The sequence below is a fragment of the Bufo gargarizans genome, chromosome 9 (assembly GCF_014858855.1).
Source record: "Bufo gargarizans isolate SCDJY-AF-19 chromosome 9, ASM1485885v1, whole genome shotgun sequence".
Classification (NCBI taxonomy): domain Eukaryota; kingdom Metazoa; phylum Chordata; class Amphibia; order Anura; family Bufonidae; genus Bufo; species Bufo gargarizans.
In genome coordinates, this window is record NC_058088.1 from 186233220 (window position 1) to 186356943 (window position 123724).

Below are 123724 nucleotides of genomic sequence, written 5' to 3' on the forward strand. Positions count from 1 at the left end.
CTCCCACTGGATGAATGCACTACAGGCACGGCTGAGCATGCCCCGGGCGCTGCCAAAAAACTTCACGACTGCTTTACCGCCCATTGTAGTCACAATACACTTGAGCTGGGGAGACCTGATGTATCTGAGCAGCACCATGACGGGGGTACTTGTTTGTAGGGTGGTTAGGTAGGTGGTACATGTCACCTAAACATGATGCCAGGACACAAGGTTTCCAGCAGATCAGCCTGGTTCCATCTCTTCTCCAGGTGACGCACCCGGCCGTCCACATGATGTAACGTGATTCATCAGGCATCACGTTGCCTCTGGCAGCCTGTCTTCTTCCCATAGTGCACCTGGTGCCACCTGTTCCCTAGGTAAGCGACGCACCCGGCCGTCCACATGATGTAACATGATTCATCAGACCAGCCCGCCTTCTCGCATTGCTTCTCGGTCCAGCTCTGATGCCCACATGTCCATTGCCTTCAGCAGGAGAAAGGCATGGGTGCTCTGACCGCAAGCTTGTTTCCTGACACCTTTCTATCCCAGCCAGCAGTAAGGTTGTCAGCAATTTACATTACAGCAGCTCTTCTGTGGGCTCTGACCAGACAGGTGAGGTTTCACCCCCACATCAAGAGAACGTGGGTGTCCGTGACACTATTACATCCAACCTTGTGACCACCGCCACGACATAATGATGTCTGGTGGTCGTTGTACAGGGATGTGGTAGATACATGGACAGGCACTGTAACCACGCAGAAACCATGGAAATGGACCGTATATATATATATATATATATATATATTTTTTAAAAAATGCACTTGTGTTTTTGTTGCGTTTTTAGTGCATTTTTGGCGAAAACATATGGTTTTATTTTCTATTTCACATGGACCATATTAAGAAAGGAGAGATGCACCGGCCCATAAGACGCACCAAGGTTTTAGAGGAGGAAAATAAGTAAAAAATATTTTTCATTAGACCTCAGCTAACAGTCCCAATCAGACCCCCAATGTTAACAAGTCCTCAGATCAGACCCCAATGTAAATGACCCCCAATCAGACCTCATATCCGCCCCCACTGCCTGCCATATTAGCCCCCATTGCATCATATCAGCCCTCAGTATACCCCATTGCCTCTCATATTGGCTCCCAGCAGCCCCCATTGCCTCATATGAGCCCTCTGTAGCCCCCCATTGCCTCTCATATTGCTCCCAAGCAGCCCCCATTGCCTCATATGAGCCGAGCCCTCTGTAGCCCCCCATTGCCTCTCATATTGCCCCAAGCAGCCCCCATTGCCTCATATGAGCCGAGCCCTCTGTAGCCCCCCATTGCCTCTCATATTGCCCCCAAGCAGCCCCCATTGCCTCATATGAGCCCTCTGTAGCCCCCCATATTGCCCCAAAGCAGCCCCCATTGCCTCATATGAGCCGAGCCCTCTGTAGCCCCCATTGCCTCATATGAGCCCTCTGTAACCCCCCCATTGCCTCTCATATTGCCCTCAAGCAGCCTCTATTGCCACATATGAGCCGAGCCCTCTGTAGCCCCCATTACCTCTCATATTGCCCCCAGCGCCTCATGTTTAATAAAATAAATAAACCACTTACCTCTCCTGCTCCTGGACGCTGCCGCTCCTCACCGCCCGCGATCTGCTTCCTCCTGCTGTCAGCTGTGCTGTGAACCAGCGCACAGCGTGAGGCCCTAGAGCGCCCTCACGCTGTGCGCAGCCACTGCACAGCCGAGGACCAGGAAGCGGTGAGTACAGAGCCTTTACCGCTTCTTGGTCCTCCGGTACTATTGAGCGCTTCTATAATGTCCAAACTCAGAGCACTGTATAATAATACACAGAGAGCGGCTGCAGTGGGAGTCCCAGGGTGCTGCTCATATGGACCTGAGGCAATCAGATGGAGCGGGGCAGCTTTATTCTAAGTCGGGGTTCTCCAGGTGGGGCAACATATTTTAAAATACAGCACTGGACTAAAAGGCGATCAGCAGATCAATGTGGGTCCGGCTTCAGAAACCCCTGGCAATCAGCTGCTATTGCTAGGAAAAGCAGCAGCCTGATATATATTTTCTCTGCAGCAGAAATGTAGTACTGCATGGTGACCTGAGGAACGTGACTTTCTTCACCCATGTGCCTCAAAAAGTGCAAAAGGTGCAGTCTATTGCAAGCCCCCCCATAAAACCATTCCCCATCCCTCCAAGCCAGTAGGCCCTGTGAAGGTCAGGGACAGGTGGCCCACTTCAGCCAAAGCCAAGGAAGAGCTTGTTGTTGCTCTGGCGTCCACCGCAGGTGTTAGCCAAGAGCCTTAGGGTCCTTCTTCTTGGACCGATGAGCTGACAGTTTATCAGGAACGAAGCAGATGCTCCCAATAATCATCAGCATTTACATCCCTCGCCGTATGGGGACAAGAGAGCGGTACAGCGACCGCTGGTCCCCATAGAAAGTCATTGTTCCAGTGCAGTAGATCATTGTTTAGACTCCACGATCTGCTGAGCAGGAACGATGATTTCTGGTGCTGCCGGAACGACACAATCACCTGACGGTGATCGCTAGCAGCTTATTGGGAATGGGCATTTATACAAACACTCTTACCTGATAATCTGATAGATCACTGTATTGAATAAAAGGACCCTTAGTCGAGGTGTGGCCCCCCCCCCCAGAGGCGAAAGACAAGGGGTTGAGGGGAGCGAGGAACCTAATGGCCATACACAACCATCCCCAGACCTCAGGGGATAACCCATAAGGGTGCCGGACCCTGCAAGTCCTTGTGACGGACAATGTGAAAAGTTAACACACAGTGAAACAAAATAAATAAATAAAGTGTGCCTTATAAAAAAAATTATCATCTTTCCCAACCTGAAGGCCCGAGCAAAGAGAGGCGAGTACGCTTCAAACGTGGGAAAGTGAAGGGAGTCCAAATGTGCCATCAATGGACTCCAACCTCCAGGTCACCACTACTGGGGCACTTCTCCACCTCGGGCTTTTAAAGGCCATTCAAGTGGCTGTAAATGGGCTGTGTCTGCTGGAGCAGGAGTTCCGGAATTTCAGTGGCTGTGCTCTAACTCAGAGAAGGGCCCAACACCTCTCACATTGAGGTGCTCCACAACCTGAGGAACATGATCGGATGAGTACAGGATAGATGAGGATTCCCGGGTTTTCTCTTCCATCCCAATAAAATATCTGAGGGAAACACCACACCGAGCATAGGAGGGAAGGGGGAAACAGGGAATCAGGCCTGAGAACTAGGGAAGGAAGATGGACACCTAGTAAAACCCTAACCAAAATATTAGGGATAGGGCACATGGAGAAAAAAGGGGATGGCTGTCTCTACTCACTTGTCCCCGAGCGCTCCCATAATGAAGCCAAGTAGACCCGGCCTCTCCTGTGGAACATCGCAGGTGGTGCGATGATGTCACCACGCCGTCTACATCACCATTGATACCCTTTTTCTGCCGACGCTGCTGTAGGCTCAATTGTATCTCGGTCCAGTGGAAGCAGATACAATTGAGTGCAGAGTCCTCAGTCAGAAAACGGCGGCCCTAAACATCTACCGCTCCTGCTGGAGCCCCTTCAAACGCATGATCAGCGAGGATGCCGAGAGTCAGACCACCACCGACCTAATACTGATGGCCGATCCTTAGGACAGCGGTAATAATAGTCTTTCATTGGCTTATAACGTTACACTTAACCCAGCCGGTGTAAATACAGGGGGTCGTTGGCAGTATTAACCCTTTAAATAAGATATGCATCTCCCTTTGCAAGTGGATCCATTCTGTGTGGATGTGTCTAAAACATATGCGACTACCTGTGTCAGCCTAGTGAATGACTACTACTCCCCACAGGCAGCGTGTAAAGAGGCGCAGGCGAGTTGCGGGTATAAATGGCGCAGACACAATGCAGGAGCAGAGGACGTGGCAGGAAATCAATGCGGTCTCGCTCCCGTGGCAGGGGTTCAGTCAGCAGTATGGGGTGCGCCACAGTCTTATCTACCTATAGGGAGGTATGTACTGAGCTCCCCCTGGTGGTGGCTGCAGGCAGCCGGACGTTTTCAGCTGAATTTAATGATTACAAATAGGGAGCAATATTCAGACCCCCTATTGTGGAGAAAAATAATCAGTGTCACGTGTAGCCCACCATGGCAATATATATTTATACACTAAGCCAAGCCTATTACTCCACCCAGTGCCAGCACTGTAAGAATGCCTCATTTATGCCTCTTTATAGTATGATGTACCCTTAGTACTCCTCAAAAAAGTATGAGGCCTCCATAAGTGCCCCCTATACAGTATAACACCCCCATAAGTGCACTCCACACAGTGTGAGGCCCCTTAAGTGCCCCCTATAAATTGTGTGACACCCCCAAAAGTGCACTCCACACATTATGAGGCCCCCTAAGTGCCCCATGCACAGTGATGCTTCCTAACTTTGAAATAAACCCATCCCATGTTCCCACAAGGAGCGGTGCACGTCATGTGTGGCCCAGCACAGCAGGTTCGGTGACGTCACTGTATCGGGCCCGCCTGCGCTGAACCACTGGCAGCAGCTAAATGGTGGAGCAGGAGAAAGCTGATGGTTCCTTCTTCACCGCTGTGTCCTGAGGATCCACATACAGATGAAGTCGGAATATGCGGCAGCTCTCAGGGACCGGAAGACAGAGAGCGAAATTAGGGACAGTCCTGCTGGATCTGGAATGGTCGGAAGGCAAGGTCATACTGTTTATAGGGACACTGTGCTGACACTAATGATGGGGGTCATGCTAATAGTGCTCTTAATGGAGGCACTATGGCTGTTTTTGGGGTGTGGCTGTTACTCCTGGTTGGGGTCTCCTTGTACCATGTACATAGACCTGAACTGCATGAATAAAAAGGAACCAAAGAACTTAGAAAACCCAGAAAGATTTTATTAACTAAGTTCATTAATAATATAGAAATGCTGGAGATGTTAGTGGAGCTCTGCATCATGGATATCTGGCGGGATGGTGGTCCTCTGCATCATGGATATCTGGCGGGATGGTGGTCTTCTGCATCATGGATATCTGGCGGGATGGTGGTCCTCTGCATCATGGATATCTGGCGGGATGGTGGTCCTCTGCATCATGGATATCTGGCGGGATGGTGGTCCTCTGCATCATGGATATCTGGCGGGATGGTGGTCCTCTGCATCATGGATATCTGGCGGGATGGTGGTCCTCTGCATCATGGATATCTGGCGGGATGGTGGTCCTCTGCATCATGGATATCTGGCGAGATAGTGGTCCTCTGCATCATAGATATCTAGCAGGATGGTGGTCCTCTGCATCATAGATATCTGGCAGGATGGTGGTCCTCTGCATCATGGATATCTAGCAGGATGGTGGTCCTCTGCATCATAGATATCTGGCAGGATGGTGGTCATCTGCATCATAGATATCTAGCAGGATGGTGGTCCTCTGCATCATAGATATCTGGCAGGATGGTGGTCCTCTGCATCATAGATATCTGGCAGGATGGTGGTCCTCTGCATCATAGATATCTGGCAGGATGGTGGTCATCTGCATCATAGATATCTGGCAGGATGGTGGTCCTCTGCATCATAGATATCTAGCAGGATGGTGGTCCTCTGCATCATAGATATCTAGCAGGATGGTGGTCCTCTGCATCATAGATATCTAGCAGGATGGTGGTCCTCTGCATCATAGATATCTAGCAGGATGGTGGTCATCTGCATCATAGATATCTAGCAGGATGGTGGTCCTCTGCATCATAGATATCTGGCAGGATGGTGGTCCTCTGCATCATAGATATCTGGCAGGATGGTGGTCCTCTGCATCATAGATATCTGGCAGGATGGTGGTCATCTGCATCATAGATATCTAGCAGGATGGTGGTCCTCTGCATCATAGATATCTGGCAGGATGGTGGTCCTCTGCATCATAGATATCTAGCAGGATGGTGGTCCTCTGCATCATAGATATCTGGCAGGATGGTGGTCCTCTGCATCATAGATATCTAGCAGGATGGTGGTCCTCTGCATCATAGATATCTAGCAGGATGGTGGTCCTCTGCATCATAGATATCTAGCAGGATGGTGGTCCTCTGCATCATAGATATCTAGCAGGATGGTGGTCCTCTGCATCATAGATATCTAGCAGGATGGTGGTCCTCTGCATCATAGATATCTAGCAGGATGGTGGTCCTCTGCATCATAGATATCTAGCAGGATGGTGGTCCTCTGCATCATAGATATCTAGCAGGATGGTGGTCCTCTGCATCATAGATATCTAGCAGGATGGTGGTCCTCTGCATCATAGATATCTAGCAGGATGGTGGTCCTCTGCATCATAGATATCTAGCAGGATGGTGGTCCTCTGCATCATAGATATCTAGCAGGATGGTGGTCCTCTGCATCATAGATATCTAGCAGGATGGTGGTCCTCTGCATCATAGATATCTAGCAGGATGGTGGTCCTCTGCATCATAGATATCTAGCAGGATGGTGGTCCTCTGCATCATAGATATCTGGCAGGATGGTGGTCCTCTGCATCATAGATATCTGGCAGGATGGTGGTCATCTGCATCATAGATATCTAGCAGGATGGTGGTCCTCTGCATCATAGATATCAGGCAGGATGGTGGTCCTCTGCATCATAGATATCTAGCAGGATGGTGGTCCTCTGCATCATAGATATCTGGCAGGATGGTGGTCCTCTGCATCATAGATATCTAGCAGGATGGTGGTCCTCTGCATCATAGATATCTGGCAGGATAGTGGTCCTCTGCATCATAGATATCTAGCAGGATGGTGGTCCTCTGCATCATAGATATCTGGCAGGATGGTGGTCATCTGCATCATAGATATCTAGCAGGATGGTGGTCCTCTGCATCATAGATATCTAGCAGGATGGTGGTCCTCTGCATCATAGATATCTAGCAGGATGGTGGTCCTCTGCATCATAGATATCAGGCAGGATGGTGGTCCTCTGCATCATAGATATCTAGCAGGATGGTGGTCCTCTGCATCATAGATATCTAGCAGGATGGTGGTCCTCTGCATCATAGATATCTAGCAGGATGGTGGTCCTCTGCATCATAGATATCTAGCAGGATGGTGGTCCTCTGCATCATAGATATCTAGCAGGATGGTGGTCCTCTGCATCATAGATATCTAGCAGGATGGTGGTCCTCTGCATCATAGATATCTGGCAGGATGGTGGTCCTCTGCATCATAGATATCTGGCAGGATGGTGGTCCTCTGCATCATAGATATCTGGCAGGATGGTGGTCCTCTGCATCATAGATATCTAGCAGGATGGTGGTCCTCTGCATCATAGATATCTAGCAGGATGGTGGTCCTCTGCATCATAGATATCTGGCAGGATGGTGGTCCTCTGCATCATAGATATCTGCAGGATGGTGGTCCTCTGCATCATAGATATCTGGCAGGATGGTGGTCCTCTGCATCATAGATATCTGGCAGGATGGTGGTCCTCTGCATCATAGATATCTAGCAGGATGGTGGTCCTCTGCATCATAGATATCTGGCAGGATGGTGGTCCTCTGCATTATGGATATCTGGCAGGATGGTGGTCCTCTGCATCATAGATATCTAGCAGGATGGTGGTCCTCTGCATCATAGATATCTAGCAGGATGGTGGTCCTCTGCATCATAGATATCTAGCAGGATGGTGGTCCTCTGCATCATAGATATCAGGCAGGATGGTGGTCCTCTGCATCATGGATATCTGGCAGGATGGTGGTCCTCTGCAGGGGAGGGCTGGCAGCCTTAGTCCTGGGGGGCAAATCAAGTGGCCCATTTTTAGCCCCGCCCATTATTAAAATCCCCTTCTACATATAATAGGCCACTCCCAACAAACACTGTACAGCTGACATTCTATAGTTGCGGCCTGTCTCTACACATCATCCGGAGAGGGGAGGCCTGTCCTGGCTGCTTCACATCATACAATAAACAGCAGGCTACAGCCAGGAAGCTCCTCCGCTCTCCTCCCTCCCCAGATCCTGCTCAGGGCTTGTGGTTCCCCCCACCATCTGCCACCCGCCCGTGGCCTGCTGCCCCCTTTCGCCGTCCTCACCCAGCTCTGAATCCTCCTTCTGCAAATGGCAGGGGGGGGGGGGGGGGGGAGCCGGAGCCTCTCCTCTCCTACATAGCACCTGATACCTCTTACATCCAGTGATGTCACCTTTTTTGTAGACGTTCTCTTTCCTCATCTTCTCCATTCAGACCAGACCGCCATGATGATTTTTCTGCCATCTCCCGTTTCTGCAGAGATTAACAAACAGACATTAGTTTCCCGCATTTCCATCTTCTGAACACCCTTTCCTGCCACCCCCAATACTGTGCCCGCTGTGCCCCCAATACTATACTGCAGAAACAGTCCCTCTGGAAATACTACTACCACACAGATAGTGCCCCAATACTGTGCCCACACTGTGCCCCTAATACTATACTGCAGAAACAATCCCCCTGGAAATACTACTACCACACAGATAGTGCCCCAGATACTGTGCCCGCTGTGCCCCCAATACTATACTGCAGAAACAGTCCCTCTGGAAATACTACTACCACACAGATAGTGCCCCAGATACTGTGCCCCCAATACTATACTGCTGAAACAGTCCCCCTGGAAATACTACTACCACACAGATAGTGCCCTAATACTGTACCCGCTGTGCCCCCAATACTATACTGCAGAAACAGTCCCTCTTGAAATACTACTACCACACGGGTAGTGCCCCCAATACTGTGCCCGCTATGTCCCCAATACTATACTGCAGAAACAGTCTCCCTGGAAATAATACTACCACACAGATAGTGCCCTAATACTGTACCCGCTGTGCCCCCAATACTATACTGCAGAAACAGTCCCCCTGGAAATAATACTACCACACAGATAGTGCCCTAATACTGTACCCGCTGTGCCCCCAATACTATACTGCAGAAACAGTCCCCCTGGAAATAATACTACCACACAGATGGTGCCCTCTTCAACAATTATTGGCATAGAGTGCTCTAAAAAATAACTGCGCCCAGACATTAATAGTATAAAGATAGTGTCCCCCAAAAATAATTGTGCTAAGCTGATACTGTGCCAGGGTGCCCTTCAAAGTAACAGTGCTCCCCAAAATCCCACCAATAGAAATAATTCTCTGCCAGAGCACACTTAGTAGTAATAATGCCCCTATAGTGCCCATACTAGTGATCATGTTCCTCATAGCCCCCCAGTAGTAGTAAAGCTCCACATAATACCCCCTAGTAGTAATAATTCTCCCTATAATATTACAGTACATGAAATACCCGCGCTTAGTGGCCGCAGTTGAGCTAATGTCCCCATAATATATGCCAGTATAAACTACCCCTATATAGTGCCCCAGTAAATGCCCTCATAGAGCTCATCTCCCCCTTCCCCATAGTGTCCCCCATAATATGCCAGTAAAAAAATGCCCCTTCTTAGTGCCCCCAGCAGATGCCTCTCCCTCCCCTGCCGCAGCACAGGCATCTGTATCACTGTCCCAAGGACGGCGATACAGATGAATATGGAGATGAGCGCTTCCACAATGGAAGCACTCATCTCCTACTGACCGCCGCCACCACCGCCGCCACAATTACATCCAGGTACACACCGCCTGTGGTGTTCGGTGGTGCGGCCCTGAGGAATAAAAAAAAATAATAATAATTTTTAAAGACGGCCCAGCAGCCATTTTTTTAGGGTACCCTGGGGGGCAATTGCCTCCCTGCCCCCCGTCCCAGCCCGCCCCTGGTCCTCTGCATCATGGATATCTGGCAGTATGGTGGTCCTCTGCATCATAGATATCTGGCAGGATGGTGGTCCTCTGCATCATGGATATCTGTCAGGATGGTGGTCCTCTGCATCATGGATATCTGGCAGGACGGTGGTCCTCTGCATCATGGATATCTGGCAGGACGGTGGTCCTCTGCATCATGGATATCTGGCAGGACGGTGGTCCTCTGCATCATGGATATCTGGCAGGACGGTGGTCCTCTGCATCATGGATATCTGGCAGGACGGTGGTCCTCTGCATCATGGATATCTGGCAGGACGGTGATCCTCTGCATCATGGATATCTGGCAGGATGGTGGTCCTCTGCATCATGGATATCTGGCAGGATGGTGGTCCTCTGCATCATAGATATCTGGCAGGATGGTGGTCCTCTGCATCATAGATATCTGGCAGGATGGTGGTCCTCTGCATCATGGATATCTGGCAGGATGGTGGTCCTCTGCATCATGGATATCTGGCAGGACGGTGGTCCTCTGCATCATGGATATCTGCAGGATGGTGGTCCTCTGCATCATGGATATCTGGCAGGACGGTGGTCCTCTGCATCATGGATATCTGACAGGACGGTGGTCCTCTGCATCATGGATATCTGACAGGACGGTGGTCCTCTGCATCATGGATATCTGGCAGGACGGTGGTCCTCTGCATCATGGATATCTGGCAGGACGGTGGTCCTCTGCATCATGGATATCTGACAGGACGGTGGTCCTCTGCATCATGGATATCTGGCAGGACGGTGGTCCTCTGCATCATGGATATCTGGCAGGACGGTGGTCCTCTGCATCATGGATATCTAGCAGGATGGTGGTCCTCTGCATCATGGATATCTAGCAGGATGGTGGTCCTCTGCATCATGGATATCTAGCAGGATGGTGGTCCTCTGCATCATAGATATCTGGCAGGATGGTGATCCTCTGCATCATAGATATCTGGCAGGATGGTGGTCCTCTGCATCATGGATATCTAGCAGGATGGTGGTCCTCTGCATCATAGATATCTGGCAGGATGGTGGTCCTCTGCATCATAGATATCTGGCAGGATGGTGGTCCTCTGCATCATAGATATCTGGCAGGATGGTGGTCCTCTGCTTAATGGATATCTGGCAGGATGGTGGTCCTCTGCATCATGGATATCTAGCAGGATGGTGGTCCTCTGCATCATGGATATCTGGCAGGCTGTGACCCCACCAAGCATCTTGTAAAGGGAAATGCCAAAATCGTTAATCTTCACGTGACCATCATGGCTGAGGAGGATGTTTCCTGGTTTGATGTCACGGTGGACAATCCCCTTGGAGTGTAGAAATTAAATGTCACAAACTATTTCTGCAGCCAAGAACTTGACGGTGAGAATGTCCACCTTTGGCGTTTTCTTAACCACCCCAGGACCGCATAATGCACGGATGCGTCCTGGAGGCGGTCGATTCATTCCTCTTGGACGCATCCGTGCGTCATCTCGCGAGACGCGAGATTTCCTGTGAACGCGCGCACACAGGCGCGCACGTTCACAGGATCGGAAGGTAAGAGACTGGATCTACAGCCTGCCAGCGGCGATCGTTCGCTGGCAGGCTGTAGATGTGATTTTTGTAACCCCTAACAGGTATATTAGACGCTGTTTTGATAACAGCGTCTAATATACCTGCTACCTGGTCCTCTGGTGGTCCCTTTTGTTTGGATCGACCACCAGAGGACACAGCTGTGTAAAGTAGCACCAACGACCACTACACTACACCCCCCCCCCCCGTCACTTATTAACCCCTTATGAACCCCTGATCACCCCCCTGTCATTGATCACCCCCCTGTAAGGCTCCATTCAGACGTCCGTATGTGTTTTGCGGATCCGATCCATGGATGCGTGGATCCGTAAAACACATAAGGGCATCTGAATGGAGCCTTACAGGGGGGTGATCAATGACAGGGGGTGATCAGGGAGTGTATATGGGGTGATCACCCCCCTGTAAGGCTCCATTCAGACGTCCGTATGTGTTTTACGGATCCACGCATCCATGGATCGGATCCGCAAAACACATACGGACGTCTGAATGGAGCCTTACAGGGGGGTGATCACCCCATATAGACTCCCTGATCACCCCCCTGTAAGGCTCCATTCAGACATTTTTTTGGCACAAGTTAGCGGAAATTGATTATTTTTTATATTTTTTTCTTCTTACAATGTCTCATATTCCACTAACTTGTGTAAAAAAATAAAATCTCACATGAACTCGCCATACCCCTCACGGAATCCAAATGCGTAATTTTTTTTAGACATTTATATTCCAGACTTCTTCTCATGCTTTAGGGCCCCTAAAATGCCAGGGCAGTATAAATACCCCACATGTGACCCCATTTCGGAAAGAAGACACCCCAAGGTATTCCGTGAGGGGCATATTGAGTCCATGAAAGATTAAAATTTTTGTCCCAAGTTAGCGGAAAGGGAGACTTCGTGAGAAAAAATAAAATAAAAATCAATTTCCGCTAACTTGTACCAAAAAAAAAAAATGTTCTAAAAACTCGCCATGCCCCTCATTAAATACCTTAGGGTGTCTTCTTTCCAAAATGGGGTCACATGTGGGGTATTTATACTGCCCTGGCTTTTTAGGGGCCCTAAAGCGTGAGAAGAAGTCTGGGATCCAAATGTCTAAAAATTCCCTCCTAAAAGGAATTTGGGCACCTTTGCGCATCTAGGCTGCAAAAAAGTGTCACACATCTGGTATCGCCGTACTCAGGAGAAGTTGGGCAATGTGTTTTGGGGTGTCATTTTACATATACCCATGCTGGGTGAGAGAAATATCTTGGTCAAATGCCAACTTTGTATAAAAAAATTGGAAAAGTTGTTTTTTGCCGAGGTATTTCTCTCACCCAGCATGGGTATATGTAAAATGACACCCCAAAACACATTGCCCAACTTCTCCTGAGTACGGCGATACCAGATGTGTGACACTTTTTTGCAGCCAAGGTGGGCAAAGGGGCACATATTCCAAAGTGCACCTTTCGGATTTCACTGGCCATTTTTTTACAGATTTTGATTTCAAACTACTTCTCACGCATGTGGGCCCCTAAAATGCCAGGGCAGTATAACTACCCCACAAGTGACCCCATTTTGGAAAGAAGACACCCCAAGGTATTTCGTGATGGGCATAGTGAGTTCATGAAGTTTTTATTTTTTGTCACAAGTTAGTGGAATATGAGACTTTGTAAGGAAAAAAAAAAAAATCATCATTTTCCGCTAACTTGTGACAAAAAATAAAAAGTTCTATGAACTCACTATGCCCATCAGCGAATACCTTAGGGTATCTACTTTCCGAAATGGGGTCATTTGTGGGGTTTTTCTACTGTCTGGGCATTGTAGAACCTCAGGAAACATGACAGGTGCTCAGAAAGTCAGAGCTGCTTCAAAAAGCGGAATAATTCACATTTTTGTACCATAGTTTGTAAACGCTATAACTTTTACCCAAACCATTTTTTTTTTTACCCAAACATTTTTTTTTTTATCAAAGACATGTAGAACAATAAATTTAGAGAAAAATGTATATATAGATGTCGTTTTTTTAAAAAAATTTACAACTGAAAGTGAAAAATGTCATTGTCATGTCAAACTCTCTGGCGGCCGGAGCAGGACTGGCTGAGAGCGAGCACAGGTTCCTCACTTACCCGGTCTGGGTTCTCCGGCGTCAAGTTGCTCGCTTGATCTTTTCCTCTTTGGCGGTGATGGACTCGACGGCGTTTTTCCATCTGGTGCTTCTTTTCGGTCCCGATCCTGGGTCTCTTATGTGGAACTCGTTCTGAATCTTTCTCCTCCTCATTTTCGGCCGCAGCCTCCTCTTTCTTCCTCCCTCTACGTCTTTTCCTGGAGCTCATTGTCAACGAGTCCAAAAGACGTTAAAAAATAAAGTAAATTTACATCCAAACTCGCAAATAACACAGAAGTGTCGCGCCAGTTTGAAGTGTCTGGAAAGACTGAGCTTCAGGAGTCTCGGAACTGTAAAAAGGAACTCTATGATGTCATTGGTGATTGTGATGTCATAGTCTCCAGGAGGTTGCCAAGTCCTGGTTTGTGATGTCATCTGATTTGCATATTCAGTGGATGAAGGAGGGCACTTGATTGTGATGTCATGGGATTTGCATATTCAGCGGACAGAGGTCAGCAGTGGATTGTGATGTCATGAACTCCCATCTTGAAGGGAAGGGGAATGTACAAAGTCTGTGCGGATGAGGCAAACCAAGGCCCATCACTAACATATCTGATCCTATTACACTGGTTTCCAATGGGGCAACACAAGACCCCGACCCCCTGGTGTTGTAAGAGTATTTTACATAATGAATCCCTCCATACATATAACTTTCATTAACCCTTTCTGCATGGGAGATAGGAAAAAACAACAATACTAAGTTTTTACATCCTAAATTGTTCATCAATCACAAACAACATGCTGAGGTTACTCTCCGGGTCAGTACCGTTACTAAGAATGCCACGTAGGGTGGGTTCACACTAGCGTTAGGGATTCCGTTATGGCTTTCCATTATAACGGGAAATAACGGACTCAATAAGACGGAAGGACGACGGATCCGTTCCTCTGCCCATAGACTTCTATTAGGACGGAAAGCAAACGGAATGCATTGGGGACAGCGATTTGCGCTCCCCAATGCACGGGCATCATGTGTACGGCTGCCGCAGACTTATCCAGACTCGTTCAACTTGAATGGGTCCGTGATCCGTCTGCACCGCAAAAAAATCAAAACAAGTTCTCCGTAGTGCTTCCATGGGGTCCCGTGCCTCCGTTCCGCACCTTCTGGATTGCGGATCCATTCAAGTGAATAGGTCCGCATCCGTTACGCAGTGTGCACACGGCCGGGGCCGGTATATTGTGGACCCGCTGTTTGCGGGCCGCAATACGGACAGGGCCGGGCAACAGCCGTGTGGATAAGGCCTAAGACAGAGGATCGGCGAGGACCAACAGCAACGCCCTTTTATTTAGGGCTCATGCACACAAACTTATATTTTTTTTCCCAAGAGGAAAAATCCACCGAAGTCCTCCTGGTGAGATCGTATATGTTTGTGGGAGTAAGCGATCGCATGCTTCGAAGTATACAGCGGGACGCCGCTCTGAATATTGTCAGCGCTTGCTTGCGCTTTAGACTGGAGACTACCTGGCATATATGAAATCTGACTGTAACCTAATCACATTGATATGTCCCTTACATTGCGGACTATCCAACACTATTGTGGTTCCGGATGATCAGTATCCCATTCGGCCATTGGGAATTATTGATGGACTATTGAAGGGGGCTTTTGGGAATATTGCACTAGTTGCATTAGTTTTAGCATTCTATACTTTATTGTTTTTGGTAATCACTATTATCGCTGCTAAATTAATTAATATAGATTTTAGGATATCTATTCACTTTTATATTTATATATAAACCCTACTGTTCTCAATACTACAGAGAGGGCCCCACTACTACTTCTTTACATATCCTGCTTTCTGTCGGATTGCGTGTTATCTGTCAGTGGGTGCGCCTCAAATTGATTCCTTGTCATTCTTGTGCGACATATCTTTAACATTTATCAATGTTTTATATTGCTTGCTCTTTTTCAGAGCATCAGGATTTCTGCACATTTTACATACACAGCTCTGCTACATGCACAGCATACACACACACAGCTCTGGGCGGCACATTATATATCACTGTGTTGCACATTTTACACACAGCTCTGAGAGCCCCACTGTGCACATTATACATTTCTCTGTCGCATACAGCTCTGCTACATACACCACACACACTGCTGTGCTGGATTCACACTATACACTTGTCTTTGCTGCATACATATGAAGCACCATCAGCTCTGCTACATACACATGAAGCACCCTCAGCTCTGCTGCATACACATGAAGCCCCCTCAGCTCTGCTGCATACACATGAAGCCCCCTCAGCTCTGCTGCATACACATGAAGCCCCCTCAGCTCTGCTGCATACACATGAAGCCCCCTCAGCTCTGCTGCATACACATGAAGCCCCCTCAGCTCTGCTGCATACACATGAAGCCCCCTCAGCTCTGCTGCATACACATGAAGCACCCTCAGCTCTGCTGCATACACATGAAGCACCCTCAGCTCTGCTGCATACACATGAAGCACCCTCAGCTCTGCTGCATGCACATGAAGCACCCTCAGCTCTGCTGCATGCACATGATGCCCCCTCAGCTCTGCTGCATGCACATGATGCCCCCTCAGCTCTGCTGCATGCACATGAAGCCCCCTCAGCTCTGCTGCATGCACATGATGCCCCCTCAGCTCTGCTGCATACACATGATGCCCCCTCAGCTCTGCTGCATACACATGAAGCACCCTCAGCTCTGCTGCATACACATGAAGCCCCCTCAGTTCTGCTGCATACACATGAAGCCCCCTCAGCTCTGCTGCATACACATGAAGCACCCTCAGCTCTGCTGCATACACATGAAGCCCCCTCAGCTCTGCTACATACACATGAAGCCCCCTCAGCTCTGCTACATACACATGAAGCCCCCCCAGCTCTGCTGCATACACATGAAGCCCCCTCAGCTCTGCTGCATACACATGAAGCACCCTCAGCTCTGCTGCATACACATGACGCCCCCTCAGCTCTGCTACATACACATGAAGCCCCCTCAGCTCTGCTACATACACATGAAGCCCCCCAGCTCTGCTACATACACATGAAGCCCCCTCAGCTCTGCTACATACACATGAAGCCCCCTCAGCTCTGCTACATACACATGAAGCCCCCTCAGCTCTGCTACATACACATGAAGCCCCCTCAGCTCTGCTACATACACATGAAGCCCCCTTAGCTCTGCTACATACACCACACACACTGCTGTGCTGGATTCACACTATACACTTGTCTTTGCTGCATACATATGAAGCACCCTCAGCTCTGCTACATACACATGAAGCCCCCTCAGCTCTGCTGCATACACATGAAGCCCCCTCAGCCCTGCTGCATACACATGAAGCCCCCTCAGCCCTGCTGCATACACATGAAGCCCCCTCAGCACTGCTGCATACACATGAAGCCCCCTCAGCACTGCTGCATACACATGAAGCCCCCTCAGCTCTGCTGCATGCACATGAAGCCCCCTCAGCTCTGCTGCATGCACATGAAGCCCCCTCAGTTCTTCTACATACACATGAAGCCCCCTCAGCTCTGCTGCATACACATGACGCCCCTCAGCTCTGCTGCATACACATGACGCCCCCTCAGCTCTGCTGCATACACATGACGCCCCCTCAGCTCTGCTGCATACACATGACGCCCCCTCAGCTCTGCTGTATACACATAAAGCCCCCTCAGCTCTGCTGCATACACATGAAGCCCCCTCAGCTCTGCTGCATACACATGAAGCCCCCTCAGCACTGCTGCATACACATGAAGCCCCCTCAGCTCTGCTGCATACACATGAAGCCCCCTCAGCACTGCTGCATACACATGAAGCACCCTCAGCACTGCTGCATACACATGAAGCACCCTCAGCTCTGCTGTATACACATAAAGCCCCCTCAGCTCTGCTGCATACACATAAAGCCCCCTCAGCTCTGCTGCATACACATGAAGCCCCCTCAGCACTGCTGCATACACATGAAGCCCCCTCAGCACTGCTGCATACACATAAAGCACCCTCAGCTCTGCTGCCTGCACATGAAGCCCCCTCAGCTCTGCTGCCTGCACATGAAGCCCCCTCAGCTCTGCTGCATACACATGAAGCCCCCTCAGCTCTGCTGCATACACATGAAGCCCGCTCAGCTCTGCTACATACACATAAAGCACATGAAGCCCCCTCAGCTCTGCTGCATACACATGAACCACCCTCAGCTCTGCTGCATGCGCGCGCGCACACACACACACACACACACAGCTCTGCTACACCCTGTTTGCAGATTTGACCAGTCCTCTACACATCTCGGCATTAACCCCTAAGGCCCCGGAATTCTAAGGGCGCGGCAGTTTTTGAAGCCAACGTCAGGAGTGGATGATGAAGGCGCGAGCAGCCCACAGCCTGGCTCCTCCTCCCACCCATATGACTGGTCACATGATCATGACATCATCAAAGGTCCTGCAGCTTACGAGCATCTACCATCTACGCTGAGCGGCAGGGCGCGGAGCCCTATGTCCGGTATACTGGGGCTCTATAGGGGGGCGCGGAGCTGAGGGACCCCCATGTGTTGTCTGTGAGTGTTGTGTGGCTCTGCAGCGATAGACGGGGGCACCGCTCATCTCTAGAGATTTAAAGGGGGTTTCCAGGATTATGTAAATAAAGCTTAGTCATTGTAATAACTTAGTGTTTCACCTCGTGGTTACATTATCTGCTTGCTGTCAGTGAAAGAAACATCTTGTTTACATCCTGAGACTTCCTGCTGAGGAGCTTCACTCCCCCTTCCTGACAGTTTGCTACAAAGTGTCCCTGCAGGAAGACCGTGTCAGTCCGAGCTCTGTCCAGAAGGATACAATTGTAGCAAATACTCAGCTGTGAACTCGGGCTTGGTCTGGGGGAAAACAAGGATATCTCCGTACACTGACAGCAAACAGATACTGAAAGTTGGTAGTAATAAAAGGGCAAAGTATATTAGAAAGTTTCAGAACGGTTCATTGTGTCATGGCGGGCGGGAGGTATTCAAGTCTGAAGCATTTACCCACTGAATAGGTGATAAGTGCTGGGGGTCCCTGCGGTCAGACCCCCACTGATCCCCAGAACATGCCACCCTCGAGTCCTGCCCTGCGGTCAGACCCCACTGATCCCCAGAACATGCCACCCCCGCAGTCAGACCCCCACTTATCCCCAGAACATGGTGCCCTCGAGTCCTGCCCTGCGGTCAGACCCCCACTGATCCCCAGAACATGCCACCCCCGCAGTCAGACCCCCACTGATCCCCAGAACATGGTGCCCTCGAGTCCTGCCCTGCGGTCAGACCCAAACTGATCCCTAGAACATGCCACCCCCGCAGTCAGACCCCCACTTATCCCCAGAAAATGGTGCCCTCAAGTCCTGCCCCGTGGTCAGACCCCCACTGATCCCCAGAACATGCCACCCTCAAGTCCTGCCCCGTGGTCAGACCCCCACTGATCCCCAGAACATGCCACCCTCGAGTCCTGCCCCGCGGTCAGACCCCCACTGATCCCCAGAACATGCCACCCTCGAGTCCTGCCCCGTGGTCAGACCCCCACTGATCCCCAGAACATGCCACCCTCGAGTCCTGCCCCGCGGTCAGACCCCCACTGATCCCCAGAACATGCCACCCTCGAGTCCTGCCCTGCGGTCAGATCCCCAGAACATGGCACCCTCGAGTCCTGCCCCGCAGTCAGACCCCCACTGATCCCCAGAACATGCCACCCTCGAGTCCTGCCCTGCGGTCAGATCCCCAGAACATGCCACCCTCGAGTCCTGCCCTGCGGTCAGATCCCCAGAACATGCCACCCTCGAGTCCTGCCCTGCGGTCAGATCCCCAGAACATGCCACCCTCGAGTCCTGCCCTGCGGTCAGATCCCCAGAACATGCCACCCTCGAGTCCTGCCCTGCGGTCAGATCCCCAGAACATGCCACCCTCGAGTCATGCCCTGCGGTCAGATCCCCAGAACATGCCACCCTCGAGTCCTGCCCTGCGGTCAGATCCCCAGAACATGCCACCCTCGAGTCCTGCCCTGCGGTCAGACCCCCACTGATTCCCCACAACATACTACCCTCAAGTCCTGCAACTCCCTTCATCCGCAAAACACGGACTCCGGCAATGTGCATTCTGCATTTTGTGAACCGCACATCGCCGGCAATTGCGGACAAGAATGGGACTTGTATTTTTTTCGGGTTCGGAATTGCGGACCCGGAAGTGCGGGTTCGCATTCCCGGATCCAGGCAGCACATCGTGCGGCCCCATAGAAATGAATGGATCTGCAATTCCGTTCCGCAAAATGCAGAACGGAATTGCGGACGTGTGAATGGAGCCTAATACGTGAAACTTTACAGGAAAATCGTCCCCTTGTGGCCTAACGCTTGAGGGGGCGCCACATCTGACGGCTGTCTGATCTTCCTTGTGGAGTTGATTTCAAACAATTGCTCCATGTTCTCAGCCACGTCACAGTGGAGAGAGGCCTCAAAGGGACATTGTGCCCACCATGGAGAAGGCCGCCTGTTACTCAGTTGCGGCCGTCTTCTTCAGGATCACAGAGTTGCAGATAGAATTGTGGGATTTGCTCAGAATTTGTGACATGGGACTGCACCTGTGCTGCTTACTATTATCCGCCATTAGTCATGAGCTCATACAATCCAGGGATTAACAACTTTCTGAAATGTCTAGATTTAGGCGGGGTTGGATTTTGTGCCTCGGAGCAAGTGCCAGGACTCATGTGACCGTGATGTGCTGTGGTCGTAAATTAGATGAGCACAATGTCATGTGTTACAGACACCCAGTCACCAGGACGGGCACTTGCTGGGTGCAGGCAGAGCAATCTCTTCCTAGCGGTTCGGACCCCCACCTCCATCCTCCGCAGTCTGGGTGTCTAGGCACCGTTACCGTGTATTGCACGGACTAATGGAGGGGAATCTCATCAGTAACCTCCTTATTGGCTTCTTAATTGAGGATAAAAACCAGCAAATTTGTTTACAGGGTATTTATAGAGCGACCATTTCCTGAAGACGAGAAGTCACCCCACTATGCAAATAATAGGGAGCAGGCTGTTTGTACCAGACACGAAGAACGTTTCACCTAAGAAAGGCGACCAGGAAAGACGTGTCTGATGTTCCCAGGTGAACAGCGGAGTCTCTAAGAACGCAATATTGCATGGCTGCCGCTGCCAGGGACTGAGCTGATGTCTGTATATCTGTCTTGTAAGGTGCCAGCAGAAATGTGGGGATGATGGCCGAAGACTCGCAATCGCCTGATCTTGTAGGAGAAAAAGCGGAGCTGGAGACTGGTGAGTAACGGGAGAATCACATTGCTGGGTGTCGATATTCCATGTCTGTAGCAGAACCTAGTTATCAGCATCTGCCATAGTCTTCTCCCTTCAGGCAGGTACATGAGTCCAGGATAAGCCGTGAATGTCTGATAGATTTAGGTCCCAGATCTATCTCTGGAATTGGGTGCCCTCAACCCCATCCCACTGGCCGCCACATCCAGTCTGCTAGAGGTGGCTAGGTCTATGGAGTCAGTTGAGTTCCACGTGAGCTCAGCTGTTTTCATATACTGGACCACCTCTAGCAGTCTGGATGCAGTGGCCGGTCGGACCTATGAAACGCAATGGGTTCCTGCAGTGATGTCCTAAATGTTTGGGATGAGAAGGGTACGTTGCAGACTTTGGTGAGAATTTTATGCTAGAACCACGTGCAGTCCACGTCCCATGCACCTACATGGGGCTTCCACAACCTCGTTCACACGTATAGAAAGAATTCTGTGCAGATTTCTGGGATTTTTTTATTGAGAGAGTAGTTCCCTGTATTTCTGCTGTGAAGGAACTTCTCTAAAACAGAATATTTCTCAGTATTTCCTCAACAACAAGAAGCCAAAGCTCTTCCCTCCTCACCACAAAAGGTTTTGGTTCTTGGATAGGATGAGACATTAGTGCTGACCACTTGAGGAGCTAGACAGCCGGAGTGTTGTAATCTCTTCTCTTAGTCTCTGTTCTGCATTGTGGCTTCCATTTATTCTGTGACTGATCCATCACATAGCAGACACCATAATGACTTTATAAGTGTCCACATCGTTCGCCGCCACATGCAGCATTATATGGAATCTCTGGCAGACCAAAGCTTTACTGTCGGTCTCCTATGGACGAGGTGTAGGCGTAAATACCAATGGATACTGGGTATGGGATGTCTCGTTCCCCTGTAGATGCCTCCTAAAATCAACATTACGGCAACCACGATTTTAACTAGTTCATATCATAGGATGATTGTCATGTTCTTGAATCCATGTGCGAGTGATGTTTTTCTCCAGCAGATCACCAGGAATATGTACAAAATGAAGCAAGTGATGGTCTTCAGACTTTGACGTCACCATCTGAGGTCTCCGAGCCAGACAAGGAGTGTCATCATGGTGTCGCACATGATCCCAAGAACAATCCCCACCCCTGTCTTTTAAAGGAGGGCACTGATGCCGCCAATGTGCAAGGCAATAGCTTGGACGGTCCCCTGGAGGACAAGACCACAGAAACTGAAGACGAGACAGAACAACAGGTTCCCAGTCTTGGGCAAAGCAGTTTGGAAAGCGGAGGCCTAATGGAAGCATTAGAACCCTTCAATGCAGTTTTACGGCTGGACCAGGAGGAGACAACTGTAGATGATGCGGGGAGGTTAGGTGTAAGTGAACGTTTACAGCAAGGCGGTGCAGTAGGTACAGATGGCGGCCTACTGTATGATGGCAGCCAGCCACCACAGCCCATGCAGACTGTGGGTGAAGAGCCATCCTGCAACCCTGAGGGTACTGCTAATGAGGCCAACCCTGAGCAACAGGAAGACGACCACAAGGAACAAACAGATTCTGCCTCCGATAATACCTTTGAGGACTCTGGTGATTTTCCTGGTATCTCCTCAGTGGTGGGAAGTGTGACTTCTGAAGCATCTCCGCCATCTACCCCTGTTCAGCGAGAGGAGGACGTCACAGCAGAGAGCTGGCGCACAAAGCGGAAACACGTGTTTGTCTTGAGCGAGGCAGGAAAGCCTATTTACTCCCGGTATGGTAACGAAGAGGCCCTGTCTTCCACCATGGGTGTAATGATGGCGCTGGTCAGTTTTGTTCAGAGTGGAAATAACTCCATCCGCTCCATCCATTCTGGTATGTGACATCTTTAACCCATTCTTTTATTAAAGGGGTGGTCTCATCTGAGACATTGGTGTCCTATCCTAGCAATAGGCCACCAATGTCTGACAGACACAACGGCTTGGTCTACTTTTCTAAGTCCTATAGAAATGAACGGAGAGCACCGTGCGCGGCCACCGCTCTATTCACTTCTATGGGACTCGCCAATTTTCGGAAGTTGCATAGAAATGAATACATGTGCGGATGCTCTTTGTTCATTTCGGGGATCCGGTTCTGGCGATAGGGGCGTGTCCCAGAGGTGGGATACCCAAGTGATATGCCACCAATGTCTCTGATGAAACACCCGTCTAAATTGGTGTGCACTGATGTATTGTTCAGATTGGACTGTGTTTGAAGCCGTTTCACGTGTTCTGTCTCTTGCTTTAAAGGGGCATTCCTAACTCAAACATTGATGGCCTCTTTCTTGAAGCTGCATGGCTGATTGTTCTTTCTTCTTTTGCAGACAAACAGAAAGTCGTCTTCCTGCAGGAGGGGCCCCTTGTATTGGTATCCGTGTCTCGGGCCCCTCAGTCAGAAGAGCAGCTAAGGAAGGAGCTGCAGTACGTTTACTACCAGATAATCAGCATGCTCACCCAGGCCAGTGTGGCTCGGATATTCGAGCGCAAGAAGAATTACGACCTGCGGCGTCTCCTTGCCGGCTCTGAAAAGATCCTGGATAGCCTGCTGGACTTGCTAGATACTGACCCCGGCTTTCTCCTTGGGGCCGTGCGGTGTGTGGCCTTGTCCAGTCCATTGCGGGACTCTTTGAGCTCCATTCTAACCAAGGCCATCACTCCCAATCTGGTGTTCTCCATCTTAGTAGCCGAGCAGCAGCTTGTGACCGTGGTGCAGGAACGGGCAGTCATTGAGGATTGCCGTCTGGACCCGGCAGACCTGCAACTTCTGCTCAACCTCATCGGTGCCTCCTCTGCCTTTCAGGCGGGGGAGATCTGGACTCCTATCTGCCTTCCTCGATTTAACCCTGACGGTTACTTTTATGCTTACATCTCCTATTTGGACCCCGAGTGCACCGTGTGTTTGGTGCTGCTCTCCACGGATAAAGAGTCTTTCTACGCCGTGTCTGGCTGCAAGAAGAAGATCCAGGAGGCCATGGAAGCACAGAACTCTCTGCAGGCGTTGGCTGGGGCCCTCCGCTGCTGCTCATATAGTGTATCACTTGTAGGGGTCCCTGAGCTCTTGCACTTTGTGTACAAGCCCCTTGACATCCCAGACACCTACAGACAGCTCCCGCAATTTACCAGGTACTTCATTGTGTCTGACAGGGAAATAGAGCAGGTAACGAGTCTCTCCAGGGCAGAGCTATACCCGTAAGTCCATCCCTGTCCCATCCCTAGCATCAGCGTTCAGCCTTTCCGTTCTGCTCCGTTATAGGAGCAGGAGAACGAATAGGACGGATTCGGCACATAACTGAGCCGAACGGAGCCTACAGACCCTATAGCGTATAATGGGGTCCGTTAGGTTTCCGCTCAGAAGATGATTTTGGAGCGGAGACAAAAGTTGTGCGCTCAGGACTTTTGTCTCCGCTCCAAAATCATCGGAGCGGAAACCTAACGGACCCCATTATAGGGTCCGTAGGCTACGTTTCGGCTCAGTTATGTGCCGAATCCGTCCTTTCTGTTCTCTGGAGAGCGGATAGGCTGAACGCTGATGTGAACACTGCCTAAGAGTCCATGCCTCACATGCAGTCTCTTCATTTAGAACCAGTCTTCCCTGAGCGGTCTGTCACATCAGGGCGCAGCCACCTCTCTATTCCGAAAATAGCCGAGCGCCAGAGAATGGAGGATAGCTGCGCTTACATGGTGTGCCCTTGTTCACTTTAGGGGTCCTGTTCTGGAGATAGGTGCAGGTCCTACCTCTGGCCTATCTGACATTGGTGGCATATCCTAGCCATATGCCACCAACCCCTTTCATATCAGATTGGTGGGGGCAGCCATGCCGATCAGCTGTTGTAAGAGAAGTCATGTCCTTCAGTCCTATTCATCTGAATGGGCCTGAGCTGTAACACCCAGCAATATCCTGCGCTGTGTGCTTTCTATACAGTGGAGAGGCTGCAGCGCTCTTCAGGCAGCTGATCAGGAATTGCCGGGCATCTGACCCCCCCAACAACCCCGCCGGATATTTGATGACTTATCCATTTTTAAGTCCTGGGAAACCCATTTAAGCATTTGAATTGGGTAATCGTATAAAGGACATTAGCTGTAAGTCTACCATCCAGGATAAGCCTCTCTCCATACAGGCTCCACTAATGAGGGCAGGGTATCTGAGCCACAAGTTGTATGCGTTAACATAGTCCAAGCCGACCCAGAAGTTATTGAGTTGAGTCTTGAACCATTTTGGGCTGCAACAGTCACGCGATGTAACTTAGGAACGAGCGAATAGTGTCGCCTTGTAAGCCAGGGAATACAGCGAGACTATGCCCAGGAGAAAAGATATATTTTATTTCTTTTCCTATTACAAATGTATTTTTAATATCAAAATGATTAGTTTTGCTTCTGACGTGTCCTGAGAATAACCGCTTTCCTGTCTCGCCTCGCAGCCCTGAAGCAGACGGCCCGTACTGCAGTGAGGAGGAGCGGCAGAGGCTCTTCGATCTCTACCGGTATCTGCACTGCCGCATCCACAGCTCGGCCAGACCCCTGCGGCTCATTTACCACGTGGCCGAGAAGGAGACGCTGCTAGCCTGGGTGACTTCTACTTCTGTGTTTGGGGTGTACTTAGGCGGTATTTTATGGTCATGGCTGATGGGAACAGTAATGCTATTACACAATTGTCCAGTTTCCTATATTAATGACTCCCTGCACCAGCTGTTTAAAGAGATTTCGGCACTCCTGCGAGCGCTGCGTTCTCCTCGCTGTTTACCGACTCGCTTTCAACATCGCAGCAATGAGCAGCTGTCCTGGGGATAGGTCATCAATATAGGAAACCAGACAACCTATTTTCTAGGCCTGAGTGTAATTTTATCTTTCTCCTACCATACGTCATAATGATTGCATTCTTATCTGATGGGAAAATCGCTCCGTGCGCCGGCCGCTAAATACAGACCATTTTACTCCTGTGTGGAATCGGTATGGTCTCTACGTTCTATTATGTTTTGTCCTTTTTTCCCGTCAGTATGTCATAAACACGGAATAACGCCCAGCAATCATCTGTGTAAAACGGACCCTTTGACTCGATCAAGTCTAGTGTGAAAACTGGACCAAAATAGTGCGATTAGTGCTGCACGAACCAATGTTCTGTGAAAAAAAAAATCGGACATGTGAATGTGTCGGGGATCAGTCCGTGTGCTATCTGTTCCACACTTGGACACACGGACGTTAAATTTATTCATGTAAATGACGAATCTGTACGTACACGCTTGGGGCTCATGCACACATCCGTTGTCGGCTGGTGCCCGTATTGCGTCTTGTGTCCCGCAAACAGCTTGAAGGGGTCTGCAATCTGGATGATACGGTGTGTAATGGAGGCACGGATCGGAAGTTCTTACGAAGTGCTTCTGTGGGTTTTCTGTCCGTGCCTCCGCACCACAAAAAAGTAGTAGTGGATGCGAATCACGGACGAATGAGTCTGTGTCTGCAGACGGCGGGCACACGGTCGGTATACGTGCATTGCGCACGGGCCTGGTCGTGTGTATTAACCCCTAATGCTTAATTAGCTGATCCCTATTTCTGGGGAGTTTTCCATTACGGTGCCAATTTGGGATGTACATTCCTGTTATTTAAACAGGACAGATAAGCAGCTCCAACATACCTGACACCGCCTATTACCCCTCATTGTTTGCCTCGGCAGTAAGCATCCATGTTTCTGAATGGGGGGCTGTATGCGATCAGAATTGAGAGAGACTGTTCGCAAAAACATAATGTTGTAAAGGGAATAGATTCTGGCAGAATGGATGATGGGGGGGAAATAGCGACGGAATCCAGTCCTATTATCACTTAGATTTCAGTCTGCAGCCTTTTTGAAGCCATATACAGTAGTTGTGTGGATTTTCTGGCCATCCAGTTTCCATGTGTCCTGCAGCTGTAATGTAAGATACCACTGGGCTCATCTTGTGTTTTTCCCTACGCAGGTCACCAGCAAGTTTGAACTGTACACGGCGTTCAGCTCCTTAGTGACTAAGGTGGGTGCAATAAATGTCATAACCAAGCTCCTGCGCTGGATCAAGAGGGAGGAAGATCGTCTGTTCATACGTTACCCTCCAAAATATTCCACCACCCCCGTCCCTGGGAAGGGGGTTAAATCCAGCCGGACAGATAGGCCTGATCCTTCTCAGAACGGCTTCTTCACCGGACTCTAGTGGTATTGATCCATACGCACTGGACCTGCCTATACCAGGCCATCTAACCACTGCATTCTGAAGACATCCCCCTCCGCTATGGACTATAGACTCTAACAAAGCACAGTATCTGGAGTAAGATGGCCGATCCCCATGACCAGTGTCTACCCCATCCTGTCATTTTTCTCCTCAGTGTGGTCCTCAATAAAGCTGCTCCTCAAAAAACATGATATCTTTATTTCAATGTATAAAAGACTTTCAGTGCCCCGCACGTCATAGCATGGCAGCCAGATCTTCCCGGTGCTCAATCAGGAGATCAAAGAGTCGGCCCACGGTGGCTTCACTCACCTTCACCTGCAGGAGAAAGCTTAGCATCACACAATGTATTCAGTGCTCCTTGTGTCAGAGGTAGTTCCCGTCCTCAATGCTGCTCCTATGACATGGACCCACGGCATAAGGGTCCATTGACACATCCGTGTGTGTTTTTGCGGATCCGCAAAACATGGACACCGGCAATGTGCGTTCCGCATTTTGCGGACAGCACATCGCTGGCACTTAATTGAAAATGCGGACAAGAATAGGACATGTTCTATTTTTTTTTCGGGATCGGAATTGCAGACCCGGAAGTGCGGGTCCGCATTTCCAGATCCGGGTAGCACATTGTGTGGCCCCATAGAAATGAATGGGTCCGCAATTCCATTCCGCAGAATTGCGGACGTGTGAATGAAGCCTTACAACGATTTATAAAACTGTGTGTTCCTGCCCGATCTCGGATCTAATGAACTGTACTCGCATAACGCTGTCAGAACAAATCAATAGGTCAGGCAGGAACACACAGCATTATAAATCATTGTAATGCTGTGGGTCCATGTCATAGCAGGATGGGAAATGCCTCCTCGGCCCATTTCTTGCACGGAGTATGCTTGTGTGAAATTGGTCTTGCGGCCCATCCAGAGCTCCCGTTCTCTGACCTAGAGACCTGGATTGTTGGCAGAGTCCATATCTGCCAGTGTCAGACTGTCTGAGGGGTGAGGACTATTCTCCCGATTTACTTCCATTACATCACCAAGAATTTGATCCTCTACCTGCCAGGCCTTCAGTACTTTGTCGGCTGGGACGCCACCTTGTTGTTCCCACAGGTCAATAAAGTCACGAGGGATGGACAGCTGTTCCGCTAACCATTTCCAGTCATAGCCTGTAGTAGGAGCATAGCATTACTATATAATAATAGTCATCATAACTGTTCACAAGAAATGTAGGCCGGAGCTAGACACACACATTTGGTTGGAATTTGCAATAATCACAATCATTATATAGGGCTTCCCCTGCTGGTGGTGCAGCATATGGAGGTTTTTTTGTTTTACATTAAAGAAGGAAAGCTGTCATGTATAGGGAGTTAAACTGTCACCCGTATAAGAGCCGTGAAGCCTGCATCTGGTTTGGCTAATATACCTAGTTATGCTTCAAGGCTCTTATGAGTGAGAGATTGATTTTCAGGGTAGTCATCTATAGGTGGCGCTATAGAGACAGCTTTCTTCCTTCTGGAATTTTGCCTTCTTCATCGCCTGTAAGACTCCATACCTCAGCTGGATCTCTTCAATGAAACCGGTTTCTACCTCGACAGATTATTACGAACAAGCATTTGTGCGTGACTCATGTAAATGTGCTGCAATCATTTATGAGGCACAGATAATCGCCATGTGACGGCGGCACATCGCCTGGTGTGGACAGGCGTCTGTATAGGGAGGAATGACCACAGAAACCATTGTTCATCCTCATACAGAAGGGATGGTTGCTGCGAGTAAATGCAGCTGACTCGAGAAGACAATTACTGGGAATGAATGGTTTGCTCCCGGCCATTGCCCTGTGTTTTACCCCAGACATGTGAAGGGTGAGGATAGACTGACGGACATTCACCCCAGTGCCCGAGTAGCATTACCTTGAGGATGAGAGAGGCTCAGCTTCACTGTGAGCGGCACCCACAAGGAAGGAACAAGATCTCTTACAAGATGCCCCTCTGGCAACACTGGACCTGCAGACTGACAACAGATGAGCTATAACCTGATGGACACATACAGACCCGATCTATTCCTGCCGCTGGTTACATTATATTCTGTCAGGTATCATGCGCTGTCAGTGACTGTGTCAGTTCTGAGGTCCGCTCCACTCGGGTGTGACTGCAGTTAAAGGGCATCTGTCAGCAGTTTTGTCCCTATGACACTGGCTGGCCTGTTGCATGAGCTCTTGGCAGCTGAAGGCCTCTGCGTCGGTCCCATGTTCATATGTGCCCGCATTGCTGAGAAAAATGATGTTTTATTATATGCAAATGAACCTCTAGGAGCAACGGGGGCGTTACCATTACACCTAGAGGCTCTGCCCTCTCTGCAACTGCTGCTTCCTCTACACTATGAGTGACAGGTTCAGCCAGAGAAAACCTCATCACACCTGGACCCGTCAATCAAAGTGCAGAGGACGCGGCAGTTGCAGAGAGAAAGCAGATTCCCTTTCGTCCTAACCAGCAGCACAAGTGGGGGGTATTCGCCCCTGTGAAGCTGGTCAGGACAGGCGGAATTTTTGCTGAATAAAATTCTGCATCTCTAGTAATTAATTAATTAATTAACTCCCCCCTCCTTATATAGGCCGCCCTCACACAGGGCTAGTTGCTTTTATTTTGTCCTGTGTGTTGGTCTGACAGGCTAGACTCTATTCTGAGTCTCTCCCTCAGTAGTTGGGGGAGAAATTTGCTGAATTTCTGCTTTTATTTTGTCTTAATGTTACAATTTTCTTTTACAGGTCTCCTGCCTGGCTGGGAGCGTAAGTATGGAGACGGTCTGGCTGCAGGTAGCCGGTAAGTTCTGACAGGGTGTACTCAGTAAGCGGAGCTGTGAGCTCCCTCCCCCCTGTCTCCTCTCCGCTCCGCTCCTGCGCTCCCCTCCTACCTCCTCTGTAATCTGCGGCCGGCCCTGAGATCGGTTCTCAGCTCCGGTGTATCGGACGCGAGACCGGAAGTGCGTCATTGTCACTTCCGGTCCGCAAAAAAAAAAAAAAAAAAAATAAAAAATCGCCGCCGCGATAAAAATTAGCGCGAATTAGCGCGAATTAGCTGATGGTGCTTGTGGAGGAGGGGGGAGGAGCGAATTCGATTAAGTTGTTAATAAATCTTCGTTTTTTATAAATGGGTCCCTCAGTGGGGAGCCTGGAGATTTTTGGGGCAGGAGCTGTTGCTCCTCCTCCCCCTGGCCCTCCCCTTCCTGCTATATAAGGCCAGGCTGCTGGCAGGGTCAGTGTTGCACTCAGTTCCTGTGTGCAGCTGACCTTGACGTTTGCTGATCCAGTGCTAAGGCCGTGAGAGTACCTACTCTGATCAGAAGGTTCTAGGTTGTTCAGAATTCTTAGAGTCATGACGTCACCATCTCAAGGTAAGATTGACGTCTGCACTTGACCCCCTGGGCGCGTTGAAACCAGCTTTAATAGTGCCTACTTCTTTTCTAGGAAAAGTCACCCACAAGCAGAAGCACCTGGCTTGTTCCAGTTGTGGCACCCCGTTACCCGACAGCTACGAGTTTCATCGTTGTCCAGGCTGCCGCCCTAGGCCAGCCAATCCTGAGCCGACGGTTGTTGAAATGTTTTCCTGGATGAAGGAGTTCTTGGACACCTCCGTCGCGGAGATCAAGGGGGCGGTCTCCAACAAGAGACCCAGGCAGGCCTCGCCTGGGCCTGTTCCTATGTCAGAAGACGTGATCTCGCTTGGCGAGAATTCTTCCTCTGAGGAAGAGGAGTCGGTCTTTTCTTTTCCGGCAGGCGGGTGTCTATTCGGGTTCTAATGAGGATGATAGGCCACATGTCAGCGTCTGCAGAGGCAGTACCTTGGGCCTTGTGGCATCTTCGGCCACTACAAGAGGAAGTCTTAGCGGTTTGGAATCGCAAACCCAGAGACCTAGATCGGAACCACTCCCTGTCTGCAGAAGTCCGTTCCTCCCTCAGGTGGTGGAAGAACCTAGTGGATGGAATGCCTCTAACCCAACCTACTTGGGTGATCCTGACCACGGACGCCTCCCTTCTGGGCTGGGGAGCCCATCTGGGACGCAATACAGTTCAGAATACCTGGAAGCCTCAGGAGAGACTCCTGTCGTCCAATCTGAGGGAGCTAAGGGCGGTGAGGTTAGCCCTCAATCACTTCTCACCTCTCATTCAGGGTCAAGCAGTGAGAGTATGGACCGACAACACGACTGTGGTGGCTTATTTAAACAGACAGGGAGGTACGAGATCCCGGACCCTCCTGAGGGAGGTGGGATTGATTTTATCTTGGGCAGAGAGCAATCTATCTCATCTAGTGGCAGTTCACATCAGAGGGGATCTCAATATAGTAGCAGATCGCCTAAGTCGGGGCCTTCCGGTACCAGGAGAATGGTCCCTGAACGACAACATCTTCTCCAGGATAGTCCAACGCTGGGGGACTCCAGAGATCGATTTGATGGCAACCCGTCTGAACGCCAAAGTAAGCAAATTCTGCTCCTTGTACAAGGAGGACAATCCGGTAGCGATAGATGCTCTGTCCATAACATGGAGGTTCAGGCTGGCCTATGTATTCCCTCCAATTTCCATGATACCAAGGGTATTGATGAAGATCAAGCAAGACCAGACCTCAGTGATAGCCATCATCCCATTCTGGCCGAAGAGGTCTTGGTTCACCCAGCTCATGCAGATGAGTCAGGGCAATTATTGGAGACTTCCCCTAATACAGGACCTTGTGTATCAGGACACAGGTCCCTGTCTAGATCTGAGGAGGCTCAGTCTGACAGCCTGGAGACTGACCGGTCCCTTCTAGAAGCTAGAGGGCTTTCGGTGGAGGTCCTGAGAACAATCTCTCACTCCAGAGCGGATTCTACGAATCAGAAATATTCCCGCATATTCAAGATATTTATGCGATGGTGCACGGATAGAGAGGTAGTTTCCTCAGATCCTCCTCTCTCTGAGATTCTTCAATTCCTGCAAGATGGTCTAGACAAGGGTCTAAGCCCATCTACATTGAGAGCTCACGTCGCTGCCTTGAAGCCAATTTCTCAGGACCCCCTAATTAAGAGGTTCCTTAAGGGTGCTCAGAGGCTTAGGCCCAGCATCCAGAGACCAATCCCTGAGTGGGAGCTGCCAGTGGTCCTAAGGGGGTTGTGCTCCCCCCCCTTCGAGCCTTTGGAACAGGTAGACTTAAAGTACCTTTCCCTCAAGGTTACCTTTCTCTTGGCCATAACATCAGCCAAGAGGGTTGGGGAGCTCCAGGCTCTGGGGGCAGCGGAACCATACTTAAGTTTTCTGCAGGACAAGGTCCTGTTAAGATTTCTGCCTACCTTTTTACCAAAGGTTCCTTCGTTTGCGAACACCAACCAGACGATAACACTGCCGGTGTTGTCTCCTACCTCTAACTCTCCTGAGGAGGAGAGATTACTTTCCTTGGACATCCCAAGAGTCCTTAGAATTTATTTGAATAGAACGGAAGAGTTCAGGAGATCAGAAAATCTGCTGATCTCTTATTCGGGGAACAATAAAGGGCTCAAGGTTTCCAAGCCCACCTTGAGCAGATGGATTAAGGACGCTATTAAGCTGGCTTTTACGTCCCAAGACTTACCACCGCCATCTTTCTTATCTGCCCATTCTACAAGGGCAGTTTCTACATCATATGCGGAAAGGAAGCTAATCCCCTTAGAGCAAATTTGTGCGGCTGCCTCGTGGAGCACGCAAAACACCTTTATTGCCCATTACCGCCTAGAGAATAGGCGTTCTGAGGGAACAGCCTTTGGACGGTCCGTGTTAGATGCTGCTCGTCCATAGGTCAGCTCTCTAACTCCTGTGGGATTATTAGCTACTTAGTGCTAGTCCTTTGCCCTCCCAAGATTTGTGTGAGGTTCCTTGCTACTTCCCCACTTGTGCTGCTGGTTAGGACGAAAGGGAAGCGTCAATTTTGACGTAAATTTGTTTTCCCTTAGTCCTAACAGCAGCACACAAATATCCCTCCCTCTATGCTGTTATGTTTACTTGTTAAAAAAGCAACTAGCCCTGTGTGAGGGCGGCCTATATAAGGAGGGGGGAGTTAATTAATTAATTAATTACTAGAGATGCAGAATTTTATTCAGCAAAAATTCCGCCTGTCCTGACCAGCTTCACAGGGGCGAATACCCCCCACTTGTGCTGCTGTTAGGACTAAGGGAAAACAAATTTACGTCAAAATTGACGCGTCTCTCGGTGTAATGGTAACGCCCCCATTGCTCCTAGAGGCTCATTTGCAGATATTAAACATAATTTTTCTCAGCAATGCGGATACATATGAACATGGGACCAACACAGATGCCTTCAGCTGCCAAGTGCACATGTAACAGGTCAGCCAGTGTCATAGGGACAAAACTGCTGACAGATGCCCTCTAACCTTAGTATCCTGCTTTCCCAGCAGCATGCACACAAGTGGTCCAAGAAGCTGAGATAGGAGGATTTGTTTGCAGCCTCCTCACAATGTAGATCTGCTTTAGGCTACATGCACACGACCATATGTGTTTTGCGGTCCGCAAACCAAAAAAAAAAAAAAGATTACATCCGTATGCCATCCGTTTTTTCTTTTTTGCGGATCCATTGTAACAATGCCTAAAACAGACAAGAATAAGACATGTTCTATTTTTTTTGCGGGGCTACGGAACGGACATACTGAAGCGGACAGCACACGGTGTGCTGTCCACATTTTTTGTGGACCCATTGAAATGAATGTGTCTGCATCCTATCCGTAAAAAAACGGAACGGACACGGAAACAAACAACGTTCGTGTGCATGTAGCCTAGACCCAGGTAAGTGAGACACAGAAGAAGTGGGATATTAAAGTAAAACTATGTAGATAATAGAAATAGCTGCAGAATTGTCCACCACTCAATGTCGTATTGACCCCTAGGAGAGACAATCTGCAGCAGATCTCACCCAGCCAGCGCAGAGCCGCCTTCTCTCGATGCATGGCGCTGACTAGATCTTCTCTTCCCAGAGACTTCAGCTGTTGTGCCAGTTTCCGCAGTTGCTGGCAATGATCCGGGTGACCCTCGAAGGCCACTAGGAAATCCTTTACACCTACGGGCAGGCTGGTCTGCGGGTAGATGTGAAATCTTTAGATAGATTGCAGTGACATGTTCTGTAATGTAGAGATTCACACTGAACTGCGTCCCCAGTTTGAGTCACTTTTATGGGACTCATGCCCCTGGCAAAGTGGGTCTGTGGAGCCTATATGGTGGCACATGCAGTCCTGGACTATGGAGCCATGTCTCGCTCTGCAACCGCAGTTTTATCCTCCCTTCTAGTTTACCGCAGTATGCCCAACCTGCGGCCCTCCAGCTGTTGCAAAACTACAACTCCCAACATGCCCTGATAGCTGTAGGCTGTCCTGGCATGCTGGGAGTGGTAGTTCTGCAACAGCTGGAGGGCTGCAGGTTGTTGGGCTTCCCTGCTTTATAGTACCAGGTGTGGCCTGCTGCCCTACGCCGACCATTTCATCCCAGGAAACCTGTGCCTACCACTGAGCCATCAAGTCGTGAATGTAATGGGAACGCCAATATCAACCAAGACGGGTACTAAGGTAGTATTTTAGGAATATCTGAATAGCCTCATAGCCATTATAGCCCCAGGTTATGACTAATGTCAGCGCTGCACTGGTGGACTGGGAGCCCGTTCATGAGATGGATGTCAGTACACATACATCTCTGTGCCACGCCCCATTACATGGTATACTATGGCATCCGAATCCATTACTCCACCCTCAAGAGGAACCTATAGAGAACCGCTTACCGATGATAAACCAAGGAGAGAGCCAAGAGTCTTCACTTCTTCAGACTTCAAAGCGGGAAGTTTGTCACAGGCAAAAAGAACATCTGGAGACCAGCGAAAATCTGAAGAGAAACTGCTGGAGTTAGAAGATGCCAAGCAAGCCAAGAGGCATATGTCACAGGGTGCCAATCGGCAGGGCAGCAGAGTTTTACATGTCTTGAGAAGTCCTCTTTAGGTCTCTTGCCCCCGGCCGTGCCCGTATTGCGGCCCGCAAACATCGGGTCTGCAATATAAGAGCCCCAGCCATGTGCGCACCGTATTATGGATGTGGACCCATTCACCTGAATGGGTCCCCAATCCCGATGGTGCGGGATCGGAAGCACTACGGAGTGCTTACGTGGGTTATCTGTCTGCGCCTCCGCACCGCAAAAAAGGAGTGCGGACCTTCAGATGTGGATCGCAGACCCCATTCAGGTGAATGGGTCTGCGTCCACAGACGGTGGGCACACAGTCGTTGCAAGTGCATTGTGGACCGCAAAAGGGGGGCACTGGGGCACTAATGGAGGAATTAATATTACTGGGGGGACACTAATGGGGGCAATATTAATTCTGGGGGGCACTAATGAAGGCATTAATATTACTGGGGGCACTAATGAAGGCATTAATATTACTGGGGGCACTAATAGGGGCATTATTAATACTGGGGGCACTAATGGGGGTATTAGTATTACTGGGGGGCACTAATAGGGGCATTATTAATACTGGGGGCACTAATGGGGGCATTAGTATTACTGGGGGGCACTAATAGGGGGATTATTAATACTGGGGGCACTAATGGGGGTATTAATATTACTGGGGGCACTAATAGGGGCATTATTAATACTGAGGGCACTAATGGGGGCATTATTAAAAAAAAAAAAAAAAAAAAAAAAAAAAACATCCTTTGTTTATACGTGAAATCTTTCATTTTTGATGGGAGAAAAAGTTCTCATCACAGAACTTTTTCTTTCTTTCTCTGACAGAACTGACACAAATGGTTGCAAAATTAGCATAACAGATGCTCAAAATAAAAAAATGTTAAATGTATTTTTATGTTCTTTGGATCAGAAGAACGGAAAACAAATCGGTGATGTGATTGTGACCTAAGGCTACATGCACATGTAACGACTGTAACGGCCATTTTGAGCACCAATAAAAGTCTGTCGGGCTATTCACATGGCTGTTTTGTCAGCGCTCAGAGCTGCATTGAAATACATAGTCAGCACTGCTGTGCATGCGCTCAGGAGTCCTCTCCTTTATGCTATCACAGCACAGCACCTTTTTTGGCCATTCTGTGTCTTACCGGCTGCCGCGGGAGGCATAGACAATGAAATTTGTAGACTTGTAGAAAGACTCGAGTCATAAGAAATCAATGGACCGATAGTGAGGATACCCTGTGTGGGATCTTCATGCTCTTCAGCTATATTCCTGGCAGCTCCATAGTCCCCCGTCTCGTCATCCTCCACTGGACCACCCCTCACTGCGAGAAGAAGGATATATAACATTACAGTCCATAGGGGCAGCTTACCTTAAAGGGGTTGTCTCGTCTCAGACAATGGGGGCATATAGGCATAGGATATGCCCTCATTGTCTTATAGGTGCGGTTTGGTGGTGGCCGGACCGGAGTCCTCCAGCCACCACTTTGCCGGGCTCTATTCCCAATATAGGTCCTAGCTATATGCCCCCATTATCCGAGATGAGACAACCGCTTTAAAGGTTTCTCCCCACACAATATCCTAATAGCTAACCTATGGCTGAAGTAACTATAGGCGAAGAAGCTTCGCTTCAGTGTCCCTATGACAACACTTCCTGCCCTCTATATCGCTGGGCATATAATGTACAGTCTCTCACTGTCTGCCCATTGACTTACCTTGTCTGTAGAGATCCATGTCTTTCGTCTCCACTGACTTTGCAGATTTGGGCTCTTCCCTTCCTTACAAAAGTGAAACTAAAAGCCCTTGTATGTTCCTCATACCAGAACTGATGTATGGGCGTGTGTCCGCCTGTAAACTCTGCTTCATCAACCTCAACCTTATGTATTTAAAGGGCACATGTACTATGATGGGCCCCTTACATACAGACTAGTGGGTTCAATCCTTTAAATGGTGCCCCCATAGTGCCAGTCAGGGGCTGGGAAATAACTACCCGTTTACAACCTTCCCCGTTTTTAGGCCCTTTATAGGAGGGTCACTTGACCGCGTCCTTGTGCAGCGAGACCCTGAGGAAGGTAGAGCAGAGGATGAGAGTGGTGGTGGCCCCGATGGTAATGCACCACAGTGTACTCTCTCAGGCCATTGCTCCCTGGGGTCAGTGCAGTAAAGGAGAGGCACGCTGTGTTACCTCGGGGCGATCTCTGTAGTTGCGGGCTCCCTGGCTGATGGTGGCTTGGGGTCCATGTGGGTGCTAGGCAGGGCACGTGATGGAAATGTAATGGCCAGCGTGTGGTTTTAGGAGAGTTAGAGACTAGTCCAGATTAACCAAATTAAAGTCTCTCTTTACCGTGTGCAAACTAGGAGCTGTAGTGCATCCAGTAGTTATCTGTACACAGTGCAAATTCCACCCAGATGTCCCAGCATGAGCTGAGCCAGCAGTTTGCAGCAATAGTCCTCTAATCACTTCTTCTCTGACTAAAGTCTCTGAGTCTGGGACCTTTGGCTAGCAATTACAATTTAGCAACTGTGGCTGTAGTGTCCCCTATTCTGGGATACGCAGGGTGTCTTAACATGTTATCCCTTTGTAGAAACAGGATCTGGATTGCTGAGTTACCTTGCTCACTCTCATGCTGTGGCTATGCATTACAGTACAAACCAATTGCAGATATCCCCTGGTGTACTCGGGTACTGAACTTGTAGCCCTGAGTCATGTTAACTAAAGGCTGTATTACACTGGACGATATTTCGGCCACTAATCGCTAACGGGCGTTCGCACGAACACTCGTTAGCTATCATCTTGAAGTGTAGTACTGCCATTGATTGCCCGATGAACGTTGCTTGTTCATCGGGCAATCAACAGTAGTACTACACTTCAAGATGATAGCTAACGAGTGTTCGTGCGAACGCCCTTTAGCGATCAGTGGCCGAAATATCGTCCAGTGTAATGCAGCCTTTAGTTAACATGACTCAGGGCTACAAGTTCAGTACCCGAGTACGACAGGGGGTATAATGCATAGCCACAGCATGAGAGTGAGCAAGGTAACTCAGCAATCCAGATTATGTTGCTACAAAGGGATAACATGTTAAGACACCCTGCGTATCCCAGAATTAGGGAACACTACAGCCACAGTTGCTAGATTGTGATTTTATGAATTCTGAATTCTTATAGTTCCAGTCCAGTTTTCTCATGCTGTCTTGTTTCTAGCCTGTTTCTTGCCAGATCGCTGGTGTTCAGGTCTGCTTAGTTTGGTCCTTTTGTCTACAGGTCTACCTGTAGTAGGTCAGGGTCAGTATAGTAGATTGGGATGTCCATTACGGACAAATTTAGGGTCAGCGTGTAGGGACAGATTTAGGGCAAGATTCTGGGAAAGCTAGAGTCCAGGTCAGTTATCCGCTCAACATCAGTGATGAGCGGCAGGGTCAATATTCATATTCGTGATCTCCAGTTATTATTTTCTTGATTGCGAAAATCGGCAATCAGAAAATTCGCAATACAACACTATTTCTTACAGTTTTTTTTTTTTAACTAGATGGAGGCTAGGAGGACACTCTTTTGTTCTCCATTTAGCTAAGGTAACCCTATGGACATGTTTAGTGTATGTTGAGAACTTCCTCAGCATACATGCTAAGTTAATGTGATGCTAAAAAACTGTGATGACATCATGATGGCGGCTGGACACAAGACGGCAGAACGGACCTCAGCTATAGCAATCACTTTTCCTGGGTGCTAACAGTGTCTCCCGATTCTCAGTAACCCCCAGGACTTACAGTAGGGCCAAACTGTGTACCAGCCGGGCATGAAATATGACAAGAAGAGAAGTGAAGGAAATACGAACTCACCGACAGATGACTGGAACAGACTGGTGATGGTAGTCAGAAGATGGAAGAAACGGATGTTGGGGATGTTATGGTGACTGGCAACTTTCCTATTGGTTGCTAGGGATGTTGCTTAGTGCCGATATTCGCAATAAATTTGTGATAAATTCGCGATTTGAATATTTGTGAATACGAATATATAGCACTATATTCTAAATATTCACGAATTCTCGAAGTGGCGATATTCGCGCTCAACACTAGTAAGAAATAGTGTGGGGGACTATGCTACGCCATACAACCGTATACAGTAAAATATATATATATATATATAAAATGATCATTGTTGTTTTTTTTACTGTGGGACCCTATGAGTGACGGTTGGTACTGTATACTGCACAGTATTCATTTTTTAACATGGAAGCCTATGGGTGATGGACGTTCCAGTATGACACTTGTCACAGACGTCCATTGGATGTATACGTCAGGAACATATACCTCTGATGGAAGGCTGCCTATACAGAGCCTGACCCCTACAGATCTGCTCTACTGGCAGCATAAGATGGGATTTTGTCTTAGCCCCATTATCATGTCGAATTTCCAGATCCATTTTCCATAACCTTCCCCATGTGTGCACAGACGGTAATAATGACAGACACTGGATACGACGGAGAAAACTTTAATAAACTATGCAAAACAGAAATAAACCCGCTCAAGGATTATTAACCCTTATGTGGTTCTCTGCCTGGAGAATGTGAATAGAATACTCCTGGGGAGGAGGGCGACCCCCTTACTGATCTTCGGTTGGGGCTCATCTGCAGGAGCTGGTGACACCAGAGGCAGCTTCCTTTCGGAATCTTCCAGCCACGATTTCAGCCTGTCATCCACAATACACACAGGACTGGTTATAGACAATGCAAAATATATAATTAAGGCTAAAAACTCAATGAAAAGAAGCTACCAGTTGTGGCTGTTTTTACATAAGCGATACAAAATGAGTCGGGGGGTCAGGGAAAAGCCTAAAGTTTTGTCTGTGATTGTGTTTGTTTGTTTTTTGTGTGAATGCAATGAGTTTTTGATGTGTGAAGAAAAATTGAAGAATAACCCCCAACATCTCCCAGCAACCATCAATGAAAAACACATTGCATCCGGGTGCCTTCTGGACGTCCATTCATTTCTACAGGGCCCGGGCTGAGTGAGAAACGCACAATATAGAACATGCTGCGCAGAGATGATCAGTGATAAGCGGCGCTCATGTGCACAGACCCGTTGAAATGAACGGGTCAGGATTCAGTCCAGATGCTAATTGTTTACAACACGCATTGCATCCAGAAAACTCGCTCATGTGAAAGAGGCCTAATTGGGAAGACAGCTCTGGATGTGACTGGAGCATGAGACACTGGAACTTAGAATTTGAGCAGCAATATGGTTGTGGTCATGACCTTACACCTAGAAAACCTGATGATAAACTTGTGGGTTATATGCGAGTATGAATTGTAAAGCAACATTCCTACATTCCTTAATTAAACCCGTCCGACAGGTCAGAAGACACAATGATGCGCCTATAAGATGCTTTTTTTTTTATATATAATTTTTTCCCTTGCACATAACCTTGGTGCACTGCCACTGAGACGGGTTACCACCTCATGCAAGTTACTTACCTGTTATATTTGTTTTCTACTTCCGTCTGCCGCGCTGTCGCCTCCTCCAGCATGACCTTGGCACGTTCGTTTTCTTCCTCAAATAGCTTTCTGTAAGATCATGACAGATACACATCAGAGCCATGCAGGGGGGTATGTAGTATAGGACAGACCACAAATTACTGTTCCCTTTTTTCATGGGCCTTCTGATGTAGGCACCAAAAATGCATAATTCAAGTGGCGCATCCAGACGCCCTTCTCTGCCTCCAGCACAATGAGATATCTGTGTATATTTCTTAGGAATTCCCTATACAACACATTGCACTTCTAAAGTCTGATTTCAGGACCCTAGAAGCGTCAATTTTGACGTAAATTTGTTTTCCCTTAGTCCTAACAGCAGCACAAGTGGGGTATTTGCCCCTGTGAAGCTGGTCAGGACAGGCAGAATTTTTAATGAACAAAAATCTCTGCCTAAGTATCCTAATTAGTAATTAACTAATTAAGCCCCTACCCCATATAACCCGGCTCCTAACTGGACGGGGTTGCTTTATAACAAGTAACTGATAATAAATCACACAAGGGGAGGGAAATTTGTGTGCTGCTGTTAGGACTAAGGGAAAACAAATTTACGTCAAAATTGACGCTTCCCTTTCGTCCTAAAAGCAGCACAAGTGGGGAAGTAGCAAAAAACCTCACCCAAATTGGGAGGGCTCCCCACTCCCCTCTTAGGAGAGGGCGGCACTTAAAATGGATTGTCCAAAGGCCATTCCCTCCGCTCGTCTGGCCTCTAGACGATAATGTGAGATGAAGGTGTTCAGAGAAGTCCAAGAAGCGGCTGCACAAATCTGATCTAAAGGGATCAGTTTCTTTTCAGCATAAGAGGTGGATACAGCCTGGTAGAATCAAAACATTATAATATTACAATATTATAACACTACAAATAACAATGGGAGACTCCAGTAAGGAGTCTAGCCTGTCCTGGAGTCCACAGGACAATAAAAAAGCAACCCCGTCCAGTTAGGAGCCGGGTTATATGGGGTAGGGGCTTAATTAGTTAATTACTAATTAGGATACTTAGGCAGAAATTTTTGTTTATTAAAAATTCCGCCTGTCCTGACCAGCTTCACAGGGGCAAATACCCCACTTGTGCTGCTGGTTAGGACGAAAGAGAATCAGTTATATCCTGTCATTTAGTGCAAACTGTCACGATTAAAATCACGCAAGGGGGCTCTTCATGTCTTACATTGCACATTTCGCTTCTTCGCTATGCAGGAAGAAGTTTTCTGCAGTCAGGACACCTTCCTCTCTCAGTTTGGCCTCAGTTTCTTCAAGTTCTTTCAATTTGGCTAATTTCTCCTTCTCTATAATTAGAAATGATATATCCAGGAACTGATAAGATAGAAGACCACTTTTTGAATAGTAAGTTGCTGACCACTTACCTTCCTGTAGAAGCTCATTTTTCCGCTCCGTCATTTGGTCAATCTCTGCTTCAAGTCTTTTTGCATCCTGTAACCAACATATATGATTTTTGATGAAGTTGCCTTTACAAAGTGGTTTATATCATGGGGAATTTGCAGCTGCATTTGTAATTGGGTCAATATCCTGAGGGGCTCATGGGTCCCTACTAATACCAGTGCTATAGGCTAGAAGTATGGACCCAGCATGGTCACCCCATATAGTGAAATTAGAATCTGAAAACCATTGCTTTAGCTATGATTTCCTTGTCCCGCATCTCCTTACGTAAAACTCTGCCAGAGCCTTGTGCTTTTTCATCAGATCTTCCATTTGCTCCTGAAATTCCATCCTAAATCAGTACAGAAAACAATAAAATAAAAGTGATTCATTGTAAGGGCAAATCCGGCCACTATGGCGGAAAACAACAGTGATCTGCTCAATGCAGCCCTACATCCCTCACCGCTGGTTTCTCTGCTTCTGCTTCTCTTCCTTAATTTTGTTGGCCAGATTGTCAATCTTCTTTTTGATCTCCTCTACTTGCTCCTGCTGCCTGCAATGATTGAAGGCGATGGAGGGAGGCTTAGATGTGTGTGCTAATAGCAATATTATTTTGTGGAATTGCTGTTGTGTCCGTCTTAAATATCAGGTCACAACCTCTACTTACTTCTGTTCCTTCTTTAACTGATCCTCACGTCGTAGCTTCAGGATCTGGATGGTTTCTGAAAATACAACTGTGATCAGTTCGGGTTCGTTCTGTGCCATTTTAGGACATAATATAGTGGGTAATGATGGGTGTGCCCCGGGTGTGCCCCGGTTATACCGCCATAAAGTGCCCAAATAATACCAATATAGGGTGTGCCCCGAGGATACCACATAAAGTGCCCAAATAATACCAATATAGGGTGTGACCCGAGGATACCGCCATAAAGTGTTCAAATAATAGCAATGGAGAAAAAAAGGATTGATTGGTCCAGCTTGTATTCGTGGTAATCCAAAGCTTTATTCAAAATTCAGTAAAATCCAGGTACAGGAATGCAGGTCTACATGTTTCAGGCTCAATAAAATCCTAGCCCTTACTAGCCCTTAGTCATGAGTAAGGGCTAGGATTTTATTGAGCCTGAAACATGTAGACCTGCATTCCTGTACCTGGATTTTACTGAATTTTGAATAAAGCTTTGGATTACCACGAATACAAGCTGGACCAATCAATCCTTTTTTTCTCCATATCTACATTTCTCCTGCTTCGGGTGAGGGAGCTGGTCCGCGCTATATTAGTGGAATCCTTGGCAGGTGAGAGCTGCTCAAACCCCTGATTTTTACAAATAATAGCAATATACGGTGTGTCACAAGGATACCGCCATAAAGTGCCCAAATAATACCAATATAAGGTGTGCCCCGAGGATACCGCCATAATAATACCAATATAAGGTGTGCCCCGAGGATACCGCTATAAAGTGCCCAAATAATACCAATATAAGGTGTGCCCCGAGGATACCGCCATAAAGTGTTCAAATAATAGCAATATACGGTATGCCACAAGGATACCCCCATAAAGTGCCCAAATAATAGCAATATACGGTCTGCCCCGATGATACCGCCATAAAGTGTCCGAATATTACTAACATAGGGAATGCCCCACAACTAAATACCTACAGTACCTACATAATAATAACCTAATGTGCACTCAATGATATAACTACATGGTGCCCAGAAGTTACCACTTCACATGGTCCAAATAATACCGTCATGTGGTGCAGGTTTATATAATTTGTCCATAGTTTTTGCTTAAAGGGATTATCCAGGCATTTGATATTGATGACCTGTCCTGAGGATAAGTCATCAGTATCAGATCGGTAGGGGTCCGATTATTGGGACCCCTGCCGATCAGCTGTTTGAAGAGGCCACAGCGCTCTGTGAGTGCTTTGGCCTATTCCTAGTCCAGTGACTTCACCATACATCGGTCAGTAGAACGGGGCTGAACTGCAATACCAAGCACAGCCACTATACAAAGGACGGAGCTGTACTTGGTGAGCTCCGGTAACCGTAGCGGTCTCTTCAAACAGATGATTGGCGGGGGTCCCGGGTGTCGGACCCTCGCTGATCTGATATTGATGACTTATCATGAGGATAGGCCATCAATATAAAATTCCTGGACATTTGTTTTGCATTAGAAGTGTTTCAAATATGAAGCCCGTGCGTAGAGCGCCCAGAATCTACCGTAAACCCATTCTCACCTTGCTTTTTCACGAGTATTTCTTTCAGCGACGCTTTTTCTGCATATACTGTAAGACAATAGGATAACACACAGACCCATATACAATACATTCAAAGAACGATGCACACCACGTCCAGTCCATCATGGCCGCTCACATTTCTGTAGTTCAGTCTGTGCTGCTTCTATCTCCTTGTCTAATTCCTGCTTCTCGGACGCTATCTGCTCTCCATCTGCAGATGTAAAGATCCCGCAGTCACTATAGTCTTACATTGTGGTGCCAGATTATCAAATATTCCACCTGCTCTAGGGTCAGCAGGTGACGCCCCCAAGGACCAGGCCCTGGACTGTCGGATGCAATACTTTGTAGCATGCCGGATTATCAGGACTACAATGGATGTAACATGACGGACGCTCTACAGAATTTCTGCAGCGACATCTATCCATTTATGCTTCACATTTGCTATACAGATGTCACCCATAGCAATGTATAGGATGAAATCCGCCTGTAATGCTGGCATCTCAGAACACCTCTCGTCTCCTACTTACCTTTCTGGGCGGTGGTGATCTTCTTCAGGACGTCGTCCATCTTTGGGCCCTTGCTTCCAGCTGTGTAATAAGATGATACATGAGGTCAGTACTCTGAAGAATCGTCACCTCTCCTCCATGTTCTCAGTGTATACGGGACGCACCGCCTCGCAGGTCTTCATACTGCCGCAACAACTGCTCCATGGCACTGCAGAGGAAGGAGAGAAGAGCTCAGAAATCCAGACAACTACTTCACCCATCACGTGCCATACTGTCTGCTGAGCTGCTGTATCTACCATGTGTGATACTGTCTGCTGAGCTGCTGTATCTAAGCCTGTCATGTGTGATACTGTCTGCTGAGCTGTGTATCTAATCCTATCATGTGTGATACTGTCTGCTGAGCTGTGTATCTAATCCTATCATGTGTGATACTGTCTGCTGAGCTGCTGTATCTAAGCCTGTCATGTGTGATACTGTCTGCTGAGCTGCTGTATCTAATCCTATCATGTGTGATACTGTCTGCTGAGCTGTGTATCTAATCCTATCCTGTGTGATACTGTCTGCTGAGCTGTGTATCTAATCCTATCCTGTGTGATACTGTCTGCTGAGCTGTGTATCTAATCCTCTCCTGTGTGATACTGTCTGCAGAGCTGTGTATCTAATCCTATCCTGTGTGATACTGTCTGCTGAGCTGTGTATCTAATCCTATCATGTGTGATACTGTCTTCTGAGCTGTGTATCTAATCCTATCATGTGTGATACTGTCTGCTGAGCTGTGTATCTAATCCTATCCTGTGTGATACTGTCTGCTGAGCTGCGTATCTAAGTCTATCATGTGAGATAGTCTGCTGAGCTGATGTATCTAAATGTATCCTGTGAGATACTGTCTGCTGAGCTGCTGTATCTAATCCTATTTTTTATGATACTGTCTGCTGAGCTGCAGTATCTAAGTGTATCCTGTGAGATACTGTCTGCTGAGTTAGTGTATCTAAATGTATCCTTTGTGATGCAGTCTGCTGAGCTGCTGTATCTAAGCGTATGAGTGGTACAGTCTTCTGAGCTAAATCTATCATATGTGATACTGTATGTTGAGCTGCTGTATCTAAGTCTATCATGTGGGATACTATTTGCTGAGCTGGAGTATCTAAGTATGAGTAATGCAGTCTGCTGAGCTGGTTTATCTAAGTCTATCATGTGAGATAGTGTCTGCTGAGGCGGTGTATCTAAGTATATGAGTGATACAGTCTTCTGAGCTAAATCTATCTGCTGTATCTACCATATGTGATACTGTCTGCTGAGCTGGTGTATCTAAGGCTATCATGTGGGATACTATTTGCTGAGCTGGTGTATCTAAGTATAAGTAATGCAGTCTGCTGAGCTGGTGTATCTAAGTATAAGTAATGCAGTCTGCTGAGCTGGGCTATCTAAGTCTATTGTACGTGATAGTTGCTGAGCTGGAGTATCTAAGCTTAATGCCTCTTTCACACTACAGTATGTCCATTTCAGTGTTTTGCGGTCCGTTTTTCACGGATCCGTTGTTCAGTTTTTTTGCTTCCGTTGTAGTTCTGTTTCCATTCCGTTGTTCCGTTCCGTTTTTCCGTATGGCATATACAGTATACAGTAATTACATTGAAAAAATTGGGCTGGGCATAACATTTTCAATAGATGGTTCCGCAAAAAACGGAACGGATACGGAAGACATACGGATGCATTTCCATATGTGTTCCGTTTTTTTTGCGGACCCATTGACTTGAATGGAGCCACGGACCGTGATTTGCGGCCAAATATAGGACATGTTCTATCTTTCAACGGAACGGAAAAACGGAAACGGAATGCATACGGAACACATTCCGTTTTTTTTGCGGAACCATTGAAATGAATGGTTCCGTATACGGACCGCATACGGAACGCAAAAAACGGACCGCAAAACGGAAAAAAAAAACGGTAGTGTGAAAGAGGCCTAAGAGTGATACAGTCTGGTGTATGCTGAGCTTGTGTATCTAAGTCTATCAAGTGTGATACTGTCGGCTGAACAGGTGGAACTAAGCCTATCCTGTGTGATACTGTCTGCTGAGCTAGTTTATCAAAGCCTATCATGTGTGATACTGTAGCTTCAGCTGTGTATCTAATCTTATCCTATGGGATACTGTCTGCTGAACAGGTGTATCTAATCCTATCCTGTGTGATACTGTCTGGTGAGCTACTGTAGCCGTACTTGCAACCATCTTTATTTTGGCCGCAGAGTCCTACAAACCGCACCATAAAGGGTGCCAATTAACTGTGCCAATTTGGCATTGTAAATACTGGTCTCTATGCTGTATCTAAGTCATGTGAGATACTGTCAGCTGTACCTAAGCCTGTCATGTAAGGTACTGTCTCTTCAGCTGTGTATCTAAGCCTATCAAGTTAGATACTGTCCGGCGTACATAGGCCTATCATGTAAGATACTGTCTCTTCAGCTGTTCAACTGGTGTACCTAAGCTTGTCATGTAAGGTACTGTCTATACAGTTGTGTATCTAAGCCTGTCATGTGAGATACTCACTGGTGTACCTAAGCTTGCCTGTAAGGTACTGTCTATACAGTAGTGTATCTAAGCCTGTCATGTGAGATAGTCTATACAGTTGTGTATCTAAGCCTATCATGTGAGATACTGTCTTGTGTACCTAAGCCTATCATTTTAAGATACTGTCTCTATGCTGTATCTAAGTCATGTGAGATACTGTCAGCTGTGCCTAAGCCTGTCATGTAAGGTACTGTCTCTTCAGCTGTGTATCTAAGCCTATCAAGTGAGATACTGTCTGGTGTACCTAAGCCTATCATTTAAGATACTGTTTTTTCAGTTGTTTATCTAAGCCAATCATGTGAGATACTGTCTCAGAGAACTGACTGGTTGGATTAGTGGTGAGACCCGAGTGTAATGGCCAGTAACTGGGAGGCTGTGTGTAGGTCGGTATGAGACATTTGTCACCTGATGCTGTGGTCTACAGCTGCTGAGAGCGAGCACACGTTGGGAGTTGTAGTTTTATAGAAGGATAACTAGCTATCTGCACCAGACCGCACCGACCAATCAGCAACCAGCTTATAGCCATAAACCATAGGGAAGAAGATAAAACGCTGGCGTGTGATTGGCTGTGGGTTTTACCTCAGGAATATCAGTGACCACCTCACAGTGTATGTATGCCCTCTCAGGCCTCATGTCAGGGGGTAGAAGACCCCACAGAATGACCCCCATCACCCCTCCTGACCCTTAGCAGGAGGAGAGCGCGTGTCCCTCAGGAAATAATCATCTGCGTCTCCCTCGGGACGTCCTACAGTCCAGGGCACCGTGTGAGGACAGAAGCCATGACACTTTGGTTCTGGGTTTTTTCACACTTATGATGTATTGGGGTCCATCGGGTTTAGGTTAGTAAAATGAGAACTGGAATCTGGTTGCTATGGCGACTGCCGCCCTTTTCTATTACTCCATTTTGTATAACTCCCCCTCCCTGTCTATTGGATACAGGGCCACGCTGTTCACCATATTGGCTCAATTTGAAATCATTGCCTGTGGCACAAATTTCACATTCCCTTACGTCCTAACCAGTGGCACAGATAGGGGGTATTCTGCCCCTGTGGACTGGTTAGGACAGGTGGAAGTTTTAATGAAACAATAAAAAACACTGGCATGCACACGCCCTCCCTGCCCCCAATAAAGAGGGGCGTAGCCCTCATGCTATTGTGTTTTTTTCTGTCCTGCGGACAGGACGGGACGGGTGGTGCACTCCTCCATCCTTGCGGTGGGGAGAGTGTTTATTCCCTTTTCTTTATGTTGGTTCCTTTGGAACTGGGCCGCTCCTCCTATGCGGCCGGAGGATGTGTTATGGACTATTGATACAAAATGGATACTTGCTTGTTGAGCTAAGATGGCGGCCAGGCATTCAGCCTACACCTATAAACTAGAATCTTACTTTGTGTTTTTATCATGTGTTTCTTTGTGGTTTCCGTTCAGCTCAAGCAAGCAGTTACAAAGAAAGAAGTAGGTTTCACCCAGGAGCAAGGGGGGAGTGAGAAGGAATTTCCTCTGGCCGTCAAGGTTACAGAAAAGTAGAGAGTTCATAGCCAATAGAAAATATATACTTTATCTTTCACCCCCCCCCTCACTCCCTCCTCTCGTGAAACCCATGTTGTTTTCAGAAATAAACCAGAGATACTGATTAACTCCATGTAGTGAGTTGTCTGTCTGATCTCTCCGTGCACGTATCTTAATTAATTTGGAGCAGTACATCAAATCAAACTGGCAGCTTTGTCAGAACCAGAACAATCCTGGCACCCAACGTGGGGCTCGAGGATTGGACCCTCTGTTCCCGTACCCCCAGAGACCAGACGAGGAGAGGCGCACTAACGGACACCGGGATCGCAACCCGTGATATGAGGTAGGAAAATTGAGTCATCTTGCCTATAAAGTGTCCCCTGGTGTAGCCTCTTGGTGTTCGTCTGAGGGAGGGGTGCGGAAGCAGTCTGGGACGTCCTCGAGGGCATGAAAGTAAGAACCCCATATGTTTTCTTAAAGTCTTGATGTACTGTGTTGTGCCTATAAGTTGTGAAGACCCTGTTGACAAGTATCATTGACTGGAGACACGGAGTTCTCCTGTGTTCCTGTATCGGAGTTCAGCCCGGTGTCTGACTCAAATCTCCATAAAGGGGACGATCACAGATGGGTGGAGAGCGGTTCGCGGTAGCCCAGAGTGTGCTGACCGGAACTCAAAGGTCTTCACGTCCAGTGATTACTCTATGCAGAGGTCTTTAGGCGGCTTCAGTAGGTACGAGAGATAATGGGAAATGAGGAAAGTGTCCCGAAGGGTTACTGTTCACCTGAACAGTACGTGGCGGACAGGAGAGGCAAACGTTTCATAAAAGGATTAAGTAAGTTGGAGAAGAGTTAAAGGTGTCTGTAAAGGAGGCATCCTCATAAAAGGATTAAGTAAGTTGGAGAAGAGTTAAAGGTGTCTGTAAAGGAGGCATCCTATGTAGTGCTACCTGGCAAGTGTTGTTAAACGAGAAGAGAGGGAAGTTAGAAGATGATGAATTGACAGACATGGTCCGTGTGTGGTTGGACTGTAGTAAAGAATTTGAACAGACCGGGGGGGAACTAAATTTTGATGAGAAAAGACAGAGATATTTCTGTAAGCCTGGTGTTGCATTGATACATGAATTGCCACCACCCTATAATGGCGCCGGGAAGAAAGCAGGTGGGTGGACCTGCAAAACATGTGGTCAACAGAATCCCTCCTCCCGTGATACGTGCCTTCCCTGTGGGGTTCCCCACCCACAAAACCACACCTTGGTAACTACTCCCCGGCACGTCCCATCACTTCCCGTGTTAGCTACAGCGCCATCTTGTCCCCAGGCAACGCCCATGAATGGACCTTTAATATCATTCGGTCCGGACCCCCCCCCGTCACTCCTATGTCACCCCTAGTGTCCCGGTGATCTCTATGCTGTACCCGATGATAAACCCGGACGGTACATTCATGCTACCCCACTCACCTGCCACCCTTACTCCTATAATGGTAGGGGGGCAACCTGATGAAGCCGAACAAGGGGGATGCAGACGGTGCTGCAGAATCCACAATGGGCATACAAAATGCACCGGGTAATATGCAAACTCCTTCGCGGGGTACCCCGACAGACTACGGTGATCCGTCAACTTTACCCCTGGCACCACAGTGGACTGTACCCATGACCGTGCGCCCATCACGACGTTCACAAGATCAAATACTGCAGGGTCGGATTACAGAGTTACAAAAGAACTTACAGAAAATTGAGCAGGGAAACCTTGAGACACTGAAAGAAGCCCTAGCACTTAACCGGCCACAGGGACCACCAAAATATGTGTCTTTCACCCCACAACAGTTATTCACCATAGTGAATTTACTGCCTGACTCCGAGACCCATCCCATGCCCTTTTTCAGGAAACTGTCCCAAGTGCATCAAACCTATGGGTGCACATGGTCGGACCTGCAAAGTATAGTGGAAAACAAGACAGGTGAATACTCCACACTGATAATGGATCAAATCCACATCCCTGAACTTAAAGGTGCTAACTTTGACCCCCGGGATCATGAGTCTGGAGAATTCTTTATAGAACAACTACAGAAATGGACAAAAGCTACATTTGCAGATCATTCCATGCAGATCATTCCACCACATTGCAGGACAGCTGCGGGGGATCAGTTGACCCCCACCTTTTTTCTTTTCACAGAAATGTTAGTTTCTGCTGTGTTAGTTTAAGCTCCTCTTTCTGATAAGAAACTGTCTCGCTTCTTGGTCTTTGTGGTTTTTACTCAAATTATGTGACACCCACGGCTGCCGGATGTCTGACAATAAAATTCTGCACTGATTTATATGAGCAAGGGGATTCGCTGCAAACCATTTTGCACCTCATCCCCAATACTCTCTGGGCCAGAGGACCCCAGGATATTGGATACCTCAATGTCCCACCAGTCACTGTGACCCTGAAGGACCCCAAAGTCCTACCATACAAAGAGACTGGACCCAGTAGCCAGAGAAGCCCCTTCCTGTGTCAGAGCTATCCATGCTGCCAGCTCTCTTCTAAACGTCACATCTGACGTTGTGCTGGGTCATCCCCTCACTATTCTGGCTCCCCATGACATTTCTGCCATCCTCCAGCAGACTCAACCTAAACACCTCACTGCACAGCGCCACCTCCGGCTTCCGTGTAGTTTGCTTCTGCCAGATAATGTCACCATTCAGAGGTGCCACATCCTCAATCCTGCTGCACTCCTTCCTCTTCCAAGGGGGGAGTATACTGGAGAATCTGAAGATTTTATTGATCTACAGGCACACTCGAGCTGACACCTCTGAAGCCAGAGGAAAAGCCCTAGCTGACCAAGCGGCCAAGGAAGCAGCAGTGAAAGAGGAAAGAGTCCAGTCAGACCAGATTATGATAACACAGGAAGACCTGGAACAAGAAGAAATCACATGGGACCTCCTGAAACAAATACAGAAACAGGCCACGCCACAAGAAAAATTGGATTGGCTAAAAGAGTCAGCCCAAGAAGAGAAAGAATCTGGACTGTGGACCCAAGGAAGGAGAGCATCTCTGCCCAAAGCTCTCTATCCTCTGATAGCTTCAATAGCTCATGGGCCCACCCATCAATCTAAGACCATCATGAAAGAACTAATAGACAATGGCCCCAGGTATAACCCCTGTCCTGGTGAGGCATACTCAGTCTTGCCTCATCTGTGCGCAGTGCAACCCGGGAAGACCTGAGCCTACACCAACCAAATGTCTCCCCAAAGCCCAGTACCCGTTCCAACGGATTCAAATTGACCACATCCAGATGCCAATGTGCCAAGGGTTTCAATATGTGCTAGTAGTGATAGACTTGTTCTCTGGGTGGCCAGAAGCCTACCCCGTCCGAAACCAGACAGCAACCACTACTGCAAAAAACTGATGCAGGAGCTTGTCTGTAGGTTCGGAGTACCTGAGGTCATTGAGAGTGATCAGGGCCCAGCATTCACTGCTAGATTAACCCAAGAAGTCTGGAAGATGGTAGGGTCACACTTAGCCTATCACACACCCTACAGACCCCAAAGCAGCGACAAAGTCAAACGACTGAACAGGGTACTGAAGTCCAAGATGCTGAAAATGACTGGGGAGACAGGGCTCAGTTGGGTACAATGCCTGCCAATAGCACTATTTTCAGTTAGACACACCCCTAGGCCTCCACACCAAATTTTGTTTAGGACACGGCCTAGGATGGGACAGTACTTCCCATTGCAAATGCATTATGAATCTGTTGCTAAATATGTGATTGCCCTGAGTAAACAATTGTCTAACATATGTGCACAAGTTTTCTCTTCCATTCCAGATCCTGACTCCCTAGAGGGAATACACACTCTCAAACCTGGAGAGTGGGTGGTGGTCAAGAAACACGTCAGAAACACCCTCGAACCACGCTACGAGGGGCCTTACCAGGTGTTGCTGACTACCCCGACCTCTGTGAAACTCGATGGAGGCTTACCTGGATCCACACCTCACATTGTAAAAGAGTAAAGGCTGTCCCGACGACCCTGGAACAATAAGCCATGAGGATTCACATACTGATCATGACTTTGACAGTGGGCATATCTGCAGTGTTCACGCCACTGGGTGATGAATGGGACAATTCACTGACACGGCACAATCAAATTCTAGTCCAGGGGTTGAGACACTCAGAGATTGTTGGATCTGTACCCACAGTCCCGTGAGTTCAACCAGTATGCCTTATTTTGCAATACCCGTGGACCTTTCTGAACTGATTGACCTGTCTAATTCTACCATCTTTCTCACTAGTATACACCAAGTTAAATCCAGTACAAACAAGGACAGGGAAGTAGCCTTACCTGTTGCAGGGTGGGCAGATGCCCCATGGCTCATGATAAACAGATCAGGACCCTCGGTAGATTATAGCTCTACTCCTTGGCAAGAGGGACACTGGGCTAATGTCACATGTTTTCCTAGCTGGACACACTGTTATTGTCTCCAAGTACAAACCAAAGGTATGACATTTAGTCCACACATACACTCAGGTTGCAATGATTCAAAAACAGACAGCCACGTGCAGTGTATTGGTGTAGATGCTGAGAACGGAAAGGATCTGCCCTGTAACAACCGTACTGTACAGGATCTCCGGACAGGTATATCAGCTAACGACACCGAAAGTCAGTCAAAAGGATATGAGTTGGCGAAAGGGACACAATTAGCCAAACTAATTACCCGATTATTCAATAGCACAGAAGTTCCAGAAGATATATACTTAGTTTGTGGACACAAAGTGTACAAATGGTTATCCGAGAATGTCGCCAGGCTTACTCCTGCCACCTTTATAGTACCACACTCTGAAATTGACATAAATGCAGTACCTAAACACACCTTGTATCATAGGGCCAAAGATAACACACCCAGACCAAATGGCAAGCCACATGTAGTAGAGATGAGCATTACCAACAAAATTGTTAGTTCCATCTTCATATATCCCATGATAGCGCAGATGTGGGATCATCTGGTAGTAGCAACAGACTACCTGGATGACCAAATATGGGGAGTGATGAGACTTTTGAATACCTCAAACATTGTGCAAAACCAGTTAATCATTGTCACCAACCAACACACATTAGTTCTAGATTATGTTACAGCTAAAGATGGAGGTATGTGCCAGGTTGTGGGACCCTCTTGTTGCCATTACATAGACCCGCAGGGTAATTTGCAAGTTAAGGTGGGTATAGAGAAAATGGCGGATTTAAGAGATAAATGACTGGATGCACATAAAGCTGGTAAAGATACATGGTGGTCTGATACCTTCTCTTCCCTTAACCCCAATAACTGGTTCAAAGGTATTGGGGGTTGGCTCATGGGAATTGTCCAGGTAATATTGCAGGTAGCCTTAAAAATATTGGTGATATATGTAGTGATTAAGCTCGTTCTTATTTGTGTGACCCGCTTTTCAAAAAGAATGAAGAAAACTGATGAACGACCTATTATGCTCCTCTATGATGAAGAAGGACAGAAGGAAACATCGTTCAACACAGCTCCCCCTCCTCACAATGATGCCTGGCTGAGATAGGGTGAGATGAATCCCAGGGTATTACCACAAGTCCGAGCAACCGGGAGCCTACCTATAAGGGGTAGGTTGTCGCCACTGCGGGTGAAGAGGATACGAATGGTATGCCCAGGGGATTCGCTAGGCGAAGGGAAAGTCTACAATCAAGTCTCCAAGGGGGGACTGTTATGGACTATTGATACAAAATGGATACTTGCTTGTTGAGCTAAGATGGCGGCCAGGCATTCAGCCTACACCTATAAACTAGAATCTTACTTTGTGTTTTTATCATGTGTTTCTTTGTGGTTTCCGTTCAGCTCAAGCAAGCAGTTACAAAGAAAGAAGTAGGTTTCACCCAGGAGCAAGGGGGGAGTGAGAAGGAATTTCCTCTGGCCGTCAAGGTTACAGAAAAGTAGAGAGTTCATAGCCAATAGAAAATATATACTTTATCTTTCACCCCCCCCCTCACTCCCTCCTCTCGTGAAACCCATGTTGTTTTCAGAAATAAACCAGAGATACTGATTAACTCCATGTAGTGAGTTGTCTGTCTGATCTCTCCGTGCACGTATCTTAATTAATTTGGAGCAGTACATCAAATCAAACTGGCAGCTTTGTCAGAACCAGAACAGATGTCTTCCGGCCTTAGCCGTGTCTCTCCCTTATGCACAGCCCTGTCTCAGGTTGGGGCTTACCTCTTTCCGGAGGTGGAGCGGCGGTAGCGGCGTCCCGCATGTTTGGCTGGGCGCCGCCATCTTGCGGAAGTGATGTCAGGTGACGTCACTTCCGGTTTTCACTCCGGCCGACGTTAAAATGTGTATCTCCCTTATGCAGAGCGGAGGTGGAGTGGCTGGAGCGGCGTCCCACATGTTCGGCTGGGCGGCGCCATCTTGCGGAAGTGACGTCACTTCCGGTTTTCGCTCCGGCCGATCGATAACGTCTGCCGGAGGTGTATTTTAGATGATCTAAGGCCATGGGGGCCTTTAAATGTTTCAGGGTCCTTCTCTGGGTCCCTAATTTAGAGTTTTTACCTTGTTATTCAAAGGAGATAAACTCAGAGGGTTACCCCGCCCTTTTTGGGGGCGGGGCTTTCTTTTTTGGCGCCAACAAACCCTATTTAAACTTGGTGAAGCTCCAGGTTCAGTCTCCTGGAGCGCAGCTTGCTGTCAACCTTGAGTGTGGTTTGGTGCTAAAGTGTTTGCTACCTCTGTGCTGAAAATCTTTGTTGCTTACTATAAGAGCTTGCTAGGATCTTCTGGGTAAAGATCCTGAAGCTTGCGATTAAGCTCTGTTTTCTTGGATTTTGCTAAATTCATGTTTCTTTTCATTTTCAGCCATGTCGTCTACCGGTGACGGAGAGCGAGAGCCCGGCAGGAAGTCCGCGGGCAAGAGGCGCCACCTGCAGTGCCATGACTGCCAGATCGTCCTGGAGGACTCTTATGATTTCTCCCGGTGCCCACCCTGTAGGGCCAAGTCACTCCCCCAGTTGGAGCCATCTGTCCACGATGTGGTCGATTGGGTGAAGGGGTACATGGAGTCCAACATGAGCCAGGTCAACGCCTCCATACAGGAACTGAAGAGTACCCTGGTCGCCAAACGTCATCGTCCCTCCTCCCCCCATCGTGCGATGGAGGCTTCCGCCAGGCATGAGGACCCTCCCATGGGGGTTTCTACTTGCTAAATCCCCATCTGTGCCACTGGTTAGGACGTAAGGGAATCGTTAATTTCTAACGATAATTTGTTTTCCTTTAGTCCTAACAGTGGCACACAAATTTCCCCCCCTTGTTTATTATTATTTTTTTGTCTACTTGTTATTACACAATAGCATGAGGGCTACGCCCCTCTTTATTGGGGGCAGGGAGGGCGTGTGCATGCCAGTGTTTTTTATTGTTTCATTAAAACTTCCACCTGTCCTAACCAGTCCACAGGGGCAGAATACCCCCTGTGCCACTGTTAGGACTAAGGGAAAACAAATTATCGTTAGAAATTAACGATTTTGCTCCACATTCACAAAAAGCTGATATGGTGTAAGTGTGTTTTTTTTATTATTATTATTATTTAAAAGTTGCTGCCAGCACCCCCACCAATCAGCTGTCTGAAGAGGCTGCAGCGCTCCCGTGACGTCATGTCCATCGGTCACATGGCCTTGGCGCAGCTCAGTCATGTGACTGCAGTACCGAGCACGGCCACTATCCCACACACGGCGCTGTGCCCCGAACAGAAAATACCATTCACATCAATGAGCACAGAAAACGTCAGCTGCGCAATTTAATATAAATTTATTAGAAAAATATCAATAAATCTTCAAAAATAGATTTTTATATTAACAACCTCCGTTACAAAGCTTCATGAAGTCAAAACCTTAGAGTAATTGCCTGGCTACAATGGGGGAGACCACCAGGTGTGGACTCGGCCTTTCCGGACCCCTGTCTCATGGTTAAGCTCCACCCCCATCAGCTCACTAAGCCCCACTCTCAGCTTAGCCGTGCACTTCTGCTACAGCTTTACTGCTGGAATGGGCCCCTGTAGAGCTGGATTGGCTGCACAAGCGGCATGTCCACCCCTGGTTTTGTTTTTTAATGTATTCAGCCAGCAGAGGTGGTGAAGTCCACGCAGGAGACCACCCTGACCAGTGTATAGAAGAGAGTGCTATGTAACGTAGCTTAGGAGAATAGCGGTCCAGCATGGCGCTATGTAGGCTAGCTTCACATCTGTGGCAGAGGATCCGGCGGGTTGTTCTGATAGGGACCAGCCTTGCCTGCAGGACCCCATTGATTATAACGGGGTCCAGCGGCCTCTACCCGGAAAATACGCCAAGAATCGGCCGGACAGAAACCAATGCAGTTCCTGCTCAGCCGATTCCCGCAATTCTCTGCTGGAACTGGCGGCCGGATCAACCTGCCGCAGACGCGAACGTGACTTTAACTTTCCAACGGACCTGAATGTGGAGCTTATGTTCCTTAAGCATTCATTCACACGTCAGTATTTTGTCATCCGCTCCGCAAATTTGCGGACCCATTTATTTCAAGGGCCCGTTGTTCCATTATGCAGATCTGCAAAAAAAAAAAAGCTTGTCCTACTATGGTCCGCAAAATGCGGTCCGTGGTCCCACTGTAGCCAACGGGTCCGCAAAATTGAGGAACGCATCAATATGTCATCTGCAATTGCTGATCCGTTTCCAGGAAATAGAAAAAACTTTTTTTTTCTTTTTTTTGTACCCTAGCAACATATATTCTTCCGCCTTCCGTTCTTTTGCAGAAAAGCGGAACAGATGCTAATGTACAATTGGTAAAAACTAAAAGGTTTTTGCAGAAACACGGATCCGCAAAAAACTAAAATCTAGAAAAGAAAAATACTGACGTGTGAATGGACCCTTACGGAGCTTCACGTGCTAGAGAGCCGTCTCGCTCAGTCTGCCGTGCACCGGATTTATTATTGCACCTAACGAGAAAAGTAGTGTGGCGAAGAGGAGGCCTGAAACGCTCCAGGTTTAGTAATGGTGCGCGCCATAATTTTGGGGCAATTTACTTGTGCAAAATAAGTCAGGACATGTTGTCGGGAAAAGAGCCCAAGATGCGCCAAACACTGTCTGTCCAGTTCTGGGGTGGATTAGTTATGTCTGTGGGTGCGATATATTATAGTGTCATGTGACTGTTTCGTCCATTCCCATTGGCAGATTACGAGGAGATCTAGAGATATCGACCAATCACAGGCGGGCGGTGGGGCGTGGGCACCACAGCGGTCAGCTCTGCTGGTAAGAAAGTTTATTGTCTAGCGGTAGAGAGCAGACAGGAGCCAAAATAAAGAGCCTGAGCTTCACAGGGGCCACAATCTGCACCCCTAAGTCCAGTGATCTTCAACCTGCCGCTCTCCAGCTATTGCAAAACTACAACACCCAGCATGTCCTCACACTCTTCATGGCACGCTGGGAGTTGTAGTTTTGCAACGGCTGGAGAGCGGCAGGTTGTAAATTACTGCTTTAGACTAACAGGGACCCAATGGTCTGAGGCTTCAGCTTCCCAAGGGCCACAGATCAGTAACCAGAAAGAGCCCTCAGCTTTCTAGGGGCCACAGTCCAGATCCCTGAGACTAATAGGGACCTAATGGCCTAGAATCTTCAGCTACACAGGGGCCACAGTTCAGGAGCCACAAAGTCCCCTCGGCTTCAGAGGGGCCACAGTGCTGAACCCTGAGACTAACAAGCACCCAACGGTCTAGAGTCTTCAGCTTCAATTGGGCCACAGTTAAAGAGCCCTTAGCGTCATAGGGGCCACAGTCCAGATTCATGATACTAGCAGGGACCCAATGGTCTAGAGCCTTTAGCTTCACAGGGGCCACAGAGAGACTTCAGCTTCACAGGGGCCACAGTCCAGAACCCCGAGATTAACAGGGACTCATGGTCCAGAGTCTTCAGCTTCACAGAGGCCATAGTCAAAGCTCCAATGAGGGGCCACAATACAGCCTGTAGCTTTCCAGGGGCCACAGTCCTGGGTCCCAAATTAACAGAGACCCACAGTCCATATCTTCACACTGGGCCCCAGGCGGAGTATTACACAGGCAGGGCTTTGGAGACTCCTTTCCGCATCAGACTCCCGCACAGGCCGCTGATGTAGCGCCTCCCAGCGGCGCCGCCCGGTAACATTCCCAGCAGGAGGGCAGCGCCGGTGATGACCTGAACCACTGCTCCCAGCAAGGTGAGCGGGGTGCTCCGGAAGCCCAGGGCCGCGTACAGCGTGCCGCCGAGGGCCACCAGGTAGAAGAAGGTCCAGGGGTCCGGCTCCCGGAGCAGGCGGCTGGGGCCCCGCAGCAGGCTGACGGAACCGAGACCCAGAACCGACCCCATAGACCAGAGCATGGCGAACTTCCGAGCCCGGAGTAACAACAGCGGCACATACAGCGCGGCCAGGCCGAAGCACAGAGCCGCCATGGCCGCACACAGAGCAGCCGCCATCAATCTCTGCGTCCCGGACATCCCCGGCAGGAAAGGGTCCGGATCCAGAGCGCTCCAGGACCACGACAGGCCGCCGCTGGGAGGCGAGAACCAGGCCCTCCATCCCGGCTCAGAACTCTGCCGCTCCCCCGGGGAAGAAGCCGCAGAACTGCCACTGCCCCCGGCTTTATTCTGAGCCACGTACTCCTGTAACTGCCGGCCTAGGTCCGCCATGTCAACGAAAACATCCGCCTTTGTCAATCTAAATAAAGTTATTTGAATGTTTCCATGACAACCACACTTCCGCTGTCGTCAACTTGTTAGCTTTTTGTTAGTATAAATAAAGTTTGGTGAAAGTCTTCACTCAGCTATCCGTCTGATTTTCTAAAACTAGAGCGTGGATCCTATAGGGCGGCCATTTTGTTGGAGGCAAACCGCTATAGAGGCTGAAAGGTCATAAGCCCCGCCCACAGATTTCTCTGCTGTCCGAGAGCCACAGGAGGAGGCGGTGAGTGCATGCTGAACCCCAGTATTTTACTGAACCCCCTCTTCCTTTCATGTATGCCGCTGTTACCTGCCACGTCCCATTCTTTATAATGTACACTTTCCCCAAGGTTTCACAGAGGATTGGTTTAGGCTGGTACATTGTAACAACTCCTCCAGCAGTTAGCAGGACTAGCTCAGCATGTAAACAAGAGTGCTTCCATTCACAGACAGCTAGCAGAGGTCTTTAATATCTGCTTAAATTACTCATATCTCACCTGTAGAAAGAAAATGGTTATATACTTGCATGGATCGAACTCTCGGGAAGCGTTCATGTGGCGCTCCTCTCCGGAAAATCCTACATCTGCTGATGTCACGGCACGGAGGAGTCGGGCTCAAGGAGAGGGGTAGATCTGTCCCTGTCCACAGCAGAAGTGACGTCCTGTCCATAGCCCCGGCCAGAAACCTGGTAAAGGACGTGACGTCAGCGGCTGTTGGATTTTCAGAAGAGGAGTGGCACGTGACCAGGCCCAGACCGGCCGATGCATGCAACGTCAGGCTGGTAAGTATATTGGAGACTGTCCTCTGCAGGTAAGATATATGTGCAGGGGGTCCTCCCCTGACCATAAGAAACCCACACACTTGTCCTTTTCCCATCGCTGCTCCGTTGCCTGCAGGACCAGAGAGCTGTTCGGTCCTGTGACCGCTGGGGCCAATCGGTCACACTGACTGGACTGCTTTGACGTAGCGTTCTGTAATTGGCGGTTACAGGACCCAACTGCTTCCTGGTCCTGTCGAGGCCAAATATGGAGGAGGAGGAGCAGCACCGCAGACAGGTGTGTGTTTTTTTTTTTGGCCAGTTTGGACATTAAAAAAAAGGGTCAGTTTGTGGTGCCCTTACATGTAGAGGGACATGGGGGATGTTATTGATATACTATATACATTACAGGGACTTTTCCTCTTATAGAAGGGTCATCATGGGTCGGTCTTCGAAGGACAAGAGGGACATTTACTACCGACTGGCCAAAGAGGAGGGCTGGAGGGCGCGCAGTGCCTTCAAGCTGCTGCAGCTGGACGAGGAGTATCAGCTTTTCCAAGGTATTCGGTGGAGTCTCTTCTGTCTGATTCCGCGCACCCTGAACGGCAGACCTGCCTCTTATGTCTGTGGAAGCTGATACGTCACAATGACATGGGGACAAGTTGAGCTGAGTCTTGTGTTTCTCTCCCAGGAGTCCAGAGAGCGGTGGACCTATGTGCGGCCCCTGGCAGCTGGAGCCAGGTCCTCAGCAGGAAGCTCAGGTGAATGGCGCTGTCTCTGTCATGTCTAACACACGAGGGTTGAAGGGCCCGCCGGAAATAACCAGTGCGTCGTCTCTCATCTTCCCCCCCCCCCCAGGTCCAGCAATGAGACTTCTGAGGTGAAGATTGTAGCAGTGGATCTTCAAGCCATGGCTCCTCTGCCTGGAGTAATCCAGATCCAAGGAGATATTACCAAGGTCATTTTTGTTTGTGAAAGAATCCTTCATAGTCTTAAAGGGGGTTCCCAATTGGAAGAGAATGGCTGCTTTATTCTAGAAACAGTGCCACACCTGTCCACAGGTTTTGAGTGGTATTACAGCTGCGCTCCAGTCCCTTCAGTGGAGCTGTGCTGCAGTACCAGACACAACGTATGGACAGGTGTGGCGCTGTTTTTAGAAGAAAGCCGCCATCTTTTTTTTCGAATCCTGGGCAACCCCGTTACGGCCTTAAGCACATGACTATGTCCGTTTTGCGGGATTGCAATATACGGATGTGGACCATGTGCCGTCCCCCTTTTTTTTTTTTTTGGCGGACCCTTTCGCTTCAATGGGTCTGTGGTCCGCATTTCTGTCTTTTTGCGGATGATCTGTGTGCTCTTCATATGTCCAGTCTACAAAAAGATGGATCTAGTCCTATACTTGGCTGCAAAATGCAGACCATGGACCCACAGAAGTCAGTGGATGCGACATGGAAGGTATCCGTTTTTCACAGATCCACAATTTGCCAAGTACATATGGTCATGTGCATGAGGCCTAAAAGAAACTTATTACCAAGATACAATGTAAAGTGTAAGCTCTTTTGGTTTCCTACTTTCAGGTTTCCACAGCTCATGAGATCATCCGACATTTTGAGGGCCAGCCTGCGGATCTTGTGGTGTGTGATGGGGCACCTGATGGTAATAATGGATATCTCTCCAAACCCCATTCTCTTTACTTCCCCTCCCACCATCTCAGCTTTGTTAGGATGACATAATTTTACCTGATGTCTCTCTTCCGGTAGTTACTGGACTGCATGATATCGATGAATACATTCAGGCACAGCTCCTGCTGGCGGTGAGTGTCCTACCCCGATAACTTGCCCCGTCCATCCTCAGGGAAGTACTTGGATGGATGGCTTCTGTTAAGGCTCTAATCACCTCTCGGTAGTGGCACAGCGCAGAACCACAACACAAGCCTGTGGCCATCTGTGCACTAAGATGCCAGGTCTAGGGGCAAGGTAGTATTATATGGCAGCCATTCTGATGATAGACCGGCATTGTTATAGCTCAAGCCTACCAGAACATGAGCCACTTGGACGGAGTTTGTCTCTATTCTGGATTTTTGAGGGAGGAATCTCTATTGTGTCCATGTGCCCTAATCGAGAGAGGTTGTCTTTATGCGAAAACTCCTTTGAAGGGATTCTCCAGTGATGTGCCCTTAACCCCTTAAGGACTCAGCCCTATTTCACCTTAAGGACTTGGCCATTTTTTGCAAATCTGACCAGTGTCACTTTAAGTGCTGATAACTTTAAAACGCTTTGACTTATCCAGGCCGTTCTGAGATTGTTTTTTCGTCACATATTGTACTTCATGACACTGCAAAAATTGGGTCAAAAAAGTAAATTTTTTGGGATAAAAAAATACCATATTTACCAAAAATTTTGAAAAATTTGCAAATTTCAAAGTTTCAGTTTCTCTACTTCTGTAATGCATAGCAATACCCCCAAAAATGTTGATGACTTTACATTCCCCATATGTCTACTTCATGTTTGCAGCATTTTGGGAATGATATTTTATTTTTTGGGGATGTTACAAGGCTTAGAAGTTTAGAAGCAAATCTTGAAATTTTTCAGAAATTTACAAAAACCCAATTTTTAGGGACCACTACAGGTCTGAAGTCACTTTGCGAGGCTTACATAATAGAAACTGCCCAAAAATGACCCCATTCTATAAACTACACCCCTCAAGGTATTCAAAACTGATTTTACAAACTTCGTTAACCCTTTAGGTGTTGCACAAGAGTTATTGGCAAATGGGGATGAAATTTGAGAATTTCATTTTTTTGCCTAATTTTCCATTTTAACCCATTTTTTCTACTAACAAAGCAAGGGTTAACAGTCAAACAAGACTTTATCTTTATTGCCCTGACTCTGCCGTTTACAGAAACACCCCATATGTGGCCGTAAACTACTGTACGGGCACACAGTAGGGCGTAGAGGGAAAGGTGCGCCGTATGGTTTTTGGAAGGCAGATTTTGCTGGACTGGTTTTTTGACACCATGTCCCATTTGAAGCCCCCCTGATGCACCTCTAGAGTAGAAACTCCATAAAAGTGACCCCATCTAAGAAACTACACCCCTCAAGGTATTCAAAACTGATTTTACAAACTTTGTTAACCCTTTAGGTGTTGCACAAGATTTAATGGAAAATAGAGATACAATTTCAAAATTTCACTTTTTGGGCAGATTTTCCATTTTAATATTTTTTTCCCAGTTACAAAGCAAGGGTTAACAGCCAAAAAAACTCATTATTTATGGCCCTGATTCTGTAGTTTACAGAAACACCCCATATGTGGTCGTAAACCGCTGTACGGGCACACGGCAGGGCGCAGAAGGAAAGGAATGCCATACGGTTTTTGGAAGGCAGATTTTGCTGGACTGGTTTTTTGACACCATGTCCCATTTGAAGCCCCCCTGATGCACCCCTAGAGTAGAAACTCCATAAAAGTGACCCCATCTAAGAAACTACACCCCTCAAGGTATTCAAAACTGATTTTACAAACTTTGTTAACCCTTTAGGTGTTGCACAAGATTTAATGGAAAATAGAGATACAATTTCAAAATTTCACTTTTTTGGCAGATTTTCCATTTTAATATTTTTTTTCCAGTTACAAAGCAAGGGTTAACAGCCAAAAAAAACTCATTATTTATGGCCCTGATTCTGTAGTTTACAGAAACACCCCATATGTGGTCTTAAACCGCTGTACGGGCACACGGCAGGGCGCAGAAGGAAAGGAATGCCATACGGTTTTTGGAAGGCAGATTTTGCTGGACTGGTTTTTTGACACCATGTCCCATTTGAAGCCCCCCTGATGCACCCCTAGAGTAGAAACTCCATAAAAGTGACCCCATTTTAGAAACTACGGGATAGGGTGGCAGTTTTGTTGGTACTAGTTTAGGGTACATATGATTTTTGGTTGCTCTATATTACACTTTTTTGTGCGGCAAGGTAACAAGAAATAGATTTTTTGGCACCTTTTTATTTTTTGTTATTTACAAAATTCATCTGACAGGTTAGATCATGTGGTATTTTTATAGAGCAGGTTGTCACGGACGTGGCGATACCTAATATGTATACAATTTTTTTTATTTATGTAAGTTTTACACAATGATTTCATTTTTAAAACAAAAAAAATGTTTTAGTGTCTCCATAGTCTAAGAGCCATAGTTTTTTCAGTTTTTGGGCAATTATCTTAAGTAGGGTCTCATTTTTTGCGGGATGAGATGACGGTTTGATTGACACTATTTTGGGGTGCATATGACTTTTTGATCGCTTGCTATTACACTTTTTGTGATGTAAGATGGCAAAAAATGGCTTTTTTTACACCGTTTTTATTTTTATTTTTTTACGGTGGTCATCTGAGGGGTTAGGTCATGTGATATTTTTATAGAGCTGGTCGATACGGACGCGTCGATACCTAATATGTATACTTTTTTTTTTTTTCATTTAAGTTTTACACAATGATTTCATTTTTGAAACAAAAAAAATCATGTTTTAGTGTTTCCATAGTCTAAGAGCCATAGTTTTTTCAGTTTTTGGGCGATTATCTTGGGTAGGGTATGATTTTTGCGGGATGAGATGACGGTTTGATTGGTACTATTTTGGCGTAAATGCGACTTTTTTGATCACTTTTATTACCTTTTTTGGGAAGTAAGGTGGGCAAAATTTCAATTTTCTCATAGTTTTTTTTTTTTTTTTTTTTTATGGCGTTCACCGTGCGGGGAAAGTAACATGACCGTTTTATAGATCAGGTCGTTACGGACGCGGCGATACCTAATATGTGTAGTGTATTTTTTTTATTTTTTTTTTATTCAGTGATAAATGTTTTTTTTTTTATCTTAACTTTTTTCACTTTTTTTTTACATTTTTTTTTTTTGACCCAGACCCACTTGGTTCTTGAAGATCCAGTGGGTCTGATGTCTGTATAATACAGTACTGTACAATATATATTGTACTGTACTGTATTTTACTTACCACTTTGTCTGAACAGATCTCTGCTTTCAGCACAGATCTGTTCAGCACCATGGACAGCAGGATGCCTGAGAAGGCGTCCTGTTGCCATGGGAACCTTCCCCGTCTGCTCAGTAGTGTTCAGAACTTCGCAGACGGGGAAGGGTAAGGACGGGTCTGTCGGGGGGCTGCCTGGGAGCTCTCTCCCTCTCCCATCGGGGGGCTGCAAAGGCACAGCAGCCCCCGATGGGAGAGGGAGGGAGCTCCCTGACCTGTTAACCTTTTCCATACAGCGGTCCGTACGGACCGCTGTATGGAAAGGGTTAAACGACTGACATCGCATCACCGATGTCAGCCGTTTATACCAGGGTGCCAGCAATGTGCTGGCACCCTGGTATACCCACTAGAAGCCAACGATTATTCAAGGGGAGGCGGGCGGGGGATCGTGATCCCGCCTCCCGCACCTCCCGCACCGCCTGCGACACCCCCCCTGCACCTCCCACCCACATAATATCATTCAGGGGTGCAGGGGGGGTTAATAAAAACTTAATTTCTGGCATTTTAACGTTTGATCCCCGCGGTCAGAGACCGCGGGGATCAGAATCGGCTAAAAGCGCAGCAAACCGCAGGTCTGAATTGACCTGCGGTTTGCTGCGATCGCCGATACGGGGGGGTCACATGACCCCCCTCGGCGTTGTGACAGGATGCCGGCTGAATGATTTCAGCCGAAATCCCGTTCGGATTAACCCCCGGGGCGCCGCAATCTTATTTTAAACTCGTGACGTACCGGTACGTCATGGGTCCTTAAGGACTCGGGAACCATGCCGTACCGATACGTCCTAAGTCCTTAAGGGGTTAATGAGTTTTTTTTTTCAGGTATAATTTTTATGTGAAGGTTGTCGGGTATATAAAGCAAATGCTCATTATATATAAAATTAACTGATCAAAATAAAAATTATGCAAATGATATTGATCCGCAAGGTGGACATATATACACCTCCAAGAGTTCAATCGAGAACCTAATTATTTTGTGCAATCAGTAAAGCAGGGTACAAGCATCTATGCAAAAATATAAATGGTTTATTATACAATAGTTTTTAAAATACAATCAAAAATTAATAAACGTAAATTTCAATGATATGCAGTACCCAGAATTCGCTACTATATGGTGCCAACAAAACACTACTCAACCAACACAAGAATATTATGCAATATGGCTTTAAAATTGTGAGAGATATAAAATCAATGGAATATGCGCAAAAACTCAATTAAGAAAATGACAGATACGAGCCCTTGCTCTGCCTAAAATGATGACCAATCTCAGATAGGGGGTAGTATTGCAACAAAACTTATAAATTATTGGCTTGATATCAAACCAGGGAATATAAAGATTCCCAACAGAGTTTCTCCAATATTATCCCCTTTATTCAGTTATATGCATCGTAACTGAAATCAGAGAAAATATTTATGTAGCAACTAATGTTACACGTCCGCAAATGAGCGGGTATCTGGCTAAGTATCAAGCCAATTAATTTAGATCAATACTACATAAAATAAAAATTTACATTACCCAAGGGTCAAGTGATGTGCAGAGTCTTGGGGCAGCCAGCTCTCAAGAGTTTTTCTGTTAATCCAAATCTTTCTCCAGAGATCTCCCTTTCTTTGTTTGTTTTTTTTTTCTCTTTCTGTCCTCTTTTTTTTCTTTTTAAAATCTGGTTTCTTAACCCAAAACTTATTAGATGAAAACCCCTTCCTAGTTTGGAACTTTCCAATCATTGTTGGATAGGCGTGTGCATTGGTAAGGAACGTGACGTCATAATACTACTCAGAACGCACCTTTGCTACTGGTGTAGTATTACCTGCTCATATCTAGGTGGCACTGTTGTATAAGCTATAAGCATCATACCATTAAGGGTTAACTCATACATGCCTGATATTTTTAATACTACACCCCTCTGACATCTGGAGGCCTTGTCTTAGAGCCGAGGGACAAACTTTGATAAATGAATGTATACTTTGAGGAACATCTAGACAATTCTCACACTGTGGAATTCATGTCCAGATAACAAATGCAATGAAGCCTCTACATCTGCAGGTGCGGTGTATCTTCTAACTGTCTAAATGTATAATAGATTGTTACAATAACACTAGCTCTTTGAACGGCGCAGTAATCTTCCCATGGACTTACTTCGGCCTACATGAAAATCCATACAAAATGGTGAATATAAATCAACTTTGCTCTTAAATTATAACTAATATAAGTAGATATAACTGTTTACACTTACGAAAAAGCACAACAAGGTGGACGACAACCAATAAGAACACAAGTTGTTACCCAGCTTTTCCATTATGCTGAATGGTATTTTGGCCGAGTTAGGCTACTTTCACACCTGCGTTCAGGTGTCCGCTCGTGAGCTCCGTTTGAGAAGGGGCTCACAAGCGGCCCTGAACGCAGCCGTCTGGCCCTAATGCATTCTCAGTGGAGGCGGATCCGCTGAGAATGCATCCGTCTGCCAGCGCTCAGCCTCCGCTCCGCTCAGTGAGCAGCGTTCGGGTGTCCGCCTGGCCGTGCGGAGGCGAGCGGATCCGTTCCGACTTACAATGTAAGTCAATGGGGACGGATCCGCTTGAAGATGACACCATATGGCTCAATCTTCAAGCGGATCCGTCCCCCATTGACTTTCAATGTAAAGTCTGAACGGATCCGCTCAGGCTACTTTCACACTTAGAAACATTTTCTAAGTTCTAATGCAGACGGATCCGTTCTGAACGGAGCCACCGTCTGCATTAATATGAGCGGATCCGTTCAGAACGGATCCGATCAAACGCTAGTGTGAAAGTAGCCTTATGCAGTATTATTGGGGGGGGGGGGGGGGTATGATTTCTGTTCAGAACGCTCCAGTTGTAATAATGCCGTATCTGATTTTCTCACAGGCTTTAAACATCACAACCCATGTTCTGAGAGCAGGGGGCACATTGGTGGCTAAGGTGGGTAACCTGTTGACTCCGATCTCTCGTCCCTTCCTGTTTCCTGAAACTGAGTAAAATGTGGCTTTAATATCCTGCTTTTAGATTTTTCGTGGAAAAGACGTCACGCTCCTTTACTCCCAGCTCAAGATCTTTTTCCGCGAAGTTACATGCGCCAAGCCTCGTAGCAGCCGGAATTCCAGCATAGGTAGGCCACGTGTTTGTGCTGGGGAAGCCAACATTCAGGGGAGGGACATGCACAGAAATCTGAGGATTTTATAACAAATGGAGTTTACCGCCACATGTACTGTAATAAGAAGCTGCTATAACTCTCCAGGTGATCTGGTACAAGCCGAGCTGCAGCACGGAATACAGAGCAGTGACCCTCTGCTCTAGATACTAATAGGTGGTCTTCAGCCAGGCCCTCCCTTTATTACATACTTGGCTCCCAAGTACCAGTTTTCCAGTACGAGATCCCCACCATCAACTGGTAGCAGCAGGTGTCTTACAGTGGACGGAGCTGTTCGTTTTGTCCAATGTGTAGTAGCTGTGCTGGGGTACTGCAGCTCATCTGCCATTCAAGTGAAGGAGAACTGAGCTTCACTACTCCGGAGCTGGAAACTATACAGTGGACGGAGCCTTACGCTTCCAGCACGTCCTTGATATAGTTTTTGCAGCTTCTAGTCCCTGCATTAACATGAGGAGTTGCATACTCTATACTGGACCTACACGATGATTGGCACGGCGTTTCATGTGGGAGGCGAGTGACCTGATGGATTCTCCCCTCTACCTATGGTTCGCTGTATCGTGGGTTCGGTCCTGAGGATGGGCGGGACTTCACGCCATAATAGGATTCAGTTCCGGTGGCCGCCTTACAGCCAGAATAGTACCGGACGTGCTGGCACTGAACATGTTAAGTGGCGAGCGCAATGTTGCTTTGTGAATTTATCACCGTCTTAGGCTACTTTCACACTAGCGGCACGGACCTCCGGCAGGCTGGTCCGTCGGGTGAACAGCCTGTCGGATCCGTCCTGACTATAATGGGGGCGGAGGCACGGCGAGAAGCTGCCGGTATAAAACTACGACATGTCCGACATTTATTCCGGCAGCCTCTTGCCGTGCCTCCGCCCCGCCCCCATTATAGTCAATGGGGACGGAGTGGCAGTCTGGGGGCACACGTTCACTAGCGGCAGGGCGGATCCGACAGGCTGTTCACCCAACGGAACAGCCTGCCGGAGGTCCGTGCCGCTAGTGTTAAAGTAGCCTAAGCTCATGGGCTCCTGATGATACACAGTCTTAGTGCAGAAAAGCGTAGAGCCATGTAGATAGAGTGAGCATCACAGGTAAAATGGATTGACTTTGAGATAGACTAGCGACAATAGCAACCCTGCACATCAGTTGGCGGGGGGGGGTTAATCAATTACTGGAAACTGCACCCAACACAGGAACGAGGAGGTGATCGTCTCTGTGCACTGCTGCATAACTGGGCCTGCACGACTTGCAGTTAAAGGTCCCTTTACACAGAACATTATTACAGCAGATTGCGTTCCTTCCCGACAATCTGCTGATCGCTAGTGGAGGAGACCGCTGAATTTACATCCACCAATCTCCTCCAGAGTATGGGGAGGAGCGATCGCTAATGCCGTCACTCTTCCCCATAAGGACTCGTTGTTTGCCGGCAGGAGATCTTGTTTACACGGCATGATCTGCTGCCGGTAAACAATCTCTTTTGCGTACTATGCTCGTTAGCAATAATCTGTGCCTTTCTCGGCCCTTGTAAAGGGCCCTTAAGGCTGGTGATTGAGGGACTAGGAGCGGCTGCACCCCTGTGATTCATTAGTTGTGGACACAAGAGAATCACTTTCCCCCTCTGACCCTTTCCTTGGTTCTGCAATAACACCCCATCAGGCTGAGGGGTGATGATGACTTGGAGGGTTAAGTGTCCACACTAATTTGGGTCATTTTTTTAATTAATTAACCCTTTGGTTGGCATTAGTTACTTGCGGGTAAAATGTTTATTAAATAAAGTTTTTTGGTTTTCTTTTAAGCGTCTAATTCTCAACAGTGATTATAGTTTTTGCAGCTACTGCAGAAAACCCCCCGCTTTTCTAAGGTCCATTCACACGACCATATATTTCTGTCCTTGCGAAACGGGTGCGGACCCATTAATTTCAGTGGGGCCGCAAATAATGCGGACAGCACACTGAGTGCTGTCCGCATCCACACTTCCGTTCCGTGTCCTCACAGAAAAGATAGAACGTGTCCTATTCTTGTCCGTAATTGCAGACAAGAATAGGCATTTCTACACAGGAGAAAGACAATCTGATCTGCAAAAGGCGTAACGCACACGGCCAGTATCCCTTTTTTTGTGGATCTGCGATTTGTGGAACGCAAAAACGGATACGGTCATGTGAATGAGTCCTTATATGGATGATCTATCTTGAGGATAGATCATCAGTATCTACATACTGGAAAATGACTTTAATATCCATAGGGGGGGGGCCTTTAGGATATATGTATGTGATAAAAGGAGGGCCTGGTGCACTATTATGCAGAGCAGAAAAGCCCTGCACTTGGCCGGTGTATTGCGACTTCTTGACTGTCTAATAGACATCTATTAGAACTGTATGGGCCCCTACATAAGTAAACCACTTGCTTGTAGCAGCCAGTATGGTTTCCATTTATAAGCTGATGCTTCACTATTCTGTTAACCTTTCTCCTGTACAGAGGCGTTTGTTGTATGTCAGGGGTACAGCCCCCCAGAGGGATATATACCCAACATGTCTAATCCTCTGCTGGACCACTGCTATGGTGAGTGCTGAATACATAGGTATCATGTTGACTCGGACCAGAGCATAGAAACGTGACATTTATAGATCTGATTATATAACATTATCATGACCATTTGGATTTGGGATCATGGATGTACCTTGAGAATGTGATTTTAAGTTCCCACTGTTGGAAGCCCCAGCAGGTAGCTTATATACCATTATAATGGGTTTTTCTCATTAGATATGGATTTCAACCAGCTGGAGGGTCCTAACCGTGTGATCGTTCCCTTCTTGGCCTGCGGAGACCTGAGTGCATATGACTCGGACAAGACTTACCCTCTACAGGTAAGAACCTCGTCCTCGTGACTTCTCTCTGCATATGATGATGATACCGGGACTACATTCTTCTCGTCTCTTTGCCTGTAGCTGGATACTGGAAAAGAATACAGCTATGTGCCCCCAAATCAGCCTCCTATCCGTCCGCCCTATCAGGAGGCCTGCTTTTTAAAGAAGAACAATCTCCTTGCTAAAGAGAGACCACCGTCACCCGTGAACCCGCCCGCTACCACAGCCTCCGGTGAAGACCAGGCCTCAAGTATTTGTCAGGGAGCCGCCATCCAACAACTGTCCCTTTCCTCTTGATGGACTTGTTCTTAAGGGTTAAATATTTTAAGTTTTAAGTAGATGGTTTGTTCTTCAACTTTATTTTTTTTAACCAAAAATTCTTTTATTTATTACAGTTTTTATTGCAACGAATAAACAAGGTTTTATCCACCCGTATGATCACTTGGAGTGTGTGTGTATATATATATATATATATATATATGGAGTGTGTCATGTAGCTGCCCGATTTATAATCTTGTAGATTTCCCGCTAAAATACAAAACTCATTGGAGTTATCCTCAAAGTGTTCAGTTCTATTCAGCAGTTTCTTAGCAATTTGTCAATTGGGCAAAGCTGGGTGACAACCAATATGGCTGCCAGTATAGTGGTTGTCATTCAGCTGCCCCAGCTTCCTAAAAGGACAATCTGCTGAGCTTTACTACGGGGGGATATTTATTGGCTTAACTCGGCAGACTTGACATGTAGGAGTCCTGGAAAGCTGCGAAGTTAAAGTCTAAGTAGAATTGGTAACAACCATGACCCAGGAGGGCTCCATTGCATAGACGGCCAATTTACCGCAATATCTGTGCCACCTTGCACAGGGAATAAGGGTAGGGCTACATGGTGACTTGTGACCACACAACATTAAAGGGATTTTCCAGCCTTTACTAAAGTGGTGGCCTATCCTCAGAGTAGGCCATCACTAGCTGATCTGCGGGGCGGTCCGACACCCTGCACCCTTGTCGATAATGGTGTTCGGGTGTAGCACCATCAACTATGTAGCACTGCTCTCACTGGGTGAGGGGTTTTGGACCCTCGCCGATCCTGAGGATAGGCCATCACTTAGTAAACTCCTTTAAGATTGCAAATGTCGCGCTGCCCGTTGCAGTTTATGATGAGCCATCTTGTCTCTCAAGGGGTTGCAGTCGCAGCAATCTCACGTGGCCCTCAGTCCTGCGGGTCAAACCACTGTTACATCATTGATACCAATATAATTAATCTGTGCTTGTACTTGTAGTCCACCCTTGGCCGATGTTGTCGGAGTTGCAACTTCATAGGTTTCTGGAGGAGTCAAGTTCATGCTTCTCATTTCGATACCTGTGCTCCGGGACTGAGGTTTGGCGGTGCTTCGCCGGGGCAGAACCACGCTGCTCTCCTGCAGGAAGTCGTACTTATCCAGCGGCGCGTGCTCAATGTGGCAGAGAGTCTCGTCGCCCTCGCTCATGTAACCAGCGTTGACGCCCATTCCGTCCTCCTCGAAGAGGCTGCTCATGTCCGCAAGGTTGGTCTGAGAGGACTTGTTTTGCATCTCCTCCCGGGTCACAGAGTCGCTTTCCGTACACGGCTCCACTCTCCGGAAACAATAACGGGCAAAGAGACTGATGAAAAACATCTCCATGGTAACGGAATAATTGTAGATGGCTGCGGAGAGGGAACGTGTTCTCACATTAGTCATAATATTAGGCCAGTGTTATATTGAATATCTCCTGTAGTTTTCTACCCGTGTCACTCTTGGGCAACCATTTTTTTCAAATTTTGTAGCCACCACCTCTACCAAATCTGATGAGATGTTTTCTCCCCAGGAATAAATGTATCCTAATCGGATAACGGTTCAAAAGAAAATAGTTTGACAGAGGATGAAAGTGGAACATCCCTTTAAGTGTATTAAACAGGTATTCTGGCCAGAGCATTTATCACCTAGCCACTAAATAGGTGACAAATACTAGACCCGTGGCGTTCCGGCTGCAGGGACCCCACTGATTGCCAGAACAGGGGACCCAGCCGCAAGGCCGCACAGTGCTCGGCTGTTTCTGTCAGTGCCACGGGCACTGAATAGAGTGGCAGGGTGCATGTTCCTTGTGGCTGGAGGATCGGTCCCACCACTGATCCAGCATTTATCACCTATCCGGTACTTAAAGGGGTAGTCTCACTTCAGCAAAAAGTTAATACAAGGCACTTACTAACGTATTGTGATCCTCCATATTGCCGCCTTCGCTGGCTTCATTCATTTTTCCATCACATTATACACTGCTCATTTCCAGGGGTTATGACCACTCCGCAATCCATCAGTGGTGGCCATGCTTGCAAACTATAGGAAAAAGCGCCAGCCTCTGTGGTGGGCAGGACTTTGGAAGCACACATAGTCACGCATGCACAGCAGCAGTGGCCGTAAACACTGGAAATGAGCAGTGCATCACAGAGCTATGATGGCACCATATTACCTCATCGTGGCTCTGTGTAGATTCATAACGGCACCAGAAATATATAATATACTCCCCGATGACGTCCCATCTTTTCTAGGTAGGCTGGCACTTACTCTGTGAGCGTGTCTCCACCGTGAAGGGCGGTACACAAGGAATGGCTCCCAGGGCTGCCATGGTCTCCAGGATCCCGTTCTGCACTCCGCACAAGATGAGCACCAGAGTGATGCAGATGAACTTGGATCTCGGGCTGTAACCCTCCAAGGATTTCTTGGTGGCTTTGTAGAACAGCAGATAGCCGTAGAAGGAGAGGAACGTGGACAGGGTGATGATGATGTTGATGTAGGAGTTGGGGTTGGTGTATTCCAGCTGGAAGTCAACAGACAGGCTTGAAGAAATCCTGGACCAGTGGACGTCTAGGATTACGGCCATCGCCTACAAGTCCTGCTCTTAGACCTTATATGGGTACCAGGGACTGGACCAGTAAGTATAACATTAATTTTAGATTTAACCTGGAATGTAAACCTTTTTGGTTGCACAGGGGCGACGATAATTGTCATTCCCCTGTCTAGTGCACCGCCATCGAGGACGAAGCATGACACAGGGGTCTTCTAGCTCCTGTGTGATACTCCAGCCCACCACCATTGTTCTGTTATTCGTGTGGCCACTAGAGGCGCTGTGCTCATACTCACATCCCCATAGTCGTACTTCTCATCAGCCCATAGAGTGAGGCCCATGAAAAACAGAAGGGTCCGCACCGCCGACAGCTGGTACACGGCAATATTCATCCACCGCAGATTGCTCCTGAGATGGGGAAAATGACAGGCTGGATTGTCAGGGAAAGGGTTAAGAAGGGTTTTTAGAAAAGCAAATTGACTCTATAATTGATGCTGTAATCTTCCCGCATTACTGCAAACCAATCTAATGGTAACTTTCCCTGTATTTCGTCATCTGATGCCCACCATGGGGGCATCAATATAAGGTACCCACCTGTTCACTATAATGTTGGGGAAACAACAGCAACAGCAGCACGGTGGCGGGTTCGGGGAGACAGTCTGACCCCCCAGTTCTTCTAACATTCTTGCTTTACCACCAAAGAAATCGGTTATCAGGTCCAAGAATTTCCAGAGTGTAATGGAGTGATATCTTAAAACAAAGAAGAACAGCAATGAAGACGCCGGGTCGGTGGGTATGGTATTGGCAGAGCAGCTCAGGGTAGGACACGAGTGGCACCTGTAGGGAGCTTCTGTGGGAGACTGCGCTCGTGGTTTTAAAATGCGGACACGATGTGGATGACATTTTTACATTATGTAACCTCTACTTGCTGAGGTTAAATTCTGCATGACCACCAAATGTGAATGGGGCCTAATTCAACAATAAAACACGCCACCAGGGGGCACTGGTTTACTGTGGGTATATCCAGGAATGTCCGTGTGCTTTCCCTCTTAGTGTACTGTATCATGCGTGCAGACACAATAGACCACCTACCCCGGAGCAGAGACTTACATGGAAGCCACAAAGTTACAGATGGAAGAGGAGCGGGGGATGTACATCCCTATAATGGAGGAGACACAGAACACCTGGCCAGGAGGAAAAAGGAAATATTAGAGAACCTAATAACCACCAAACTGAGCACCACAAGTACATAAAATGCACCAGCGTCACCCCTCAACTTCCGATAAATCATTTAAAGGGTTCCCTCAGAATTATCATCCTGCTATCATGGAGATGCAGTACCCCCTTCCTATTATACGGCATAGTTAACTCACCGGATATACTCCCAGAATCCACAGGTACAGGCAGGTCCTCCGCGTGCTCCGAATATTCCGCAGGAAAAATCCCATCTCCTCCAGGAATAAAGCCAGCTGAACGAACCCGACCAGTACGGGGATGAGGAATATCCACAGGTCCTTCTTTATCACTAATGACACACAGAAACACTCATGGGGGTATATGGGGGGCACCCTCCTGAGATTAGGGTCGGACAGATGACACACTAAGGCCTCATGCACACGAATGTACTTTGTTTCCGTGTCCGTTTTTTTCCCCGAATAGGCTGCAAACCCATTCATTTCAATGGGTCCAAATAAAATGCAGACAGCACACCGCGTGCTGTCCGTTCCATAGCCCCACCAAAAAAGAACATGTCCTATACTTGTCCGTTTTGCAGACAAGGATAGGCATTGTTACAATGGATCCGCAAAAAAAAAAAGAATGCCATACAGACTTCATAGTTGTTGTTTTTTTCGGATTGCAAAGCACATACGGTCGTGTGCATGAGGCCTAACGCTAGACATAGATGTTAGAAGAAGGTCTGCCATCTCTCTCGTCGTCCGACATGTCACCCACTGAAGATGGCAGCATCAATAAAACGACATAAGGGAAACCAAACTATCCGTAAATTGTGCGCAGAAAAGAAGCGTCAAAGCGTCAGACTATCAGATTGATTGGAGCAGAATAAACCAGACATGCTCGGGCCTTATTTAGGAGGTCTATGAGCGCCCTATTGGGTGTCAGTCTATAGGCCACTGTATAGGAGCCATATTACCTTGGAAAAACTCTGAGGACAGGGGGAAATTCCCCCCATCCAAGGAACAGTTGGACGCCTTCACCATGGCGAGCTCCCGTCTTCTTCCCTGTTATTCCTCTCAGTCCTCCATGTTTTGTGGGCGGCCGCTCCCCACTTCCTGAGACATCCTTCTCCACCTCCTCTTTCCTAGATCCAGAGATCTCCCTCCAGTCCCGAAGATGCTCCTGACCTCAGAGCATTAATCATTAATGGAGGCTGGTGCTGGCGCCCAGGTAACTGACTGAAGTCCACAGGTGATCTACCTGGAGAAAGTAAAATTCACGCCCCGTCCCCATTGTTCATTATTACGGAGCTTCGTTATCAGACTATCGAACGGTTGTGACGTGACCCTAAATCCGTCCGTACTAATCATTTACTATGGCTTTGACAGATCATGCATTAGTGTGAATAACAAATAAAGTTTATTGAAGTGAGAAAAACAAAGCGGTGGTCCAGGACTAGAAAAAAGATGGCTGCCTTCTTCCAAAAAAGGCACCGCACCTTTACTTCAATGGTGCAGAGCTGCAATACCAGCACAACCCAGGGACAGGCTCTGGGCTGTTTTTGTAAGAAGGCGGCCATGTTCTTCTAGTCCTGGACAACCGCTTAAAGGATTTCTGGATATAGACACCCAAAAAAAAAAAAGTTGCTCCGTCTTCTGAGATTCCAGAATACTTCCACCTAGGTGTTGGACTATTGGAATTTCTGGATTATCGAATGCTATGTTTAGAAATACTACTGTACCGATCCATAGGGTGAATTCACACGCAGAAGATTTTGTTGCGGACATTTCAGCGTCTAAAAATCGGCTGCATTGTTTTGAAGGGCATTCTTTTGGCGTCACGTATACGGATTTCCCTGCAAGCCCTGTTCAGATGAGTGGGACAGTCGGTGAAGTTTCTGCAACCAATCTGTCCGGTGTGAATTCTTAGGGCTGATGCACACGGCCGTTCCCAATGCACGGGCAACATCCGTTCAGATTCCGCAAAATCAACTTGAATGGGTCCGTGATCCGTCCACACCGCAAAAAAATAAAACATGTTCTATTTTTTTTTTTGCGTTGCGGAGGTACGGAGTGCTTCCGTGCCTTCATTCCGCACCGCAGCTTCCGGATCACTTGAATGGGTCCGCATCCGTGCTGTGGGGTGCACACGGCCGGTGCCCGCATATTGCGGACTGGGCTGGGTAACGGCCGTGTGCATGAGCCCTTACAGATTCAGGAGTCAATAATTAACCCTTACATACATGTTTGTGGTTACGCCCCTTCCGGGCTCCTGGATTGGCCTGACTTCAGCGTGACCCCATTTATGACCGTTATGTTGTCGCAGCGGAGTATAGTAAGGTGTGTTTTATGTGCAGTCGTGTCTGCAGATGTATCCAGCCATGCAGGGAAAAACGTAGACAACAACCGCAGGCTTACACGCACAAGCCAGGTTGGATAAGGATGGTGGTGTGGATCCATGCAAAGTTCCTATGTGATAACACCGAGCTGTATGAACAAAGAACGGTAGGTGTTGTCATGGGGCCCCAATGGGATGACCTCAGTTGTACAACAGGGAGGCTGAGAAGTACGAGCTGCTGTTCTATAACGTGCCCTTTAGCTGATGTGACTATTTTTACATAGCTTACTCCTGCATCGGCTCCCGTGCCCCCATCACAACACTTATTGTTCTTTGTTCATACAGCTCAGTGCTATTACACAGGAACCTTGTCTGGATCCAAATCATCATCCCTATCATTATCCTCAGCCAACCTGGCTTTTGCTGTGGCCCTTATCTATGTGACCTATACAACGTCCCCATGATAACACAGAAGCACCGATGCACAGAACCAGAATGGTTGTCGGAATCAGGGCGCACACTGATCCTGCAGGCTCCTGACCAGTTACTACACAAAAACTGCAGTCAAAAGGAGCATCTGCCATCATAAAGCAGGGGGTCCAGATAAATTTTTGGAGGGCAATTTTTAACGTTTCCTTGGTCAGCATCAATTTCATATAAAAATAATATATAGATAAATAATTTCTTATAGAACTGTGACCTGCCAGTGGTGAATAGTGTCCTCTGGCCATGCAGGGGTTAAGGGAGGGAGCGCCTCTCTGTGCCTGGGTCAGCACATCTCTCTCTGAATACGCAGAATCTCTGCCCAGTTCTGGAATCTACCCCTTCTCTCGGGCACAGTGGGGGCATTCAGGGAATAAATGTGGGTGGTGCCAGGATCGGGGCGTTCAGTGCGCAGAGACCCTCACACTCAATCACACAAACCCAGCCACTGGGGCAAGATGCCAGAGGGAAAAGGTAAGTAGTGCTGGGCGAGCGGGGCACGGCAAACCTACCTGAGCACAGGCAGAGCGACTTAATGGGAAGCTAAACCCAGAACAACAAATCCAGGGGGGACCCCTGTACAGGCGCTATAGCACAAGAGGGGGGGGGGACCCCTGTACAGGTGTCTACTGCCCAAGAGGGGGGACCCCTGTACAGGCGCTATAGCACAAGAGGAGGGACCCCTGTACAAGTGTCTACAGCCTAAGAGGGGAGACCCCTGTACAGGTGTCTACAGCCCAAGAGGAGGGACCCCTGTACAGGTGTCTACAGCCCAAGAGGGGGGACCCCTGTACAGGTGGCTATAGCGCAAGAGGGGGGACCCCTGTACAGGCGTCTACAGCCCAAGAGGGGGGGCCCCTGTACAGGCGTCTACAGCCCAAGAGGGCGGACCCCTGTACAGGCGTCTACAGCCTAAGAGGGAGTACCCCTGTACAGGTCGCTCTAGCGCAAGAGGGGGGACCCCTGTACAGGCGTCTACAGCCTAAGAGGGCGGACCCCTGTACAGGCATCTACAGCCTAAGAGGGAGGACCCCTGTACAGGCGTCTACAGCCAAAGAGGGAGTACCCCTGTACAGGTGGCTATAGCGCAAGAGGGGGGACCCCTGTACAGGCGTCTACAGCCCAAGAGGGGGGACCCCTGTACAGGTGTCTACAGCCCAAGAGGGCGGGCCGCTGTACAGGCTGCTACAGCCCAAAAGGGGGGCCCCTGTACAGGCAGCTAAAGTCCAAGAGGGGGGACACCTGTACAGGCGTCTACAGCCCAAGATGGGGGACCCCTATACAGGAGGCTACAGCCCAAGAAGGGACCCCTGTACAGGGGGCTACAGCCCAAGAGGGGACTCTTTATACTAAAATTGGGAATCCCTTTATTGACTTCAGAGGGGAACTCCTTGAGTGTTATAGTAAATTTAGGGGACGCCATCACCAGGGTTACATAAATTAGCCACATTAAAGAGGTATTCCGGTTGTTTAAATTTGTCCTGTGTATAGGGGATACCTATTAGATCAGTCGGGTTCCTACAGGGGCACCATACCCCCTACAGCCCCCCCTTAAATGAACGGGCTGGCCAGTCGGGCATGCACGTGGCTGCTCTATTCATTTCCATGGGAGTTCCGGACATAGCCGAGTAGAGCACGCTGCTATCTCTGAAATTCCCTTAAGAAATGAATGGCTGCACGCATGCCCGACTGGCCAGCCCGTTCATTCTAGGGAGGTACGGGACCCCCGTTCTCATGATGGGTGGGGTTCCCAGTGATAGGACCCCACAGATCTAATAGCTATCCCTTATCCTGTGGATAGAGGATAACCTTAAACAACTGGAATATCCCTTCAATATTGGGCCTCCCCTAGGAAAGCTCGATGACAACCACTGTAATGGCAGCCATATTGAATGTGACTCAGCTTTCCCAGAAGAGGACGATGCAGTGCCGTATTTTAGAGAAGATTTCAGGGTATATACTCTTTATTGTGGAGGAATTTGGGTTAATTGGTTCTGTTTTTTTCTCACAGGGGACAAGTCTGAAAGAACACTTTACAAGGTAAGAGGAAGTTTAATACAATGGGGGAGATTTATGAACTGGTTTTGTTGCCCATAGCAACCAATCACAGCTCAGTTTTCATTTCATATCTTGCTCTGGGAAGATATAAGCTGCACTGTGATTGGTTGCAATTTATGAAGCACTTTATGTGCTGTGATTGGTTGCTATGGGCAACAAGGACAGTTTTATTAATCTGACCCGTCTCCACCGCGACATTTGTAAGAATACTTTAATTTTATCATTGAAGAAACCTCCCTGGTGAGGACAGATTATCACAACTAGAAAAAATAGGTGAAAATTGAGCTAAATATATCAATCGCAGTAAATCTTCACTGAGCGGCAAACATGGAGTCACTTAACTGAGGTGATAGCGTAATCATGTATTCTTAAAGGGACGGTATTATAAAAAAATGTTCTTGTCTTATTAGGCCTCATGCACACGACCGTGGTTTGGGTCCGCATTTTTTGCAGTCTGGATGCAGGCTCATTCACTTCAATGGGGCCGCAAAAGATGCGAACAGCACACCGTGTGTTGTCCCCATGCATACTTCCGTTCTTTCGCCCCACAAAAACGATAGACGTGTCCTATTCTTGTCCGTATACTGAGGGCTGGATGATCCGTTCTGCAAAATACGGAACGCACATGGGCGGTATCTGTGGTATGCGGATCCGCAATTTGTGAACCGCAAAACGGACACGGCCGTGTTCATGAGGCTTTAAGGTGAGAAGGAAATGATTAGCAGAAGGTGACACGGTGCATAATAATGTAATAAGAAAAACAACGTAATCTGGGAATCTCGCCCACCAGTGTGTTCTTGCGACGCTCTCCCTGCATCTCCTTTATGACGGTCTCTACCTTTTATTCTCTCCCCAGAATCTCCCAGAACACAGGCATCGGGTGCAGGAGAAAAAAACACATGTTAAGAAGCAAAGAGGTAACAAAGTAAAAAATCGTAAACTTTTTATAATATATTTATTTTAATTTTTATGAATGCTCACTGATATACTAGGGGGCGGAGATTGTGGGAGGAGCTAGTCAGTCCAATAAATGTCTGGCGTGCATGTGCAGATTCAGACACAGGGGGGCGTGCACCCGGACATGGTGACGCTCGCCTCATATATTGTTTTCATGTACCGCTATACCAGTGCTTTCTGCCCCTTTGTTTCTACTGTATATTGTCCCTAATGCAGGCCATTGTTTTTCATCTGTGCCTGCTTTTAACCAGTTCACGACCGGGCCATTCACCTCCACCACCACCCCTCCTGCACCCAACACATTTAACTTTTTTTTTTTTTTTCTCTGCTCATTTATATGAATCATATTCGCATCTTTTTTCAGTGACACATCGGGCTTTATTTTTTTAATGTCAGTTTTATACCTGGGAAAATTTTCAATAATATATATATTTTTTTTAATAGCACAAAGTGCCACTCACATGATTGGTAGGACTGGAACAGTAAGTGGCGTCCCTGCTCCTGCACCATCTCCACGCAGCCTGTAACTGCAAGGATGTCCAGAAAGTCCTTGCAGAGTTAGGACTCATGCACGCGACCGCATCTGTTTTGCAGTCCACAAACCGCAAATCCACAAAACACGGATCCTGGCTGAGTGTAGGCCACCATTTTTTAATTTTTTTTTTCTTACTTCTGTAGAAATGTGCTATTCTTGTCCTATTTTTGTCCGTTTTGCGGACATGTTCTATCTTTTTTTGTGGAGCCACGGAACGTACGTGCGGATGCGGACAACACACAGTGTGCTGTCCGCGTCTTTTTCAGCCCTATTCAAATGAACGGGTCCGCAAAAAAAAGTGGATCAGGTGCGGACCTAAACTAAGGTCGTGTGCATGAGCCCCTAAATGCAGACTGGCCAGACATATTGTCAATGGATGGTCCGCAACTGGTTAAGAAAAAAAATAAAACAGGTGGATAACGGCAGACGAGAGGAGAAATCAGTTTAATTCCAGAGGAATGTCTGTCTGTCTTAGGCCTCTTGCACACGACCGTATGGCTTTTTCAGTATTTTGCGGTCCGCAAAAAATACGGATGACGTCCGTGTGCATTCCATTTTTTTGCGGAACGGAACAACTGGCACCTGATGGAACAGTACTATCCTTGTCCGTTATGCGGACATTAATAGGACATGTTCTATCTTTGAACGAAAAAACGGAAGGCATACGGAGTACCTTCCGTTTTTTTTGCGGATCCATTAAAGTGAATGGTTCCATATACGGTCCGTATACAGAATGCAAAAAACTGAAAAATAAAACGTTCGTGTGCAAGAGGCCTTATAATTTTTTCTCTTCCATGTCCATTTTTCCTTATAGGGGCTGCCTCACCATTTTGTTACGACATGCCACCAATATCAGATATCGCCTCTGGAACGGGAACACCAAAGTGAACGGATGGCAGCTGCACATGCGCAGCCATCCTCCATTCATTTCTATGGGAGTTCCGAAAATATCCGAGCAGAGGCTTGTCTATTTCCGGCAGTCCTATAGAGGTGAATGGAGAGGTGGCCGCACTTGCGCGGTGCCATTTCAATGAATTTCTATGGGACTTCGGAAAAAATTAGCCAGGAGAGCTTGCTCAGCTAGTTTCAGAACTCCCATAGTAATAATTAGAGAGCACGCCGCACACGCATGGCGCGTTACCCTTTACTTTCAGGGGCCCATTCTGACATTGGTGGAATATTGCAGGATATGCTACCAATGTCTGAGCCCTTTAAAGGAAATCTACCGGAAGAAATGGATAATCAATCTTTAATGTCGATATTTGATCACTTCGGGTTACAGGCCCAAAGCTTGAGCCTGAGGCTGCACTACTGAGATTCTGACAACACGTCTTGTCATGAAGACCTGTGGATCTAAGGCGCACCCAAATCAATGTCCACATACTGACTGGCTTGATCAGCAGAAGTTATATGTGGACATTCATGTGGCTGGTGGTCAGAAACTGTCGCCTTCAGCAACGGGGATGGATGCGTTCAGAAGGAAAAAAAGAGATAGGATAGGACCACACCGTGCGGCTGAACGCTCGTGGCCAAGATGGTCAATAGCCACATGGTTTTACCGCAAAACCGTGGTGCAGTGGGTGGCCGCCTGCAGCACCACCTCCAGACCCTTTTTATATTTTGCTTATCCCTCTAAGGCCTCATGCACACGACCTTTTCCGTTTTTGCAGTCCATTGTAGACATGCCTATTATTGTCCGCAAAACGGACAAGAATAGGACATGATATTTTTTTTTTTTGCAGGGCCACGGAACGGAGCAACGGATGCGGACAGAGTAAATGGGTCCGCATCAGAGCCGCAAAAACTGCGGCTCGGATGCGGACCCGAACAACGGTCGTGTGCATGAGGCCTAAGGCTGGGGCTGTACGGCAACTTTGCACACGTGACATGAGGATCGCAACGTCGCAGCTATTGATTGGAAATGTGGTCATACTGCAAGATGCGACATAATGTGACCGGCTAGCTTAGACTTCAATGTAAGTTTGTGATTTGCTGTCTCGTGATCAAAGTCGCCATGTAGCCGCAGCCCGAGTTCTCCGTAGCCCCTGACGTTACTTGCCATGAACCTGTTTGTGCACGTTACTATCTGATCCTGCCCTCTCTTCTCCCCCTCAAGGACAGCCGCCGAGAGCGAAGCGGTAACTTCCAGTCTTTTGTCCGCATGGCGCTGGAGACGCTGCTGGGTTCATGTCGTAGAAAACGCGGGATTCACCACACGTCCACAGAGAACGTGCAGCCCAGCAAGACCTTGATGTCCTGGCACCGGCACAGTCTTCCAGTCAGACCCTTTCTATTGGTTCGAGCCGACCGAGGGGTCCGAGCGTGAGAATGATCACAAAGGTGTGCGTGTGACTTACGACCTGCCTGACCAGTGTGAATGAAGAGTCGTGAGCTTATGACCCCTCCAAAACGGATGCAGAGGGGAGGGCACATACGTGTAGAGGTTTCCTGTCTATTCATGATATTGGGTGGCTTCTGGAATAAAGAACTTGCTGGAATGTCACCCGCGTCACTAAACTTTATGGATCGTACACCTGAAAAATCCTTACAAAACAACTTTATTAGTAGGATGGAGGGGGGGGGGGGGGGGGGTCGGCAGGACAGAGAGGTCATGACTTTTTCTTTCGGGACTCTCCCTATAGCAAAGGAGACTTCCAGTCCATATCAGCGGAGGAAATATATGACAATGTGGTACATGGAGTTGGCTGTTCCTAACAATGTCCTCCAAGAGGTGGCACCAGGCTGCTGGCGGGATGCCCATATACACCCTCCGCCCCTTATGTACCAGCTCCAGCGCCCTCATCTGCTCAAACACTGAATGGCAGAATTTGGTCACACCGTAATAGGTGGAGACAGATGGCACCAAGTGAGTTGTGTAGAGGTCTTCCTTTCAGCCGATCAAGCGATAGAACACCCAGCTGCCGAACGTGAGCCAGTGGCCAGCCCAGCTCAGCTCGGACCACTTGTTAACGGTATGTGCCATCCCATAGCCCTGAGAAATGACAAGACAAGATGTTAGCACGGTGACTGCCATTAATAGGTTGCCACCCAGCTTTCTCAGGCTTCTGAATGGCAGACGTGCCTCGATAATTTCGTAAGGGTACTTTCACACTATGCCGGAAAAGAAAACCGCTAGAGTTCCGTCACAAGGGCTCAATACCGGAGAATAACTGATCAGGCATATCCCCATGCATTCTGAATGGAGAGTAATCCGTTCAGGATGCATCAGGATGTCTTAATTTCAGTCGTTTTGACTGATCAGGCAAAAGAGAAAAACGTAGCATTCTACGGTTTTATCTCCGGCGAAAAAAAACTGAAGACTTGCCTGAAAGCTGCAAAAATACATTTGTCCCCATAGTAATGTATTCGTGCTGGATCCGGCTTTCAAAATACCGGAATGCCAGATCCGTCCTTCCGGCCTTCCAGCCTGCGCATGCGCAGACTGGTAAAAATGTGAAAAAAATATTAAATACAAGACGGATCCGTCTGTCCGCATGACAAGCGGAGAGACGGATCCGTTCTTGCAATGCATTTGTGAGACGGATCCGCATCCGGATCCGTCTCACAAATGCCTTCAGTCACATCCAAATCGGCGGATCCAGCGGGCAGTTCCGATGACGGAACTGCCCGCCGGATTACACTGCCGCAAGTGTGAAAGTAGCCTAAGATCTATCACTGCATCTACTTGCCATTCCGAAGTCTAGAAAATGAGCTGGCGCTAGTGGTCACATTTTAAATCTTACAGAATTTAGAAGGAAGAGTGACCCCTAGTGGACAACTTATCATGAACACATTTAAATAGTTTCCTCATGCACTGCTTTACCTCTTCCTCATTGGTATCCTCTGAATCTGTGTCAAATAAAGACCCCAGATATGTCAGGTAAAATATAGCCAAGACCCCGAACAGGAGGTTAAGCAGGTACACCAGGACGCCCTGTTAACAGGAAACATAAGTAAGATGGGTGTTATAGTTTTACACAATTTTTACATAAAAGCCTATGACTGTTTATGGCAGAAATGCTGCAAATTGCAATGGAAACTTTAAAGCATACCCCATTATAAAATAGGCAAACTATAAAAAGGGTGGAAGAACCCTTTAAGTGCTACGATCCTCCTACCTTTTTATTGTGGTGGGTGCAGGACGGAGAACATTTTTTGGACAGTATGCAGGCACTGAAGATTACAGCGAGCCTCTTCCGGAGCACTGATACAGAAGAGAGGGGTATGAGAAAATTAGGGGGTTATAAAAGTAATATCAAAGAGGCAATCATGGAGTCATGGATAGGCCATCAATATCCGATTGATGTCGGACCCCTGCCAATCAGCTATTAGACGAGGCTGGTAACGGGACTTGGATCCCCGCCGATGTCCTGAGGATAGGTCATTAATATCCGTTAATGTATAACCGCTTCAAAATGATCGTCCAGGAATACATGTGGAGAAATCCATACTCGCCCACTCCGTTACTGGTCTTGCAGTCCAAGTCTATCAACTTCCACACAGACAGGGTCACGTGCACCACTGCAGCCAATGACTGTCCCCTAGCAGAATGTCACTTTTGGAAGTTGACATACCGAGACCAGTAAAGGTTAAGCAAATAGCCGGAACTGTGTGACAGGCGAGTATGGAGTTTTTCCAAGAAGGTACATCTAGGATGGGGAGGCCTCGAGAGCTAGCCTTTAATGAAAATGTCCCCGAACTAAAACATTGGGGACAATAGGTCCCTGCTGGGTCTCAATTATGAAGACAGAAGACTTACCGTGTTCAACATACGTGATGAAACCCAGAGATAAAAGCACGGCTGCCAGGTGGAAGCTGAGGCCCTGGAAGAACCCATAAGAAGACTTGTATTTGAACCCATATAGCCATAGTGTATATATATATATATATATATATATATATATATATATATATATATATATATATATATATATATATATATATATATATACATACATATATATATATATATATATATATATATATATATACATACATACACACACAGTCATGTGAAAAAATTAGGACACCCTTTGAAAGCATGTGGTTTTTTGTAACATTTTTAATAAAAGGTTATTTCATCTCCGTTTCAACAATACAGAGAGATTAAAGTAATCCGACTAAACAAAGAAAACTGAAGAAAAGTCTTTTCAAGATCTTCTGTAAATGTCATTCTACAAAAATGCCTATTCTAACTGAGGAAAAAGATAGGACACCCTTGCCCCTAATAGCGAGTGTTACCTCCTTTGGCTGAAATAACTGCAGTGAGACGGTTCTTGTAGCCATCTACCAGTCTTCGACATCGGTCTGAGGAAATTTTACCCCACTCCTCAATGCAGAACTTTTTCAGCTGTGAGATGTTTGAGGGGTTTCTTGCACGTACAGCCCTTTTCAAGTCACCCCACAGCATCTCAATGGGATTCAAATCTGGACTTTGACTTGGCCATTCCAGGACTCTCCATTTCTTCTTTTTCAGCCAATCTTTGGTTGATTTACTAGTATGTTTTGGGTCATTGTCATGTTGCATGGTCCAGTTCCGCTTCAGCTTTAATTTTCTAACTGATGGTCTCACATGTTCTTCAAGCACCTTCTGATACACAGTAGAATTCATCGTGGATTCTATGATGGTGAGCTGACCAGGTCCTGCTGCAGCAAAGCAGCCCCAAACCATGACACTTCCACCTCCATGCTTCACAGTTGGTATTAGGTTATTTTCTTGGAATGCTGTGTTTGGTTTACGCCAAACATGTCCTCTGCTGTTGTGTCCAAATAATTCAATTTTGGACTCATCTGTCCAAAGAACATTATTCCAGAAGTCCTGGTCTTTGTCAACTTTATCTTTGGCAAATGTCAGTCTGGCCTCGATGTTTCTCTTGGAAAGCAAAGGTTTCCTCCTTGCACACCTCCCATGCAAGTTAAACTTGTACAGTCTCTTTCTGATTGTAGAGGCATGTACTTCTACATCAACAGTAGCCAGAGCCTGCTGTAGTTCTCGAGATGACACTTTAGGGTTTTTGGAGACCTCTTTTAGCATCTTGCGGTCTGCTCTTGGGGTGAACTTGCTGGGGCGACCAGTTCTGGGCATGTTGGCAGTTGTTTTGAAAGCCCTCCACTTGTAGACTATCTTCCGGACAGTGGAATGGCTGATTTCAAAATCTTTTGAGATCTTTTTAAATCCCTTCCCAGACTCATAGGCTGCTACAATCTTTTTTCTGAAGTCCTCTGACAGCTCTTTTGCTCTCACCATGGTGCTCACTCTCACTTCAACAGTCAGGAGCACACCAAACTAAATGTCTGAGGTTTAAATAGGGCAAGCCTCATTCAACATGCAGAGTAACGATCTACTAATTATGTGCACCTGGTGTGATATACCTGTGTGAGATCTGAGCCAATTTAAGAGGGAATACATGTGAGGGTGTCCTATCTTTTTCCTCAGTTAGAATAGGCATTTTTGTAGAATGACATTTACAGAAGATCTGGAAAAGACTTTTCTTCAGTTTTCTTTGTTTAGTCGGATTACTTTAATCTCTCTGTATTGTTGAAACGGAGATGAAATAACCTTTTATTAAAAAGGTTACAAAAAACCACATGCTTTCAAAGGGTGTCCTAATTTTTTCACATGACTGTATATATATATATATAATATGTGACACTCACATGAAGTAAAGCGCTGGCGGCATACGTTACGATGATGGCGTGAAAAGTGCCCAGCTTCAAAGCGTTCTTGAACACATCTGGTGAGAAAATTTAGAAGGTTAGGAAAGGATATAAAGATTTGATTATGTCATGTTAAAGGGGTTTTGCCATCATAGACAATGATATGCCCCCATTGTTTGGTGCGGGTCCCAGAGGTGGGACAATGGAGAAGGGAAAGTAGTGGAGGGCGCACCGCGCATGCGCAGCCGCCCTCCATTCATTTCTATGGGGCCGCCGAAAATAGCCAAGCGCTGGCTCGGCTATTTCCGTCGGTCCCATAGAAATGAATGGGAGCGGGGGCCGGGCATGCGCGGTGTGCTCCCATTCACTTGTATGGGAGCAGCGCTTTGTGGTGGCCGGACCCCGGGAACCGGGTCCTCCAGCCACAACTCTCCCCGGCTCCGTTCTCATTTGTAGGTGCGGGTCCCAGAGGCGAGACCCGCACCTATCAGACAATGGGAGCATATCCTAGCGATATGCCCCCATAGTCTGTGATGGGAATACCCCTTTAAGGGACAGAGTTGTGTCTAGTATGGCTGCACATCCTATAGGTGAGACGTGCTGTAGAAATAGGGTTGTGGACCCTTTGCACTGTATTTAATGGAGGGGTTTCCAGAGTTAGAAAAACATGGCTGCCTTATTCCAGAAGCAAGCGGCACACTGGTTGTCACAAACCCTGCAGAGATGCGGCACGGTTTCAGAAAAGGCGCAGCCATGTTTTCTAAACTTGTTAAGACTGTGTCCCAAGACGGGAATCGCTTTTCTGCGCGCACTTACATGTATGTAGCCATCGAGACATGGGCAGGTTCCAGTTTGTGACCACTTCCACCATTGAGCGAGGCATTTCCACATTCAGAGGGTGAGAAACGGAGAGATCCCTGAGGGGAAAATCCAAGAGACAGTTCACCCCCATGTTATACCATAGTGACCGGGGCTGAGGAAGAGAGAGAGAGAGGACCACAAGGAGTGGACAGGTCATGGCCCTAAGGGTAATAAAAGGAGGGACTGGCCACGACATGAGAAGAGGCCACGGATGTACTCACCAGTGAACATGATCCTTCTCCTCTGTGAACCCAGCACCGGATAGGACGGCGGTCACCTCGGACAAAAACCCCACAAAATAATTACTAAAATGGAAGGAGGACGTGTTCTCGTAGGCCCGCAGCCACCTGCAAGGAAGACAGCGCCGATCAAGAGGAAGGGGTTAAAATTGCAGCATGAAGTTCTGTAAGGTTACAATCCCCCAAAGTCGCTTGGTATCTGTGCTTACAGTAAGGTTTCTACACCGTAACCCCAGCAGGTCCTGTATGCCCCCATCCTACAGAGGTGCCGGGTGTATAGTATGTGACGTATAGGCCAACAACGGCCCAATCATCTGGATTATACAATACGTAAAAGAAGACTCCACTTACCGCACAACAAGACCCCTGCCGCAGAGAGAAGCAGAAACCAAGATCATTGAAAACGACAATAAACAAGACAAAAGACGCTGAGAGGTCAAGGTGGACGTCGGGGTGGAAAAGGGCAAAAGGAGATCCGACGGGGAGGGCACAATAATACGGTGTGGGGGCCAAAAATGACGTACTATCACTGATGACTGGAAATGAAAGGAATGGCACAGCAAGACAAAACCAATCCAAATGTCCTCTAATGGCTCGTTCACATCAACGTGTGAAGCCTGTGCCCGTGCTGTGGACCGCAAATTGCGGTCCGCAATGCACGGGCACCTTCCGTGGGGCCGCGATCCCTCCGTTCCGCAAAAAGATAGAGCATGTTCTATCTTTTTGCGGTGCGGAGGCACGGAACGGAACCCCCAGAAAGCACACCGTAGTGTTCCGTTCCGTGCTTCCGTTCCCCATCTCCGGATTTGCGGACCCATTGAAATGAATGGGTCCGCATCCGTGATGCGGAATGACCACTGAACGGTGCCCGTGTATTGCGGATCCGAAAATGCGGTCCGCAATACGGGAACGGGACACCAACGGTCGCGTGAACGAGCCCTAATTCAGTGTAATCTACACAGTGAAACTCCTCTCTATTATTAAGAGCTCTGCTTGCTGTTAGTGAACGAGAACAATCACAGAGGCCCGAATACCCGCCCTAATCACGTCCGGCTATCACGGCTGCAGGGCTCGTTACAGTGTACCGGAGCACTATAGGTAACAAGCCCTGCACCCGTGTCAGCAGGACACAATCCTCAGATGGAAGAGGGTTCAGGAAGGTCGGTTTTGTATCGTTGTTCACACTTAGCGGATTTAGCGGAACGAGTGCAAAGAAGAAGGTACTTGGGGAAATGGCTCCTCTTTTCCTTTGCAACCGTTTTTGATAAATCTGTTCTATGAAGGAAGACTAAGCGGTGAGGATGAAGGAATACCTGGCTTTACGCTTCTTACTGCAGGATCCGCAAAAGCATCGAGAAGAAGGAAGAAGAAAGAAAAGTGCTGAGAAACATAATAGTAAGAATGAACAACGGATCGGGTCAGCGGGACCGGCCGTCCATGTAATACCAGGGGAAAGAAGGGTTGGCCATGTTGAATTTCACCATAGCCGATTATTTTATTCTCACAAGCCCCTTGTAGATGTGTCTGCAAGTAACTTATTTCTCTCTCCCCATTGAGAATACACGCATGCTTGACTGAGCATGCACGTGTATGGGGGGGGGGGGGGGGGTGGCAGCTGTCAGAACGAGCACGTGGCCTTCTGCATCTCCCTCTAGTTGCCTCTTCGAACTGCTGCATGAACGAAATTAGTTAATCTTGTTCTCATCATTGTTTAGATCTCCGCTTGCTGTCAGCAAATTGTAACATTCTTGTTTACAGCCAGAGTCCCGAAACCCACGCTGACCTAGTCCTGCTGACACAGCTATACGGCTCGTCACAGGGCAGCCGTGTAGCCGTGCCAGCAGGACGAGGCCGAGGGGTGGGGGTTCAGGTTCTGGATATAAACAAGAAACCGTTCACTGGCAGGAGACAGAGGTATTAAAAATGGTGTAGCAATGAAGAGCACGGTAATCGGTCATGCTTTGTGTGTACTCACTTCCGCAGCAGCAGGTCTCCATAGATGGGGATGAAGTAAGGGAAGAGATACGGTGCAACGCAGGTGGACACCAGGAGACAGAATATGCAGAGGACCAGACTGCGGCACACGCGCCGGAACCAGCTGAACGTCTACGGAACAAGAGAGGTGACATGCTGACGTTCACAAGAGACTGCCCAAAATACTGATTACCATGAGGGGAACCCAAACTTCCTGCTCCCTGTTTCCTGCAGTACCATACACATGACACCCTGAAATCAATAGGTACCCCTCAAATACAGAGGGTGCTAGGAGACCCCCAGTACAAGCCTAACACGCCTCTGCTGTGACTAAGGGGGTTCCTGACTAATAGGGTAAGGCACATAAGCATTCTTGGTATTTCCAGCATGTGGAACTGGGACAGAACATGGAGGGCAGAGGTGACCAGGGCAGCAGTGGGTGATTGGCCAAGGTGCCACCAATTTATATTTGACTGGGAATTCCCTTTAAAGGAATTTCCCAGGACTTAGATATTGATGGGCTATCCTCAGGATGGGTCCGCCACCCCCACTATGTAGTTTCCGATTCTGTAGCCCAGCTCCCATTCAGTTGAAAGGGTGCCGAGCTGCACTACGTTGGCACAGTTACTACACAGTGGATGGCGCTGCCTGCTGCCAGTTCCTTCCACTGCACAGATTCTGATGCCAGCGCTTACCCAAAACAGGCCATTGGTCGGGGTGCAGTGTGGGACCCCAATTATTCTGATATTGATGACCTAAGTCCTTTTAAAGTAAAAGAACCGCAATCCTTTGGGTCAAGCGTGGCACAGAATCAACTTCACCATCCGCCCCAGCCTCCACCAAACCCCAGCCCCCAGCCATTATCCTCACCAGTTTCCGTCCGCTGACTGCTCCCAGGTAACTGGTGAAACTAATCCAGGGGCCAAAGATGACAGTGCCGACAAAGTAGACGTATCCCATGAATTCCACCGGAGATGGAATGGAACGCACGATGCCCCGGTCCACATCGAAGCCCAAGGACACGGCTTTCATGGCCACGATCATTTGTGCACCTACACAGACACGGCGAGAAGAAGAGACGCAGAAGAATCAGGGGAGGCATTAGGATCATCCCAAGGGATGGAGGGTCTATAGGAGACGGAATGCCAACCTCTCATCTTGTGCCAGCTGACTGTGTCCACCATGTGCATCTCCCTGGAAGAAGAAGGAGACAAAGGAGTCAGAAAGAGTCAAAGTGATGTCATACGTGTGCGGGGCACGGAGAGGCGGCTCTCACCCCATCAGGAGATAGATGAGGATAGTGATGGAGAGCAGGACCCCGCGGTGCTGGGAGTGTCGGCACAAGAAGAGCACCAGATAACACAGCAGGCTCAGGAGGACCACCCAGATCATCTGCAGCTGGAAGAAGTGATACAGGCAGAAGAAGCCCCCCGCAATGGTGAAGAGGTGTTTCACGTGAGACGGGAGACCTGTGGACCCCAATGGGGAAGAAAAAAAACAAAACACATCAGCACAATTTTGAATGGGGCTGGAGCGCCACCTACTGTAAAAAAAAATATATCATCTGCAACTTTCTACTTCATTTCCTCACAGATGTCAAGATCTCTGCTTGCTGTCAGTGACTTAAAAGCATCTTTGTTAGGTGATCGATACAAAAGGGTGGGGGTTCGACGTATGGCACCGATACAGATAAATTTTTCCCGGCAGCCGCCAGTGCAGGAAACTATACAGTGGATGGATCCGGGGGCTCATCTCATATTTAGCGCAGCCGTGTGGCAGTACGCCCGAGCAGGAAACGACACCCTGGACGTCTACTGTATAGTTGCTGGCGCTGGCGGCTGCTTGATCTTGGGGGGGGGTACCAGTTGTTGAACCGCACTGATCGGATATTGATGACCTGTACGGAGGATAGGCCGTCAAAATCTTAGCTTTGGAAATCCCCTTTAAGACCGGTGGATGAGGCCCCGTGCAGACCCCATACTTCTCACACCTGGGAGCTGCGCAGAGTGGAGGACATGGACTGACCACGGCGGCTCAGATCTCCCTCCTATTCAGCGCAGGCAACGCGTATCAGTCTAGATCAGGGATGCCCAACCTGCGGCCCTCCAGCTGTTGTAAAACTATATCATATTAATGCAGACGGAGGCTCCGTTCAGTACGGATCCGTCTGCATTAATAACTTAGAAAATTTTCTAAGTGCGCAAGATGCCTGAGCGGATCCGTTCAGACTTTCAATGTAAAGTCAATGGGGGACGGATCCGCTTGAAGATTGAGCCATATGGTGACCTCTTCAAGCGGATCCGTTCCCATTGACTTACATTGTAAGTCTGGACGGATCCGCACGCCTCCGCACGGCCAGGCGGACAGCTGAACGCTGCAAGCAGCGTTCAGCTGTCCGCCTGTCCGTGCGGAGGCGAGCGGAGCGGAGGCTGAACGCCGCCAGACTGATGCAGTCTGAGCGGATCCGCTCCATTCAGACTGCATCAGGGCTGGACGGAGGTGTTCGGGTCCGCTCGTGAGCTCCTTCAAACGGAGCTCACGAGCGGACCGACGAACGCTAGTGTGAAACTAGCCTAACTCCCATCATGCCCTGCTGTAAGCTGATAGGTGTAGGCTGTCTGGGCATGCTGGGAGTTGTAGTTTTGCAACAGCTGGAGGGCCGCAGGTTGGGCATCCCTGGTCTAGATGACTGACTAGACCGGGTAGAAGGTGAGCTACATGTATGTTTGCGCTGCTACGTGGTTATCCGTGAGGCAGCGTGCACGAGACGCCTACCGCGTTCGCTCACACAGAAGTCGTCTCGTAGGATCTTACCAAACCTCCAGAGCAGCCTGCAGCCCAGACACATGAGGAGCAGAACCCAGATCTGCTCCAGACCCTGCAGAGCCGTGGGGAAGACGCAGCCATGGAGGAGCTGTTCGTAAAATTCTCGCCGGCTGAAGGCGGACATTTTTGGTCCTGGAATTGAGGGGGTTCAATGTTCCCAACCTGTAAACATAAAAAAAAGGGAACCAGTCACCTGACACAGATACATACTGGTGTGGTAGATGGCATGGGGAGGATAGCTGGCACCATCAGTGCCCTCCTCACCCTCCTCTGCTGCTCTATGCCATTCCTGCCTCCATTCTCTCCTGGATAAGGGGGATGCTCTTATCTATGGGGCTCAAAAAGAACAAATCACAGCAGAGTCTGGAGAACACCCACCAATCACAAGTCAGGACTGCACCGCACGGCCCAATAACAGAGCAGAGAAAACCGACCAATGACACAACAGGAGGTGAGAAGCCTGACCAATCACCTGCGGGGAGACGAATAACTATGCTTGTCACAGACCAAAGCAGTAGAAAAGAGCCAATCACAGGCAAGGACCCGACAGCTGGTCCAATCAGAAAGCAGGAAGTCAGGGAATGCCCCCAAGTCTCCAATGAGACAAACAACTGACGTGAATGACAGTTATAGTAGCCAATAAGAGCGAGAAGGAGGCGGGATTAAGGGCGCGTGGCAGGCAGAGAAGCATTAAAATGACATTTTCGACTGTTGCGATTTCTGTGGGATAGAAACGTGGGCGGATGTAATGTGATGTAATGAGGATGCCTAAATACCAGACTGCCACATAGCGGCTGAATTGAATTACTACATATGGAAAACATACTTTTGCCGCCACCTAGTGTTAATTACTGCAATATGTAACTCTCTACTGATCGGAGCGTTTTACTGCCATCTAGTGGCAACATTAAGTTACTGCCTATAGAGTTCTCAGAATTCGCTCCGCTCTGAGGATTTTTCCATTATCTATTCCTCAGAACTGTTCTCTGGGCATTATAATGGCGGGCACCTAGTTTTCCTTTGTCACGATGGTGCCCCCTGCTGCCCAGTTCTAGCACGACAATACAGTAATGGGGTAGCGGAAGCCTAGAAGGGATACGACAACCGTAACAGTGTCCAACCAATCAGGTGTTGGGGGCGGGTCTTTATTCCATTTTCCGCCAATGAGCTCCCATAGAACGAGAGTCTTGCGAGGGTCAGGGAGCACCTAGGCTCCGCCTTCCACTTGTAGTCACCCAATCAGGTGTCGCCTTTCGCCTAAAGAAAGTGGGGCTGGCTTTTAGTCAATGAGCCGACAACGTGCCTTTGTGACCTCGGCTCCTGATTGGCTGAACAGTTACAGCTTCGTGCAGTGATTGGGGGATGACCGTAAGAGGGCGGGGCTATGCAGGTATTCTGTCTGTCCTGATCAGAGAAGTGCGAGAGATCTGCGGGGGCCGAGAGGAGAAAGGAGGTGAGAACCGGGGGCCAATGTTATGTATACAGTGTATAACAGGGGCCCCAATATTATATATATACTGTATAACTGGGGGCCAATATTATGTATATACTGTATATAACCAGGACCCCAATGTTATGTATATAGTGTGTAACAGGGGCCCCAATGTTATGTATATAGTGTATATAACCGGGCCCCATTATTATGTATAATACTGTATATAACAGGGGCCCCAATGTTATGTATATAGTGTATAACAGGGGCCCCATTATTATGTACATACTGTAGATAACTGGGGCCCCAATGTTATGTACATACTGTATATAACAGGGGCCCCAATGTTATGTATACAGTGTATAACAGGAGCCCCAATATTATATATATACTGTATAACTGGGGGCCAATATTGTGTATAACAGGGGCCCCAATGTTATGTATATACTTATAGTGTATAAGAGGGCCTCCAATTATATATATACTGTATAACTGGGGGCCAATATTATGTATATACTGTATAACAGGGGCCCCAATATTATATATATACTGTATAACTGGGGGCCAATATTATGTATATACTGTATATAACCAGGACCCCAATGTTATGTATATAGTGTATTATAACAGGGGCCCCAATGTAATGTATATACTGTATATAACTGGGGCCCCCATTATTATGTATAATACTGTATATAACTGGGGCCCCAATGTAATGTATATACTGTATATAACAGGGCCCCTAATATTATTTATATACTGTATAACTGGGGTCCCTTTATCATGGCTGATCTGTCGAGTACTCTCCTTGTGGTTGGTGTAGATTTTTCAGTTCGTTCCTCTTCGGGGCAGAGGCTCGTTGTTTGGCGACATTGTGGCCCTTCCAGACTCCTACATTCTGATGGTCTCCTTTATCCTGTGGCAGGTGTAACACTAAGGACACAACATGGCTCCAGAGACAGGATCCCCTCATCCCTACTGGCCCCGGGACCTTCAGATCGATGGTTACCTTCCTAATGACCGGCCAATGTCAGAGATCTTGACCTTCCTGTTCTCGGTGTCGGGGGTTCTGCTGGTGGGGATGTGGTTCCTGACTGGCCGGGTGACCAGCATGAGCGCCCCACGCCGCCTGGCTGTCTGCTGGTTCATGGTCTGCGGCTTCATCCATGGTGTCATTGAAGGCTGGTTCTCCTTCTTCTACCCGGTGATCCCCAAGGACCAGGCGTTCCTGTCACAGCTCTGTAAGAATGAGATGGGGTCTTGAGAAATCTTTTTGTTTTGCCCTAAAACTTTGAATTTAAATCCTTTAAGAAATGTCATTCAGTAGTTTATTAGCCATATCTGTTCCTGGGAAAGCTGGGTGACAACCAGTACAGTTGCTGTTATGACTCCTGGATGGGTTGTCACCAGGCTCTGCAGGGTTGCGTCTTCTGCTCCCATCAGATCTTCTTCTGACAACTAATTTGACCAAGATAATAGATACCAAGAAGTTGTCACTCAGCTTTCCCAGAAGCACATAGAACCAAGAAGCAGGAAGTAGTTTCCTTGCTGTTGTGGAACTACAACTCCCAAAATGCCCGGACAGTTGTCGCCTAGGGGTTCTGGTTTCCCAACAACTGGAGAACCAATGGCTTCTAGTCTGAATACTGGGGGCTTGGAGGATTTAGGGGGAGGATAACATGAAGCCTATGAGACAGCAGTAGGATTTTGGAGTGTATTTGGATGCAGATCTGAGACAAGCTGCACCTTCAAGACGGGTCATGGTCCTCCTCACCTTCTTCTTGTCACTTCTCTCCCCAGGGAAAGAATATGGAAAAGGAGACAGCCGATACATAATGTGAGTGTCTTCCCTTGGTCTCCATATCTCACTGATTGATAAGATATGCCATTAGTCTAAAGTCTGTGTCGGCTGGTGCGTGTTTGGGGGAAGGGACATGTTGGACTTTCACCTGCCCAAACCTTTGTTCCTCTGGAGATGAGCAGCGCCAGAGAGACTTAGCAGCCGCCTACCCACTATTCACCTGTCATGTCATAGAAGCCTCCTTCATGGAGGAGTTTGATGGCTTGGCTAGCTCACAGTGGGAGACCCTGATAGGCCATGAAGGCAATCATCTCCAACCGTCTCCTCTCTGGACATGATGGGAGTTGGTTTTGCAAAGCCCAGGGTTGAGGAATGTTGCTCTGTGGTCTCCTGCTTGACTCTACCCAGGCTACAGTCATCTCCTTCTGCCCTAGTAATCATATCTTCTAACAGATACGTTCTGCTGGGCAAAGTTCTGAAGAACATGGCGGTCTGTAGCTGGCAAGAGCCACCTTCTCCATGACACCTAAGTAGATGTCACGGTTTAGAAGACGTGGTGATGACCGACCATGTTAGATGATGAACCTTACTTCTGCACTGTTTTCTCCCCAGGGCTGATAACTTCACCGTCTGCATGGAGACCATCACAGCTGTGGCATGGGGGCCCATGAGCGTCTGGACGGTGATCTCCTTCCTGCAGAACAAGCCCTACCGCTTTGTGCTGCAGCTGATTGTGTCTCTTGGTAAGAAGTAATGTATATATTTCAACAGGAGGGAGATAAGCGGCCCCAGAAATGTAGGCGCCACTAATCTCCAGGGGCAGTTAGATGACCCCGTAGTCATTAGACGAGTGCTTTCTGCATCCACATTGATATTACCGGCAATGTCCAAGCCTTGGAGAAAGTGATGCCCCCATTGATGAGTGGTCTCCTGTCTCTGCGTCCACAGGGCAGCTGTACGGTGATGTCCTCTACTTCTACACTGAGTACCGGGAAGGATTCATTCACAGCGAGATGTGGCACCCCCTCTACTTCTGGTTCTACTTCGTCTTCATGAACGCGCTGTGGATAGTCATTCCCTCCGCGCTCATCGTGGACGCTTGGATCAACCTGAGCAAATCGCAGTCCGCGACCGACAGGATTCGACCGGCGAGCAAGTCAAAAAGGAACTGATTGTGGGTGATAGGAGGTAGAATGGAGCGTTGCTGTGAGCAGCCAGCGGGGGGCGATGGTCCCTGACTTTCTGTCTATACAGTCTCTCACAAAAGTCAGTCGTTTCCTGAAGATCTGACACTGTGATACAATGTAAGGCCTCTTGCACACGAACATATTTTTTTTCCGTGTCCATTCCGTGTTTTTTTTTTTGGGCGGACCGTATGCGGAACCATTCACTTTAATGGGTCCTCAAAAAAAACATTCCGTTTCCGTATGTCCGTATTTCGGTTCTGCCAAAAAATAGAACATGTCCTACTATTGTCCGCATTACGGACACGGATAGTACTGTTCTGTGAAGGGCCAGCTGTTCTGTTCCGCAAAATACGGAATGCACACGGATGTCATCCGTATTTTTTGCGGATCTGTTTTTTGGAGACTGCAAAATACATACGGTCATGTGCAAGAGGCCTAAAGTAGTCGCTGTGCGGCTTGTATAACAGTGTGAATGTGGTGTGTCCTCCAAATAACTCAACACACCGCCATTAATGTCTAAACCGCTGGCGACAAAAGTGAGTGCACGAGTAAAAATGGCCAAACTGTGCCCAATTAGTCATTTTCCCTCCCCGGTGTCATGGGACTCATTAAGCCTCATGCAGACGTCAGTGTTTTACGGATGTGTGCTGTACGTGTTTTCCACGGACAGCACACATCCCTATTATTTTAATGTGTTCATTCACACATCAGTGTTTCAGCACGGTCCGTGGGTCAGTTTTTTTTACCACGGATGCATGCTCTACTTTGTCCGTGTTCACGGATCCATCACGCCCATTATAGTCTATGGGTCCGTGAAAACCACAGATGCCATCCGGGTTTCACGGATCATTAACAAGAGATTCTTTCAAAATTATTTGTCAGCTGTTGAGTGTTAGTGAAACACGGATGCACAATAAAGTCCGCAAACAGTTTGCTGAAGACAAGCAGACTAAGGGCATGGATTACTGGAACCATCTGTGGTCTGATGATGAGACCAAGATAAACTTATTTGGTTCAGATGGCGGCAACCAGGTGAGGAGTACAAAGGCATGTGTGTCCTGCCTGCAGTCAAGCATGTTGGTGGGGGTGTCATGGTTTGGGGTCTGCATGAGTGCTGCCGGCTGTGGGGGGCTACAGATCATCGAGGGAACCATGAATGACATACTGAAGCAGAGCATGATCCCCTCCATGGGCCGCAGGGCAGTATCCAACATGATAACGACCCCAAACACCTTCCAAGACGACCACCTGCCTTACTAAAGAAACTGACGGTAAAGGTGCCGGACTGGCCAAGCATGTCTCCAGACCTAAACCCTATTGAGCATCTGTGGGGCCTCCTCAAACAGAAGGTGGAGGAGCCCAAGGTCTCTAACATCCACCAGCTCCGTGATGTCGTCATAGAGGATTCCAGGGGAACCTGTGAAGCTCTAGTGACCTCCATGCCCAAGAGGGGCTGGAAAATAATGGTGGCCACACAAAATAGTGACACTTTGGGCACAATTTGGCTATTTTCACTTAGGGGTGTCCTCACTTTTGTCGCCAGCGGTTTAGACATTAATGGCGGTGTGTTGAGTTATTTGGAGGACACACCACATTCACACTGATATACAAGCCGCACACGGACTACGTCACATTGTATCAAAGCGTCAGATCTTCAGTGTTGTCCTATCAAAAGATAGAATAAAATATTTACAAAAATGTGAGGGGTGCACTGACATTAGTGAGATAGTGTATGGTAGCAGAAGGAGGGGGATTGTAGAACAACCGGTACAAAAAAGTCTCAATTTGTAAAGCGCTTTAACCTACAGAGTTTACAGTATTCTTATGTCTATTCATCATTCAGCTCTACAATAATGTATGTAAGTACCTACCTGTATGTAGAGATTTACAGTCATTTTATGTGTTGTTGTTTTTTATTTTTTTACAAAGGGATATGTCCACATCTGGACACCTTTTTACAATATACATAGAAAATAAATCTACCAAAAGAGATGCATCATTTATCTCATACGTCTGTCTACAATTCGGTGCATATACAGAAACAATGGTATACGCTGTCAGCGCAATTCATGCGCTTTCCTTCTTCTTTGTGTGGTGCCAAATCAATTAGAAGTATAAGTATGTGTACACCATACTGCTTATAATGAGACCAGACACACTAGGTGGTTTCATGAAAGCATCTTCTCTCTTCCCTCAGCCATGGTAGAAGAGACGCGCCCCTTTATTCACATTACATTGACTTAAATAGCAGACATGACATCACAAAAGGGGTGTTCCTTAAGAAGAGACTATTGGCTCCTTAACCTGATGGGAGTGGTTTCAGCAACTACAACTGTGTTCATAGGTAGATTTGAAAACTGTAATGTAATCCCCTCTTCCCCCAACCTTTATTTACCTTTGAAACAAAAGAATGCACACATGGCTCAAACATCTGGCTTTCGGCCATCTTGTGGACAAAAATGTGTACTACAGAATAATGTTTCAAACCAGATACACGTCTCTCACAAATCCCTCCTTTTGCGGGAAATAGACCAAAGGTGAACAGGCAAAGTGAGGTACTCTCCCAACGCCCTAAACAGCGAAGAGCTGGACTTTCCTTATTGCTTCACCAGGTCCCCTCAACTCCCTTTCGGGTTTGCCTTCACCTTGTCCTATTTACCCCGCAACCATCAACAAGGTTTTATTTACTTCAGGATGGAATCATTTTTGTCTTTGACAGGGGCACAGCACACATACAGAGTGTGGGCATGGATGTATTATACATTTTTAAAAACAATTTTCCTAAAATGTAGAACTATATGACAGCCTGTTAAAACCAAATTCTAAACGCATTGTAGTCGCTGAATCAGTTTCCAAAACATTATTCGGCCATGATATTAATTTCATAAGTTTTTCCATCAGTTCATTTGATAAAGTCCATCAATTCCCTCAGATCCTTGGTGATCCTTCCATCAGAGGCAATGTTGTCCGGGATGTAGATGCAGCAGTTCCTGTAGACCCCTTCTTCTTCTGCTGTCAAGGACCGGTCGGTTCTGTAGAGTCATCACCGGAAAAGAGCTCAGTTGTTCCACCATAACCTTAACAGTATCACAGGTGTAATTTACAAATCTGTTGATGACAATAGATATGTTAACCCAATTCAATTTATTTTTATTTTTACTAATCATGGGAGTTAATGACTCAAATCCTGCAACTATCTGACTTTTTGCTTTAAATTAGTCAGAAACTCTACTACAGATTCCTATGGCATCCATGTATACACGTGAGTCAAAGGATGTAGGAGTGACCTCTTTTGTCTTGACCGGACATTGTTTTCTGATTTGATCCCACTCAGGAGGTGAGAATAGAACAAATGGCATCAGTACTTGATCAGGGTACATTGGCCACTTCATTCCACCTGCATCCTGGGTCGGAGTTTCAAATCTCCACACAATCACCAGATATCTGCGTTCATAAACCAACTGTCAGAGTAAACTTTAGAGTCACTACTCGTCTCATTCAGCTGAATTATGTAAGAACAATATCCTGGAGGGAAAACACCAAAGGGCTTTCCTGTATAAAATCCTGTTTCTAAGGCCAGTTTGTCATATTTTTAAATAGGCCAAATATTTAATTGTCAATTATAGGTAAGGACGTAGGAGCCACAGATACGACTGAACTTTGAAGTTTCTCCCTTACCAACATTCTAGATTTGCCTAGGGGATCTTTGTCACTTACACATGCTCCTAACACACATATCCTGTTAGATAGGATTTCTAATGGACAGGAACAGAGGATTACACTCATCATGTTTACAACTGTTTGGTGGTTTTCCCTTCAGGACAGTCATCCTTTGCAACAAACCTTCAGCTTTCCTGACTCTAGAGGTAGTTTCCACTGGTTTATATTCCCAACACTTCAGACTAGTACTCCATTCTGTTAATCTCCAATATCCACAGTTGGTATGGTCATATCTAAACACAATTACCATAGACTGGGTCAGTTCCAGTCACACAGATGTACTTATCAGACCAAAACCAAGTGTCCTATCTGTCATCTGTCTTACAGTCCACTATACTGCAAAAGTCAACTTAGTTGTTCCTGACTCATCTTGATAATATAACACTGTTGGAATTTGATTTGACTGTGATTTCCCTTTTGTACAATATGAAACAAACAATACTGACATGAAACAAAACATTATGGCTCTTATAGTCCTGGCACTTGATTGCAATACGATCGGTTTCTCCTTGCAATTCGACAGCAGTTGCGGTTATCAGGACTTGATGTAGATCTTCAAACCGTAGCTCTAGGTCTTTCCACCCGTCTCTCGTTTCACCACTACCCAATCTCATGATTGTAAAGAATGAATCGCTTCTATACAGTCTGGATTCTAGGAAACAACTAAAACTTGGAAATATACATTAGACAATTCATTTGTGCAACAGACAACATAATTTTGGAAAACTACTATGCTGCATCTGGAACTATTGGGGAAATAGACACCTAATCCAGGAGCATTCCCAAAGAGTACTTCATAAGGACTTAGACATATCTTCCGGTTAGATGTGTACCGGATGGAGAAAAGCCCCAGGGGTAGGTACTCTCACCTCAGTCAATATCTTTTAGCTGTAGCCTTTGCTACAGGCCAAATCTCCGAATATCCTGGAAAGAGATCAATATAGACACAGACATATTCACACTGTTCCATCCTTTGTTCTGAATGTAGTCAATCCGCAGTCTCTGAAATGGGTAAGATGACCTGGGCATATGCCTTCCTGGAACTCCCATAGTTCTCCCATCATTATTACAGTATTCATCTTCAACTAACCTAGTGGCAGCATTGTTGAACCCAGGAGCCATCCACCACAGAACCCAATCACACCTCTCTTGATTTGCCCATGTTCTAAATCCATCCTCTTTAGGTAGAGTGCCCTCTGAAGGAAGAGTTTATTACCAACTCTCCAGAGTCCAATCATCACTTCTACCTTTATCCTTTGATGTTTCCTTTCAGCCTTTGTAACCTGTATCTGAAAAAGGCAAACTTTTTGGAAGTCCACTGGCCCTAAGCCATCCTGTATCACACAGACTTCCACTTAACGTAAACTTCAGGTAATAGCTTAGCCTCTACCTTCTCAGGCAGCATCAGGGCATCAAACATCTTTCATACACTCAGCATTCATTATTGATGGGCTTACCCATGGATCAAACAAAATCTCTGCTTCACCAGATTAGACCATAATAATGAGTGATACCGAAGGCATACCTGGATGTTAGTAGTCTTACCCTCAGCCATCTTACAAACCTCAGCGAGTGTCTTCAGCTCTGTCTCCTGCACTAACATTGCTGGAGGGAGTGGTTCTTTCTTGACAACATCAGATTAAGTAGGAACAGCATATCCTGTCCGAGATGATCCATCTTCCAAGAACCTGAAATTATCTATCAGAAACTCAAAAATGTGGTTATTATTGGAGACAGTCATGTGAATTTTTATTTACAGAGGTGGGAAAGTATTTTTATTTATTACTCCCAGAAGGCCCTACTACTACTACTACTACTACTCCCCCCCCTCCAGATGCAGCAGAATAGTTGGATCTAATTTTGCACACCCTTAAGACGGCAATTAATTGGTGAGAGGAGTAGGAATTGCATTAGTATATTGTATAGAATAATAAATCCAGTATTTGATTCTGGGTTGTTAATTCTCTATGGGCGTTTCATTTGAAGGGGCTGAATATTTGTAGCTCCTCCCACAGGCGAGGAAGTGGGCAAGTTCATCCAAAGTCTTCCTTCCCCCCTCTAGTGGGGAGGACTGATAGGCAGCCACACCCGCCTTAGGCCTTTGTTTGATTTAACTTTAACAAAATGGAGGGACAAAATGAACTTCTCTCAAGCCTAGCCAACACTTGACCTTTCTAGATGATTCTTAAAACCATCCACAAAAGCAGCACTTAGGATTTTCTCATGCATATCTAAAGTAAGCTCAAAAATCCAAATCCACCCAACTTTCCTGGAGTCTAGTGAAAACTTTCTCCACACTCTATGTCCTGTCCTGATGACAATGTGACTGACTAATTACCTAATTGCTTCCTCCCAGACTCAATGATCTTCATTATGCAGTGAATTCCCCAGCTCTACATTGGTAATTAAATCTCACCAATAACATGAGAAAACTCTCCATATTTTAACTAATTTTCTATAAAGCAGCATAAGTAGTTCTCTGAATTGGGAATTCTATTCATCATGGCAAAATTGATAGTTACTACTGGGTGTGGGAGATGTCAGACATCATACAATGATGCAGATATCCCTACACTTTCACTCATATCTGAATAAGGACTAAGAATGGGTGCAACCTTAGATTGATAGGATTGGACACTTCCAATTGGCATCATGGGAATTATCTCTGCAGGCACATTTTAAACCATCGGAACATACAATTTGGAAAGGTTATTTTGCAAACATCATTAGATCTAATCCAGTGCTGGGAACTATGATAGGAATTGTGTCCTGTCTTTGAGATCCACAAACAACACACTTTATTATCTTCACAGTCTGCAGATGCATTACTAATTACCAGCCCCCATCCCCCCCCCACCCCCATATGGAGGGGAGTTGATTCCTAAACACAAGAGGGGGATGTGCAGGTAATAGCAAAATACAGATGGGAGAGCACATTCCAGTACATGGTGTAGAGGAGGGCTGACAGAAGAAGACCCAGGATTACTTTTTAAAGTTACAACAGATGTGGTGGGGGAAGGGATGCCTCATGGCAACTTCTTTGTTCTCTGTATGATTCAAAATCCTCCATCTTGCAATAAGAAATGCTGCCCATTTCTCCAACTTACTTCAATTTCTCTCAGTCACTTCCATATACACTTTTCACCATAACTCAGTATGCACCAGCCTATTATAATCCTTCAACCAACTTCTATTTTCCTTCAATACACTTATCCACAAACTTTCATTTAATCTACCGGTTTCTGGCATCTCAATTGCACACATGAACGATTTTAACTTCATAACTGCAACTTTAGTTTCGATATGCAGCCTCTAGGGGGAACTCTTACACAATACTACGTATTTCCGGTTAATACCGGAAATCGCTGCTACTTAGTATGACAGAATGCTTTCAACTTTTATTCCTAACTGAAACTTTCCTTTCTTTCTTTCATCAACTGAGCTGCTGTTAACATTTTTTCACTCTGTCCTGCAACATTAGAATTTCCCATTATTGTAGTTACACAAAGCTCAAACAATTGCTACTTATCAAACCCGCAAACTTAAGCGTAGTTGCACAAAGCTCAAACGGTATCCGATTACTATAAGCAATCGCCACCGAACCCACTAACTTAAGTGCAGTTGCACAAAGCTCAAATGATATAATAGTATTGAACCCACAATCTCTCAAAGTGAAGACCCCTAGTCAATTCACCGGGATACAAAATCTTAATAACTTCCAATTGCCTATGACAATTGGTGTTAACCCTTTTCTCCAGATTCTCGTCAGAATCTTGGCTGGGATCCAATTCTACGTCACAGGATATCCGACTCAGCTGTCTAACAACTTCCGTTTAGTTCCAGCATGTTCTACCATACAAAGAAGAAATACTCGGGCGCCAAATTTGTCAGCGCGATTCATGCGCTTTCCTTCTTCTTTGTGTGGTGCCAAATCAATGAGAAGTATTAGTATGTGCATGCCATATTGCTTTATAATGAGACCAGACACACTAGGTGGTTTCATGAAAGCATCCTCTCTCTTCCCTGAGTCATGGTAGAAGAGACGCGTGCCTTTATTCATATTACATTGACTTAAATAGCAGACATGACATCACAAAAGGGTGTTCCTTAAGAAGAGACTATTGGCTCCTTAACCTGATAGGAGTGGTTTCAGCAACTTACAACTATGTTCATAGGTATATTTGAAAACTGTAATGTAATCCCCTCTTCCCCCTACCTTATTTACCTTAAACAAAAGAATGCACACATGGCTCAAACATCTGGCTTTCGGCCATCTTGTGGACAAAAATGTGTACTACAGAATAATGTTTCAAACCAGATACACGTCTCTCACAACGCCCTTCCTTCAAGAGAGCCTATCAAAATAACATACCGACCCAACTTATCAGCTACGCATTGATGTAGCGCAAAAGCTACTGATAAAAGTTCCAGCTTTACGTCTTTTAACGGCTGGGGAGTGGGAAACGTGAGGAAAGAGGCGATGAGTGCACCTGCGCTGATCTATTTCCAGTAAAGGAGATTCCTGTATTAATGCCACATCGCATTTAGTGCGAAGTAGATCAAGCCACAGTTGAGAGCGCCTAAACGGGGAATGTGACGGTCTGGTCAACTCCCACCGTCACGGGTCCCCCTTTTCCTGCCCAGATCCTTCCATGCAAGCTGCTCCGGTTCCCTCCTCAGATTATGAAGCCATGGAAAAGGGACGATCCCACCGCTGCCACCAAATGTGACGGTCAACTCCCACCGTCACGGGTCCCCCTTTTCCAGCCCAGATTCTTCCATGCAAGCTGCTCCAGTTCCCGCCTCGGATTATGAAGCCATGGAAAAGGGACGATCCCACCGCTGCCACCAAATGTGACGGTCAACTCCCACCGTCACGGGTCCCCCTTTTCCTGCCCAGATCCTTCCATGCAAGCTGCTCCGGTTCCCGCCTCAGATTATGAAGCCATGGAAAAGGGACGATCCCACCGCTGCCACCAAATGTGACGGTCAACTCCCACCGTCACGGGTCCCCCTTTTCCTGCCCAGATTCTTCCATGCAAGCTGCTCCAGTTCCCGCCTCGGATTATGAAGCCATGGAAAAGGGACGATCCCACCGCTGCCACCAAATGTGACGGTCAACTCCCACCGTCACGGGTCCCCCTTTTCCTGCCCAGATCCTTCCATGCAAGCTGCTCCGGTTCCCGCCTCAGATTATGAAGCCATGGAAAAGGGACGATCCCACCGCTGCCACTAAATGTGACGGTCAACTCCCACCATCACGGGTCCCCCTTTTCCTACCCAGATCCTTCCATGCAAGCTGCTCCGGTTCCCGCCTCAGATTATGAAGCCATGGAAAAGGGACGATCCCACCGCTGCCACCAAATGTAACGGTCAACTCCCACCGTCACGGGTCCCCCTTTTCCTGCCCGGATCGTAAATAATCCTGTCAGGCGTACTCCCTCGGCATGAAATCATCCCACACATCAGCCGAGGCCTATTGCTGGGTAAACCATGAACTGAACTTTATTGACACACACACACACACACACACATCAAGTTTATACAGTGCACATAATTGAGTGACAACATAAGCCAACTCCTCTCCCCATGTGTCACATCCTTAGTTGGCTGTGGTAAGGGTCCATTCACACGTCCGCAAAATGGCTCCGCATCCGTTCCGCTATTTTGCGGAACGGGTGCAGACCCATTCATTTTCAATGGGGCCGGAATGTGCTGTCCGCACCTCCGCATCCATGCTTCTGTTTCCACAAAAAAATAGAACATGGCCTATTCTTGTCCGCAATTGCGGACAAGATTAGGCATTTTCTATTATAGTGCCGGCGATGTGCGGTCCGCAGAACACTTACAGACGTGTGAATGGACCCTAAAACTGTGAACAAGAGTCAAACAGTGTTCATGATGGAGGGCATAATAAAGGGCTTTCCTTCACAAGGCCCCTCACATCATTAGAGCAGAACTTTAGCTCGGCCATAAGGAGACATATGAAATGTGTACGTGCCTACTAGAGGCGACCCCTCAGAGAGCGTTAGTATACAAAGCCTTAGGTAAGCATCACTGTGTGTTATAGGTGGAGATGGCATCACTGTGTGTTATAGGTGGAGATGGCATCACTGTGTGTTATAGGTGGAGATGGCATCACTGTGTGTTATAGGTGGAGATGGCATCACTGTGTGTTATAGGTGGAGATGGCATCACTGTGTGTTATAGGTGGAGATGGCATCACTGTGTGTTATAGGTGGAGATGGCATCACTGTGTGTTATAGGTGGAGATGGCATCATTGTGTGTTATAGGTGGAGACACTATCAGTCTACAATATCCAACAGAAGTAAAAAATTTAAACCATAACATACAACATAGGAAATATGTGAAAATACCATTAGCATTCACATACGAAGAACAGTCAAATTGGAGGGAGTCTGCTTAGAGGCAGCGAGGCCACCTCTGTTCCGAAAAAGCAGACTATATAGAAAGGGGGAAACGAACTAGCAGAGAGTTCTTACATACAGTACGTCCTCTTGTATGGTGTGATTTTAGGTCATTAGATCTGTGGGTAATTTCCGTCTTTGCCCCTCGGTCTGTAGGACATGTTTATCTCTTCCTTAGAGCGCTCTCTCTTGGACTTTGTCTTCCATTAGGTCTCAAGATGTCGCTCTCGTCCTTGTCCCTTTATCTCTCGTCCTTGTCCCTTTCTCTCTCGTCCTTGTCCCTTTCTCTCTGATTACAGTTATCTTGGTCTAGGAGATAGGTGACGTCTAGTAGCAGCCGTTCCCACCCAGCTTTCTATGGATCCTGACTGACATGCAGTACATCTACCTAAAGAATTACTTCCCCTCCCCCATACACTGCTCCCTCTCTCCTGCTCTGCTTGTGGAGATGCCAGTCCTCACTGTATTTCTGGAATTTTATTCATGCACTAGGTGGATCAGGATGAACAGAGTAGTAGTGTACTGACATATCACTGCTCTGGTCTGCATGTGGTATAGTCAGCCAGGACCCAGCGACACCTGATCAGGATATAACATGTCGCCCACTTCACACCCTCGGACTTAAGTACTTTTGCAGGCGGACAACTTAGTGTCACCGATACCACAGACTGACAGCTGAGCGGCACACAGGGTGGGGGTCAGAGGTCATCTTTGTCAGTCTTGGCTGGATCCTATGTCCACATTTCTTTTGCTGGTGTCTCTTGTGTGTACGGATGTGGCGGATTACCGGTAAGGTGACGTCACCAAGAGAGGGGGGGGGGGAGTTTCCCCAAAACTCTTATACATTACGACAGAAGCAGAGCATTGAATACACTCTGCTCATCTCATCGGCTCTGCTCCATTGCTTGTGAAATATATTCAGTCTTCACTGATGTAGCCGTACACTAGCTACGTACTAATCCAGTCACATCCTGTATTATCCTCCAGAGCTGCACTCACTATTCTGCTGGTGCAGTCACTGTGTACATACATTACTTATCCTGTACTGATCCTGAGTTATATCCTGTATTATAACTGCAGAGCTGCACTTACTATTCTGCTGGTGCAGTCACTGTGTACATACATTACTTATCCTGTACTGATCCTGAGTTACATCCTGTATTATACTCCAGAGCTGCACTCGCTATTCTGCTGGTGCAGTCACTGTGTACATACATTACTTATCCTGCACTGATCCTGAGTTACATCCTGTATTATACCCCAGAGCTGCACTCACTATTCTGCTGGTGCAGTCACTGTGTACATACATTACTTATCCTGTACTGATTCTGAGTTACATCCTGTAGTATACTCCAGAGCTGCACTCACTATTCTGCTGGTGCAGTCACTGGGTACATACATTACTTATCCTGTACTGATCCTGGGTTACATCCTGTATTATACTCCAGAGCTGCACTCACTATTCTGCTAGTGCAGTCACTGTGTACATACATTACTTATCCTGTACTGATCCTGAGTTACATCCTGTATTATACTAAAGAGCTGCACTCACTATTCTGCTGGTGCAGTCACTGTGTACATACATTACTTATCCTGTACTGATCCTGAGTTACATCCTGTATTATACTCCAGAGCTGCACTCACTATTCTGCTGGTGCAGTCACTGTGTACAGGTGAGGCTGACCTGCAAAGTTCTGCCATGGTTTTGCCTTTTGAATGAGCTTCTTGACGGGGTCTTGCAAATCTGCACACATATGCACATTAGAGGAATGTCGGCTGAACCCATTTTGCGCAGGATCGGTGGCCGGTGCACTGGCTCTCCTCCAGGGCCGGAATAAAGATGGATCATGGAATTGCCCAATACCAGGAGAGAGGCCGCCGCCAGAGGCTTGTGAACAGACGCACACTTGGTTGGGTTGAGTCTGCATGTGTCTAGGGGGGATCCTGCTGAGATGCAAACTCATCTCTAGGACAGAACATATGACGGGTCAGTCAGCCTATAAAAAAAGGGTTCAGTAGGGGGAGTTTTATCAAAACTGGTGTAAACAAATACGGGATTAGTTGCCCATAGCAACCAATCTGATTGCATCTTTCATTTCTCAGAGCTCCTTTGGAAAATGAAAGGTGGCATCTGATTGGTTGCCTTGGGCAACTAAACCAGTTTTCCTTTGCTCCAGCTTTGATTATCTCCCCCAATAAGATGCGCACTCCCAGGGACCCCACCTACCGTGACCCGCCTCCCAGCGGTCTACGTGTACTTAGGGTCCCGTTTGTGTCTGTCTGTTTATGTTTGTAAGGGGTGTATACATACATTTTACTCCTACTATTAAAAGTTATATATTTTAGAACGTTACTGCCCCTTTAATTTTCATATATTACACTCCCAGCGCCGCCACTAGGGGGCAGTTGGTAGCAGCGCTGAACCTGTCACGTACAGATCGCCCCCTTGTGGTGGCACCAGGCAGACTTGATTTGTGTGGGTTACAGGGGATGGAGCTGTTGTCTTACAGTACATTGGAAAAATGCTCCAAATCATTTCCGGCCCCTGAATCTCCAGACTGGACGCGATGAGGCTCATACACCTCAGCGATAGGCTCGTCTGACCCCTACATTAGGACAGAGAGCTTCAAAACAATGAGTAAGAGGAGTCTGCAGGGTGGGGAGAGCGCGCAGTCATATCCATCCTGATAAGTGTCTGGGTGACAGGAGCCATTTTGCCGTAGTCTCCAGAGCAGAGATGAACGACGTGTGGTATACACAAATATGGCGGCTGTAGTGGTGACACGTGATACCCGCAGGCGGACGCTCTAGTGGCAGAGGTTGGAAACGGGGCGAGCTCACCGGTCTGTAGCTGACGGTCCAGATGACGTCATTCCCGGATGTTCTCCAGATTGAGGAGAAGCAGCGGCGGAGGGAGGCCCGGGACATGGAGGAGGAGGAGGAACGGGAGGTGGTGCGGGTTCGGGTCCGGGTGAGTCGGGGGGCTCCGGTTCCTCCCTGTTATGGTGTATTGTATGTGAAGTCTCCCTTGTCCCAATGACGTAATGTGGCAGTGTTTACAATGCTGTCCCTGCACCTGCAGGAAGACCCCCACCATCAGCGAGACCACCATGGTGACAGCATTCACCCCACATCAGTGCTGTTTACCACCCTAGTGTCCTGTACCCTGTCATCGCTCCGGCGCAGCGTACCCCGTCATCGCCCCGGCGCAGCGTACCCCGTTATACCCCCCCCCCCCGGCTCAGCGTACCCCGTTATCCCCCCCCCTGGCGCAGCGTTATCAGTGCTGTTTACCACCCTAGTGTCCTGTACCCTGCCGTCGCCCCGGCGCAGCGTACCCCGGCGCAGCGTACCCCGCCGTCGCCCCGGCGCAGCGTACCCCCCCCCCCCCCGTCGCCCCGGCGCAGCGTACCCCGCCGTCGCCCCGGCGCAGCGTACCCCGCCGTCGCCCCGGCGCAGCGTACCCCGCCGTCGCCCCGGCGCAGCGTACCCCGCCGTCGCCCCGGCGCAGCGTACCCCACCGTCGCAGCGTGCCCCGGCGCAGCGTACGCCGCCGGCGCAGCGTACCCCGCCGTCGCCCCGGCGCAGCGTACCCCGTTATCCCCCCCCGGCGCAGCGTACCCCGTTATCCCCCCCGGTGCAGCGTACCCCGTTATCCCCCCCCCCCGGCGCAGCGTACCCCGTTATCCCCCCCCCCGGCGCAGCGTACCCCGTTATCCCCCACCCCGGCGCAGCGTACCCCGTTATCCCCCCCCCCCCCGTCGCAGCGTACCCCGTTATCCCCCCCCCCCGTCGCAGCGTACCCCGTTATCCCCCCCCCCCGGCGCAGCGTACCCCGTTATTCCCCCCCCCCGGCGCAGCGTACCCCGTTATCCCCCCCCCGGCGCAGCGTACCCCGTTATCCCCCCCCCGGCGCAGCGTACCCCGTTATCCCCCCCGGCGCAGCGTACCCCGTTATCCCCCCCCGGCGCAGCGTACCCCGTTATTCCCCCCCGGCGCAGCGTACCCCGTTATCCCCCCCGGCGCAGCGTACCCCGTTATCCCCCCCGGCGCAGCGTACCCCGTTATCCCCCCCGGCGCAGCGTACCCCGTTATCCCCCCCGGCGCAGCGTACCCCGTTATCCCCCCCGGCGCAGCGTACCCCGTTATCCCCCCCGGCGCAGCGTACCCCGTTATCCCCCCCGGCGCAGCGTACCCCGTTATTCCCCCCCCGGCGCAGCGTACCCCGTTATTCCCCCCCCGGCGCAGCGTACCCCGTTATCCCCCCCGGCGCAGCGTACCCCGTTATTCCCCCCCGGCGCAGCGTACCCCGTTATCCCCCCCCCCCCCGGCGCAGCGTACCCCGTTATTCCCCCCCGGCGCAGCGTACCCCGTTATTCCCCCCCGGCGCAGCGTACCCCGTTATTCCCCCCCGGCGCAGCGTACCCCGTTATCCCCCCCCCCGGCGCAGCGTACCCCGTTATCGCCTTGTTGTGCTGTGCTTCATGGTCGCCCCCCATGTACCGTACCCCATGGTTGCCCCTGTGTGCCACACTCTATAGGAGAATTCCAGAACATTATTTCTTAGAACTCCACATTGTCCATTCCTCTGTTATTCCTTCTAGAAATGCATGACTACATTGACAGCTGAGTGCTACCAGTTGGGGACACACTCTTTGGTAAGAGCCAATTGTTAATTTATTCATCGATTACTAGGAGGAATAACAGAGGAACATAACAATTTAGAGTTGTAAGAATAAATGCTAGAGAAAACAAGTACTTACTAGAGCAGACAGGAAGCAGCGAGCCCCCCGATGTTACTCCCCGTTGGGGGGGGGGGGTTACAGTTAACCCTTCTTTATCCCAGTGTCCACTTCTCAGCTTTGTTCTCGCCCCTTTTTCTGTCTCTTAGAAATGTGAGGGCGTCTTGCAGCCGGAGTCTCGCTCCTTTGCCGTGGACCCCCAGATCACCTCTCTGGACGTCCTCCAGCACATCCTGACCCGGGCCTTTGATCTGAATGGGTGAGATGCTTTATATTTTATTCCCCAACCAGTACGCCTGCCCATCTCTGGAGAATGGGGGTCCCTGACACCCCCGACGCCCTGGTGATGCCCCCACTGCTGTCTCTATGGCAGTCAGGGAAGCAATGCAGCGCACTCCCTGGACTGCAGCGGCCACCCCTCCATTCCTTCTCCACCAGACAGGTCGGGGGCCCCCCATTCTGGAGGTAGGTCCTAAGATGGGATGCCCTTTGACCCCTCACTGGCAGGGTTGGTCATGCAGAATTTTATAAAAATGCATGAAACGCTTCTCTCGCAGGAAGAACTTTGGAATCAGCTACTTGGGCCGGGACAAGCAAGGACATGAGATCTACCTTTCCCTGATGTCCGAATGGGACCTGGGAACCGCCTTCGCCAGCGCGTCCAAGCCGTACCTGCAGCTGAAGCTGGACATCAAGCCATCCGAGGACAGTAAGTCGCCCCGCCTGCATGTAGTCTGTGAGAGCAGTCCTGATAAGCGGCGCCGGGGTCTCACCCTTCTCTCTCCCCGTTCCTCAGGTCCCCTTCTGGAGGACTGGGATATCATCAGCCCCAAGGATGTCATCGGCACAGACTTGTTCTTCGTGGATAAGCGGGCGATCAGCGCGGCGCTGCCTTTCACGCAGTCCATCTTGTCCCAGGTGAGACGTGTGGAGTGAGCTGTGGTGCAGCAGCAGGAGGTCGCCCCCGCCGCCCACGACTCTTACGTCCTGCTGTTTGCATTCACTGTGATACAGGTGGGTCGTACAATCTCCAGGATGCAGCAAGCCCTGAGCTGGACTTATGGCGAAGACGTAAAGCCTTTCAAGCCGCCGCTGAGCGACGTGGAGTTTCACACCTACCTGAACCACGAGGGTCAGCTATCCCGACCGGAAGAGCTCCGTCTGCGCATCTACCACGGCGGTGTTGAGCCTTCACTGAGAAAGGTGAGACTAGGGATGTTTCTGTTTCCTTATGATGGTCAACCACTGTCCTTTCTGCTGCAGCTCGGGGGACGTGTCCTTTCTGCTGCAGCTCGGGGGACGTGTCCTTTCTGCTGCAGCTCGGGGGACGTGTCCTTTCTGCTGCAGCTCGGGGGACGTGTCCTTTCTGCTGCAGCTCGGGGGACGTGTCCTTTCTGCTGCAGCTCGGGGGACGTGTCCTTTCTGCTGCAGCTCGGGGGACGTGTCCTTTCGGCTGCAGCTCGGGGGACGTGTCCTTTCTGCTGCAGCTCGGGGGACGTGTCCTTTCTGCTGCAGCTCGGGGGACGTGTCCTTTCTGCTGCAGCTCGGGGGACCTGTCCTTTCTGCTGCAGCTCGGGGGACGTGTCCTTTCTGCTGCAGCTCAGTGGCGATGCAAAATTTTTTATGACTTGCAATTGCAAAAGGGGTTTCAGGAGGAATTACTGTCGCCTAAGGGTCCATTCACATGTCCTTAGTGCATTGCGGATCCGCAATACACCCGGCCGGCACCCCCATAGAAATGCCTATTCTTGTCCGCAATTGCGGACAAGATTAGGACATGTTCTATTTTTTTCCGGAGCTGGGGACCGGAAGATCGGGGCCGCACTCCGGAAATGCGGATGCGGAGAGCACATAGTGTGCTCTCTGCATCCATTCCTGCCCCATTGAGAATGAATGGGTCCACACCCGTTCCAGGTATTGCGTAACGGATTCGGACCCATTCTACGGACGTGTGAATGGAGCCTAAATGAGCAGCTATTGAAGGTGGGTGGGCTCCTTTCCTGATGGGTCCTTATCCTGTTAAACACAGTCTTATGCAAACGTTGTGTCTGTCAGCGGGGGCTTTGTGCTTGTCCGCCCTGTCCGGCCCTGCCTGTTATACTAGGACCGTGGATCTACCTCCAGACACAAATATTGGCTTTTTCGGCCACAGCCTCCCCGCCCCATAGACGTCTTAAGTCTTTGTGCCCCATGAATCGGAGGAGTCCTCCTTCTCTACAAACTGGTGTCACCTTTCAGACAGTAAAGGACGGGTTTGTTGGAGAGATTGTCCTACATCAGTCACAAGGATTTGTCTGTGGTTCTAAAGATGGCGGCTCATGTCGTCAGTCCAGCAGCCGCGAAACTACAACTCCTAGAATCCTCTTTTCATTTCTATGGGAGTTACAAGAACAGCCAAATATGTGTGCATGCTGAGAGTTGTAGTTTCACAGCAGCTGGAGTGCCCTGGTCTAGACGTGTAAGTCTTTAGACCAGAGCTTCATCGCAGGCACGTCTGACTTGTGTTATTCTTGTATTATTAGTCGGCCATTTGTCAGGTGTGGTAGACTAGGGCCACAATGTCTGTGTTATCTGTGGGCGGTGAGTCCATAGTATTGCGGGTTTTCATTTTCTCCTCTTATGTTTTCCCTGCCTTCTTTTTAGCTTTGGATTTCCTATGCCCCGTTGTTCCTGTATTCTCCTATGTTCTCTTTGACCAGGTCGTCTGGAGGTATCTCTTGAACGTGTACCCAGATGGTCTGACGGGGCAGGAGCGTATGGATTACATGAAAGCTAAAACCCGGGAGTATTACCAGCTGAAGAGCGAGTGGAGAGAGCGGTGCAGCCAGGAGGACCTGGAGTTCATCCAGGGCAACGTCATGAAGGATGTCCTGCGCACAGATCGTACCCATCCCTATTATTCAGGTTCGGAGGACAACCCTCACCTGCAAACCTTGCACGACTTGCTTACCACCTACGCTGTTACCCACCCACAGGTGTCTTACTGCCAGGGCATGAGTGACATCGCCTCCCCCATCCTGGCTGTGATGGACAATGAAGCCCATGCTTTTATCTGTTTTTGTGGCATTATGAAGAGGCTAGAAGGGAACTTTCGCATGGACGGGGAATGCATGTCTGTGAAGTTCGCACATCTCAAGCTGCTGCTGCGGTACTCTGACCCGGAGTTCAACGCTTACCTAATGTCTCGGGGGGCAGATGACCTCTTCTTCTGCTACCGCTGGCTGCTTCTGGAGCTCAAGAGGGAATTTGCTTTTGAGGATGCTCTGAGGATGCTGGAGGTGATGTGGAGCTCATTGCCTCCTGATCCTCCAGAGAAAGAAGTGGAGCTGGTAGGACCACCGTGTGCACCGGGGGAATGTCCAAAAAACACCCGGAGGAGGCACATGATGCGTCCAGACCGTGGGCTGAGCCCAGAAGGTGAGGAGGAGGCCTCGACTGCCCATGTAGAGACCGAGAAGGAAGAACCAGAGATGACAAAAACAGAACCCGATGGAGCACAAGAATCAACCCCTGTGAGGTGTCCAATGATGAAGCAAGCCAGTTTTGGAGATTTTAAGTGTTACGGTGCTAATGATGGCGGATCAAGTTTTGTAGCGGAGGATCTCCCTATCACCCCTGTCCTCCGGATTCGCCAGTCTACTGAGGAGGAAGACGACGAAGAACGATTTTGGGAGCAAGAACCTCTCATTAAACCTCCTGACTCGCTGGGGGTCACCGAGTCTCTATCCGCTCCTTCACTAACGTCTTACACCCCTACTTCTCAAAGCCCCACATCTCTTACCACGACGGACCCCAGTGAACCAACCTCTGCTGCTAAAGATGAAGGAGATTGTCAGCTGGAAGCCGAGCAGACTGCGGCCAGCTCCCCAGCTCCAATCAGCCTACCCCCGCCGCAGGAGTTTGGACGCGGGAACCCCTTCATGCTCTTTTTGTGTCTTTCCATCTTGTTGGAGCACCGTGAGCAAATTACGAAACAGAACATGAGTTACGATGAGCTGGCCATGCACTTTAACCGCTTGGTCCGAAGGCACAACTTGAACCGCGTTCTCCACCGCGCCAAAGCCCTCTTTGCGGACTACCTACAGTCTAAAGTGTGGGATTCAGAGGAAGGCGATGAAGCAGCTGCAGAATCTCCTTCCTTCTCCTGACCCTTCTATCAGTCGTCTCGAACGGCCAGTCAGTAGCTCCGAAAATTGCCGGGCAAGACATTTTGAGCTGCTTTAGAAGATCAACATCTGATCAAAAGTCACGCAACAAACAAACAACAGACTTTATGGACTTGACCGTTGCACAACATTCAGTGGCCTCAAACCTTCCCCATGAGTTGTTGTTCTTCCCGGCCTCCCAGACCAGTTATATATATTTCCTGAATGAAATCCGTTTTATATAACCTATGGTTTATTAGTATGCTGCCCTACGACCGTACACATATTTGTTGCAGCAAAGTCCCAAATATTATAATTCCGTAGATTATTATAAGGAGGGGTCAGGAGCTGGGACTGCGGTCTGTGGTGTAAGCTCTTGCGTCAGGTCAATATCAATACATTTTAGGTAACGTTCGTATCCTAGGGAGATGTATGAAGTGGTTTTTAAATCCATATGGATGTTCGGTTTTATGATGGTATGAACAGACCAGGGCTTTATACACCTGAAGCCTGATGACCCCCATGTCCACTTTCACGGACCTGTACAGATCTTCTCTTCAATGATGAGGTTATCTCTTTTCATTTTATAAACTGCATATAAGGCGGAAGTATTTCCTGCAAATAACCCTTTGCTGGAGTCTAGAGAGGGGAAGAGGTATGGCTCCTGGACTCTTTGCACGTTCCCTATACAGCAGGAAAGATTTTGGGGGCTTTGATGGTCCAGCTGAACAGGGATAACCCCCAGCATTGTCCGTATGAGCTGTACATTATGTGAATTCAGTAGGCAAAAAGCGCTGACGCTTGAAATCCGTACTGGCTTCCCGTGTGTGAGATGGACACCCATTGATTCCCCCCCCCCCGGAGGTTGCATTACTGTAGTGTAAGGTAGCTATTGACATCTCCTGCCAAACTAATCTAGCCGAGCTCCATCTTTATACTTCCGTAATGGATGCACCTATGTGGTTAAGACTATTCGGAGGGTTCAGAGCGTCAAGGATTAGTTTTTAATTAATATAACTTTTATTCAATATTTTGTTCAAATTGTAGCCCAAGTGCAAAATTATTATATATATGTTTAAAAAAGTGACCGTATGAGAGGGAAGGGAGCCGTGCAATGCAGGTTCCTCCATACCGCGCGTCTGCGTATAACTAGGGTTGTGCAGGAAAGTCCTTCATTTATCATGCTGGCTTATCGCTAGGGTATACAGGGAGTGGCGAGTGATCTGCTTGAACCCGAGCTGAGTCCCATTCAGACTGACCCCCTGAAGTTTCTTTGGCAGGGTCTTTATACATATAGGCTCTTGCAGATCACTTGGCCTGTCTCTCCGCCACATATCAGAGGAGCCCCTCGTCCTGAGCCCATCCAGCCTGGAAGCCCGGATCATACCCTTCCTTCAATGCGTTTTGCAGTGTATGGGCTCGTCAGGGCGTAAATAACAATGGCGCTGACAAGATTTCACGCTCAACAAGATTTGCACGCGCAAGTGAACTGCAGGAGCCATATGTATATAGGGGGTCATTTATTATCCTGAAATACGCAACAGTTAGATGCACCACAATCCGCAAATTTTTTCCCTAAAAGAGTGGGGTGGAAGGGGATGGGGCATCTCATTCATCATTTTATATGCCTGTTTTAAACATTCAGACTGGCGCTGGATGCGCCAAAGTTATGTAGAGGCCTGCGCTTCTTCATAACTCTGGCAGATCCACCACCAAATATAGGGCTTATTAAGACCGGAGTCTAAACCGCAGATCTTAATAAATGACGCCCATAGTCCTCTACAAAGCCAATCTGAATGGGAGGCAGCTCGGGTTCAAGCAGAATTCTGTGGGGGGTGAAGGCAGATCACCCCCCACTCACTGTATAACGTAGCGATAAGCCAGAACTTCCTGCTGACTTGTAGTATCGAGGTACTTGGGACCCCCTTCCCTTTCCTGCTGTCACTTTTTTAGGCATCCATTATTTATTTTTTAGCATAGTTTTATATTGAGGTATAATGGCCTGCAGTCATTTGTTCCTTCTGCATCATTTTAAATTGACATTATCGTCCTTTTTAGGACCAGATCGTCTACTACATTATGAAAGTAGTCAGAGCGGCAATATCTTTTACTGTAGGCCAGTAAAAAGCGCTGTTGCCTCTTTGTCCACAAGGTGGCAGCAGCATCCTCTTAGTAGATGTGGGGCAGCTGTAATTAACATGTTGAACGTGTATTATAATAATAGGGGCCCCTTTTAGATTAGTATTACAGCTGCCCCCGCCAAGTTGAGGACAGTTGCATCCACATGTCCAGCACTTCAGGCAAACAGGCCTTTCGCTGTCACAGGCTTGTTGCTTAATATGCCTTTAAATAGTGGCCAAAGCAACTGATTTTAGCGAGGATGGGGATGTATTCCTTTCCATAGACCGCACTATAGCGGGAGACACGGCTGGGGGGGGGGGCAGTGATTAAGTTTCATCACTTTAGTGTTGTATAGAGACTGTAATATTGTCAACACTATACATAATCTATAGTATCTGTAATATCTGCTGATATAGTGAAACTAGACCTAGAAAGCACAGATCGTCTGTAAGGCCTGGCATTAGTCCCGGTACTTGGTGCTGCCGGATCTGGACCATTACTAGGGATATCCATAAAGAACCGATTGTGTGTTGTCTAGATAGCGGTCGCCCTATCCTGTACTGTAGAGCATCGGGGCGAAATGGGGTCTTATAGTCTGCACTATCGGGGAGTAGTATAAAAGACTCATGTAACCAAATAAATCCGTAGTAGGATCCACAAAGCATACACTACATTACATTCAGTGGCTCCTAGACACCCCTTCCCTTAGGGGAACCCAGTGCCACCTGCACCCGTGGGGTCCCCAGAGTCTCCCTGTTCAAAGTTCATTTCATTCCAGCTTTTCATTTGCACACAGGCATTTTGTGCCTCTTATTTATTTTGTCTCTGATCGTGTTTTATGTACTTTGTATTTAATTGCATTGCTGCTTTTCTTCTGTTGAATTGGTTTATGCCAAAGATTTTTTTTATAGATGCAGCACTGTCTAGGATTCAGCAAGGGAATCGGCTAACGGTACAAACACCATTCCCTTACTTATGTTCCCCGTTCAATTTGTGTCTGCCCTTTACATGGTCACTGTTATACTGTTCTATAGATAATTCTGGCTCCCTGCAGCCGCCACTAGAGGGAGCTAAGTTTATTACTGAGTTCTGATGATAGTAAGCTCCCCCTAGTGGTGGCTACAGGCAGTTAGTAATTTGGGACTCTTATTTTGGGACCTATTTATTTGCTTGTGCCTTTCTGTTGTGTACTTACCTCCAGTGATATCCTTTAAGGGGTTCTGCAGGCATTATGAAAAATGGCAGCATTCCTCGGATTCCATTAATATTTACCCATTTGTCGTGTGGCCTCCATCCGCGCTGCCCATGCAAAGGCTGCAAGCTCTTCTGCTCGGATCCCTGCATAGTAATAAATGGTCAGGATCTGAGCGGAAGAGCTCGCAGCCAGTGCAAATGCAGCGTGACGGAAGGGTGAGTATTAGCAACACAGTTTTTTATTTTTTTTCACAGGTCCGAGAAATGCTTGCATTTTCCATAATGGCTGGAGAGCCCTTTAAATACATGTGTTGCTGGAAACCAGTATGTAATTCAAGACTCCACCGTTGGAGTTTCCTTAAAGAGGTTATCCCACACAAAAGCATGGAGCGGTGAGCGTGTCCTATACCGCTCTGCTCGCTTCCATGGGACGGACGTAGACGTAATTCTGAATGGAGCGGTGGACCGACATCCGCACTGCTAATTCATTCAGAGAGGGGACATTGGAGCCCTCAGTTGTTGGGATCACAGGGGGTCCCAGCAGTCAGGTCCCTAGTAATACGACATTTATGACCTATCCAAGGTGATGGTGGGATAACCCTTTAAAGAATGTATAGGGATTTGCCAAATTGGTTGTTTCCTAATATAATTTTACATTAGCGATAGACGTCCAGTGGTCAACTTTAAATATTCCTGCAAGTCCGAAACGTTCATTACGGGGGCTCCAGATGTGTCTTCACTTCCCTGCCATTTTCTAGACCAGGCTTCTGAAGGACTCTGCCATCCTTTACGTTGTGATGGTCCCAGGGCAGGGCATTACTTACGCCTTGTATTCTGCTGTGTACTACACACTGCCTTGGTTTGCATTCACCATTTGTTACCTGCTTTGATGGTACCGGAGATAAGTGACGGCTGCAGTCCACAGGAGGACGCTGGGTTGTATGCAGTCTTGTGGACTGCGGCCATACCTTGTTACGTAGACCAGAGGTGTGCAACCTGCGGCCCTCCGGCTGTGCCCTGGGCGTTGTAGTTTTCCAGCAGCTGGAGAGCCACGGGTAGCATGCCACTGGTGGAGCCATACCTGTGGGTGGAACTGTGAATCCGGCTGCCTCTTGCTACCAGGTTATGCTGGATCTTGTAGTCGTCCACAGTATGTAGAGCTATAGGTATCCTGACGTGTACCATGTGACTGTATATCATGTTCGATAGAGAGTGCATAGCGCCAAAGGTATGTCCGTCCGTCTGTATGCCTTCATGCCCGCGGTGCACATTTTACATTTCTTTCCATGGCCGGTGCAGAATGTGTCGCCCTGTTTTCTTGCCCGTCACCTCGCTGGTCTACTTGTGCCAAGTAGAGCCAATGGTCATGGCCGCAGATGTCTTTCCACTCCATTGATAGCATTTGGCTCTCAGCTGTTTGATTGGCTGAGTGTTAGGTGATGTCACCATAACCCATAAGACACCATAGTATGTCAGGAGTGGGGGGCAGTGACAGGAGGGGTGTGATATATGTAAAACAGCTCTGATTGGCCAAGAGGAATCACCTGACTGACCCCTCACAATTGTCTCTTATAGCAGGCGATGAGGCGGACAGTGGATCCGCAGAGGAAAACTCTGTTTTGCATACAGGAGGCTTTTCATGTCAGAAAGGAGCGCATTTAAAGGGTTTGTCCAAGATTTCGATATTGAAAGCCTATTCTCTGGGTTGTTCATTAATATCAGATCGGCGAGAGCTGTATTTTTGGATTTTTTTGTGCCTCAGTTTACCCCTTGCTTGTCTTCTAGGCCCCTTATCACTTCCTAAATGTCACGTAACCAGGGCACGGCCTTTTTATTTTGATTCCTACCGGTAACAGACTGGACACAAGTAGCGCTCTTTACGTTTTACCACTGAGACATTCTGCACCCCAGGACGATGAGGGTTCACATGCCGCGATCGGGATCGGGCAGGCGGGATGCCCCTGAGGATACGATCACTCCATAACAAGTGTGTAGTATTACCGGACGCTGCGCGCCTTACAGGGAACCGTCTGCGAGACACAAGCTCTGATTTTTGTGACCTTCTGATGTAAATAAATATTATCCTGTTAAACGCCGCCTCCTTATTGATTTCCCTGGCAGAGCACCAGCCTATTCGGCAGCGCCGTACGATCTGGCTTCTGTTAGGACACACAGACCCTGGGACACACTGAAGGGTTAAGGTTCCTCGTAACCTCCTAGCTGTGCAGAGCTGCAATACGGCATCCGTAGATTTCTATCTGATTTGGTACGGAATTTCTTGGCTGGGGGAGACGGCTTCCGTAATATGGTGCAGGCAGTTCACGTACAGACTGCCGTATGGTAAGGAAATGAGTATACTTGACTGTAAGCTAATGTAAATTCCTTTATTATTAGCCTGTGTTTATTGGGGGGGCGTCCCATAGAGAGATTAAAAAAAAAGTTTTTTTCAGATAGAGCATATGGATGACGTATCCTCTGCACAGGTCGTCAATATCCGACTGTCGGCACCGCACCGTTCAGGCGTTTGAATGGGCTGCAGCACTCGTGCCGTCATTGCTGCTTTTTCATTGTGAGCCTTGGTCCTTCTACCTGTAGGTTATTGCAGCTTTGTCCTAGATGGTCCCATGTATGGCCACAGCACAAGCACCACAGTTTCTTCAGACAGCCGATCTACCAGGTGCCGACCTCCTCACATCTGATATTGACGGCCTATCCATCACTATCCTGAACCTGGAAAATCTAAGGATATATTGGTAGCGCAAGGAGCCCATACATGCATGATGAAGCTGGAGGTGACCACGTTGGTGGCAACTGCACCTTCTACCCTGCAGACACAGCCGTGTAATGCTGATGGACCGCCGTCACTTCAACCTCTTGCATTTCTCAGGAGAACATG

At 48.0% G+C, this 123724-nt stretch overlaps 9 protein-coding genes across 17 annotated transcripts; 4 read left to right on the forward strand and 5 right to left on the reverse strand.

The window, feature by feature from the left end:
- The first annotated feature begins 17852 nt into the window (after positions 1-17852).
- On the forward strand, positions 17853-27114 carry MON1B (MON1 homolog B, secretory trafficking associated). 7 transcript variants are annotated; one of them, XM_044306097.1, is made up of 7 exons: positions 17853-17926; positions 20409-20548; positions 20635-20715; positions 21735-22571; positions 23059-23857; positions 25153-25300; positions 26683-27114. In XM_044306097.1, the coding sequence occupies exons 2-7, from the start codon at positions 20539-20541 to the stop codon at positions 26908-26910; spliced, it is 2103 nt and encodes a 700-aa protein (XP_044162032.1). In that variant the 5' UTR covers positions 17853-17926; positions 20409-20538; the 3' UTR covers positions 26911-27114. The 7 variants fall into 7 exon arrangements, with proteins under 7 accessions (XP_044162032.1, XP_044162031.1, XP_044162033.1 ...); XM_044306096.1 differs by having other exon boundaries at positions 17860-17981; XM_044306098.1 differs by having other exon boundaries at positions 17860-17981; positions 21738-22571.
- LOC122946453 lies at positions 27109-36670 on the reverse strand. 2 transcript variants are annotated; one of them, XM_044306104.1, is made up of 7 exons: positions 36587-36670; positions 36020-36196; positions 34699-34799; positions 33844-34003; positions 28829-28921; positions 27975-28084; positions 27109-27243 (listed from the first exon to the last, which is right to left on the reverse strand). In XM_044306104.1, the coding sequence occupies exons 1-7, from the start codon at positions 36603-36605 to the stop codon at positions 27163-27165; spliced, it is 741 nt and encodes a 246-aa protein (XP_044162039.1). In that variant the 5' UTR covers positions 36606-36670; the 3' UTR covers positions 27109-27162. The 2 variants fall into 2 exon arrangements, with proteins under 2 accessions (XP_044162039.1, XP_044162040.1); XM_044306105.1 differs by having other exon boundaries at positions 36110-36196; positions 36587-36649.
- A 2688-nt stretch (positions 36671-39358) lies between these two features.
- On the reverse strand, positions 39359-60346 carry SYCE1 (synaptonemal complex central element protein 1). Its single transcript, XM_044305647.1, has 12 exons — positions 59815-60346; positions 44681-44724; positions 44538-44597; positions 44147-44221; positions 44011-44058; positions 42441-42495; positions 42237-42326; positions 42062-42125; positions 41761-41827; positions 41565-41682; positions 40343-40432; positions 39359-39558 (listed from the first exon to the last, which is right to left on the reverse strand). Exons 1-12 carry the CDS (start codon positions 59844-59846, stop codon positions 39411-39413), a joined length of 891 nt encoding a protein of 296 aa, XP_044161582.1. The 5' UTR covers positions 59847-60346; the 3' UTR covers positions 39359-39410.
- On the reverse strand, positions 56362-59332 carry SFT2D3 (SFT2 domain containing 3). Its single transcript, XM_044305648.1, has one exon. It carries the CDS (start codon positions 59260-59262, stop codon positions 58648-58650), a length of 615 nt encoding a protein of 204 aa, XP_044161583.1. The 5' UTR covers positions 59263-59332; the 3' UTR covers positions 56362-58647.
- FTSJ1 (FtsJ RNA 2'-O-methyltransferase 1) lies at positions 59414-71534 on the forward strand. Of its 2 annotated transcripts, none has more exons than XM_044305645.1 (11): positions 59414-59536; positions 60479-60609; positions 60741-60810; positions 60908-61007; positions 61627-61705; positions 61810-61862; positions 67951-68004; positions 68089-68191; positions 70711-70794; positions 70996-71099; positions 71181-71534. In XM_044305645.1, exons 2-11 carry the CDS (start codon positions 60489-60491, stop codon positions 71394-71396), a joined length of 984 nt encoding a protein of 327 aa, XP_044161580.1. In that variant the 5' UTR covers positions 59414-59536; positions 60479-60488; the 3' UTR covers positions 71397-71534. The 2 variants fall into 2 exon arrangements, with proteins under 2 accessions (XP_044161580.1, XP_044161581.1); XM_044305646.1 differs by having other exon boundaries at positions 59490-59536; positions 60461-60609.
- Positions 71535-71559: 25 nt separating this feature from the next.
- On the reverse strand, positions 71560-76249 carry LOC122946204 (organic solute transporter subunit alpha-like). The gene is made up of 7 exons (XM_044305643.1): positions 76107-76249; positions 75328-75479; positions 75065-75138; positions 74549-74704; positions 74251-74362; positions 73675-73927; positions 71560-72779 (listed from the first exon to the last, which is right to left on the reverse strand). Exons 1-7 carry the CDS (start codon positions 76171-76173, stop codon positions 72319-72321), a joined length of 1275 nt encoding a protein of 424 aa, XP_044161578.1. The 5' UTR covers positions 76174-76249; the 3' UTR covers positions 71560-72318.
- Positions 76250-84129: 7880 nt separating this feature from the next.
- On the reverse strand, positions 84130-94423 carry PORCN (porcupine O-acyltransferase). Its single transcript, XM_044305893.1, has 13 exons — positions 94322-94423; positions 94046-94219; positions 92508-92700; positions 92382-92425; positions 92102-92283; positions 91233-91363; positions 89240-89365; positions 88974-89074; positions 88158-88234; positions 86260-86323; positions 85619-85704; positions 85324-85434; positions 84130-84492 (listed from the first exon to the last, which is right to left on the reverse strand). The coding sequence occupies exons 2-13, from the start codon at positions 94179-94181 to the stop codon at positions 84391-84393; spliced, it is 1353 nt and encodes a 450-aa protein (XP_044161828.1). The 5' UTR covers positions 94182-94219; positions 94322-94423; the 3' UTR covers positions 84130-84390.
- A 965-nt stretch (positions 94424-95388) lies between these two features.
- Positions 95389-98693, forward strand: LOC122919324 (EBP cholestenol delta-isomerase). Its single transcript, XM_044268280.1, has 5 exons — positions 95389-95510; positions 96415-96730; positions 97290-97326; positions 97903-98033; positions 98239-98693. The coding sequence occupies exons 2-5, from the start codon at positions 96436-96438 to the stop codon at positions 98460-98462; spliced, it is 687 nt and encodes a 228-aa protein (XP_044124215.1). The 5' UTR covers positions 95389-95510; positions 96415-96435; the 3' UTR covers positions 98463-98693.
- A 12773-nt stretch (positions 98694-111466) lies between these two features.
- On the forward strand, positions 111467-122920 carry TBC1D25 (TBC1 domain family member 25). Its single transcript, XM_044305681.1, has 6 exons — positions 111467-111597; positions 113518-113627; positions 113926-114077; positions 114165-114286; positions 114383-114571; positions 116068-122920. The coding sequence occupies exons 1-6, from the start codon at positions 111490-111492 to the stop codon at positions 117514-117516; spliced, it is 2130 nt and encodes a 709-aa protein (XP_044161616.1). The 5' UTR covers positions 111467-111489; the 3' UTR covers positions 117517-122920.
- Positions 122921-123724: the final 804 nt, after the last annotated feature.

Excerpts from the sequence above, each read along its gene's own strand:
- FTSJ1 (XM_044305645.1), top strand. The coding sequence starts at position 60,489 with ATGGGTCGGTCTTCGAAGGACAAGAGGGACATTTACTACCGACTGGCC. Across the intron at positions 68,005-68,088 it reads GGGGCACATTGGTGGCTAAG|ATTTTTCGTGGAAAAGACGT; the intron begins GTGGGTAACCTG and ends TCCTGCTTTTAG. Across the intron at positions 68,192-70,710 it reads CAGCCGGAATTCCAGCATAG|AGGCGTTTGTTGTATGTCAG; the intron begins GTAGGCCACGTG and ends TCTCCTGTACAG.
- PORCN (XM_044305893.1), bottom strand. The coding sequence starts at position 94,181 with ATGTCCGCCTTCAGCCGGCGAGAATTTTACGAACAGCTCCTCCATGGC. Across the intron at positions 92,701-94,045 it reads CAGGCTGCTCTGGAGGTTTG|GTCTCCCGTCTCACGTGAAA; the intron begins GTAAGATCCTAC and ends TGGGGTCCACAG. Across the intron at positions 86,324-88,157 it reads CCGCCAGCGCTTTACTTCAT|GGCCTCAGCTTCCACCTGGC; the intron begins GTGAGTGTCACA and ends GGGTTCTTCCAG.
- SFT2D3 (XM_044305648.1), bottom strand. The coding sequence starts at position 59,262 with ATGGCGGACCTAGGCCGGCAGTTACAGGAGTACGTGGCTCAGAATAAA.
- TBC1D25 (XM_044305681.1), top strand. The coding sequence starts at position 111,490 with ATGACGTCATTCCCGGATGTTCTCCAGATTGAGGAGAAGCAGCGGCGG. Across the intron at positions 113,628-113,925 it reads CGGGCCTTTGATCTGAATGG|GAAGAACTTTGGAATCAGCT; the intron begins GTGAGATGCTTT and ends CTTCTCTCGCAG. Across the intron at positions 114,572-116,067 it reads TTGAGCCTTCACTGAGAAAG|GTCGTCTGGAGGTATCTCTT; the intron begins GTGAGACTAGGG and ends CTCTTTGACCAG.
- MON1B (XM_044306097.1), top strand. Across the intron at positions 22,572-23,058 it reads CATCCGCTCCATCCATTCTG|ACAAACAGAAAGTCGTCTTC; the intron begins GTATGTGACATC and ends CTTCTTTTGCAG. Across the intron at positions 25,301-26,682 it reads AGGAGACGCTGCTAGCCTGG|GTCACCAGCAAGTTTGAACT; the intron begins GTGACTTCTACT and ends TTCCCTACGCAG.
- LOC122946204 (XM_044305643.1), bottom strand. The coding sequence starts at position 76,173 with ATGGTGAAGGCGTCCAACTGTTCCTTGGATGGGGGGAATTTCCCCCTG. Across the intron at positions 74,705-75,064 it reads TGTAACTTTGTGGCTTCCAT|ATATCACTCCATTACACTCT; the intron begins GTAAGTCTCTGC and ends CTTTGTTTTAAG. Across the intron at positions 73,928-74,250 it reads AGAAGTACGACTATGGGGAT|CTGGAATACACCAACCCCAA; the intron begins GTGAGTATGAGC and ends GTTGACTTCCAG.
- LOC122919324 (XM_044268280.1), top strand. The coding sequence starts at position 96,436 with ATGGCTCCAGAGACAGGATCCCCTCATCCCTACTGGCCCCGGGACCTT. Across the intron at positions 97,327-97,902 it reads GGAGACAGCCGATACATAAT|GGCTGATAACTTCACCGTCT; the intron begins GTGAGTGTCTTC and ends TTTTCTCCCCAG. Across the intron at positions 98,034-98,238 it reads GCAGCTGATTGTGTCTCTTG|GGCAGCTGTACGGTGATGTC; the intron begins GTAAGAAGTAAT and ends CTGCGTCCACAG.
- SYCE1 (XM_044305647.1), bottom strand. The coding sequence starts at position 59,846 with ATGAACGCTTCCCGAGAGTTCGATCCATGCAA. Across the intron at positions 44,222-44,537 it reads GATCACCACCGCCCAGAAAG|ATGGAGAGCAGATAGCGTCC; the intron begins GTAAGTAGGAGA and ends TTACATCTGCAG. Across the intron at positions 41,828-42,061 it reads AGGCTCTGGCAGAGTTTTAC|GATGCAAAAAGACTTGAAGC; the intron begins GTAAGGAGATGC and ends TGTTGGTTACAG.
- LOC122946453 (XM_044306104.1), bottom strand. Across the intron at positions 34,004-34,698 it reads CTCTCCTTGGTTTATCATCG|ACCAGCCTGCCCGTAGGTGT; the intron begins GTAAGCGGTTCT and ends ATCTACCCGCAG. Across the intron at positions 27,244-27,974 it reads AAGTACTGAAGGCCTGGCAG|GTGAAGGTGAGTGAAGCCAC; the intron begins GTAGAGGATCAA and ends TTTCTCCTGCAG.